The sequence below is a fragment of the Motacilla alba genome, chromosome 9, assembly GCF_015832195.1.
Source record: "Motacilla alba alba isolate MOTALB_02 chromosome 9, Motacilla_alba_V1.0_pri, whole genome shotgun sequence".
Classification (NCBI taxonomy): domain Eukaryota; kingdom Metazoa; phylum Chordata; class Aves; order Passeriformes; family Motacillidae; genus Motacilla; species Motacilla alba.
The window spans coordinates 8251927-8376506 of NC_052024.1; the positions used below are offsets into that span (position 1 = coordinate 8251927).

Here is a 124580-nt window from a genome sequence, read left to right on the forward strand (position 1 = left end):
TTCAAAGACCTTATCCCCTAATCTCAGAGAAACATTTTTACCCAACATATTTAGATCAGTATTTTTTGTTTATTTATTTATATTGTCTTGTCTTTTTGACTGCCTAAGGCTTCAAATAAGATTTTAGAAGTTTATCCCAAGTTTCTGTATTAATTCTGCAGGAAGCTTGAACATTGATTTAAGAGTTGTGGTTTGGATTTGTAGGTGCTAATGCAAGGAAGCTCCCAGGGAATGCAGCTTCTCTCAACTCTTGCACTGCAAGAGACCTCATGACCACTAAGGAAAGGAGTCAAAACCTGATTTTCTCTTCAGCCATTGCCAGGAAAGCTGCCAGCCAGATGGATGATCCGTGGTGGATGGTCAACAATCATAGTTAAAAGTTCTGTGTGCTGCCATTGCTTTTCAAAACTGTATATTCCCCAAAAGAGCACAAATAAATAGAGAGGTAATGGGGTGGACATGGATGTCTTCTCTAAAACAATCACTGGATTTCTCAAGTCTTGTTGGCTTGCTCAGGGTGTGCAAGAGCCACAGTGAATGCTGCCCTGACCTCCCCCTCCCAGACAGAGAGTGCAGCAGCTTCTCTCAGGTGTGGTTGAACACCTCTCTGATGACATCTGACATTCAAAAGCTTGATGCAGAGGAAATATTTTACTAAGATAGTTAAAAACAATATTAAAACAACCCTCCATGCAGTTGACAGAGTTTGCATTAAAGTGAGATAACAAAGTATGGCCATATTTCTCTCCTGCAAAAAAAAAAAAAAAAAAAAAAGTTCAAACTCCCTCCAACAGCAAAATGTTTGGTCTGGAATGAGGTATAGTAGAAAATCTCTCCTACTCTAAGTTATTAGAGGTCAAGGATCATTTATGATCCTATTCTGCAGAGGGAGGACAGAGCTGCCCAGGCAAGGCCCTGCTCTATCTTCCTGCCCCCAGTTCAGTGATGTCTCCGCAAAGGGGTCTCTAAATGGAGCTTAGCCCTGTATTTCTGTCTTCCATGGCCCTTTGCCTTTTCCTTCCACTGGTCCAAAGATGGTGACATTTTTAAGGGTGTACAAAGTGCTTCAGAAAGGAAGGGCAGGGCAGGCTCAGGCTCTGGAAACACACTGGTCACACCTGAAAGAAACACTCAGCTTCATTCATCCACCTGTAAGAGTAGCAGGGCCCCTACTTCAGCAGCAGCTCAGTAGTAGTTTCTAGAATCAGGGCTAATTAACAGAATATTAAAGGTTTTTCTCACTGCCCTGTACAATTATTTTCACAGCTTCCACTATTTGAAGTGGATAACTTGTATTATTTTTAATGAATCAAGGTAAATGCTGTCAGACCTCCTAATGGTTGTTTCTATCTACTATACCTTAAAAAATGCACATATGTACCCTTCTTGGTTTTCTGCCAGTCAATCAATGTCACAGTGATGACATATGGATGTGGGATTTTTTTGCTGTCTTTAAAATAGGATCAATGACATTAAGGCTTGTCATGTAAATAGTAGAAATACACCAGAAAAACCCAAGAGCTATTTATGTTTTTTAGGATGACATCTGTAATGTGGGTGGCATAGAATGAAAAGTAGAAAATTTCAAAGATGTTCATAGTTGAATGGATTGACTGAGCAGATATTTCTTATGGTTTAAAAGGCATTAGTTATGCAAAGTCCATGCATGCAAACAAAATAAATGTATGAACTAAAGATAAACCTATGAACTGGATGCACAAATCTCAAACCATTTATTTGCTCATTTTCCACTCCCACCCTTTTTTTCTCTGGACTGTTCACTCCTGAACAGACTTTTTGCTGAAACTCATAAATTGCCTGAAAAAAGATAATTTAAGAGGTCAGCAGCTCCCAGCAAGAGCCTCTGCTGCCCTTCACAGGATGCTTTTTGATGGCTGAGTCTCTGAAGGGACCAAACAACCCTGATGGCCAGGCTGACCTGCCCTGGCAGTGCCCAGCTCCATACTGCAAATAGATTTTAGACAAAAGAAAAGAGCCCTAGGTCTCTTGCATTCCAAACAAGCGCTTGACAGCAGTGACTCATGCTGCCATAAGGCAGGGATAAACACTTGGAAGACACAAAGCTGCAGCTTTAGGGGCGATGGCAGGAAGTTTCACGCATGTAAGGTGCCACAAAGAGAAGCCATCGGGGCAGGGCAGAGAGGTAACTGGCTCTCAGATCCATCCTCTGCTCTGAACAGGAGGAGGAACTGTGGAGAGCATGCCGGGTACAGAGGGCATTTGGAAGTGCTCTCTGACATGGTAAGGTAAGCCACTGCTCCCCAGCACTGGAGAGCATCAATGGTGCCCCAGAAGAGGTGCAGGATTAATCTCAGCAGCTCCTTTGCCTGGCTTTTGTTCGGTTTGCTGTGTGCTGGCTGTGAGCTGCCCATTATTAGCTGACTGCTCCAAGGCTGCACACTGTGCTCAGGCTTCCTGCTGTGCATGTGGGCTCAGACCAAAACTGGCTTGTCCAGAATAATGGCTTTCCTGAAGGAAAAGGCAATTGTCAAAAGCAGAGTATTACTCTGATAATAATTACTTGAGAACTGTAATCTTGTCTCCATTCTTACACTTGCAGAATGAGGATTCATTGAAGAGCCCATGGCAGGAGATGTCTCAGAATAAAGCAAGCAAAGGGAAAGGATGTTTGCCCAGCTGTGCCCCTCCAGCAGTGCTCTTGTCTCTTCAGCAAAGCTGTACTGCCAGCCTGACCATTTCCAGGAGAGCTGGCTGTAAGGCTCTGGAGCTGGTCACCCTTAGCAAAGACCCTCCCAGGCGCTTTTACAGCAGTGATTTACAGAACCTGCTGAATTCCCTTGTCTTTGTGCCATCCCTTCAGCGCAGGCACTGAGTGCTGTGAGCAGAGATCAACAGGCAGCAGCATGGGAGCTGCTGCAAAAAACCCACTGAAATCCCTTTCCACAGCTTCAACTACATTGAGGCAACACTCAGGCCAGAGAAAGAGAAGTTTTTGCCATTTTAAGCCTAGACTGTTGTTGATAAAATCAGATATTTTTTCCCAGAGAGCTGGTATATAGTATTTTAATAAGATGACCAGGTCAATTCTCATGATAATTAAGCTTTTAAAGATTCTTAGGGGTTTAAGTTCAACATTTCAATACAACATTATTATTTCTTCTTTTGCTGTTGTCTCCTAGAGCACTGCAATAGCAAAGGTAGCCTACAAATAACCAGAAACATTGTGAACACCTCTAGGATTTTCACAGCAGACATACGTGCAGTGGAAGTGTCCAAGTGATATGGTGCAGAATAATTATTTAAATAACATGCTAATCTTCACTGGAAATTAGCAATACCATTTCAAGCAATGCAAATCATAAGCAATTACATGGAATTATCTGGTTACTTACACTGCAAGCAGAAAAGTTAATTATTTCTACCCAAGACAGCAGCCACAGCTTCAGCACATTCCCTTTCTTGCAATTTTTTGAGCTGTTTTCATCTTCCCAAGTTCTAAACTTTGCTTTGCTTTTGTACTTACAGTCTCTAAAACTGAAAATACAATCACACATATATAAAATAATATTTATTTTAATAAAATTATGTGAGAATTGTTAACAAATGGGTATAGAGTTCCATTTTCCCCCATGTCTAAAGTTGTAGGACTTGGTGAACTGTTTGGAGCCCAAAGGACTGATGTATTTAACACACATTGTGGGCTGCAGCTTTACATTTTCTGACCATCTGTGAAAATTGCTGTGTTCAGTGCATTGAAGGCTGCAGAGGGATCACAAGTTCCAACCTTTCTGTATCACTCAGCTAAACTAATGAAGATACAGGCATAGAAAATATTTTTTCTCAGTCAGAAAAGGCCTACAAAATGTGCAGAGACCCATTACAGCTGTGCAGACTCCTGTTGAGATTCTTTCTTTATTGACCTTTCCTGCATTTTTTTTCTCTAAAAACATTTATTCAAACTGGATTATATTTGACCTTTGACAGGCATTCAATCAAAAGCAAAAACTCAAGTGCTGTGGAAACCATAGTCTCTCATGTGTTGGTTTCCAAGGGCAATTTCTACAGATTTTTTTCATCTCTTCACCATATTTCAAAATCTTCAGTTCTTCCAGCTAATCTGAGAAAGCTCCATTTTCTTGCCTGCAAGGTTAGTGGGTGGTTGGGTCTGACATTCAGAACTGAAAGTCTCAGATCCAAAATAATGTGTTCAGTAGCTTGTCAACTAAATATAATGAAAAAGCAAAAGTCTTATAAAAAGAGTACTTGTAACTTGTAGTATTAAAGCATACACATTTTAATGGTTTCTTTCTCAGTCGAAAGAGTAAAAAATGCAAATTGCCTGAAGATGGTGAAGGAAGATGAAATTAAGAGTTGGGCTCTGAGTACGTTGAGAAAATGACTGAGGAAATGAAAACACGTGGGATGAAGCTGAGGAGAAAATTCGTTCAAACCTGTTTAAATACAATGCTGTGGTACTTGATGAGTTGGTGGAATTTCTGTCTTGACTTATGGCCAAAGGATCTCTGTGTCTAGGATTTCTGAGTGCCACCCCTCCCCCTGGCCCAGCCCATATCTCACTGCCAGGTTCAGTGGTCCCAAACATTGCAGATGTTTGTAGCTCTGCCCTGCCAAACCTCCAGCACCCTCCAGGTACCAGAGACACTGCCAAGGCCTCTCCCTGGTACCAGACACATCTCATCAGGCAGTGGCTCTCTACCTACTGCAGCAGTTTCAGCAGGGGCTTCAATTTGTTCATGCTCCTGTCACTTGGTGGTTTTTTGCCTGGAAAACCACTGTTGTGACAGCTGTGTTTGTAACTCATCAGCCACAGCCTCCTCAGAGGGATCTCAGCAGAAATAACTCTGAGTGTGATCTTCCACAGTGAAATGTGGCTGCTGTCTGTAGAGTGACAGTAAAACCTGCGCTTGTATTTTGCTCCTCCAGACCCATTTTCTTAGCTTGAGGGAAAACAAGGCTTATCTGGCTGTCAGGATTGCAAACTCAGGCTGACATCTGAAAACTGAGCTGTGTTCTCCTAGCATCATCATCCACCCCCAGCCCTGGAATTTGTACTTCACTCTTAACTTTGTTGATGCTGAAGGCAAAATTATCCACCATCATGACAATGACACCCGTTGTTGTTAAGGAAATGCCTTCAGCACAAGGCACTTTTCTCAGCTTTCTCCGAAAAAGTTATCTTTTGTATTCTCATCTTTCATGCTTTTCCTCAGCCCAGGGGTGATTTTCTTCCTTTGTGAAAATGTAGCTAAATACTAACCAGCTATTAGTGAGATATTTTGGCTCTGGATGAGGCAGTTTCACTAGATAAAGCTCTAAAAGCTTTTTTTTTTGCTACTGGACAGTTTATAAATGACTTCTTTTAAACACTCTGAGAATCCTACTCATCTAATCTTTTGCAGTAACATTGATTCCACTGGCATATTAAAATTAACAATAAGTAGAAATTTCCCTCTTATTTTTTCTCTCAATTAAGTTTAGAGTGACTTTGATTAATAGAACCTGAATTCTCATCAGCTGGATGCTGACATCCTCACTGAGACACGTTCCCACTAACCTACGTGTGCACCTGAAGAGGAACTAGGGAGAAGCTGGCTGTGAATGCTGAGTTCTATTTTAATACCTGGGAACTATTATAGTGACATAACTATGTAGGCAGATCAGATAAATATTGATTTGTGGTTGACAGAGAGATGTTTTAACATACCCACTGAGTGCTGGCTCCAGCCATGCACTTTCATTCCTGCTTTCCTGCTTTCCACTGTGTCCCTGGATGAGATCCTATCCCACTGGCATCAGTGGCAAGGCTCCCAGCTGCACCAGCAGGCCTGTAATTTTACCCTTCAAATTAACATGTTACAAATTTTTGTGCATTTTCCTCATATCCAGGAACAGGGAAATAAAAAGCAAGTATTTCCCAGGTACTTACGAGTGCACCTGTAAATTTTACAGCCATTAAAAAACAAACCCAGAGGCAAACAATAAATAATCCCCTCAAGCAAAAGAGTACAAACACAGCGTGCAGAGGCTGCCTCCCTCCTCAGTCCCTGTGAGCTGGTTCCAACAGGGGAGCCCTGTCATCGTGGCCAGGGCTGAGTGTGTGCACACACCAGCAGTGAGGAGAGCACCTGACACATGATGGCTGGGCCAGCCTCTACTGACAGAAGACTGCGTTTGGAGAAGCTAAAAGAAAATGAATCACGCCAACAATTAAATGAGATCTGTGGAATCTGCCCTGGATTGTGGATGGGGTGATGAAGAGCTGTCCCTGGGATTCCTCACAGAGGCCATGTGGCCCATGGCCCCAGCCCATGGGTGATGAGATGACTCTGCCATCTCGAGAGCAGTGGTACTCATGGGGCCTGGGTGAGCATCTCCTACAGGCAGCCCAGCCTGTGGCACAGGGACACACTGACTTGCTAAAAAAGCAAAGGAACGTGGCTTTGGTTTCTAAGTGCTCTGGAAAAAAAAAGCCTTGATGCAATATTGCATAATTTGGGGTATTTGAGAATGAAAAAAAGCAACAGACTTTAAAGGAGTGTATGTTGAGCAAATAATGATTGTGCAATCATTGAATAAAATATATTTCTGGGAATAGAAATAGGCTGTTCTAAAAAGAAAAAAAAAAATGCACTGGTGGAACTAAGGTGCTAAATGTTTCAAAAATAGGAATCAGCAGGGAACACCTGTGGCAAGGTTTGCAGCCCCAGAACTTCAGGGGCATCTTCCAAGGGATAGCTCCTCTTTTTCTATGGGAAAATCCATAGCTGTATTTATGAGATGTATCCTCATAGGTGTATGTGTACATGTGATGTATACAATGTAGTGTGCAAATATTTGGGAAAATAAATAAAAGCTGATTCCAAAACCGGACAAAATGAAACTGGGGACAGCTCAGCGTGTATTTTACACCATGAGACACACTGACAGAAGATGAGCTCAAGTAGCATGGCACCCATGCCGAAGTGTTCTTCCCAAAGATCTTGGTGTGATTTAGGGCAGCAATCTTCAGGGTAAGAAAACAGCAGGAAGAACAACATGGCAGGAAAAACACCAAAGAAAAGGAGCACGCTCAATGTCCTGTCCTCGCCGGGGTTGGGAGCCGGGGAGGGGAAGCGCAGGGCCCGGCCGGCAAGGGGCGCTGCCGGGAGGGACACCGCACCTGTGCGGGACAGGCGGGACAGTGCACCTGTGCGGGAGGGGAGAGGCGGGACAGCGCACCTGTGCGGGACAGGCGGGGCGGGACACCGCACCTGTGCGGGAGGGGAGGGGCGGGACAGCGCACCTGTGCGGGAGGGGAGAGGCGGGACAGCGCACCTGTGCGGGAGGGGAGAGGCGGGACAGCGCACCTGTGCGGGACAGGCGGGGCGGGACAGCGCACCTGTGCGGGAGGGGAGGGGAGGGACAGCGCACCTGTGCGGGAGAGGAGGGGCGGGACAACGCACCTGTGCGGGAGAGGAGGGGCGGGACAGCGCACCTGTGCGGGAGGGGAGAGGCGGGACAGCGCACCTGTGCGGAGGGGCGGGGCGGAGCGGGGCGGGGCGGGCGCACCTGCCCGCGGCCCCGCGGCCGGCGGGGCGCGCTGGGGCCGCGCTGCGCGGAGGCTGGCGGCAGCATGGCCCGCCTGCTGGGCACCCTGCGCAGCTCCCAGCCCGTGGCGCGCTTCCAGCGCTCCTGCGGGCTCTTCCCGGCCGGCGAGGAGGGCGGCGGCAGCGGCGACCCCGCGGAGGGGCCCCGGGACGGCGGCGCCTGCAATGGAGCGGGCGCGTTGCGCTGCCCGGCCGGCGCCGGCCGCGCTGCCCCCGGCGGGGTGCGGAGCGGCCGCGGCCCGCAGGTGAGTGCGGCGGGGGGGCCCGGCCGTGACTCAGCAGAGCCGCCCCCGGCTCTGTGCGCGCAGGGCTGCCCCGGGAGGGTCCCCCCGCATCCCGCCGCCTGCGGGATGGGAGCAGGGATGAAGGGTTGGGCTGCGAGCGGGGGGCGCTGCGCGCTGCCGCAGCCCGGCTGCATCCCGGTCCCGCCCGGGAGGCGTCCTTGGGCTCGCCGCGCTCCCCCATCGCTGACGCCCCCGGGGTAGGGCGGTCCGTGCGAGCGGGAGTTGCCCGCAGAAGGGCCTGGGGGGCACCGCGGTGTCGCCCCGGGATGCCGCCGGGAAGGAGCGGCTCTGCTGCCCGCGGGTCGGTCTCCGAGCGGGGCGCACCTGCCGCGGTGTGCGCTGCGCCCGCTCCGAGCGGCTCGGCCCCGCTGCTGCGGCCGAGGTGCCGATGCAGACGGGCAGCGCTTCCCGCCGGCCGGGCAGGTCGCGGCGTTTCCCGGCGCAGTCTGTAATTCCCTGCGTATCAGAAGGGAACGGGGAAAGGTATGATGCAAGCCATGTGTACAGGTCGGACGACCTGCTTTTTTTCTTACTGTAATGACTCGAATTCATTAGCAGATCGCTTTGTGGTGCCTTTTGGAAAGCAGGTGTGATAATGGGCTTTCAAATTCTACCTCCAACATAAACATGGACCAGCCATGAATGTCACAACTCTACCACTCCTTCCCTTCCATACTATTTTACTCTTCCCTGTCCCACGTCCAGTGCTCAGATTCCCATTTCAAGCATCTAAAATTCTTCCGTAGCTGCTGCTTGACTCTTTCTCAATTAGATGTAGTTCAGTCTGTTCACTTCTGAACTACAGTAAGCCCTATTTTGGGTAAACGATGCAGATAATTCACTAAAAGATTTATTGTCGCTGCTTTCTTTTGAACAGTGACATAGTTCATGTAGCAGTGTTGATACTAAAATCCTGTCCAAGTTGATGCTCCATGAATGCAGCTGTTCACCTTGAGCAACTGCTTTGGGTTTCTTGAAGCAAGGCACAATTACCTCTATGTGAAGGGTGAATATGTTCTGCTTGACACTCTATGAAATTTGGTGATAGAAACAGAAGGGTTTGTTTCCATAGAATTATGACATTTGCTTCTGAAACATGAAAGTTGTGTTCAAACACCCCCAAAATGGAGATGGGAGTAATAGACTGAACAGTGTTTCAATGAAGTGCTAGAATTATAAAGACAGGCTCTCTCTGTTCCTTTTTATCAAAACTGGAAATGAAAAGTCCATTTTTACAAGGAGCATCTTCTGCAACCTGACAAGAAACGTGAAAAGGTGAATTTGCACCTCCCTTAGGCTAAGGCTCAGACCCCCTGTTTTGTTGCTAAATGACCTGAGGTTACCCTGATGTCTCTGCAAGTAAACAGGTTTAGGAATCTCATTTACATAGCTAATTCCTTGGCCATGGATTCTCTATGGATAGTGTCATTTTCTTGCTACTAGCTGCAGGTGTTTGCAGAAAGGTGCTAAAGTGCTGCTCCTGCATCTTCCTCCTGGAGCCTTGTGTGGCTCTGTGCTCATCCATCCCTTCCTGAAACTTGGGAGTTTTGAAGTGCTTGTCATCAGGACAGTTGATTTCTGCAGGGTTGTAACTTTCACACTGCTTTGTCCTTACTGTCACAACTGTGTTAAAGATTCTCAGGTTCTCCTGTGTAAGTTCTTGGACAACCACTGGGTCATACCTGTAAAACCAGAGTATTTTGCATGCAGTGAAGACGTGAATGGCTTACTGGATGATGGGACTGCCACAGCTCCAAGTCTCCAGGACATCCCCCCTTTCTTCAGTGCCAGCTCTCAGGCTCCTACCTCTGACCTGGGCTGGATCGTGTGCCTGGGTGGCCCAGCTGGAGAGACTCTGGGGAGAGGCAGCTGAGGGCTGGTGGCACTTTGGGAGGGGATGCACACACCTGCTAGGGAAGATGCCATACTGCATGGAGAGGAGAGAGGATGTCTCAAAGGGGTAAAAAGACAGAGCAGCTCTTCCTCTGGAAGGAGGAGGCTTTTAATTACTGCAAACATTTGTGCCAGGAGTGCCCACCATTCATCACTATCCTCATTTATGTATAACCTGGAGATGAAGTGTGTGTTTAAAAAGAATAAAAGACACCACAAGGCCTGATGACAGTGGCCAGCAGAAGCATGAGTGGCTGTGTTTCTGAATCTTTGTAAATCAGTCCTGCCTGCCCCACAGGAGTTGCCATGAGATTGGACAAGGGATGAAGTGCTTAGATGTGACAGCTGTGGCTGCGTGCAATTCTTAACTATTGAATCAGTCACCTAGCCCATATTCTTGAAGTTCCTTGGTTGCCAGATCATTTAAAATCACTTTTTAGTACCTCATATGCAAACTCTGGTGTCTGGGGATGATACAGAATGGTGCTAGTCCAACACACTAACTGGGTTTACATCCTGTCTTGGACTAGATATTGAATCTATGGGCTTTTAGTGGAGAACCTGTCTGGGTTTATTACTACAGAAGACAAGAGAGCAACTTGTAATTATCCTGTCTATGGCTAATACTAGTTTCTTCTCTGTAGTGCTTTCTATTTTTAGTTTGTTTCACCAGAAATTTATTCCTGGAACAGCTAAAAGGTATCTTTTCCTGATGCTTTGTAGGAAATCCTCGAGCTGTGCTCAAATTTATTCCTGGAACAGCTAAAAGGTATCTTTTCCTGATGCTTTGTAGGAAATCCTCGAGCTGTGCTCTTAAAAACACAAATATACTACCTGAAGTCGGTGTTCTGTGAGTGGCCAAATAAAGGCCACACATATTTCAAAAGTGGAGCTTTGCTTATCTCTAATCTTCTGGTGGACTTTTGCTCCTGAAATTGATAGCCTGAATGAAAGGGTACAAAAGAAAAAAACAGCCTTCTATTCAAAGTTCTTTGTAGAGATTTGTTTGTCTTTCTCCACTCTTCCTCTCTCAGATGCTTTATCATCTCAAGATCTGTCTTCCTGCCTTTGAGAGAGTACAGTTCATGTTTACACTGTAGTTATTCCTTAACTGTCAGAACTGCTCCGAGCTGGTGCAATGCTCACAAACTGCCTGATGCTGTTTAGTGATTTTATGGTTCTTGCTCATGCTGTAGGTGAGGAGGATAATAACCAGGAAAACAGCCAGGTGATGGTAACAGAAAGAGAGAAGGTGGGTACAAACTGCACATCCATCTCACATGTCCACAAAAATGGGGTCGATTACTTGCAAGATATAGTGAAAACACTGTTTTTGCTGTGATGGGATGGTTGGTAATTTGAAGCAGGTTTGCTCTAGAGCCTGAGTCAAGGTCTCTCTTCTGTGGTGATCCCTTGCAATAGATTTTTGCATCAGCCTCAGAGTATTGCCTTTTCTTTTTAAATGTTTTTGCAGGCTTACTTTGTTTCATGTTGTTTCCCTTTCCATGCAGCAGTAAGTTGGTGGCAGCTGAGGTGGGTTCAGCAGGAGAGGCAAACCCTTTTGAAAAAAGCCCACCAGCGCTGCTAGGAGAACAGGCTCAAGAACTAACACTCTGTGCCCGTAGAGAATGCAGCTGAACTTTTGGAAGCTCCTCAGTTTGGAGCTGCAGCTGGGGAAACATGAGCTGCAGTGTCTGGTTTCAATGGGCTGAGCACAAGGCTCACATTGCCCAGCATCGCTCCGTGCTCAGATCTCCCCTTCCTGCTGAGGGAGCTCGGCCATCCTGCAGGTGTCCAGGCCTTGGTTTGAGGTTCTAGCAGCCAGTGAGGGATGGTGTTCTTCTATGTGAGTGAGATGGTTCCATCAGAGGGTTTTGGCCAGCCCTGAGTGAGGGTCCTTTGGAAGATGAGAGCAGAATCAATCCAAGATTCAGGTAGCGTGTGGCAGCCCTGGGGAATCTGTTAGCAGTGGGTTTGCCTCTCCTCAGGGAGCAGCCTTGCATCCCCTCTGGAGAACAGGCTGCAAAGACAGGAGCTCCTTGTTACCGTCTCATCTTCAGGATCCTGCTGCAGAACCACCTGCAGCTAACAGAAGTTTGTGAAGCTGTGCTGATTGCAGTAGATATCCTGTGTGGTGCCTGCTGCTGAGACAGTGGCACTGGCACAGCGGCACACGAGGGGCTGTGCTGGCAGCCCAGGTCCTTACACTGATGAAGATGATGATGATGTGCTTCATGACTCAGTGCTTCCTGGCTCACAGCCTGAGTGATCTTTTTGGAGGCCACTGGACCTCATAATGAGGAGCTGTCAGGATCCTAGGATTAATTCCAGTGCTTGGAGGTGTGCCACTCGCTGCTTTATAATTCTGCTGACTGTCTTGGGCCATTACTTCAGATATCAACCAGAATAATAAAAGTTAATCTGCTGTTGTTTTTCTCGTTCGGGTCTCTGGAGAACACAAACAAGAAGCCAGAGAAAATGTACTCTGGAAAATCCCTTTGGACAGCCAGTTCTTTCAATCTATCTCATTTTTATGCTCTGCAGGCAATGTGTATGGGTCGTCTGGGCAGTGGAAGGTGACTAATGACTGCTATAGCAAGTAAATCTGAGGACTAGAGGGTACAGGTAGTGTTGTCTAAACCATGATTTTTTTTAAATTTAAAATGTCTGTTCACTTTCCTGCTATAAAGGGTTTCACATCAGTCCAGTTTGGTTAGCACCTGTAACTTACTTTCCCAAGGTAAACTGCTATCAGTCTAGATGTTGAGGACTGTGAATGCCTTAATATGGGCCTAAATTGCTGATTTATTTATTTTATTACTAAATTTTGGAATATTTATTACTAGATATAAAAAAATAAAAAATATGTTTAATCCTTCCTTTTGAAGACAGCTGGCAGTTGCAAACCACTGTTAATAGGGCTCCCTGAGCCTGTGGGTTCTGGCACACAGGAAATGGTCACTGTCAGCCCTGGTCAGGTCTTTTTTATCCCCTCTGCAGCTTGCTCCACTGCATGGAATTGTGACTGCTTACTTAAGTCAACAGTTTATAAAGTGTAGTGCCTTTAGTGTTTCCCCTTGCCTTTTTTTTTTTTTTTGCAAAGTGAGAGTGTTTGGGTACTTTATTTTACAGGAGGAGTCAGTGTCAGACACCTCAGTTGTGCCCCAGGAGCAAAGCCTGGATGCTTGCAGTGGAAAGAGCCCAGAGGCACTAGCAGTGAGGAACCTGTTCCCTGACAAATGTACAGCCCACCCACCAGGATCTGTGGCATGAAGCAAAGGGCAGAGCAAGAAAAAGACTGAAAGAAAGGTCTAGGGAGGAAAAGGGAGTCTTTATGGAAGGGCAGCTGACACCCACGTCACCTGCAGGTGGGAGGTGCCAGGGTGAATTTTGAACTGCGACTGACTGAAGTATTAAAGCTTGCAAGCACCTGCCAAAAAGTGCCACCAGCATGGTGCCACGCTCTGCTGGCTGGGGCAGGGCCAAGGGGGCTGCAGCCACAGAGTGTCTCATTCAGTGGGGTAGGAGAGCCAGGCCTAGAAGCAGCACTTGGCAACATCAGGTTGGTCTCCCTGTGTGTTTGTCCATCAGAAAGAGAGCTGACATCAGCATGGCCCGCACTAAATGCAGCTAATAATGAGGCAGCAAGTGAATTAAGAACATCTTATCTGCAGCTCTCCTCCCAGGGGCGGGCTGGCTGCTGAGCTGTCCTCCCATGTGCCTCTCCACAGCCACAGCTGCAATTTGAGCACATCCCTTCCTCCTTACAGGGCTCTGCCTTTTGGGAGCTCGGGGACAAGGCACTTGTACACATGTGATAGTATTTAACCAAAAACTCTACTCAGCACTACCTTAGGAAACTGCTCTTTGACTCAAATCCTGGAACCAGCTGCTGGCAAAAATGTCACTTCACCCTGTGCTGGTGCCTGATTGTAAGAGATTAAAACAAATAGTTTAGTTGTCTGAAAATGGTATGGTGTTACTCTGTTTGTTCCAGAAGCCTTGCTGCTCTGTGCATCTCAGAGCAGACCTCTGCCATGGAACTAATCTTTGTGCAAAATCAGCTGACTGGATTCATGATGCTGCTGCGTAGAAAAAAGTGATTAATCTATGGTGTCAAACTTCCAGGCTAAAGTTAATTTCTAAAACAAAATCTGGATGTGAGAACAAGCTTTTTGCTCTGCAAAGAAATGTAACAGTGAAGTTCTGATTCTCCACGTCATTGGCCATTCCTGCAAGCTTCTCTTGGGTTGGATTAGGTTAGGTTAAGTGAAGCTTCTTTTGAGGATCTTCTCAGACCTGGTGTGCTGGGGCAAAAGTGAGTGACAGGCTTCCCATTCCTCCTCCTCAGTATCTCTGCAGAGCACCTTGGGTATCCAGCAGCCAAGCAGGCCCTAGTAACACTCTGACTCATTGGGTTTTGGCAGAAAGTCAAAACTAAGAGGAGGTGGTGCTTGAGGGAGATGGGTGGGTGTGTGGGCAGAGTAACCATCTAATGCTGTGCTGCTGGAAAACTGCTGTTTTGTGGCATATCCTTCTACCCCAAACCAGTTTTAGTAACACTGTACCTTTGGAAATACGAAGTACAGTAAGTTTCAGAGGAATCTGATATCTGTTTTGAAGCTGGAATGCCCTTCTTTCTGAACTGCCTAAAATTTGCTTCTTCTGTTGCTTAACTTGCCTTTTCCTCCCTCTGTCCACAGACACTGATGCTACCTAATCCTTAAATTACCTTCCTCAGACATTTCCAGGTGCAGGCTCTGTGTTGCACCCCACAAAATTGCAGTCTAATTCTCGTAAATTAAAATGCAATTAAATAAACCTGTTCTTCCACTATAAACCGTGGAAGAAGGAATCCTTTTCCTTCTGCCCTTCCCCTGCCTGCCTCTCTTGCCCTGTTGTTTCCACATGGCACAAATTGGCCAGTTCTTCCTGCAATGTGGGAGGATGCTGCAGTGCACGAGAAGCTCACCCACCACGTCTGGCAGGGCAGCTGAAAGAGCCCAACCTGCCCAACTCTGCCTGGCAAAGCAGGGCTCAGGGCACGAAGGAGGTGAGCGCATCAGGAGGAGAAGGGCAGCCCTATTTCTGCTGGTGATGGGCAGCTTTCTTGGCAGAAAAGTGCTGCAGATACACATCAGTGATTCATAACAAAAGTGTCAGAGCTGGGCTTCTGGGGAGTCACTCCAGCAACTGGAATGACCAAGATAGGAACAGCTTTCCTTAAAGAGTGGGCAAGAAAATAAGGTGTTACACTCCATGCTGGAAAAGTGCCTTCAGGTGTGTGCTCAAAAGTCTGAAGATCGTGGTGAAAGGTAGACCTATTGGAGTTCCTCAAAATTAAACTGCAAGAAAAGGGATGAAACATAACTCTGATCCCATGACACCACTGTGTGGAGGAAGGTCAGACCACCTTGCCTTTTTAACAGCAACAAGCAAAAGCTCCCAAGTACATGAGCTGGTAGGTTTGAGGTTTGACTAGATGATCTTTAAAGGTCCCCTTCCAACCCAAACTATGATTGTCTGATTCATGGATGTCAACATGGATTCTCTGATTCTCTGAATCATGGATATCAACTCTGCAGGCCTCTGCTAAGAAAGGAACATCGGAAGTTAAATGGCCTGAGTTTGAATGCCACAATGGACACCTTTTGATGGAAAGTGATGAGAGTCTCTTCAGAACAGGTTTCAGAGCCATGTGGAAATCACCAGCTGGAAATGTAGGTGTGAGAGGCATGATGCTTGTGAGATGAATTTAGAAGGCGCAGATAGGCTGGAGGATGAGAACGGAAGTCAAATAGTCTTGTCAAGATGAAGGTATGGTTGAAAATTGACTTCTATTCAATAGGTGCAGATACTTATTGGAGAAGCAAGTGTAGACTCAACTGTAGAATGGAGCAATAGATGTGGTAGAGATTTCATGGAGGAAAAGAAGTTGTTTGAAGTCACAGGTTTGACATGGTTCAATGGTGACAAACCTCTGAAAACTGCCCACAAAATGAATGACATTGTGCAGGGCTGTTCCTTCAGCATTGCTGAAGTGTCACATCTGATATTTTGGCTCTGTAATTCAAGATAGGCATGTTTCCAGCTGTGTCTGGAAAAGGCTCTGTACCCCCTGTAAGAATTACCAGGTGTTTAGGGAGTGAAAGAGTTCTGTCATTTTTGAATGCTTATAACAACCTTCTCCTGTGCCAGCCTTCACAGGAAGGAAGCAATTTGTTCCTTGTCTGCAGTAGATAAGAAAATAGCCAAAGGTTTCAATTTTAGCAAGAAAGTTTCAGGCTAGGAGGCAGGAGAGCAAAGCTCTTGGAGATGGCCTGGAGCAAGCAGTGGAGTTTCCAGGTCTGGTTCAGTAAGGACAGGTTAGACACACTTCCACCAGGGTGGTGGGAGAGTAAGCCATCCATCCTTGGTGGACAAGCTGGACCAACCTTGGTTTAGGCTGTCTGTCAGGAAATGTGAGGCTGTCCTTCCCAGTGATGCAGGCATGGTCCTCCACAAGCAATCTCAGCCTCCTTAGCAGCCACTCCCCTTTCTATCTGAAAGACTTACTTTGGTTTCTTTAAGACAGCTTTCTTTAAGGAAGACAACATAATCAATTTTTCCTTCCTTGATTCTTCCCATTAATTGCCTAAACAAATGCTCTGTCAACTCTAGTCTTATGTTATTCCACTCTATATTTAAATGACTTGGCAGATTCTGTTTACTTCTTATGTGTGTTCCTTCAGCACAAGGAAGGAAGCTAATCATGTTGCTTCTAGAGCAAGATACAATAATAAAACCTGTAATTCAGTCATCTCCCAGCTACTAATCAGAGTGGAAGGAAAACAATATGAAGATTAGAAAATGAGATCTTCACACATAAACTGAAGTGTCTTAACCGTGTTCTGGACCCATTCCAGCTTCAGATGTGCAGATGTGTGCATCTGTCTCGTCTGACCATCCTTTACAGGCTGAAGTATACTTTGGATGAACACATACTGATGTAAGGTGTGGTGACTGGATGGGCATTGTGCCCAGGGGGACAGTGCTGGTGGCAGAACTGCATGTACCTTTCCCAGTGTCTATCTGGGTGGTCTCAGCCTTTGGTCTGGCAAACCACAGCCCATTTCAGCCTGACTGCTTCCAGCCATCCCTGGTGCTGTTGGCTGTGCAACACTGCTCTTCTATTGTATCTTGCTGAGGATTTTATCTAATGGCCTTTTGGAATGAGCTAAGAAATTGCTGAAATACTACCAGGATTCTGCCTGGTTTTGAGGCTGTCCACTGGTTCTTTACCTGAGACCACTGAAAGTGCTGTGACTCTCTGGCTTGAAGGTTGAGCATTGTTAAGTCTCATGCAGTGATTGTCTTGCTTCTGCACCAGCTGATGGTTCCAGGCCACATCCCTGCTCATTACTCCAGGAGTGTCTGCTGCTGTCTGCTTGCACAACAGCTGGGAGCTGGATGTGTCCTGTGTGTGCTGGTCAACAAGGACGTGCTGCCAGCTGCAGAGCTGGACAAGATTTTATGACATTTAAGGAGGATTTTCCTGTGATTTCTGTTTGTCTCTATCTCCACATTTCTGAGGTTTTAGTTGGCTCTAGATGTCCCTCCAACAACAACACCCTGTAAACCTGGACAGCTATTGAAAACTGGCTGCCTCATGTTCTGCAGAGACTAAAAAATAACTTGTTTTAAAACATTTAAACAGAGTGGGAAGCTGCACATATGTATGAATTTGGTTAGGTGTATTTTTGATGCCTTGGGGTTCCTTGTGTGTACTTTGTGGGCTCTGTGTGCTGTTGTCCTGCCCCTGCTGTGTCCTGACACCTCTGCAGTTCCTCCCATGACTCTGCACTGCTCCTTTGCTGGCTTCCCCCGACCCTGCCATGGGTGCTGTGCCCCCAGTGAGGGGCTCATGGCCACGCCAGGATGTCCCACTGGGGCACAGCCCCTGTCCCTGGCCACCCCCTTCCTTCCTCATGGAGCAATGGGTTGCAGTGCTGGTGCTCCCAGGGCAGGGCAATGCAGAGGTGCTGCCTCTGGCTGCTTGTTGGACCTTCAGGAAACTCAATGTGTTTGATGTGCAGTAGGATGGAAGAGCTGAAGCTTTTGATAATCATGGGGGGTGCTTTTTCTTATTTTCCAAAATCTAATTACCAATATCTAATTTTTTGTTGTCGTTGTGACTTGATAGGTTCCCTTTTTAACTTGGTACAGTTAATAAACATAAAGTGATGTAAAACTGACTGCTTATGCGGAATATTCCAGCACAGAAGGCTTTTTCCCACTGCTTTTACTCTAAACAGTACAGCCCTGAGGGGCTGATTTGTCTGATTTTCATTGTCTTTGTGTACAGCAACATCTAGACTGGAATTTTTGTTTTTTGGTTTGTTTTTTTTTTTTTCTTTCGTGTCTGATTTTTGGTGGCTTCTCTAAATTTAGATCCCTTTTTAAAACTGCATTAAAAAACCTTAAAGTGAAAAGTATGTAATGTGTTAATTAGGGACTTTGGGAGGGAAACTCCTAATCTTTTGCAAGGCAATTCTGTTGGAAGGGGAGTAAGGGACTTCAAGAACTTCAATTAAACATGTACATCTTCTGAAAGATCCAAAGTAATTGAGAGCTGAGAACAGAGTGTTGGTTAATGGGATCTCTGGGTCAGACTCTGAGCCTTCGAAGTCTGATGCTGCACAGCTTGTCCCTAGAGACAGGGCAGGAAAAGCTGGGGCCTGTTTTGCTTTCTTACAAGAAATCTCCCAGAGGAATTGCAAGGAATAGTATCTTTGCACAGCTACTTTTTTTTCCCCCAAAATTACATTTTTAATCTATTATGTTAGTGGCTCAGCTGCTGTTCTTTTGCTTCAGCTTTGAAGGCTAAACCCTACAGACATACATAATTTCTAAAAGGATGGATTCCTCCTACGCTGTGTCGTTGTGTGTTTCCCCAGAGCCACCAGGGTGTTGGTTTGCCCTGCTCTGCTGGCCCTGTGGGAATGTTTTGGGGATGCTCCCCTGCTCCAGGGAGGTTGGGTGGGTGCTGTGGCAGTGCCTGGTGTGGGTGATCCACCCCTGTGCAGAGACTGCAAATGTGGGATGACCTGCAAGAGCCACTTCTGTGCCAATAGCTGGGTGGTTTATTTCTGGAGGCTCATACATCCATGAGAGTTTCTTGTAGTCTGAGCACTTGAAGTTTTTCAAAATAGACATTCTACAGTGGATGAGAAGGGTCATTTTTGAGAAACAACCTGTTTCTGCATCTGTGGATGTTAAGGCTTATTACATCTTGCTCTGGAAATGCTCTAAAAATTCTGACTTTATCTACAGCCTTAATTGCTGCCCATTAAAACCTCTCTGATCCAGACTGAATAGCAATGGAGATGGATGGGGGAATGATTTGCTGAAAGGGCTTCAGGCATTGTGGAAGGCATCAGGTCACTGCAGTACATTAAGAATAACCAAGTCTAAAGATAGGAGGTACTTAAAATTAGAGATTGAATAAATTTCGGGGACTCTTAGAAGATGTTAACACAAATAATGGATTTTTTTGCACTGGGGTTAGAATGAGAGTAAAAAGGGAAGGCATTTCTCAAAGCAGTGCACTCTGCTTTCTGCAGAAATAGTGGGTGTAGATAGTAAATGTGAGCTGACTGCAGTCTGAAGGTGCATGGAGGAGGCTTGCTGTACTTACAGTGCTTTGGGATCACAGCAAGTGCAAACATCACTTTATTACCATGCACCACCAAGCATCAAGTGGAGCAATCCTGTGGCACTCTGTGTGCCTGACATGTGGCTGCTGGCATGGTGTCACAGACAGGCTCTGTTTGTCCCCTGCCAGGCATTGGCTGTGCACAACTGCTGGTGTAGAGTTAAAAAAAGGTGCTAAAAATCCAACCAAATGTGTGTGTGTGATTTCTGATAGAAAAAGAATGGGAGAAAAAAAAAAACCAAAGGTGTTAAGAATCATGTGGAAGGACTTGGACCAGCCTGGAAATATTTTTTTTTTAACTCCACATTTCTTTTAGAACCTGATAAACCATACTTTCCCCCACAAAAGAGTTACTGGAATTAGAAGATTTTATGCCTCATCCCATGAGGCTGCAAGTATAAAAGCATTACCTTAGGGATGTGTCTGATCCTCTCAGAGCTAAAGCACACAAGCACGTAATTCCCAATACCTTGGAGATTAATGCTTAAGGGAGGAGTTAGTGGTGCCAGAAGAGGGCTTTCTGTGGGGCCATGTTAAGTGTCACCAAAAACAGTTCCAGGATCTCAGACAGAAGCCGTGGAGCTGCTAATTGCACTGGGGGTGTTTTCTAAGTGGCAGATGAGACTTGAGACACTCAGACTGATTGCTCTGTCACACAGCCAGACACAGCATAGAGCTGTTATCCTAAAGGGATGCCAGTAACTCATCTGTGGCCTCTGTGACTGATAGATGGGGGAACACTCCTCTGACCCTGGCATTTCCAAAAATGTTGAGTCATCTTTTCTGTTCATTGGTGTAGAAATCAATTCAAGTTGTGGGGTTTTTAATGAGAGTTCAGGATCTTGAATGGATGCAGGTCCTTTCCATCTTGCTTTTGTCATCTCTGTGCAGTTTGCCTCATCTCTGCATTAAAAGCAGATGAGGAGACTGGAGCTTCTAATGGCTTTTGCAGTGAGTCACAAGTGCATGTCCAGACTCCTTAGACAATTTTTGTTTTCTCACTAGCATGTAGGGTGAGAGTTTGTCTTTAGTAAACTAGTTATAGCCAGCTCAAGCATAACAGTTTTCCTATTCTGAGAGTTTTAGAAGCTTATGTCAAAGCTATATCTTAGCTTAGTGTGTCTGTGCTGAGACCTTCATGGTCCCTTCTCAGTTCTCATCTTTAGGAACTTCTTTCATCTTGTACTTACATAGCCAATGTACATATTTTTAATTTTTTTGTGCAAGATGGAGTGAGACTAGATTGGCTCCTTAGCTCCTCCCCTGAATCAAAAGTCCTGTCTATTTGTCTGTTTGTCTATCTCCTTATTTCCAGAAGTGACAGGTGTACCTACAAAATGTGATCCACTTGCCTGTTGCTCCTGCTAACAGTGTGAGGCTTCTTTGCAGTGTCCTGGTCCCAGATGGCAGCAGCAGCAGCAGCAAACCTTTTCTAGCCACATTCAACAAGTGGCCAAAATCAGGGCCTAAGCAATGTGTGCTGTTGTGTGTCTTCCCAGCTCTGGAGGGCTGGGTATCCCCTTTTGGAAGAGAGAAACAACTTAGGTGGGGTGAATCTAATGAAATAATCCAGCTATCAAATCCAGACACCGAATGAAATTTCATGCTAAATAAAATGAATAAATGAAGTGTTAAAGTGTCGCTGTTTGCAATGTATCTACTGGTAATGCTGCAAAAGACAATCTTGTGGTTGTTACTTAAAATGTTGGAGTGAAAATCTGGTGGTGACAGGTGCAGCTCTTTTCTCTGCCCACTCAGAGCCTTGTGTTCCCCTGGCTGTGCTCGTGCAGCTGTGCTTGCTGAGCCCAGTCCCAGGCAGGAGCTGAATCTTCCAGCTGTGGCACCTCAGTGTGAGGTGATCCCATGAGATCCCCCCAGCACAGGGCTGGAGGCACCTGGAAAAACTCAGTGTTGGGAGCTGTTGTCAGCAGCACCTGGCAGCAAATTTCAGGGACTATAATGAGGCAAATTTTAAATGAAGTAGTTCAGTAATTGCAGTTTAAGTTTTTCACCTCCAAATGCATTTCCAGTGAAAGCAGTGGTGGCTTTGTCTACTGATGTAGAAATTTCAAACTTAGCATGTCAATGCCTTTTATGAAATACACCTGATTACCCTGGAGGAAAGGCTGATCCCATCTCTTGGAAGGCTGTCCACGTGACTGCTACCTTAATCTGAATGGATTTCTGCTCTGCAGGAAATGCAGCTGTGCTAGCACTACAGTCTTCTTCATCCTAGTACAAAAGTTGAACTTCATTTCTTGACACTTCCTATAACAAACTGTTTGGTTTAAGGACTGGGAGCTGTAGCAGTTACAATATTTCAATATATTGTACTATAATAGTTTGTTATACTTTTCTACTTCACTAAAACAATAAAATTCTCTCATTTCCAGGGTTGCACACAGAAGTATATTGTGAAGAACTACTTCTACTACTACTTGTTCAAGTTTTCAGCTGCTTTGGGTGAAGAGATTTTTTATATCACTTTCCTTCCATTTACCTACTGGAATATAGATCACTCTGTGTCTAGAAGAATGATAATTGTTTGGTCTGTAAGTATTTCTATGATTAATTTAAACTTCAATTCTGTATCCATAGCAATGTAATATTTAAGAACAAGAACAACCCTTCAAATGAACAAAATCCCTTCAAACCAAAGAAACACCAACACTATTCATGTGCAACTCTTGTTTAGGAAGAAAAGGCATTGCAATACTGAGAGAGGAGGTGAGAGGCATCAATTGACTCAGGGTTTCTTCATCTCTGCCACATCTTGGGCTGACTTTTTTTTTCAGCACAATCACTGACTGAGCTGCTTTTGATATAGTTTGCACAGAATAGTTGGGAAAACACTTCCTTCCCAATGCCTCATGGTATCTCAGGGATTGTTTTTCATCATTTTAGGAAATCTTTCTCTCATTCTCATTTCTTCTGTGTAATTTCATATGGTTCTGGCTTGGTTGAAATCACTATAAACCTGATAGTAAAGGGATATGCAGGCTGCAGTGGAATAAGCAGGGTGTTTCTGCAGTCATTTGAGGGGGGAAAGATCAGATGGTCTGTTGAAGGCTAAGACTTGAAACATTGATTTTTATTAATAGAGAGCATTCACAAATTAACTGCATTGCTTCAGCATGGGTTTGGGGTATCCAGAATAATGTATTTCCATTGTAGCACTGAAAAAACAGGAGATAACCAGGCACTTTAGGCCAGGACTGGCTGTTTTGTCACTGCCATTGCTCATCTTGGTATTGATCAGATATAGCTGCCCAAATAAAACCATTTTAGAACAGAGAAGGGAGGTAGGGAGCACCTCTGCTAGGTGGCAGAGTCTGAAAGTTTTACTATCAATTTACACTGATTTAAGAAACTGAATCTTGGTTAAAACTTAAATATGATATCCAAGATTATCTCTTTACAGTGAAGCTTCTCCATGATCCAGTAAATTCTGGTTAATAATATTTTGTCTTTTGACCAAATAATATGATAAGAAATAATAAAAACAACTTGAATTGAGTCATACCCTTCAAATACACCTGGTCTTGGACAGGAGACATCAGCTGCTCTGTGCCAATAACCTTAGTCAACACATTTTATAAAGAGAACACGAAATATAACTTGCAGATGAAATTTAGAAGTAGGTGGACACAGTATAACTAGAGCTGGCTTTTGGCCAGCAGTACACCTACAGCTTCTGGAAACGTGCCACAGAAGATGAAAATTGGTAGTCACTGCCTTCTGGGTTTGCATATTGCTCAAAAAAATGAGCCTTTGAAGTTCTTTACATGCACTTCTGTACATTTGCCTTGTCTCTTCCTTGCAAGGAGTTCATCTGAGTATTGTCCAGATCTAGTCTGACTTAATTAGAATATTCAAGCATCTGATATTATGATAATTAATATTATTTTTCACTTACTGAGTTGTGGAGCTGCACTTTATACTGGAAAGGGGAAACTGTTTTAAATGCATGGGCTTGCAACAATCTGTATTTTTAAAACATTAATTATATGTAACTGTGAAAGGGCTAAAAATGGCCTTGCAGGCCATGTGTTAATGTTGTGGCATGCTCAGCTGGGAGGGTCTCTGCTGGTGAGCAGGGAGCAGCACTCACAGCACTGGTGCTGGTCTGTCTAACAGTCATAAAATCATAGAATGGTTTGGGTTGGAAAGCACCTTAAAAATCACCTGCTTCCATCCCCCTTGCTGTGGGCAGGGACAACTTCCACTAGACCAGGTTGCTGCAAGCCCTGTCCAGCCTGGCCTCAGATGCCTTGGTCATGGATGTGACATTTGTCTCAGCTGCAAGGGAAACACCAAGGTGCCAGTGGCACAGAGCTGTGCTTTTAACTGATTTGGAGGGTTTTGGGGATGGACTTTTGAAGAAATGCTTCCGAATGCATGATGATGATGTGTGCCTAAGAACTCTGTTAGACGACAGTAAAAATCCAGGCAGCCTGATAGTCTCAGACAACAGCTGTGAGTGGAGGGCTGGGAAGAGCATGAAGGGATAACTGAAGGACCCAGGCATGCTCTGGAGATGGCTCTTATCCATCTGGGGAAAGGGCCTGCTATCAAAAGGAGAGCCCTAAGGGAAAGGCAGGAGTAGTTCCCCTTTAAAGGGGATGCTCAGGATGAGGAGAGGTTGTTAGTGAAGCTCCTCAGCAGGGAGAGAGAGTGGACCAGCAATGACTTTTTCAAGAGCCTGGGACAAAGCACATGGATATGTTGGGAACATGGTTGGCAGGGATGCTGGTGACACCGAGGGTGACACCACTGTCCAGGAGAAGTGGCTCTTGAGAATGAGTGTGCTGAGGGTGGTACTTCTTGTGCTGTTTCCCACTTAAACCTATGAGTTTCTGCTGCAAGTGGGAAATGACAATGTTGGTGTCCCAGGATGAATCAGAGGAGTTTCTTCCCTTAAAAATTAAAGCAGTATTAATGCTGTTTACAAAGACTTCCTGCCATCTTATCTGTAATAGTTTATGCAGAGCCAGTCACCCCCATTTGAGAAAGATAATTTCAAATTGGAGCAGGGCCAGGGATGATTAAAGAACAGACTATTTTCTGAGCAGAGACCGAAATCTTAGATAAATCCCTGGCAAAATGAAGCTGGAGAGAGAATGGGGCTGGCTGCAAAAACCATGGGAAGGAAGGAGCTTCTTAAAATAAAACTACAGTCACAAGAAGAAACATGCATAAGGCAGTCATAAATAATTTCAGTTGAAGCCAAAGGTTGTGAAATAGCTCTAGAAGGGTGAAGGGCAGAAAGAAAAATTATAAAGAGTTTATTTCAGCAGCAGCAGAGGAGTGGACTTGGAACCCTGGAATGTGTTCTCCAGCCCTGGGTCCCCAGAGCCAGTTGCTTTGTGCTTTTCTGTTCAGGTGGATGGCTGTGGGAAATGCTGACTGGTTTTGCATAAAGATGCTTTGGCAGCCTAAAGCAGCATGTTGTGCTTCCATGGGGCCTTGCCTCTGAGGATTCAGGGTATATATGCAGGCTTTAGCTTTACCTTTGTGAACAGATGGAGGAAATAAATGTATGAAACCTCTGAGCAAGGTGCTGAGTCAGTAATGAAGGTCCCCTGGTGTCTTTGCTTCTCTTCTCCAGCAATTTGAAGTAAGCACTCTTGAAACTGCACAGGCAAGGCTTTGATGCCTGTGACTCTTGCAATTTCAGCCAGGAAGTGCAGAGATGAGAAACAGCTTCACACAGTCCCCAAGTGTACTTTAAATTTACTGTACATCTCAGCTCCAGAGGTGAAAGCTCACTTTGTTTCTGTTTGTTTGTTTTTTACTTTTTGCACAGCTTCAAGTTTGAAATCTTTATTTTGGTGTGGAATTTCAAAGGCAGAGACCTGGAAAAAAAACCTTACTGTTTCAGTTTGCTATTCAGCATGCCTGGAAATCTCTTATTCTGTGTTTTTTCCTCAGGCCACACCTCTTCATAGCCTATAAAACTTAAATTTATGCAAAGTAAATACGAGCTGGCCAGCATGGACTTTGCTGGGGCAGGTGTGGAAGCTTTTGGCATGATAAGCTGCTGACTCAGGGGTAGGTGGCACCTCTGAAGAGAGGCAGAGTTTGGGTGTCTGGTGATGCCAGGCTGTGTGTGCCCCTCGGGGCTCCCTGGGCAGCACTGGGTGGGGACACGTGCAGGTCTGAGAAGGCCCTGGGTCTGAATCCATCGCAGTTTAGCTTTCCATCTTGCTTTTCAGAGGAACAGTTTTCTAAAGGCCATCAGCACTCGGTTACTCAGCAATGATGAGCTCTGAACTCCCTCTCAGGATAACCAGGGGTTTCCTAACCAGCAGGAGTTCACCTGCAACTGTGATGCCACTGATATTGCTGTGCAGCAATTGAAAACATACACTTGGAAGCAAACTTGGGGTTTAACAATTCTTATGTTTGTTAGTTTTAGTGCCTTTGCAACACTTCACTGAAACAAGCCTGGAGCTGCTGACAAACACAGTCACTTGAAAGCCAAGCTCCAAATATTGCACTGCACAAGAGCATGTAAAACTGTATTCAGGCACATAAGTAAGTACATGTCAGCATACAAAAATAAATGGTGTGTGCAAGTTGATAAAGTGTTGATTGAAAGGGAATTTTGCAAGAGCTGGCAGCTGTACTCCACCCTTGAAGAAAAAGTGCCAATAAGGCTTTCATAACTGAGACAAGCTCTGAATCATTTAAGGTGAAGTTTCAACTGGAAACCTTTTGTATTTCAATAGAACTTCTAGGTGTAACAGTTTACCAGTTTTAGATGCTAGATGACAAATCACATTAATGTGACAGTACTTTTCCCTGCTGCCAGGAGCCTGGACTCAAATTTCCTTCTCTAAGCCCATTATAAGATAGTCAACTACCTTATAGATTTTGTCTAAAGGCTTCTTTTAAAGACAGAGTGAATGTGTTAGGGTGTTGGCTGGTTGTGCCTCTGGAGGCTTGAGGTTCTACTAATCTTGTTCTGGTTTTGTGGTTCTGAAACCTGAATTGAGACAAAGTCCTCCTTCCTTTTATATATATAGATATAACTTTTTTTGGAAGCTGCCCATGCTGTGTCTTCCCTGTCCCCCAGCCTCCTGCTGCCCTGTGCTGTGCTGTGAATGCTGTGCTGCTTGGTGGGCTGGAGACCTGCCTGTTGGATTTGCTGTTCCCATGGTCGCTGGACAGCCCAAGGGTTTGAGCATCCCACCAGCTGGGTGTGACCTTGAATGTCCCATGGATCCTGGCCAAACCCTTGGGAAACATGCAAAGTTCCTGTGCAGCCAGCACAAGGTTGATGTATTTTCTGGGAAGCAATAGCCACGCTGGAAATGGCAGGTGCTGGAGCTCTAGGAGAGCCAGCTGCCCTCTCCCACAAGGTGTGTGTGCCTCGAGGAGGATCCCAGCCCTGCTGCTGGGGTTGGCACGTGGGGAGCAGCCTGGTGCTTCAGGAGGGGCTGGGGAGCAGGACACAATCTGAGGGTGGCTTGGGGCCCCAGGCTGGCGCTGTCTGGGGCTCCTCTGCTCTGCAGGGCTTCCTCCACCTGGGCTGCTGCCAGGGCAAGGGGCCAGCACTGCTGCTCAGTGACTTCCATGGTGTGCTTTCCTGGAGCCAAGCCTTAGCTCTTGGCATTGGCTGGGGGGTAGGAGGAGTACCTCCACAAGGACAAGCTTTTCCATGCCTGCTCCTCTTTCACTCTGAACCAAGCGATGCTTGACGGACACAGTCACGGCTAGAATCTGCTGCACTTCACTTGGGGGATGCTGAGAATAGAACAGGGCAGGCTGGGTGCTTGGCTTAATTTCTGCATGGGAAATCAAAGTCACGCCTGCCTCAGCAACCACATGCAGTCTTTACTTCTGCTTGACTAATCTGCAAATGTTTATTAATAGGGCATCCTTCTTTTTTTTCTTCAATATGCTTGGTCACTCCTATTAGTGCACAGTGCTTGTGAAAGAAACCCAAAGTAACATCATTTTCAAATTATAAATTTCCTTTCTGGGAAGATGACATGTACTACTGCAGGCTAGGGTTTCTAGAGCCAGGTTACAGAGTTTCTATTTTGGAGTTAAACCAGCAGATTCAAAGTCAGGCTGTCACACTGTGAATCTTAGGGAAGAAATTGCCAGTGCTATTTGACCATGTGTCTTCTCTAGAATTTTGTCATGTCCTTCTAACAGATCAATAACGAAGATAAGGACAGCTGCAAAATCAGAAGCTGAAAACAAATATGATCTGGTTCCCCTCTGTTAGCTGAAATATTCCAGAATAAAAAAAGATTTGCTCCTCCTGACCTTCATATGCCAGTGGGAGGCTCAGGTGTGTCCATCCTGTGCAGAGGCTGTAGCAGGGCAGGGATGAAGGAGGATGTCCAGACACAGCCCACCTGCAGCACTGAGCTTGTTTCCTCAATCCTGCCAGGCTCAGGGCTGGGCAGCTGCCATAGGAACATTCCACGGGGGAAATGGCACTCTGTGGCAGTGCTGCCACACCTCTGCACAGGGAACTGGCTTAGTTGTGTCTGTCTGCACTGTGAGTCTGCACTGTGGTGGTAAATCTGCTTCCAGAGCTCTTGCTTCCTGTCATGGGAGTGATGCATGTGAGGAGTAAGGAAAAACCATTGCAAATGCCAGACAACACCTACACGTGAGAAAAACCTCCTCTTACATGGTTAACTTACACACCAGAGGCATGGGAATGTCAGGGAAACAGATCACTTCATAGCACTCAGATGCTCAGAAGGAGGGGAGCAGCCCCTCATCCCAGAGGAATCTCCTGCAGATGTTGGAACAAATGAATCTGCCTGTGTGGATGCTAATGCCTCAAATTTGGTTCCGTAGCTGTTCACTAAAGCAAAATCTATTAAAATACAAAGATAGGCTTGTCTTGTTTATCCTGATGCAAAGGCCCAGGTGAAGAACTATTTTTGGAGATAGACCATATATATGACTCAGAGCAAATTAAGAGGAAGCTCTCAGAGAAAGACTACAGAGGTTGTCTTGCTGCTATAGCAACTGCCAATTGCCTTTGTGTAGTAAAATGTAATGCTGTTCACCCAAAGTGGCAATAAAGCCCTGCCTTTCCTTCGCCTGGAGTCCTGGCTTACTGTAAAGAGTTGCTACTGCCCTTAGCACAGGCCAGCCTAGCTGTAGTGGTAGGCAGCAGAGTTTGAGGAAGGTCTTGGGTTTAAGTTGCTTACAGTTTTGGGATTTTTTTCTGTTTGTTTAGTTTTTATTGATGCTTAAATTTGTTGCAAGGATTTAACCCGGTAGAGTTCAGAGCCATTTTCATTGCATTGGGAAAGCACAGATGGGCATGAGAGAAGGGCGGGGGTGGGCACTGCCGAATGGGTCCCATCAGTGCCACTCCTGCCCTGCTCATGGCACGGGGCTGTCCACAGGGAGGGCACCCACTGCCCGGGGCAGGCAGCTCTGCCAGGAGCTCTGTTTGCTTTGCCGTTCTGTGAGCAAAGAAGCTGGGCAGAGACGTGTTCCCCCAGCCCCTGCAGCCTGGGCAGTGCCGTGCTCCTCCAGCCCGCACAGAGCCTGGGCAGAGCCGCGCTTCTCCAGCTCCTGCAACCCGCACAGAGCCTGGGCAGTGCCGTGCTCCTGCAGCCCCTGCAACCCGCACAGAGCCTGGGCAGTGCCGTGCTCCTCCAGCCCGCACAAAGCCTGGGTAGAGCCGCGCTTCTCCAGCTCCTGCAACCCGCACAGAGCCTGGGCAGTGCCGTGCTCCTGCAGCCCCTGCAACCCGCACAGAGCCTGGGCAGTGCTGTGCTCCTCCAGCCCCTGCAGCCCGCACAGAGCCCGGGCAGTGCCGCGCTCCTGCAGCTCCTGCAACCCGCACAGAGCCTGGGCAGTGCCGTGCTCCTGCAGCTCCTGCAGCCCGCACAGAGCCCGGGCAGTGCCGCGCTCCTGCAGCTCCTGCAGCCCGCAGAGATCCTGGGCAGTGCCGTGCTCCTCCAGCCCGCAGAGATCCTGGGCAGTGCCGTGCTCCTCCAGCCCCTGCAGCCCGCACAGAGCCTGGGCAGTGCTGTGCTCCTCCAGCCCCTGCAGCCCGCACAGAGCCTGGGCAGTGCCCTCCTCCAGCCCCTGCAGCCCGCACAGAGCCTGGGCAGTGCCGTGTTCCCCCAGCCCCTGCAGCCCGCACAGAGCCTGGGCAGTGCTGCACTCCTCCAGCCCCTGCAGCCCGCACAGAGCCTGGGCAGTGCTGCACTCCTCCAGCCCCTGCAGCCCGCACAGAGCCTGGGCAGTGCTGCACTCCTCCAGCCCCTGCAGCCCGCACAGAGCCTGGGCAGTGCCCTCCTCCATCTCCTGTAGCCTGCACAGAGCCTGGGCAGTGCCGCGCTCCTCCAGCCCCTGCAGCCCGTGGGGTGCAGGTGACACAGCCCCACCTGTGCGGGGTGGCCTTTAGCAATGTGCACCTGCTGTCATTCTCTTGGGCAGCCTGCCAGTTCAGCTGCTGGGGGGTGTTTACCCCACCCACAAGTGCTGCTTCTGCCACATAATTCAGGACAATGTCTGTAAAGTCCCGTGCACGGTACCCAAATGAGCTAAAGGCAAAGGTCTGGTGCTTCAGAGATCAGTGCTTAGTCTGGGCATATTCTGGAGTCCCCTACATGTTTTATGAAAGTCATCTCACCTTTCCTTACCGTCTACACAATTTGTTTGTAAAAAGTAGAAGGGTCAGAATTTAATCTGGGATGCCAGGAAGGGGAGGGTGTAGTGAGGATGCCTGATATTTTCACTTACCCATCCCACCTCCAGCATTCAGTCTGTTTTTCACCATCACAGGAGTCCTAGCATAGCCTTCATTTTTGAGATGACTCATTTCCTTTTCTGCAATGCTCTTATGTTCTAGTGCTAATAATACTTCCACAAGTGGAAGTCATTATTATAGAGGACTGCTGATAAACTGGCTCATCCTACCTTGCCTCTCAGATGGTATCACAAATGGCAGCCTCAATGTTTTATGTTCTGCCCGAGAGAGCAATTTTTCTTTCAACCTTGGAATTTAATTAACTTCCAAACATGTGCCTGCATCCATTTGGAAACTGAAGGCATTAACTAAATAAGCCCACACAGTAGGTTTTTAAAAGACATTTGTTCCTTGAGCCTTTGTTTACTGTGAACAGTGTGGGGCAGGGTATTCACTGTGCCATGTTTGTCCATAGGAGCAGCCAGGTGTGTCCCACCTGCTGCTGATAATAAGGCAGGAATGTGATTCATATCATGAGGGATAAAGGATGCATAGGCACCAGCAGTCACTTTTCCAGGCCCTGCTGCTGGCTGTAAGTCTAGCACACTCTGGTATGTGCTGTGCTGTAGAGAGAAGGATGAAGGAATGACTGGCTTTTTCCTGGTCCTGACTTGTGAATCCTGAATTCTGCCATGTTTCTTTTAGTGTGAAACCATTTTTTAAATGGCTGATGGGAGAGAGAGGAATGCAGTGTGCCTGGTGACAAATGTGGCAGTGGGTGACTGTGTTGCAGTTCCAGCATATGGCCAACACCAGTAGCAAGGGAAGGATGTTATTTTAAGCCCCCTCCTTTGCTGGTGGAAGCATGAGAAGCAGAAGAGCGAGCTGTCTCACACAGCAACTGAGCTTTCATGGCAGACATCAGTTAACTTGATTTTTGTACTAAAATAAAGAAGAAAAAAATGTTTGCTTGGCTTTGTTTTAAAAAGCCTCCTCTGCCTATGTGTGGCTACATTATGTAAAGGGAGGAGGGCTACAACAGAAAGTAAATACATCCTACAGGGACAGCCTGGTTAATTGTTCTCAGATGTCCTCACTGTGGGTGCTGAGAGCCTACTGCCTTTGGGAAGAGGGTGCTAAGGAGCCAAGGATGCCCATGGCTGGATGGGCAGCACCTCTCAGGGATACTGGACAGCATTGCCCCTTGCCTCTGCTTCTCTTGCTGACCTGAGAATGCAACATTTCCCCTAAAAGTAGTATTGCTGTGCTCGAGAGTGAATTATTGCAGCCCTTGCTTAAACCTCTGGTGTCCCAAATAGGGAATAGAAGCCTTTTACTGGGGAGTTAGGCAGGAGAACTGGTAGGTCATGTTGCTTGTCCAGTTTTGCCTCTGCTGCCTCTGCGAGGATGCCGAGGCTGTCATTTAATAACCACACGGGTGGTGTGTCCCAGCAGGGCTCCTGCAGCTCTGGGTGGAGTGGGAGCTGCTGGGAATGGGGGAGCTGGGGCTGGACACAGCTGTGATTTGAAGATGGGGTGGAAAAGTTTCTCTTATGGCTGCTTTCTATGCAGGAGAGGGGTTGTAAGGGATAGGGAGAAAACTTAAACTTCCCTGCCATGGGGTGGGAGCCAGCTGTCTGTCTCACACTGCCCTGGGCTGCTGAATCTCATCAGCCAACCCTCCTTTTGGTCCCACTGCTGCTCAGGTTACCACAGAGTGCAGCAAAACCACCACTTCCTTCGCTGGCTGAGCTAATGGAAACCCCTTTAATAATTCAGGAGATAAATTCTCCACTTGAAGGGGTGGATTCTGCAGGAAAAAGCACAGAAATACAGGTGGTTCTTGGGTGGGCTGCATGGGGAGTGCCTGTGCTGACTGACAGCCCTGTGGCCTTTCCTGTCCCCAGATAGTGATGTACATAGGCCAGGTCTCCAAGGACATCCTGAAGTGGCCTCGGCCCCTGTCACCACCTGTCGTGAAGCTGGAGATGAGGACGAATGCAGAGTATGGGATGCCATCCACCCACGCCATGGCAGCTACAGCCATCTCCTTCTCCTTTTTCATTGCAACCATGAACCAGTACAAGGTAGGGGTAGAAAAGAAAACAGAAGGAGAAAAAGAAAATACATTAATAAAAGAAAAGCCTGTGTCTGCTTGCAACAAGCCACATAAAGCTTGCAAATCCAAAGATGCTGCTTCCAGAGGAGTTCTTTATTTATTTTCACAGATGTGTATTCTTCCCTGTGCTTACCTGTAACTGGTTAATAATAGACACAAAAAGAAATATAGTGTTAATGTCCTTTTTTATGCATGGTCTCCTCTCAGAGCTGCTGGCAGGCTGCACTGCCCTGCTGTGGTTTGGTGTGGTCGCTGTGTTTTTTGCACGTGGGGAGACCATGCAGGGAAGGTGCCAGGTTGGCAGCATTTTGTGTTCACCCCGTGCCCACCAAGTCAGTGCTGCACACTGGGACATGCTGGCTCCCAGGGAAAGCAAAGGAGCTCTGTGTCACATGGTTTGTGTATGAAAGGAAAAGCATTTATGGAAATCCCCTGGCTCCAACCTGTGTTAGACTAACAGCACACAACATGATTGGGAAGCCCACTTGTCAGAGGAGTAACAGCAACTCCACTGCACTGTAGGAGCTGAAGGCTGCTTGGGGAAGTCTCATCATTTTTCCTCATCATCTTCCTAAAAGGTTTATTTCCTGGAAACTCATTTCTCCATGATGATTATTTTCATTCCATTTAATGAATCCAAGCCTGTGCTTCCTGTACTCTAGCAATAATAACTTCCTGGCTACATTGTATTTAAGAATGTTTCTCAGCCCTCTCAAGGGATTAAGGTGTTTTATGGGGGCTCCTGCTCCCTGTGTTGTAGCTGGTCAGAGCAGCTTGACAGTGGCATGGGGACAAAGAGCCATAAGAGGGAATATTTGTCATATATATTGTCATATATTTGGAAGCCAGATCCATCCCATGTGTCAGGGCTGCCAAGATGACCTGGTCAGCATCACCTTCTCCTCAATCCATAAATGACCAGAGGGACATGCAGCTCTTCACAGGCTGTCTTGTGCTTCTCAGAAACTGCCATGAAACGATAAAGCTGCTGTCAAATAATTAAATGGTTTAATTGCCTCTATTAAGATGGAAAAATCTCCCAGTACATTATGCTGCTATCTTCTCAAGATGCCCTAATCATCAATTACTGATCTGGACTAGCTCGAAGGCTGCCTGCTGAGGGAGGAGTCAAGTGGGTGCAAATGCTCCAAAGGCTTAGGGAAATGAGGAAAAATAGTGTTTTATGAACAGGGAGTGACATCTGCAGCTGGGTCTGAGCTCTTTATTCAGCAGCCTGGAATATGCCAGGGGAAGGGGTCAGAAGAGAGCTGTTATGTTTAGAATTTCCACAGAGGCATTTTTGCGCTGACCTGTGGCCACCCTGGTCAGTCATGAGCCTCAGGCAGAAGACTTTGTGTCAAATTGGATGAATTTATAGCATGTATTTATATTTTGAGTTGGTTTACTCTTTACAGAAAAATCTCCCTTATGGACTGAAAGGAGCCCAGCAGCCCACTCAGTTTCAGAGTTTGAATGAGTGGATTAAGGGCTAATATGTTAAGCTTATTCTTTATCAAATGTGGGTTTTTTTTAATTTTTAAATGTTGATTTATTTAAATGGTTCTTTCCATGTTTTTAGGCTACTCAGAGAGGGTATTAGGCAAAACCAGCCTCCTAAGAAGATGATTAAACCTTTAAGTGTCATGGGGAAGAGTGGTCCTGACTGCTTTAATAGCTGGATTGTGGTTTCAGCCCAGACATTGATTCTCCCCACTCAGCCCACTGCTCGAGGACTATTGATCACACTTCTGGTCACACTCTGCAGCTGTCACAGTCCCCTTGGCCAAGCTGAGACTGCAGTGCTGCCTCAGCCATGCCTTGTACAACATGCCATGCCTTTTTCCTTAAGCTCCTTAACACTAACATGTGTTTTGCAGATAGATAATGTAAAGAACAATTCTGCAAATACCATCTATTAACCAGATGTCTCCACAGTGAGAGCAGATCTTGCAGAAGCATGCAGCACAGGTGATGAAATGACCTTCCTGCAGGGTTGTGTGCTGGTTAGGGGGGCCTTGTCTCAGGTCACATTCATCTCCTGGGGAAAGCACAGCTCAGGAGCCTCTTCCCAGCACAAGATCCTTATGTCAGTCCAGCTGCTTGGTTTAATGGGTGTATTTAACTATTTTTTTTTCCCCTTTTCACAGTATCCATTCGAGCTTGGCCTCGCAGCAGCGTTCGTGTTCTCGATGTTGGTGTGTCTGAGCAGGCTGTACACAGGGATGCACACAGTCCTGGTAAGGATGTGCCTGCAGCTCCGCTTTCCTACAGCTCCTCAAGGTGCTGCCCATGCCACCACAGGAGCAGGCGAATTTCAGGTTGTGCTCTGAGAGGAGTGAGGGAAGCCCTTGGGGTCTGTGCTGGGGCCAGTTCTGTTTAATATTTTTATTGATGACATGGATGAGGGTTTAGAATCTTTCATTAGTAAATTTGCAGACGACACTAAGCTGGGAGTGTGTGTTGATCTGTTAGAGGGACGGAAGGCTTTGCAGAGGGACTTGGAACAGTTGGATGGATGGGCAGAATCTAATGGGATGAAGTTCAATAAGTCCAAGTGCCGAGTCCTGCACTTTGGCCACAATAACCCCCTGCAATGTTAAAGGCTGGGGACGGTGTGGCTGGACAGTGCTCAGGTGGAAAGGGACCTGGGGGTGCTGGTTGACAGTCGGTTGAACATGAGCCAGCAGTGTGCCCAGGTGGCCAATAAGGCCAAGGGCATCCTGGCCAGTATCAGGAATGGTGTGGCCAGCAGGAGCAGGGAGGTCATTCTTCCCCTGTACTTGGCACTGGTGAGGCCACACCTTGAGTGCTGTGTCCAGTTCTGGCCCCTCAGTTTAGGAGGGACATTGAGATGCTTGAGCGTGTCCAAAGGAGAGCAACGAGGCTGGAGAGGGGCTTGGAACACGAGCCGTGTGAAGAACGACTGAGGGAGCTGGGGGTGTTTAGCCTGGAGAAAAGGAGACTCAGAGGTGACCTTATCACTCTCTTCAGCTTCCTGAAGGGTGGCTGTGCTGAGCTGGGGTCGGTCTCCTTCTCTGGGCAACAACAGACGGAACAAGAGGACACAGTCTCAAGCTGCGCCAAGGGAAATACAGGCTGGAATTAAGGAGGAAGTTTTTCACAGAAAGAGTGGTCAAATACTGGAATCATCTGCCCAGGGAGGTGGTGGAGTCACCATCCCTGGATGTGTTTAAAAACAGACTGGATGTGGCAACCATGATCTAGTTGAGGTGTTAGAACATGGGTTGGACTCGATGATCTTAAAGGTCTCTTCCAACCTAGAAATTCTGTGGTTCTGTGATTCTGTGATTGCAATTGGAGGCCGCAGGGGGTGATGGCGGCGGGGAGGCCGCGGCAGCCTGGGCCTGGCCTGGGCCGGGGGAGCTCAGCCTGCCATCTCAACTGGAGTTCTCCATTTCAAAAGTGTAATTGCGAGGAATGAGCTTGGGCAACCGACGCTGCTCCTTAGCTAAGGCCTTTGTGCAATAGTATCGCTGTTTGCAGCGGGAAATAGCCGGGGCTGGTTTAGCCTGGGAGTGCCGGCAGCAATCGCAGCCTGGTGAGTCACGGGGGCGAAGCGCGGCCAGCGAGCGGCCCTGCAGGGCCTGCCCACAGCAGGGCTCTTGTCAGCGCACAGGCACTCAAAAATGACAGGTTTCTTGTTTTCAGCTGGAAGGAAATGCTCCTCAAGGGATTGAGATGCACAAATTGTTTGTCTGAAAATAATTATAAAATAGCTGTGACTTTTTATGACAGACTTGCTGGGCGCAGTTGCTTAGAGACATCAGTGCTGCTTTAGGAACTAATTTCAGTGAGCTTGCGATAGTTGGTTCATTCCTGACGAGATGAAACTTTATTGATGTGTTATATACAGTGGACGGGGGGTAGTCCAACTTCCCAAATATGGATAAAAACTTCAGGCTATTTCCTCCCAGGAGTTTGATCTGTGTTGTTGGTTGCATATGCATAAATAATTGAATCTGTTTTACTAAGTAATAATTATGTTTGTAATGAGACTTGATAGCTGTAAGAAAGGGATCCCTCATGAGATTAAGGTTAGCTATAAAATATAGCTTGACCTTCCCTTTCAGACCCAGTGGATCAAAACAATATCTTACATCGAGGCTGCAGACACCCTTTCTGGGCTACTGACCTTAAGTCAATCAGTAAAAATTCTTTGCATACTTCTCTTGCTGGCCCATCATAATGAAAGACCCCTCTAAATTTAGATGGATTTTAGGGTAAAGAAGAAAAAGTCCTTTGTGCTTTTGACATGATAGAAAAGTGCTTTAAAATAAAATTTTAAAAAAACCTTCTTAGCTGAGGAGTGAGCAATGCTGCCTTCCAAAAGGGCAAGCGTGCTTGGCTGGGATCTTTATCCTGTGTGTGCCGTGGTGGGGATGGAGCTGGGAATGGATCACAGCTTCCACACACAGCCCCTCTCTCTGCAGCAGCTTGTCACCACAGGGACTGGCTCTGCTGTGCCACCTGAGTGATGGTTCTTTGGGGAAGAAGTGCAGTTCAGAGCTGTTTCTGTCCCTTGGTGGGACAGATCCTGCCCTGAGCTGTCACGTCACCAGGCTGAGGCACAGCAGTGCCCAGCCATCGGCTGAAAGAACCTCTGGGTTTTTAACAGAGGCCTTAACAGAAAGGATGTAATAATTTATTGAGTGGTCATAGCATTTTAGTAAAGCAAAGGAATGGGTAACAAAAGTAACAAATATCCATGGACTTGGTGTAACTGAATTTTTCCTGTTTGGGGAACCAGAGGAGGAGTGACAAGGGCAGTTGCATTGTGCTTTCCTGCAGCTCCAGTGCAGAATCTCATTCTGTAGTCTCAGCTCTACAAATCTGTTTGTACTTTAGTACTGCTGGACTTGCTTTTGAATGAGGAGTGGTATCAGAAAGCGCAGTGATGTCATTAGAAGAGATGTTACCATTGAAGACCTCCTGGAGAGGCAGCTAGCTGGAATGGGAGCTATCTGCATCCTTCCAGCTGTGCCAGAATGAATGCTATGCCCAGGGAAATGGGAACAAACACCCATGGCCTGGGCTGCTACCAGAAGAGCATCGCCCAGCCAGAGAATGGGGTGGCAGCAATGCACTCTCACTGCTGACAGGCAGTTTAGTTACAACCACCCATCTCCACCACCTCAACATCAGTGTCCCATGTGTGTGGAAAAGCAGGGGAAATGCAGGGTTCTTTTTTTTGAAAAAAAAAAGTAAAAATTTGGACACACTTTGAAGCAGTAAATCTGTAGGTTTTTAGGAGTTATTTTTAAGAAACAAAAAGCAGTTGGAGATGATATGACTGGTAATTGTTGTTTGCCTTTTTTCTCCAGAGAGTTGTATTTTAGAAAATATTACTTTGCTTTCCATCTTTAAACACTGCCCCAGTCTTTCATCCCTGCCTCAATGCAGTGACCAAGTTTTCCTGTCTCCCATCTGCTGAAGCTATTCCCTCCAGAGCCCCAGCTGATGTGGGGAGAACCTCGCTGGCACCGCAACTGAGCTACAAGCAAGAATGTCCTGTGCTGACCAGCATGCTGACTTTTTATAACCAAAAAGCCCTGAAGGGTATTTTTTCCCCTGAGATATACCCATTTAGTGTTGATGCATTTATTTCTGATGACGCTTCCCTCGGGGGGGGGGGGGTGGGGGTCTGTGTTCTGAAGCTCCCCCCCTGCCCCTTTGCTGGGCTGTAGTTCAGGTTTTTTCATACTACCGTTAATCCTGAATTTATCTTAGTTATTTTAAAGCTGATAAACACCCAACATACTCACAGTACTTCACACACTGTGTAGCACAGTGCTTAGGAGTGGAGTTTAGGAGCATGAGTGGTGCCTCACAGTAAGCCAATGTAAGGGCACTCAGTGACTGTGTACCAGACAGAATAGGAAAATTGTTCTTTCTGCTCGGATTGGCAATATCAGGGAAGCAGGGCAGATGTTTGGCGCTGTGTGGGAGCAGGGCTGAGCTGCAGGGCAGTGGCGGGGCTTCAGGGAAGGTAGATGGAGCCTGCGGATGACGCGACTGTGCCAAGGCAGCTGGAGCATCCCAGCAGGGCAGCCGGAGGTTTTCAATTCTGCAGGTAGTACTGCACCTTGAGCAAAATCCGTGCCTGCCCCTATTTAAAAATTCCTTTATAATTGCGGGCTTGGCGAGAGGCTAATCTGTTTACACAGGCAGACGGGCAGGAATGTGCTTCCTGGGAGTGCTAACAGCAGCTCCACCCCCGGGAAAAACTCAGGTGCTGCTCCGGGGGGCACAGCAGGGAGGGTCCACAAAGGAGTTCTAGCAGAAATGGAGCCATCCCTCCTCTTCCCATCCTGTCCTTAGCTGAACAGGCAAGGGGAGACATCATTAATTCTGCATTGCTAAATGTAGCTGTTGGATCTTGCCCACCTCCTCTGGGTGTTCAAAATCATCAACTGTCCATGCACACTGGGACTGAAGGGACCACCTTCAAACCTGTCCATGCACACTGGGACTGAAGGGACCACCACAGACAGCCAGGCATGTCCCGAGATCTCCAGCAGCTTCCAGTGAGGAGTTTCCAAAATGAGAAGCCCAGATATTGGTGGATTGGATGGGGGAAAAACAGAATAAACCACTGGACTCCTATATATATATATTTAAAATTTATATATATATTTATACACACACAAATTGTATACATATACTACTGTACTGATACATGCATTATAAAACACACAAAATTAACAAATATGACAATGAAATAAGAATTACTTCTTAAAAATGCACATTTTATTTTACTTATGAGCAATGCAAAAAGTATGTTCTCCCCCCAGCCCCATGGGTTGCTTTGTGCACCCAGTTTGGAGACCATGGGTGCAATGCCACTGGTCAGAGCTGATTTTCTGGGTCCTGCTTGAAACTGCCAAGAGCCACGTTACTGTACTGGGGCTCAATGGGAGGATAACAAAACTCAGAAAACTTTAATTAGGTTTGTAAACGGGAACTGTTTGCAACTGGGTTGGGAACTGCTGGAGTCAGCCGGGTAAATCTGAGCAAAGCTTTTGTGAGGAAATGTTAATGTCCAGTTACATTTCTTTAATTGGAACAGACAAGAATGTGAACAGCTTTTGAGTTTTGCTCCCTGATCACCCTTAGAGTGGTATTGAGGACTTTTTCTTCTAACACGAGCTGGACAAACATCTGTGTGGGAAATTGATGTACAGAGTGGGGATGGGATTTCTGAGCATCAGTGCTGGGAGCAGCCCCTAGCTCTTTTGTGTTGAGGCAGTTGCTTAGTGTTGGGCCAAAGTATGCTTTGTATGTAAAGGTATCATCTAAGAATTGACATCCAAACATGAATTACTGTGAAGTAAAGGAATATAATATAATGGTATTTTACATACTAGATATCTGTGATCAAGTTTGTTTATTTCCATGGCTAGCCTCATGTTTTGGATGAGGGAATAAATGGAAACTTGTATTAGGGATATGCAAAATGGCTGTAGGAGTAGTTTAAAAAGCAAATGTGCTGTGAATCTAATGGAAGTTGTAAACAGCTGAAGTTCAGCCCTACAGGAGTAATGCATTTACCAGAATGTCATTAAATATTTCTGTTGTGAAAAAGTCCCCTCATTCCTGCCTAACTCGAAGTGAAGCTCACATAAATAATTTTTAGACTGTGACCAAGCATGGCAGTAGTCAGCTGTCATGACTCATGAAGGAGATACAATCTTAGAAGAGGACATTTCTGTCTGTGGCTAACTTCAGCTTTTGCAGAGGTTTTTGTGGCTGTACTAACACTGCTGCCTCTACGTGACACTGGAAGGGTGGCACAGGAAAACTTGTTTTATTGCTTTTTACCTGGCTGCTCCCATACAGAGGGCTTTTGTTAGGGGCTACCTCTTGTCTCAGCTTTGTGGCTGACAACAATCAAGTTCTCAAAACACCTTATTTGCCTCTGTTAATAAATTAGGGTTTAACTATATGCTTGCTTCAGGCAGCGTACTGAAAGCCAGATTTCAGAGACTTGGGCAACAAATTTCTCCTTGCTGTATCCCTGCCTGGAGGTGCCTCCCTCCCACTGCTGGCAGAAACCACGGCACACGCACCACGTCCCACAGCTCTGCACTTTCCATCCCTGGAGCTTCTGCTTCCGGGATGGGAACCTGTCTCTGACAAAGGACAGCATCTCCCCCTTTATGCAAAGCAAGCAAGGGATAATTGCACTGATGTGATGAAATTGCTTGTGGGGTTACAGGAGGGAAAGGGTTTGTGTGAAGGCAGCTCACTGCAATGTTGTCCTTGAGGTGGAGTTGTGCACGTGCCTTTTCCCAGGTCATAGGTGGAGAATGCCCTCAAAACATAAGAGCAGCTGAGGAGGAGGATGTGTGTCCACAGACACATGCATATGCATAAGCTGAGGTTGGGTTTGTGGATTGTCGTGTTTTGTTTAGCCCGTGCTTCAGGTTTTCCCTGCACGTGGATGATGCCATCACTGCATCACTGGATTCAGGGTGCCTCCTCTGCTGGGCCCCACCAATGCAGATACCGGTCTTTTATCATCACCCAAACACCTGGTTTACCTTCCAGGTCTCACAAAGGCTTTTAAATATGATTTCTTTACAGGATGTGATCGGAGGAGCACTGATTTCGGCCGTGCTGCTCGTGCTCTTGTATCCTGCGTGGGACACAATAGATCACTTGCTGTTAACCAGCCCCTTCTGCCCATTGTTTTCCATAGTTGTGCCTCTGGTCTTATGCTACAACTACCCCAAACTAGACTATTACAGCCCTACCAGGGGAGACACCACTACCATCTTAGGAGCAGCAGCTGGAGCAACCGTGGGATTTTGGTTAAACAACCAGTACGCTGCTTCAGCCTACACTGGCACAAGCGTTCAGCCTGGGCTTCCTCTGCTCACCAGCACACTGGTGTTTGTGCTGGCCAGGTTCCTCGTAGGGATCCTGGTTGTGCTGCTGACCCGCTGGCTCATGAAGAGCGCGGTCCTTGGCGTGCTGGGCTATCGCTACAAGTTCCCCATCGGCGACCTGCAAGCCCGGAGACGCCTGGAAGTTGAGGTGCCCTACAAGTTTGTGACGTACTCCTCCGTTGGCTTCACGGCCACCGTGCTGGTGCCGCTGCTGCACCGGCTGCTGGGACTGATGTGAGCACAGCTGCTCCTCACCGAGCCGCCCGCGGCACCGCCGCTTCGGGGACGTGACCGCCCAGCCTGCTGACTTGACCAAAAAGTGTTTTGTGCCTTTCTGCACTGGTGTGGTGGGTTTGGCTCTGGCTGCATGCCAGGGGCTCACCAAAGCTGCTCAATCACTCCCCTCTCTCCAGGGAGAGAATATAATGAGAGGATCACGGCTCAAGACAAGGGCAGGGAGAGATCACTCAGCAGTTTTACTGTCACAGGCAAAACAGACTCAACTTGGGGAAATAAGTTTAATTTATTACCAAACTAATCAGAGTAGGATAATAAGAAATAAAACCAAACATTTACAACCACCTTCCACCTACCCCTCCCTTCTTTCTAGGCTCAGTTTTCTGCCTGAAGTCTCTAGTTCCTCCTACCCACCATCACAGGGGGATGGGATTGGAGGTTACAGTCAGTTCATCACGTGTTGCTGCTGCTGCTCCTTCCTCCTCAGGGGTAGAACCCCTCACACTCCTCCCCTGCTCCAGCACGGGGTCCCTCCTACAAAAGACACCTCTTCACAAATGTCTCCAATGTGAATTTTTCCATGGGCTGCACTTCATCCAGCATAGATCCCTTGAGGGATCAAAAGTCCTGCCAGGAGCCTGTTTCAGTGGTAGTCTTCAAACCCTTCCTAGGGCATCACCCTGCTTCAGTGGGGGATCCTCCACTGGTTGCAGGTGGATCTCTGCTCCCCATGGACCTCCATGGGCTGCAGGGGCACAGCTGCACCACCATGGGCTGCACCACGGGCTGCAGGGCAGTCTCTGCTCTGGCCCCCAGAGCACCTCTTACTCTTCCTTCTGAGATCTTGGTGTCTACAGAGTTGTTTCTCTCCCAAATCTTCACTCCTCTGTCTGCCTGCAGTTGGGCAGGTTCCTCCTCCCTTCTTAACTCTGTTATCCCAGAGGTGCTGCTGCTGTCACTGATGGGCTCAGCCTTGGCCAGCAGTGGATCTGTCTGGAAGCCGGCTGGCATTGGTTCTGTTGGACACAGGGGAAGCTTCTGGCACCTTCTGGGAGAAGTCTCCTTTATAGCCCCTCCCACCACAACCATGCCCTTGCCACCCAAACACAAAGCAACTGGCCTAAAAAATCTGACTTGGAGGAGTCGTGGGAATTGCTGTGCACAGATAACTTTGGGTTAGAAATCACTGACCCCACTGTGTCCCATAATTAGACAAGCTTCGCCCAGGCAACTAAATGTGACAAGCACACAAATCCCTGCCAGAGCAGCAGCAAAGGCTCCTTTGCTGTGGGGTTGGGGTTGCTGGGGAGTAGGGCCGTGCCTCTGCCTGCCTGGCTGTGGAGCTGCTCCTGAAGCTGTAGGGCAAGCCAAGGCAGGGCTCAGGTTTGGGGCATCAGGGAAAAGTGGCCTGGCAAGGTGGGGGGAGATGTCACCAGCCAAATACAAAATGCCATCTTGGGGCAGAGCTCATGGTGTCTTCTGATGGCACTGCCAGACCAGGCTGGTTCTGTGTGGATGGTTTTACCCATTATTACAATCTTAAAAAAAACCAAAAAAAACCCCACCAAAATGTAAGAGAAGGAAAAGCTAACACAAAATGTTTAATGCGATTTGCAATAAATTTCCTTGGATATTAATAAGAAAGCCTCCACTAAAAGATCCTTTGCCTACAAATAACTGTGCAGAGTTATTATCACAGCACTGAGGCTTGAGTTCAAGCTGTTTAACTCTGATTTAGTTCCCCTGGCTAGGAGAAAGGAAAAAGTCCTTCCTGTCATGCAGGGGTGACAAATAGAGTCCATAGACTGCATTGTGGAAGGAGCTGAGTAGTGACTCTGGTGACTACAGCATGTGACAATTGTAAGATGCCATCATTTTCTGCTGCTGCACAACACCACAGCTGGTCTTCCATGCATCCTGCAACGCTTTGTGTACACTTGTAGAATAGCAGGGAGGTGTGTCCATAGGAAGGGCATCCCTGTATCTCAGGCTGCTTATTTAAAACAATATATTCAGCTGTTGGACCAATGAGCTGTTGAGAAATACAGCAGTGAGCGTGGTCTGCTTGGCTAGGAAAATGTACAGTGCTATTGCTGCAGAGCTTCAAGCATGGCCCCCGTGCCCTGCCTGGCAGAACGTACAGTGAGAGCCAGCTTTCTAACCATGCCCACTTGTCTTCCTGGCTGCGAGAAAAATGAACCTGAAGAATATAAAAGAGGTGCTGTGCCATCCATTGACTGCCTGGATAAACATAATCAATTCCAAAACTGTAGCCGGGAGTTCTGTCTGAGCAGTGCGAGGCATGCACATGAAAGAGCTGCACCACTCTAAACCCAGGCTGCCAATCTCCAGAAGAAATGCAGGCAGAAATCGTAACCATTTTTAGATATTCTCAGGCTGTGGATAAACTGTTCTATAGCAGTTGTGTGGACTTTACACGTGCATGCAAACAGCTCCAGTGAGCCTTTCAGCAGGGCACATGGCCACTCACACCTGCCCCTGAGTGAGTGCTGGACGTGGGCCACCACGGCCGTGGGGTTCCATCCTCAGCCTCTCTCTCTCCCATACACCACAGAAGCTCTGCCATCAGGTTTAAAATACCTTTAAACACCTTGTGTTAAGAGAGCTGCATGACACACAGGTGCAGTGCACAACTGGAGCCCTGCAGAGGGGCCACATCACAAAACTGGGAAAAAACTTGGCAGCAAGATGAGCATTTAAGCTGGGGATTGGAATTACTCCCAAGAAAGGCACAGTTGGACAGGGACATTCATGCAGCTTTATGTGTAAAAATTCTGTTCTGATTCACACCTCTTTTATGCTATGGAGATTTTATAAATTATATATAAATGCTGCACAGGTATTTTTATAGTATTCACCTGCATGTGATTCATGCAATAAATGCAAATTCTATTTGGTTCAAATTTTAAAATAAACCTATTTTGCAGAGTTTGTTGTCCGTCTGTTTATTCTGCATCCTCTGTTGAAACTTGTAAATGACTGATGAGTCCTAGCTAAAAGAGCTTCCCAAGTGCAAGCACCCACTTCTCTTCCCAAGCTGTCCTGCTTGTCTCCTGCTCATTCCAGCTGCATGCTTTGGCTCCTCCAGAAGGATCCTGCTTTTTAAAAAACATTTTAAAAATAGATTGCTGGTCTACTAATGATTATTTGTTACAACACTTGCAGATGTAAATGTAATTAGTGCTGGGAGAATTTTGGGCGCTGGAATCACCTTCAATATCTGCTTCCAGTAGGCTAAACAGTTCACTGGAAGCCAATTTAATCTGTGCAATGATAGCATGACAACCCATGAACTGCAGAACATTTTGCATTAGTTGAGGAGCCTCACAAGGTTTTGTGGTCAAAAAGTGTACTTGAAACCAGACAGGGCCTCATCCTCCTCTCAGCATCACATCCTGCCTGGAAGTGGTGTCACTCCAAGTGCCCACAGCTGACCAGGATAAGCCCAGTTGCTGCAGCATCCCTGGGCCAGCTGGGTTGGGCAGGGCTTTCAGCTGGGCTCTGTGAGGCTGTGCTCCTGGGGGGCTCACAGGACCACAGCCACTGCAGGGCCGGGCTTGGAGAGGCAAGGTGAGACACATGACTCTTTCTGTATTTCAGTAACCTGAAGCACCAGCTCCTCACTGCAAATCCGTGTCTTTGCTGGCTTTGGAAATGCTCTTCATCCCTGCGGTGCAGATGCCTCTGCAGTTCCAAGGGGTGGTGGAGAATGAGGTTTTGTGGTGGGTTTGCTGGCCATGTTCTTTACTTTGTAAGACAAAGGCACCAGCGGAATCCTCTTGTAGGCACACTTGTATTTTAGAGTAAAACACTGCTTTTGATGTGAATGGAGTGGGAGGCAACTTCCAGAGTATCAGCCTGGGCTGTTGTGTTCTCAGTTCTGTCTGTGCTGTCTGTTCTGCTCCGGTGCTGCAGCTCTCCCTGCTGTGCCTGCCTACAGCTGAAGGGGTGATGCAAGACAATCTAAGCTGCCTTTGTTATGCTCTCAAGAGGGATGTAGCAGGCACCTCACCCATAGCTTAGCCCTCTCTGTCCTGCCTGGAGGCTGCCTTCTCCTGACCAGCTTACTTTGCAAATCGCTTTCTGGGCACGTGGTGCTGACCCAGGCTTCCTCCTCTCTGGGGCATCTCTGTGTGCTGGTGCCCCAGTGCAGAACCAGCTACTCTGTCAGAAGTCAAATGGATATTGCACATTTTGGCAGGGGTTAAGAGCCAAAGCAGCAAGCACTGAACTTCCTGCTTTAATTTTCCAGCAGTAACTTTGTCATGACCCCAGTCTCCTAATCCATCCAAGTTCCTATGCAAAATCACAAGCAACCTCATGACTTGCTTTTCTGGATGTAGTTGATGTAATTTAGGGAACAGAAGAAAAGTCCCAGTTTCACTTTTGACCCTTCTCAAATTGTGCTACAAGGAGAAGTTAGAAAACACAGGTGCCTCTCTGAACAGGGTGGAAGTGTGGCTGGGCAGTGGCTGGGGTCTTGCACATTTGCTGAGCCATGAGTAAAGCAGGGCCCTTGCTTGCCTCCTGCTCCTGTCAGAGCTTCCCTGCTGTCTCACTGTCTTCCCACCTGCCCCCTGTCACCCTGCTGCCACCCCGCCCTGGCAGCAGGCTCGGTTTCAAGGTCACTGGGCGGTCAGAGGTGTCACCTGTGCCAGGCCATGATCCCCTGGCAGGCTCCTGGCAGTGCTTTTGCCCAGCCTATTCCATCCTCACCTGCCAAACCAAGGCTGATTTAAATTTCAAGCGAGCACAGTGCCAGCCTGGAGATGGAAACAGTCCCAGGCATCACCTTTACATAAACACCCTTGTGCAATAGCAAGGGTAACCTGCAGGCAGCAGGGCCTGGGAGCTGCAGCCAGGCTCTCTCAGGGTTCTGCTCTTTGCAATATCACCACCAAAGCACAGCAAGGACAAACCCAGAGCTCAGAGCTCATGGCCAGCAGAATGGAACCCAGCAATCACTTAGACAGCACACTGAATCAGCTCTGATCTCCCTGTCACCAGCTCCCCAGCCTTTTCTGCTTGTGTTCAGATCCCCAGCAATGACCCTGTACCCACAGGGAGCAGGAGCAGGCCAAAAGTAATCCATAACTGAGGAGCAGTAGTTAAAAATCCCACTTCCAATGCTTGTTTAAAAAGAAAACCCAAGTTCAAAAGATGTTTAAAAACTGCTCAGAAGTCCCCACCAGCAGCAAAGGTTTCCTTTGCCAGAGCCCATAGCTACAGCAAAGGGTAAAAGCAAATTTCAGTGCTCAGTGGCTGGCTCCAGCACGAAGCTGTGTAATAACTACCTCGAGTACTGCACACAGCTATGAGCAGGCTGTAAATACCAGATAATTGCTTTGGAGCTATGAAATACAAAGCCTTGCAATAAATACACCAGACTTATATGAAGTGTCCCACTCATCAGGAATCACAGTTAATCCTGAGCTCAGCACTACAGCAGAGCTTGAATTTCATTGCAAGGCTGCTGGCACCATAGTTAACTGGAGGGGTCAGGGATTCTGAAGAGGCTTTTTAACCTTTCTCTCGATTCTCATCCTCTCCTTTTAGCAAGTAATGGTACTTACCTGGGACAAAGCTCGTGGTTTTAGAGCATTTAGCTGCCAATGCATGAGCAAATGGTATGAAAAAGAAGCGATCCTTAAAAGCCTCACAACACATGCCATTGCAGCTCAAGCCCTTAGTCCCAGCTTAATCTAGTCTTTACACTCAAAGGACAGCTAAATTCACAGGAGAATTGGGACACCCAAAGAGTCAGAAAATCTTGTGTAGAGAAATATATTTAGTGCACGCAAATATGCCTGCACTCTGCTGCAATGCAAATCTGCCTTATTGTCGTCCTAATCCCCGTGCATGACACACCAATAAACAAGGGGGGGTTAATACTTTCCATCTGCCTTGCAGATTGCTTCCCACACTGCGAGCCTGCCTGCTTACAGTTGTGTAGGCATCATGGAGAGAGAGATCCTGCAAATGCCAAGCTGCCTAATCCCCTGGGAGGTTTAAAATGTGAGCTGCAGTTTTCTCACTCTCCGTGGGCACTGGAGTCAGCCGTGCAACGTTTGGCAATAGCTATATTCTCATTTCACGTCTGTCATGCAGAGATAATTAAAATCTACACTTCCATCTGAGGGGAACCGTGGGGTTTCCAGATGGGTAACTGTAGAGCATATTTCATACTGGATTATCACTTGCACCAAAAAGCCTTGCCTGTTGCCTTCCCACCTGTTGAGATTATTGATGGGGCTGCCATTGAAAAGCCCTCGTGGGCCCAGGGATAGGGGTCTGTGCAGCTCCTACAAGCTTACCTCACACTGCACATCTCTGCTCGGTGGGGCAGTCACTGTGACACCCTTCCCAGATGTCCACTCTTGGACAGGCCACTGCTGGCTCTCACAGCAGAAAGGAGCCACAGTGCATCAGCCTAACACAAAATACTGGCTGTGGCTGGCCTGCGGCATTAGCAATGGGTATAGTATTGCAAAGGAGGGACAGCCAGCTCCACAAGGCTGCCAGTCAAGAGCTGCTTCAGTGTACTGAGCTGACCACCCACTTGGTGACATTCCTGCAGAAAGGAAGGATTGGGCACCACTATGCTGGATGGAGCTTCTCAGTTTCAGAGAGAGCAGAGGCACAATGCACGAAGCTGTGACACGACCGCTGCCAGAAAGCCACCTAGAAGGAAAAGCCTGACCCATGAGAGGTTCTCATGTCCTGGCAGGGGTAGAACTGCCAGAAAAGTAACCCCGCCCAAAAGCTGTATGGTCCCGCTGCACAGCTGGGGTCCAGAAAGCCCTGGTGGGGCTGGGAGTGCAGCGGGCCCACGCTCACTTCTGCAGACAAACATGCCAGCCTCAGGCAGACAAAGGCTTTGATAGTTTTCTGCTACTCATGCAAAGCACCACTGGCATATGCTCTTAAATGCACTTCCCCATTTGGTTTGGAGCTTCAAAAACTGCTAGGCTGACATCAACAATGAAAAAAATTTAATTCCACCCCCTTCCCTTTCTGAATTTAGAATGATAAAGGACCAACAGTTATGTCTGGAGCAGGGAAGCAGATATTACACACATCTTGCTTACAAAATAGCTCTGGTTTTCATGAAACAAGTTTATTTTCCTCCCCCAGCCATTGATGAGCACATGACAACCGTATAGAATAAAAGCTCAACTCCTTAGTTCTGCTCACATTCACTCAACATTTGCTCTAATCAATTATCTTATTTCATGCAGTAAGAAAAGAATGAGATTCCTGTTATGCAGCCATAATCAGTTACAGTATGAAGCTGTGTCTGTGGAACATTTCTGATTTTGAAAACTAATCATGTGCTCTGCCATTACATTTCTCTTGTAAAACCCTGGGCTTTGACCCAACTTGTTTCTTCCCGCCTGCCCTTTGAAAACATTGAGGGCACAGCCTGGTCCGAGATCCCACATTCCTTCCCTGCAGAAGCCAGCCAGATTGCACTGCACAGAACACATTTACTCAGGGAGACAGGATCTGTTTTTCTGGTTTATTGGAACATAAAAGCCCAAGCGGATGTCCCCTGGGAGGCAGACAAAAGAGGAGAGGGTGCTGCATGTGACAGTGGACGGCTGTCCGAGATAAAAGTCACGTCTTCACACGAAGGGCTCAATATTGATCTCTAGGACAGAGCAAGGCATGGTGAGCTCAAACTTGGTGATAACATCAGGGTGTACCACTCCAAGTTTCCCAATGCTTTGACCTTTGGCAAAGACCTCAGCACAGCGACCAGGAAAGAAAGCAGTGCCTGGAAAGAAAGTGAGAGAAAAATCAATATTTCTTTGGGCCGGAGGAGTCAATAGGCATTTAACGTGCAGAACAAAGCTCTCAGTATTAAATGGTTCTCTGTGCTGAGATGCTCAGAAGGGGCTCTCACATTCTTGCATTAAGAGTTGTCATGATTGATAGAGAATGAGAAAACACTGAGTTAAAAATAAAATGTAAAGCCCAAAGCATGGGCATTTTTCACACTCAATTGTTTTGACTAAGTTCCTCCTGCAACAGAAATTAGCACAGTTGAGTCAGAGGGCTACTGAAATAAAGAACTTTTGCAGCCTTCAGGCTATTTAACATCTGAATGTCTCCCACCTTAGTCTGTTTAAAGAAATAAAGCTTGCTGTCATCTGAGGGGTAAGTTGGCATGTCACCCTTGTTTGCCTGTCACATAATTAAAAACAACCTGCTTTCCTCATCTGAGGAAGAACGTTTTAAGCAGTCTGCTATACACCACAAAACTGAAACAATGAACCTCAAAGAAAGCCAAAGATCATCTTCCTCTAACCTCCACCCAGGTCCCAATTTTGAAATGTTACATGGAAGCTTTTTCCTAAAAAAGCAGTTAGATTTGCCATGAAGCACTTGGAGCAGCTGTGCTTTTCATGGAAAGACTTTCCTACCTGGGAACTTCCACGGGTGTGTGGTGGCTCTACCAGCACTATGTTCAAGCTGGTCTATTGCAACTAAACTTGCAATTTTTTGGCCTCTGTCCTGAGGTGAGTGGCATTTTTATCTGACGGACCTTGTAAAGACAAACTCAAACCAGACCAGCCAGTTGCTCCTTCTGAAAGCACATTTTTCCAAACCAGTGTGGAAGCAAGGCACAGTGTGTGGGACACCCCGTGAGCAGTGCTGCAGGCAATGCTGGGACATCAAGGGGAAGGGGAGAGGATGAAACAAAGCCACTGAATCCTACAGATTCTGAATCCTCAGAAAGCTCCTCCACCCTTCAGAGTCCTCTGCAAAAGGATCACAAGAATTTCTGGCAGCAACTTACTCTCTGGTTGCACCAAATGCTACGTAACGTTCAGGATCAGCCCAGGACATTTTACTGTGTGTACAAGGAGCTACTTAAAAAGGCAATAATGTCCAAATGAACCTCAAACCTCAGGAACATTTTCATGATACTCTGACCACTAGTGGTCAAGTCCAGAGATATTCTCTGTTACCTCTCCAGTGGAAATAACTCATTTAAGAAGTGTCTCCTATGAGGTTTGTAGTTGTAACTTGCAGCTACAAGAAAGCAATTAGGTCTTTTTCTTGCCCGAGTTGCTGCAAGTGCAAATTAACTTCAATGTCCACTTCAATTTTGGCCACCTTGAGAAATCTGACCACAGTAGTAAATGACCACAGTAACATTGCTTAAAGGCTGTTTTAAAAATATCCAGAAGCAGAATCCTTTAAATTATCCAGTTCCAGTCTTAGCTACGAGCACAAACCAACTACTTACACTGGATGTGCAAAGTGAAATTACCTCACCCTGGATGCTACTGGCACATGACTCCAGCCAAAGAGACACTTGCCACTGCCAGGCTGCACTATTCAAAACAAGATGAAGCAAATTTAGAAAAGAGTCAAATGTCACACATACAGATCACTCTGCAGATTGTCCGTGAAAACATAACCTAAAAATAAAGTTGCCTTTTACTTAGTGGTAAAGGCTCTTCCTATTTGTAAATAAAGATGGTATTGTACCAAAGATGGGAGCAGCACACAGAGACTTTCTTTTAGACACTTGACTGTAAGCTTGAACTGGCACAAAAGCAAGAGCCAAGCAGAAGTTCATAAGTTGGTGTGGTACCCCTCTATAAATCTACAGGAAAAAAAGAGCTTTGACAGTAGGTCAGTTAAAAAGCTGTGAGTCTGACTTGTCTGTTCTTCTGAGCTTCCTTCTGTGTAGTCTTGGGAAAGTTATTTTATCTTCTTGCACATCTAGACCCAGCTATGTCATGAGACTTAATTGTTTTTAAACTTCTTGTAGATATCTGATGGGGTCTAAAATAATACTGTCCTCAGTCAATCTAACAAGGGCAGTTTCCCAGATCTGTGCCACTTCCCATTGTGTGAAACAACGCTGTTTTCATACACAACAAATGCTCTGCTATCCATCAGCAGTTGTTGGTCTCCTAGTCCCAGTGAGTTCCAAATATGCTGCTCCAGGCTATGGGTTAGACACTGAGCAGAATTTTCCATCTCATGCAGCAACTGATGCTGGACCACGATGTTACTTTTCTTTGCACTGCCTTGCTGCTAAGAGGGAGATATATAATTAATACCAAGGGGGAACATTTAGGTCCCCAAAGTGCAGGAAATGGGACCTTCAAACAACGTCTCAATTTCTAGTTAAGCTGACCCTGAAATGTTGGCTGCTTCACACAGCAGTCACCAGTGTGCCCCATGCTCTGCAGATATGGCAATTGCAGGGCACAATTCTGTGGCTGGAAAAGATCAGACAATAAGAAAATATAAATGAAAGAACCTGTTAAAAACTTTAGAGTCCCCATCTGTCCAGCCAACACATGGCTCTTGCACCAAAGAAACATGAGCTGAGAAACAGGTTTACAGAGAGTTTATGAACTCTGGTTCATAATGGAACCATTATTATGGTAATTGGCTGCACTACAGAATGCTTCAAAGTATATTCCTGCCTGCCAAAAGGGCCTCCAGACTGCATCCCTCAGGGGGGATCTAAAGCTTTCCTCATCTGAGTGACTCTTCCTTTGACCACACAGGTGGTAAGGGAGGGAGGCTGGCTGATGTGTTGGACCAGGTGGTGTTGCTCCATGTGCCTCTGCCATGGAACCAGAATTTGGAGCAAATGTAAGCCCTAGGTTAAAAAATTCACATATTGAACGGGAAGCAAAGAAGGAAAAAAAACCTCAGAAGAAACATGAAAAACCTGAGCAGAAATGGGGGAAAGAGAAACAACCATTTGCAGCTGGGGGAGAGCTTTGACTGAGGGACCAACCACAAGCATAAAAGGAGACCTGAGCTAGAGGAACCTGCTGTGCTGGGGTAAGACACGGGCTGCAGGAGGACCTGAGAGACCCCATGGAGCAGGGCAGCAAACCAGGAGGGTCATCAGAATAGCTAGGAAACAAAGGTAAGGGCTCTTGTCATCCTCATTTGTGTGTTTATGGTATTATCAAGTAAATAGGAATGGTGGTTAGGATTTCTAACAAAGCTTCTGTTATGGACTGGGCAGTGTTATGTGACTTCAACTCTTGAAGTAAAGTAGAAGCTCCAGAGCAAGAGTCAAGGCTGTATGAAAGGCATGTGCTGAAGCTACTTGCATGCATGGGAAATCAGCAAAAAGTGCACACACTGTTACTTTGTGTAAGTCGCATCAGAAGCTGAAGCCCAGCGCTCTAAAGCTTCAGTAAAGCCTTCATGTCAAAAGCAGTCTTTCCAGAATCACTGGCAGCTGTGACCTGCAGCTTGTGAGCAGGAGTTCACCATAGTTTGTCCTGCCTGTCTATGCAGTATCATCTGAGAGTAGCATGGTTGTGAAGAGCATGGTCTTCCCCCAGAAGCTGTCCCTGGTCAGGGAGGCACAGAAGCACACCTGGAGGCCCCACTCTGAGCAGGTGTGTCAGGAAGGCATTGTGTTTGCTGCTGGTGCAATTATCCTGACAGGCTGCTCTTGTAGGTCCAACTGGTTGGTTGTACCATTAACTACACTGAGAGTTAAAATTCATTTTAAAATTGTAGTTTACTGTAACTTCTGCTTTAAGGGTAGCAGATTTATCCCTCTTGACGTAGCAAATCCTTTCTGCTCTGCACACAAATAAACTTCATAAGCTTCACCTTGAAATCTAGTCAGAGATTGTGTTGTCCTTGCTGATAGAGACCCAGACAATGCCAGAGGAAGCCTGAAGGTCTAGCAGTGGAAATCCACCTCTTAATGTCAGGTGTGTAAGTGGTAGTTAGGAGAAGGGTGGGGTGAAATCCAATATACCTTCCTAAGGAAGGGATGCCAAAGCCAGCCCTGTCTTATGCTGACACACTACACGCAAGGGAAAGACAAAAGCTGCTTCTCGTGGCTGCAAGTAAGAATTTAATTTCTAATGTTCAGTGATGTAGAAGTAATACCTTTAATTAAAGCTTCTGTAGCATGTCCTCAAAATCCATAATTGCCTTTCTGTATTCAGGCAACAGGGCTACTTTGATTGCTTTGGGGTAATTCTTTGGCCAATAATCCAACAGAGCATGTAGTCTTTAGCACATTTTCTGGCTAATTGACCCTCAAAGAGCTCTGAGTTCCCTGCACTCTTTGTTGTCAAACACCTTGCACAGTTTCTTTTCTCTACCTTTCTCTCCCTTCCTTTCAAAAAGAAATAGATTAAAGTTGTGTTATAGGCCTGCAGTTGCACTAAGCCTTCAAACCCACTTGTTTGTTCCTGTCATTTGAAGGAACACTGGAAGCTGAAGCTTAAGGAGGTAACAGAGCAGAGCTTATCTGGCCTCAGCAGCCTTTCATCTTCATTCTCCTCCCTTTAGTCCAGCTGCCCTTTCACTACCTCACCCCAGCTCACCTGGGGAAGTATTTTGCCTGTGCTGCACTGGATGGAATTTAGTTTTGTGAGGTTAGATGTTGGCTTTAGGATCAAGTTCTTCACACTTTTGACCGATTTCCTTCTTTTGGCAGAAAATGCAAGTCAAAGGCAGAGTCAGGGGACACTATCATCCCAGGCAGTGTGGTAAAAGGCAGCCCCCTCTTTCTCCCCACTACACAGCACAGAAAGGCTCCCAGAACCTTATGCAAACCAACAACCTCAAAATCAGACCTTGTCATGGAATGATTTATCTTCAGCTAATTCTTAAAATCACAGACACCTCAAATCTTCCATGATTTTTGGAACAAGCTGGGAGACCAATTGTTCTCATAAAATGCATATTGTCACCAGTTTTTCTCCCTTATATTCTTAAGTCTAGAAAAACCATACTTTGGGATCAGTGGGATATTTGTCAACTTCAGTCTCTTGATTTGTAAATGCTGACTAAAGCTGTGCCAGAACAACTGCATTTCCCCAGATCACACCTAACTGTGGTGACACACCAGGAAATTCAAATTAGTACAATTAAATTTAAGGCATGTTCTTTAATTACCCCCTCAAGAAAATAATTACCACTTGACAAAAATCACAGAATCAATATCTGTGTGCTGTGAATGAATATGTCCTTGTCTAAAGGGCATCTTTCATTCTGATCTCTTCCTCTGTTTTTCCAAAAGCCTCCTCATGCAGGGCAGAGCAGAAGAGGGTAAAGTGACAATCAATTATTTACCTGGACTGCTACACCGGATATCCAAAAATAGAGTGTTTGAGTCCTTGTGCAGACAGTGAGGCTGGGAACATGGAGAATCATCCACAGATTTGCAGTGGTCAGGCAGTAAATCATCTTCTCCTATTACAACTAAGTCAATGGCTGAGATCCTATTAATTTCTATTTCAGGGAGGGTGTGAGGAAAACTAACCCTTCTATCTCATAAGAACCCTCATATACAATCCCACAAGCTGGATTTGTTTTTCATTCTTGCTGTGGAATGTCCCAGGAGCTTTAACAGAGGTTGTTTGGTGTTGCTGGATGTCAGAAAGTGGTTCAAGAATGCAGTAGGTTTGAGGCACCTCTTTATTCACCTGTGCTAGCCTCAGACACTTAAAATTATCTGTGTAAAATCACTGTGTTCCTGCCTTTCCTAATGGAAGGTAATACTTGGGTGGATGCTGAGGCTAAGGAATGCAGGTATTTGGGGTTCTCTTATTAAATACTGCATGCAGGAAAAAAACAAAGAAGTAGGAAACCTAAAAAGAAATCTATCAAATTCAATGTATTTCTCTAGAAATCAGTATTTGTGTATAAAGCTCAAAAATTTGCCTTTGTGGGGCAGCTGTGAGAAACAGCAACTCTCCACTGGAGTTCAGTTGCTTTGCAGAGTTACCATTACACAGTTAATCTTTGCTATTAGGCTGGTTTATCTGATTTATCCAGCTTTATCTGAAATGTTATACTTTGTCTAAAAGTCACAAACCTAAGCTGATATTATGTCACAGCTATTCTGTCTATAAAACTAAGGAATTCCAAATCCCAAGTAAAGCTCACTTTTTTTACAAAAGAAGTCTTGCTATTTCACTTGAGCTAGAGAACACAAAGCTTTGAATATTAAAAAAACTCAATTTATTTGAGTCCTGTGAGTGTTTTTATCACTCCTTGGATATCTAAAGGAATGATTCATCCTTGCAAACAACAGAATCTGTCAGAAACTAGGAAACAATAAACCATATGCTTTCTGGCAGGGGGTGTAACATACTCTGTGTGTGCACAGCAAGGCAGCAGGTTTTAGCTTGTTAGGCTCTGCTTTCATACAGGCACTAGAGAATAACAAGAACCAGCTCTAAGCCAGGCTGCAAGTCTACTTTAGTGTGTCACATTTGGTTTGCATGTTGTTTAATCACTCCTGTCCCAGAGCAAGCTGCCCTCCTCTCCCAGTGACTTGACTGAGATAACCAAGAGGCACCTCATGCTCTGCTTTCACAGCTCCCCCATTTCATGCCTTTCAGAAAACAACACGACAAACTGGCAGGGTTTGACTGATTAATACATCATTAAACAATGAATCTCAGCAGCCACTGCAACTGTTCATCACTTAGTTTTAGCAAGTAAGGCTTATGTTGCCAAGCAATGCCTCGTGGCTGAAGCACAGTGGCTGCAGCAGGAACAGAAGTGCCTGAGCTGAGGGTGAGCTCAGCATTTCTCTGTGAATCTGTTCCTTCCTAGCACGTGCACCACAAGCTAAGTGTCGGAATCCAGAACATCCCTCTGGGTGCCCTGGATGCCAGAGCCGCTGGCAGGGGGCTCTGAGACCCTGGCATGCAGCCAAAGACACACGTGGGGTTTTGATCTTAGCCCATGGAGCAAATTACCAACTCTGTATGAAGAATTACAAGCCACACACACAAGTTTAGGTATTGTAGTAGAAGTAGTCACGGAGTGAAAGGAAGGATTTTTGAGTGCTGTACAGGGGGGTTTTAAGCCTTGTACGCAGGGGTCCAAGTTTTGTACATGGGGGTCAGGGGTTCTAAGATGGAGGGATTTGGGTGTGCCCTGTCCTCTTTCTTTCTCCTTCCTAACCTCCATGTCTTTGGTGATGTTGGCACTCACAGATTGGTTTAGAGTAGAAAGTCACCATTCAATATAGATGATAGGCATTGGGGAAAAGGTATAAACATGTAGTACGTAATATATGATATAAAAGATGGCACCAGCCCCCTGGGAGGGCAGTGTGCCTTTGTCTGAGCTGCTGAACGGGCCACAGCAGTTCAGAGAGAAGAATCTTTTGGATAACCAACAATAAACTACCTTGAGAATGGACAACAGAAGACTACTGAGCCTTTCTTTGAAGGCACGGGTTGGAGGAGAGACTTTTCCATCTTTCGGGGTCACCCCAATCCGGGGCTGGAAACCCCACAGCTAAGATAAAGTCAGTTTCTCCACCATGGGCAACAGGTATCTTTGAAGTCTGCATTCACACTGATCTAAACATTCGAGGCAATATCTTGCAAATTCATGTTTAAAATGTTACTGCAGAAATAAAAAGAAAAAAAAGGAAGATTAAATTTGAAGCGCTGCCCCGCTGCCTTCATATCAAAGCTGAAAAATCACACCAGACTGGAGAACTGCTGAACTATAAAATCTAAAATTGACATGCTTACATTTGGTGGCATTAATATCAGTATGGTAGTGAAAATGAAAGGAGATACAGCCACAGCAGGCTGAGCAGATGAGAATGGAATTGAAAGATGGAGCTGTAGGGATGGGCAAATGCAGCATTTCTTCAGAGAAGCCAGAACTTCACCCTGAGCTGTGCTATTGTTGTTCTTTCTGCTACTGCCTTGGATGAATAATTTCTTATATTTATAAGAAATAATTATGAATAATTTCTTTCTCTTTATAAAGAAGGCTTTGCAATATTGAAAACATAGTCTATGATTAAGAAATAATTTTCTATTTAAAAATGTAAAAAAGTTGGAAAAAGGAAATTAAAAAAGGAAATTACCTAAATCTATAATTATACAATGCAAACCTGTGCCAGACATTTAAAATTCTTGATGCAAGGAAGACTTTTATCTGTAAAGACTTGTTATGATGTGTGATTTAAAAAGATAGCTGCTTTTGGGGGGGCAAAACCAAAGGAATTAAACTCTGAAGAGGCCCCTCCAGTAAAGGAACAGCAGAAGAGCAAAGAGTTGTCAGGGAGAAGACAATGACATCTTGAGCTCAAGGAACAGAAATGCCAGTGATTTAGACAGTTCTGGTTGGTACAAAAACTGATAGAAAATGAAAACCCTTAACTGTCAGGAAAAATGCTACTACTCCTTGGAGCATGCCTAACCTGTCAGAATAAGATGAAATGGGAAGAAAAATATTGTAATCTTTAATAGTTAATACTTGCAAAAAGAGGCACTAGAAGACAGTATGACAGTAGAAGATCACTCCTGTCTCTTTCCAAATTGACTTGACACCTTTCCTCACAGTGTTTTTGCAGTTGCCATAGATTTTTTTTCCCCCTCCCACTACAGGACATATAGTTCTAAATGAGTCAATTAAAAGGAGTTTCTCTTCTAAAATAATCTTCTGGATTTGAGAAACTAATACTTTCTTTGTTCTCTAACTGAATTTCTTTTATTTCATATGTGGGGAAAAAAGTGTGTCAAACATAATTTGGTGATGAAAGTTTAAAAGACAAAGAAGTCTAAGCCTGTCAAACCTTTTATTATCCCATGCTGTGCTAAAATAATGTACTTTAACTCACACACCTTTTTGGGGATAAGGGTTGATACTTGAAGAGTATCAGGAAGGGACATTCAAGGAGTTTTAGAGAGGAGCTGAAATGACCGCAGGAAAGGAAAAAGCCCTTTCAACAGTGTAACACAAAGCTAAAGAGATGAGACCTATTTCTAAAATCAAACTCTGGGTTTTCCCATAAATTCTGTGCTGCTTGGCCTACCAGCATCATTTCCAACAGCAAGACACCTCTGAGGTATCCAGTGCCAGAGTGTGCTGCCAGATTTTGATAAACCAAAGCATTTGGAGATGACTCTAAATACTGTAGACTCCCACTTTGGCTACATCAATAATATAGGCAACCCTCCTGTTTCACATCTTTCCTGGGTACCTCCTTGGGTATTAATGCAGTTAAAATCAAATTTGAGGCATTAGCACCCGAGTGGGAAGATACTTGATAGAACAGAAATAAGCTTGGCACAAATTTATAAGGATTTAGTTCCTATAAATCTGAATACCTGCATTACAGAAAGAAGAGACTGGAGATAAAAGGCAATTAAAGGGACATAAAGCAAGCAGCCACACCCACTTTATTAAATAATTCAATGCAATTTTGAGTTGTTAGAACTAAGTTCCCTTGATGCTACAGAAAAATCTGTTCAAGAGAAAGGGATGAGAAATTAATTAGATCTCAAAGTAGTGGCCAACACTGGAAAAGCAACAAGAGCTAGTGACAAACATCCAAGTTTGTGAGAATTTATAATTAAGCCGTTTTAATGATCACTGCTGGCACTTCTGAAACCTCTTGCAGAATTAGAGTGATACATTTTAAAGTACTAAAAACAGTCAGGTTTAAGGAAAAAAGCACCTGTTCTTACCTCTCACTATTAATTCATTAAGCTGTCTGCAAGGTAGGGAGGGGATGAAACAGTGGAAGACCTTCAAGAAGAATTTATTTGATAAATGAGAACTAGCAGTTTTCTAATAAAAAATAATTATGTTTTTGTCCAAAACCCTATCCATATTTAGTGCTGAAATGAATGTGGTCAAAAATCAGAAAGTTCCTTAGAGACAAAAATGAGAGAAATAATTTGCACTTCAGAAAATGTGATTAATAACAGTGGCTGAAATTCATCAAGGAACTGAAAAAATTAGGAAAGATTAATTACTGGCTGCAGTAAAGACAGCATTTAAAAAAGACTTAAGGATATTGAAAACAAATTGTAGGTAGAGTACTTTCATTTACTAACAAGACTGCCTAAAGACACAGAAGTGTAATAAGTTTTTAATAAGTATTTATTTTCATCTGAGGTGGGGGGAGGTGTTATTGAGTAAAGTGTTGTCCAGTCCACTGAAAAAAAGAAGAGTATGTCTGTTACATCTACCAGGATGTTTCTAAAACACCAGGAGTCTCAGGCATCAGAATTGTGGTGCAATTCTCAGAGCAAATATCCTGCCTGCTCCTGTTAACTTGGAGTTCCAATACTGGAAATTCAGCAGTACTGGAAAAATGTTAATGTGGTGCCAGTATTCCAAGGTGGATGATCTAAGGTGATCCTCACTGTTAAAAAAAATTGTGGGGTAGTGGCAAAAGTGAAACTAGCAGGAGAGGAGTACAGTGAGTGACCAGCTGATGTGTTTTATTAAGAATGGATGTTTTCAAACAAATGTGATTATAGATAAACTTGTCATTTGAAAGACTATCCAATGGCACCTATAAGAATGCCAGTTAAGTGGACTAAGAATTGTCTGATACCTCCCAGTATGTCAGAAATGATATTTGGAGGCCTGGTAAAAAAAAAAAAAAAATTGGCATATTTCCTTTAGTTATCTATGAGTAAATAGACAATTATTGACATTTGTGACCAATGCAAAGGCTGCCAAGAGGCAGCTGAAAGGCCAGGATGGCCATTAAGAGCAATCAAGCTACAATTTCTTAAAATAAGGCAGGTATTCATAATGCCAGGCTCAATATAGGCACTAAATATCTGCATATAGCTCAGTCTCCCAGTTTAAGCTTATCACCAGAGATAGATGCTGCAGCTCAATTCCATACCTCTAACTTGGAATTAGTCCCAGACTTCCCTCCTCTTGTCTTGTGAATTGAGGTTCATGGTGTAAATCTTCTGTTAAAGTTGTTTATTGTGTAATTATTACTATAAAAGCCAATGTTTATTGATGTTTTTAGTTATGGAGCTAACTATTACACCTCTAATTTCACAGCTGAACCTTACTAAATGGGAAGCTATTACTATGATTTACTGTGGAATTAAAATTTTCTACACTTCACCACACCTTTCATTTAATTAAATAAGGGCAGTAAAAGGAAGAGAGTGCAACTTCTGGTGGTTTTTTGGGGGGATTTTTTTTTTTGTTTTTAATTTATTTTTTTTTGTTTTTTTTTAAAGACAACTGTCAGTTACTGAATGAAGCAGCATTTATTATGTACACATTTCACATTGAACACAAACAGGCTGACTTCCTAGCTTTGCTAAGCTGATCATTACCTTAAAAGAATGAATGGCATGAACATTTAGTTTAAAAAAAATTAATAAATTCAAGAGGTAGCTGAAATCCCTGAGAATCAGTACTGTAGAAAAAGGAAGCTCATGTCTCAAGCTGATTCTCTCTAGGGGTAGCTTGTTTTCATGAGTTTGCTATTTCAGTTTTGTCATGGAGGACAGTGGGGCAGACAGGGGAGCAGCAGCCATGCACAGATTCTCTGTAACATTTTCTGTGAACCTGTCGAGTTGTTTCATTTGGATAAAACAGGGATATTATCTTCCCTTTTCAAACAGCTTGTGCTCAGTTAAATCCCATGTGCAAAGTATGGAGACTCCTGAAAGGTACTGCCAAACCAGGGGTTTCTTCCTTAAAAAGGGACTCTTAAATGTTACATTAGGAGTGAAGATAATTACACCTTCCACTTCACTCCACTCCTTTGAAGACTGTGATATATAATCCACTGTCAGGATTTCCTAAGCCCTTCTTTATTCTTTTCAGCCTAAGTAAGGCTTTACTATGGACCCAAACCCCGTGATTAACATCACCTCCTGTGGTTGTTGTCCTGATCTCTGGAAGAAAATTGTCACCTCAGATGGTCATGCAAAAGCACAAAATCACTAAAATATTGCAGAAAACACTGAAGGAAACTTGAAATTAAGAATATCTTCCCATATAATAATGCCTCTAGTTTTCAGTTCAAGGGAATTGAAACCAATGAAAGTAAACTAAAAATTAAATAATTTTATGAAATTACCTGAAAACATGTAACTAAATTTATTGTTTCTTTCTACCTGTATTTTTATATTTTAAAAATTATTTACCTTCTAATCATACACATCCATACTGATATTTACATTTTATTAATGGTATGGAGTGGTTAAGTCTCAAAAATTGTATGCTTTTTTTTTTATTATGGAGCACATACAAGTTTGAGGCTTGATCATTTGACTGATCATTGATCTTTTCCATCTATATTTGATTATGGATGCCTCTGGCATAAAACAAAGATAAAAACCAGAATGCTTTTCTAGGCCAGTAGGATTCACTGTCAAGAAGGTAATTCTGTGCATTTTAAAGCAATGGGGAGCATTTCAGGCTTCTGTCTTTAAATCTTTAATTCTGTATGTTTAGTGGCAATAAGAAGGTTCCATTAGTAACTTCTGAGAAAGTGGAAGGCATTGAGTGTAAAATGTATGTTGTAATCCTCAAATTCAGTCAGTCAAAAGCCTCTCTTCCTTAAGGCTGCTGTAAGCAGCTCTTCTCCATTTATTACCTAGCTCAGATTACACCAAAGCACAGTGCAAAGGCCAGGGGAACATCACAATTTCACCCATATTTTCTAGCATCTGTACTTTTTTTCCCAGGTGTTGCTAGAGAGGCAAAACCACTCTGACCTTAAGGTCAAATCTCAGGGCACTGAGGTGTTGGCAGAACAGAAGGAGCTCAAATGACCATCACTGCACATATGGACCAAGCAGGACTCCAGCACAGGCATTTCATCTTCCAGAGGGAATTTGGAAAAGTGTCAAATATGTGCCCAACACATCTCTATCTGTTCTTTGCTGCTCCTTTAAAGCTAGACTTTATTGCCTGTATTGTTTTTCAATAATCAGTGGAACTATTTTCATCAGTTACACAAGGAGTAAAAATAACTGGCCTAAACCCTACCTTTACACTGTGTTGCTTACTGGTCTCAAACTTTGTTTAAGATTATGGACAGAGACAATACCTCTAAATCTCTCTAAATCAAAGCCCTAGGATAAATCTATTTCTCAGTGTACAAATCTGTAATTTGGCACAGGCAATAAAACAGCTTGGTGCAGATGCCTCTAAAAATCTGTGCCATGTGTAATGTCCTGATTTCAAACCTCTGAAGTAACTGGCACTGTTCTTACTAATCATTTCAGTATCCTGAGGTCTCTAACATTTTACAGGGTATCTTTGTTTCACTGAGCAGTTACCTTACTCCATCATCCGCTGGCATCTCCCTCACACATGCTTAACTGACAAACTGTGAAGCAACTTTCAAAAAACAAAAAAAATAACAAACAAATAAGCAAACCTACCACTAAAAAACCAAAACAAAATTCTCCAAGTTACTCTGACTTCCAACCATCTCTGCAGTGAAGGTCTCAAGCTAAGTTGGTGCAGTGACACTGCATTTGCTATGGCACCAGAGTATCAGCCATCTGCATTGATAGCAAGGTTAAATTCCAATGTCAAGACAACTGCAAGGAATCCATGTGCCATCCCAGGAGAGTTTCGGAATCACTGACTCACTGGTGAAACAGAAAGTAGTAGATGCTTGCTCTTTTTTTTTTATCACCAAAAGCCACAAACTGCTTGTAATATATTGCACATGACAAGGCATAATCCACCCTCTGCACTAAATGTGTCGTGGGGGAATGCCGGGATTTTGAGTGAGCATCGTAAATCTCACCGCATCAGGAATACTGAGCAGCACTAATATCTAGAAATAACTTCTTCCCTGTGTTAGGATTATTTCTGAGGCCTTGCTCCAGTTTCTTGAAATCAGTTGTCATGTTACAACACAGCATATAAAACACTTGCAAATATTTTTCAGCATAGAGTAAACTCTTGGTATGTCTGTTCAAAAACCAGCTACAGAAGAGTTTGGAACAGGACTAGAACATTTCAGTTTGACTTCACTGGCAGCTGAGTACCCAACTCCCAGAGGCTCTTTCTAACTCCCCCCTACCACACCCCCCTTCCAACAAGAGGCTTTGCTGTTACATGTTCTGTGCTTGATAGAATTAGAACCAGAAGTATAATTGTATTAAAGATTCTTCTGTCAACCTGGGCATCCTATTAACAATGTTCTAACAAGCCCATTGAGAGTCTGCCTAAAAATACTGAGCAAAATAGTACTTTCTCAAAAAAGCAAGGAAAAAAAGCATCAATATGTCTGACACAAGTGTGCACTCATGTGCCAGAAGACCACTTAGCTCAAATGCTCTGTTTGGCAGCTTGGCAGCACACTGCAGAACAGGGAGACACCCAACAAGCTTTCATTAAAGTTCTATAAGCAGCAGAGTTAGGTCAGGCTGCCAAGGACCCTGTGTCAGTGCCACTATTCCAGGAAGTGCAGAATGGAGGCACTTCTTCAAGCTGAGTCAGTTTGAGTCAGTGTCTCCTCTCTCTGAACAGCACTGCATGACATGTAAACAGAATCACAGCTGCCATCCCCGCAGCTGGCTTTTTCTATTCTGTATTTTCTACACTATTATTTTATAATAGATGAGTTGCTGGTGCTGCTCTCTTCCATCAACCTGTATTCTTGCAATGAAGGAATCAGGTCAGCCTGCTTGCTTTCTTTCTTACATGTACAGGCACATACACAGAGGAGATTCTGCATGTAAGGATGTTATTTTTAATTCATGGGCAGCTCACCCTGTATGGAGAAGGAAGAGGGCTGTTATACAACTATCTAAGCAGCAGGGTCAGTCTCAAAGACAGCAGCTCTTTGAATCAAAGATATATAAGGCATATGTCTTCACATGAATGTATAAATAAAAGGTACCTATAAAAAAAGAGCTATAGATAAAGCTAGAAACCAGAAGATGAGGTGTAAGAAGTTGCCTTTTCCAGGCTCTGTTAGCCAAGGAGAATACAGTGGGTGTCTGGCATATGCATCAGTTCAGTGAATTCCTATTTACCCTATTGCCATCAGCAGATGAAATCATTACAAACAGCCCATAAACTTCATGCTCAGGGCATATGCTATAAGTTCCCTTAAAAAGCTGTGAACTCACAAACTACATTAAGCTACTCAGGGCAGCTCACACAAAGATAGCAATCCCATTTTACATTCAGTGAATGCAGACAATGCCTTTTCACTATCATTCCACCATGCTGCAGTATGACAGCACATATAATGATATTAATCCTTAGTCTCTACTGCTGAGAAGAACCAAAAATTCTCCTCAGATTGTAGAGGAACATTTAAGTCCCACAACAGCCTCTGCTGTACACCGTAGTTCTTTCTTCCTTACCTTCAGCTGCCTTGATGGTGTAGCCATTCTCTTCATTTGGTGGTACTTCCAGGACCTGCATGACTCTGTCCAGCAAACCATGGATGATCTCAAAGCCTGGGCTTTTGTTGTAATAAATAGCACATAAATGTCTGTAGTTTCTTGCCCCTACATCTGCAGAAAAAGGAAGCAATTATACTACCTGGGAAATGTTATCCCATTTCTAACTGACCTTGCATTTTGTATCACTTTTCTTCTGCTGTCCTGTGAGGCACTTGTGGCTGAAAGGAGAAATAAGTCTGTAAAATGGCTTCTATGACAGACTGCCTGAGGAAATAATGGAATTTCTTTAACCCACTGGACTCTCCCAGTCAGAAATATAAAGAAAGATTTAAAGTACCCTATGCCTTGAGCAGGAAAGAGGGTGGCTATATACAAGGATCTTGTGTGCAGTGACAGGTACCAGGTGTAAAGCTAAGTGTTAAAGAAATTTATACTAGACAAGCCAAAGTGCAAATATCCAGTAGGCATGGAGAAGCTTGTGGTGCTGGTGGGAAAGCTAAATATTTATAGGACTCAGCTGTAGAACAACTACCAGCACAAAACAACCAGCCCACAACCTGAAATGAGTGTAATAATGTTAGCGTGGTGATCTGTGAAAATATTTTAATTCATAGAGGTTTCCCAAATCACAACTGATGCTTTCTGGGATCATCTTAGACATCAGGTTTGTGCTGCACTGCACAAACCCAAGACAGTGACATAAGTATCTCCCACTTGGGACAATTCCTTAAGTCAAACCCCTGCCTTATGCCTTCTGACATTATTGATTTCAGCAAAATAGGTTTCCCTTTTTTCAAATGTTCAGAATGAGTATGCAGCAGCATGTTGTTACACTTGTTCCTTGAGGCTACCCCACTGCAATGCACACTGTCTAGGATTAGGGGGGCTTTTGAGGCTTTACTAATCATGGGTTTCAGCATTTGGATCAAGTCAACAGGAACCAAGCTCAAAGAAACAAGAAAAGGAATGGGTTTTTCAGGCAGTATGCAGTTAAGCAGTGAAACTCCTTCACCACAGGATTTTGTGGATGCCAGGAGTTTGCACAGCTCTGAGGAGGCAGATGGAGTCCATAGCTGATAAATCCACTGCTTCCTACTACAAAGAATCACATTTATGCTGGGAAGTCCCTGAGCTACTCCTGGCCATAGAGCAGGGGAGCCCTCTGGCAGCATTACCCACTTCTACCTCAGGAGCTCTCCTGCTTCTGCCCTGACAAGCACTTTTAGCTGGAGTTACAGTCAGGCATTAATCTACCACACGAGAAATTGGAGAGTAAATGAAATTTACATCTTGCTTATTTGCTCCAACTAAACATTTAGTGACAAAAAAATCTGTCAGGAACTAAGCAGGAAAACATTTATTGAGTGACCAGAAATACACAGGTTAAAACAGACTGTAAAACACAGGAGCAGAGCCTAACCACAAGATGAAAGCTCAGCCTTTTTGAGGCAGAAATAATTCCAAACTTCTAGGACAGCTACTCAGTACCACAGCTGCAAGTTCTCTTATCAGTCACTGAAAGCTGAACTTACTGTGGCAGTAAGTCTGCAATTTGTCACTCAATGTTTTTTTCCTGTCATTATAATAATGTGCAGTGTTAAATAATGCTGGAGAATCCAATCCTGAAGTTAAAATGGCAACACAGGAAAGTAAAGGCTACAGGGGAAAAATATCAATAAATGCAGTGTTTGTTTTTGGGTCTGAACACTCTGGCTGCTCTGTCTGTGTGTCACATATGTCTCTGTTTCCCAGTTCTACTAAGACACCAACAAATAGTGCAGTCATTGATGGTCAACAATTTATTTTCATCTTATACTGAGCAAGAGAATAGGAAAAAAAAGATTTTTCCTTCCCTAAGACAGCATGTTCTTTGGACTAGAGGTTCAGTAGAATGGTTTCCTTTTTTGTGAGTAATTATGGTAGCCGACTTTGTGTCAACTATCTGAATTTTAATTTCATTATGATTAAGACAGTCAATGTTGCCTTCTTCAGACCAGAGTTCTTAACTAAAGCATCAGAAATAAACATGCACAACATTTTTTATACCTCATGTTTTCAATTTTGGTAAAGGAAAGGTTGTTTTTTTCAAGTGTTATAAAACTTACTCCTTTACAGAGTTCTATCACAACAGAGGAAGTTCACTCACCACAAGTGATAGGAAGGAAAAAAATACTGGGAATTTTAGGCAAAAGCTGGCAGATGTTAGAAATGCTTCAGTTCTTTATAAGTCACTTAAGAGCTCTCATGTCATGCCATGAAACATTTCTATTTTTCAAGTGAGCTTGCCAAGTATGTCAACCCAAATTATACATAAATATATATATGTGTGTATATATTTCTGAGACTTCAAAGCACTTCCTGGGGATGCTGCTGAAAAACAATCCAAAGGATGGGCAGCTGCTCAGGAATATGTGAGCCAGAAGAGTGCAGAGGAAAATAAAGCAACGTTGTACACTGTTTCCTTGCAAATTAGAGCTGCTTCAGAAAAATGACCTAGTGATCTGAAAAGGGACACCTGCTCATGCAAACTTCTCTTTTAGCCTCCCAAACTATTTTCTGCAGATAACCAACACTTACAGACAGTTGGAAATATGCTTCAAAAGGTGGCAGCAGATGTATTCACAGATTATGTAAATTGTGCTACCATAAGCTTGCCAGATTCTCCAAGATCACTGGTCAGAGGTGATTTTCTAATGGATTCATTTCTTTTGTTGGGGTGAGAAAAAGGGTATTCTCTCTTAGGCTTGGTGGTAAAGGTGCTGATTTATACCCTAAACTGGTGTAACCATCCCACAGAAGTGATTACCTAGAGCTACAACTTACCCACACAAATGCTGTGCAACATATTCAAAATCAGCACATTTCCTTCTGCCCTGAGAAGAACCATTTTTGCTCAGATTTGGTTCCATTTAGTTATATTAAATCTGTCACACATTTTGCTAATTCAATACATCAAAACTTTGTCAGGTAAGTCTGAAGAGAAGTATGTTCAATTCACCTTGGTAAGCACAAGTTCTGTGTACTTTATTAAAACCCAGAGTGTTTAAAAGAGCTAGGTTCATTCACACACGGATCACTGCAAGATGCCATTTCCAATACAGTTAATGTCAGTACTCTTTTGACCCATACTTTTGAAATTATTAATTGGGAATTCTGCATGCCGAAATCATGAAATAATAAAATTAAATTAAGTCAGTCTGATGACATAAGCCTTGCGCAAGAAATCTCATTCCATATGTGAGAGGACAACCCCACATTTTTCAATGTTTGCCTTTCTTCACCACCACCCCCACCTCCAAACTTTTTATTAGGCAAGTTTAATTTTGGAAGTCAATTTGGGGAAGACAGTAGTGACTCTAAACACAAGATTAAAACTCATTTCAGACACTGTTCACAGTCTGTAAGGGCTCAGTCCATGAGAGGGCTGCCCAAGAGCAGACAGCACAAAGCTGCTGTCTCAGAAGTCTTTGTCTGTTGTAATGATTCCCATCAAAATTAAGTACACCACAAAATCATTCTTTATAAAACTGTTAAGCAGCCATCTACATAAATGAAAGCTTTCAGGAGCTGCACTTGACAAACCTGAAATAAAAGTAACAATTTAACTCATAAACTTTATAATGCCAGAATAAATGTGCTCCTTAGTCCAAGATAAACAGCCCCACTCTTGGTTCTAAAGAATGCTGATGCTATTCTGCCATCTGTCCCACGTTTTTTGCATTCTAGCTAACTGCCTGCCCAACAAGGAATGAGCTGCACCACCAAACTGTCTGCATTCAATAAAAAAGAGCCTACACGGTTTGCTAAAACTGCTTGTTTTGCTTGGCAAGGCTCTTTTTTCCTTCAAAAAGGAAAAAAGGTAATCTACCAATTAAATTCATCACCAAAGCAATTTACTTGCCATTTTGTTTAGGTCTTACAGAAAACTTTGGTTTGCAGATTCCAGATACTTTAAACACCACCGCTAAAATCTGAAACCAGATAATGAAACAACAGAACCATTGCTACCACTGAATTTAAAGTCATGTCAGCCTTTTCACTGAGGCAAAACTCCATTCAACTCCTCCCAAAAGCTGTAGCTTGGGCACTCCTTTTCTCTCAATATACTATAGATAAAGACTTGAATCAGTAAAATTTAGGCTAATTTTTAACATTTAAAAATCTGGGGTTTACAGTTCATTTTATTGTGATCTATTTTTCCAGATAAAGGTAATTTGACATTTTGATCACAAACAGTGAAATCAATGCAAAGAAGCCCCAAAACACAGGAAGGATTTCACTGAAGCTTTTGGAAATTGAGTGAGCTGCTTTGCCTGTTTCACATACAACTGTTAGGGTAGCCATGCTTTCTTAGCATAGCTGGATGAAGTGGAAAGATAAGGATACTATTTTTATTAATGAGAGAGGAAATTTTATACTGTGGCGCTTTTTATTCATGGATACAGTTTTTTTACACAGACTTTTCCATTCTCTACCCTGTATCTCTGCTACCAATCTCATTCTTCATATCAGTTATCAGCTTCTCAGAAAATAATTTGTGAGAACAAACACAAGCAGTCCTGTTTAAAGATGATGGGAAAGGGATTCCTGTTGAGACACACTGACCCCAAAATCTTCCTCTGAATAACTGCTCTCTGGGATAGAATCTGCCTATAAATAAAATCTGCTCTTCCCAGGCTTGAGACATTCTGCTTTCCAGCTGGCACAGCCCTGCACATGACTGCAGTGGCCTGAGCAGGCTCTAGAACTGTAACAGCAGCATGCCTTTGGTATTTCTGCTTTCCAGGGATCGTGCCACTTGCAAGCACTACCAGCAGGTTCTCTCATGAGATACATCCCCGATAAGAATATCAATTACATTCCTGATAAGAATACAAAGTAGCACTAGATTAAGAGCAAGGAAAATAGGCACATCAACACAAGCAATTTAGAGCAGATTATTTTTTGGTGCAAAATTATCTTGTGTTTGTGTTTGCAGTTTTTCAGTATCTGTGACAGATTTTAAGGACTATTTAGATGCCTAAAAACAGTTGCAGTGTATCTCCTTGCACTTTTGAAAGGGCATCTAAAATGAACAATGTTTCCAGCCACTCTAAAATCCAGCCTGTAAACCAAGCTCTTAAATCTTATGCTGTGCACATTAACACAAAACCCCATTGTAGTATGGAATTACTATTATTATGGAAATGCCTATTTTAAAGGAAATACAGATTTACTTACTATCACCATTTGGTATGTAGATGTTTTTCCATTATCAAAGATTCTGAGGAACCTTCTCTTCTTACCTGTATTAGGATCTTTTACTACAATGTCAGAAATCTCAAAGAGTTTGAGAGGCAAGGGCATCTTTCTGTTGGCAGCAATAGTTTTCAGCAGCCCAGGAAGGAGGGTTGTACGTGCCACCTGCAGGACAAACAGAGATGCTGCAAGTCAAATACCTTCCAAATATATTTTCTTTTTTTTTTTGTTTTATCCATTCAGAACAAGAATTTAAAAGTAGTCAAATGCAAATACTGCACTTATCTCATGTTTAAGCAACTTTGATTTAGAATTTTTAAACCTGGAAATGTACATTCTCTCCATATTCTATATACTGCACTTTCTCAAAGAGTTTATAAGTGAGCGAAAGAACTGGTACCATTTCACAGGTAGCTGAGTTGCAGCAAAGAAAAAAATACACAAAGTGAAAAAAATTCCCATAAATTTACTCTCACTTATACAAAAGGCAAATTCTAAGTGCAGTTTTGGAAATATCAAGGGATATTTAAAATGTTATCTTTATTCTATAGGAAAATGCTATGTAATATTCAGTCATGGACACGTGAAATCTACAGAAAATGTGTTGAAAGAACCAAGCAAGAGACAATCATACCTCTGAACGTATCTGTAAGAACAGTAACATTTCTGTGTTCTCCATTCAAATATTTCCTTTGAATGGCACCTTTTTTATTTGTCAAACTAGAAGAGTCTGATTCAGTAATCTAATATAAGAGGGGTGGCAGTGACTGTCTGCTGCTTGACTGCAGGTTAGAAGTCACCATGTGCTCAGCCACAGTTACTTCCTATGCTTGGTCATGCAGCATTTCTGCCTATTTATCCTACTTTTCTTAGCCAGTGAGGAGTTCCAGCTGCACACTCAGTGTAAGGTGGACCCTGTCATCATCCTGCCCTTGCTGGGAGAGGACAGGGGATGGGGAGAGTCATCCTGAGAACCTCATCCCAGCTACCACCTAAAGATGAAAGTTTATAGTGCATCACAAAGGGCAATCGCTCCCAATTTTCAGGGAGGCCTACAGATTTTAAAAGATTGAAACTATTTTTGCCGCAAGGAATTATCCATCCAGTAATAACCCTGCTCAGCAGCACTGCTACTGCAGAGGTGTGCAGTCTTGCAAGAACAGGAATTCTATCTGGCTGGAGGGGCTGCCATGTTTTCTCTTTTTGTTCACACTTTATTGTTTGTTGGGGGTACATTCTGCATTTCTCACTGTAATCACCATGATAAATGATAGAATGGTAATGGTCTGAACAGGTTCCAACAGTGTCTTGCATGACTGCTGATTTGTGGTACCAAATAGAAGGTGTGCAAAAATTCTGTTCTTGAATCTCAGAGCAGCAGAAGACTGTCATAAATATTAGAGATATTATCTAGGAAGGTATTTCACAAACTCAGAGAAATCAGTTGTACTAAAGGTCTTAAGGGAAAAAAAGCACAATTCACAAAATATTAATACCTCACAGACTCCTCAAACTTTTCAAAATCTTTCTAAAGTGAGTTTACCTTTGTATTTTGTAGGCTAGAAAGAAAAAATAGGGGCCTCTAAATTTACATTGCTTGTAAACTAAAGAAAGCATCTTAAAAAAACCCAACAACCCTCTTGAAAAGAAATATAATACCTATGGGTACACTCTTTGGTATTTTCAGAATTGTTGAGAATACCACACTTCAACTTTCACTTTCTGCTCTAGCTAAGATCAAATGATCCAGAAAGAAGTATTGAAGTACTTCAAGAGCATCACAGAATTAAAAAAAAAAACAAAACAAGAGTAATGATGATAAATATTTTTAAAAAACTAACCCAAATGTTTCCCACCCAAAGCCCAGGAAGTTTAGAGATTGCTAAATCTAATAGTTCCTTTTATGCTGAATAGGTTTTCTAGATAAGAGAGTTGATCAACCATCTGGGATTTTCTGAATAAGATTGCTCAGTTTTGCCCCATTCTGCCACATAGAACATGGTACTTTGTTTTCTTGAAAAGCTGATAGTATTTCATACAGGAAGGGAGATTTCTCAGGGCAGTAACAGAAGATGATACGTTCAGCACATAAATATACACAAGCTCTTTAATGCAGGAAATGTAGCTTATAGTTTATAAATTTTCTTTTCTGCAAGTTCCTTTCTCTTTTTTTTTAAATATAGAACCCATGACAATATTGCTTTCAGGGTGGAAATGATCTCACCTGAAATTCTGCTGTTTTGGGGTTTGCTATGCGCACGGCGTTTGTTGCAGAGATGTCCGTGCGAAGTTTATCTGCAATATCTTCTTGAGAACACTGAAAATGAGACAAAAAACATATCAAGGTCAAGTGGTTAAAATAGACAGTAAGCCAATGATGAAATCTGATCTCAAGAATGAACAATAGAATTATAGCACTGCCCCATAATATAGCCTCTCACATGTAACACTCATAATACAAATTAAGCCCCAGTCTTTAAGACTAAGTAGGCAAACTGGTTTATTTATAAATGTTAATTACTAAATAAAATTAAGCTGGGTTAAAAAAAAAAAAGCAAGTGTTTATTTAGGCTTCTGTCACGGATTTTTGTAATTTATTTCTTTTTAAAACAGGCTCAGATTCTGCAGCCTGACTTGCAGTGGGTGAAGTATTTTATTCTGAAAATACCAATTGTAGAGGGACTGGTATGTCTTCTTTCACACAAAGTAAAACAATCCCTTGAGGGACACTTACAAAAAGTACAGTACTGTCTATGAAAAACAGCTCGTATGGCACAGCCTTCAGTTTTCAGAGCTGCGTTAAGATTCTTGTAGTTTGTTCAGTTTTCAGAGCTGCATTAAATTCTTGTAGTTTGTTCAGTTTTGGGGGTTGAAGTGTTTTTAAAGCCTGTATTCTAAAGGTGTGTTTTTAAGCTGGTCAGTAAAACAATATGCATTCACTTTATCAGGCTCAGCCAATGTCTGTGCACATACTGCAATAGATTGCTACTTCTGAGATCCACACTTCAGATTTCCAGAATTTATAGCTTTATTAGAGTAATAAAGAAACCAGTAGCAGACTAGGCATGTAATTGAGGATTTGCTTGTGCACTGCAGTCTCCCAGAAGTGCTCCCTTGGCACTGGCAGCACTCACAAAGTGTGCTGATAGACCAACTGAGAGAAAAATGAGCAGATGATACCATCTGAAAAAGTGGATTCTTGAATAATCATTTAAAAAATCCCAAATAACACAAGGAATGCTGAACTCAGGAGGAGAGAACTGTGTTAAACAGTTTTCAGATGTCTATCTAAACTTCAGCATGTTACTGTGATTTAACTACATGGATTCTGGCTAAACTGGAGCTCCTCTCAGAAGGCAACATTATTGTGTACTAGTGTAATTTGGGGCTCTACCCAAGAAACAAACTGAGTGCTCAAATACATAAGCAGTGTTTGTCACATAACACTGGGGTACAGAATATTCTAGCATAAATTATATCACAGTCATAAGCTTCACCTAATAAAGTGTTGGGGACACAGCAGACTGTGAGTTTCATCCTGCCACAGCAGAAATACAAATAGGAAATGGGATACCATGACAACCTTCATGACCTTCAAAAATTCTGCTGTTGCAGTTCATAAAGTTTCTTAGTTGTAGCAATGTAATGAATTAAATATTCCTATTTACAGGAATAGACATATTACCTATTTGGTGCTGAAAAAAATGAACTATGTGTTCAAAGAGCCAAGCAAGAATGCAGCACTCAAAAATGAATAATTAATTAGGAAATATTAATTTGGGAGAATAATATTATTGAATAAAGAAAAACTTTAAAAGCTTGACTATATGTACTGTTGCCTCAACATGATAGTACCCAGAGGCCTGAATACCTCTGTCTGATATTAGCACTGCGGCACAATACCACTTATTGTCCTGTTTACTTAAAGGAGTTAATAACCAAATATTAAAACTGGAATATATTTTTCAGAATGAGACCAAATTTTGCTTTTGAAGCTCTGTGAGATCTGAAGGTGTTAAAATTTTATTCAGTCCATTGAAATTACCAAATCTGGTTGCAATACCTGAACTTTTCAACTATCAGAAGTGTTTTAGCAGCCTGACATGCTGCATCTTAAAATATATGAGTAAGTTAGTAAAAAACAATCTGTGAGCAGATCACTCTCTCTTATCTTAGGAGGTTGTATACTTTCAAGGATTTATACCTCTGGCCACCTAGTAAGTTTTAGGTTCAGGAAGAAGTTGAGAAGTTCCCCAGAGATCTGAACAGAGTATGTGATGGTAGCTCCCCATATGCTAAAATGTGCACAAACTGGACATTTAGGCAAAGGCTTTGATCTTGCAACAGAAAGGATTTTTTAAAATGTATAGTATATTTTCAATAGCTGCCTATGCCAGTCTCCATATAGGGACAGCTACCACATACATTTGGAGGGCATAGGTGCATATTTAACTTCTTTGTTTTTAATAGCAGATCAGGTTCTCTGACCCAGTTCACAGCTAAGGGGTATGAGCAAGTGCCATGACAAAGATGTTGTTTCCTACTGTACATTCTGCTTTAGCACAAAGATCCTGCTGTTTGATTTCCATAGCACAAATTATGGCATCAGTTACCAGAGTGGCACTTGCTGCTGCAGAGTCCTAATTCTTGGTCAAAGACTACTGGCATGGCTGTAACAAAGAATACCTAAAACCAGTGATAACAATGGTATATTTTTTATCTGTAGTTGTTATCTATATACCATATGTCTATTTGTTATCTTTATTCAAAACCCTTCCTGTGGTGAAATTTACAAAGGATGTCCCCCTAGTGTCTGAGTATTGTAACTTTTTTATGGGTATTCTTAAAATAAGCTCTTTGCAGACTGAATGCAAAGGAATCGTGGGCAAGTGACAATACTAAAGAAAAATACAGAAACAGGTAAATCTCAATACACTGTAGGAATACACACCAGAAAGTACTATATTTCCATGCTGTTTTTCCAGATTATTGAATTATGATGAATTTCACATCTGGTGACCAAAGTCTTGAGAGAGATTTGCTGTCTTACAATTTCATCCTATCAAGTTAAAATGAAACCAGTCCTTCAGCAGCTACTTCCCTCTCTATACTTAGAACTGCATACCACATTAACAGTGACTCATTTAATTTCTCTGACCTACAAACTCACCAAATATTACACTGTGATTCCAAAGCCCTAGTAAACAATCAGCTGCCAAAACAGTACTGGATAATACTGATACATTTGTACAATAACATATCCTCAGACCACCCTCTGCAGTTTTGATTGCATCACTGTTCAAACATGCAATTAGGAAAAATATGAAATCGATGTAATATACCAGGGCAAAAGTGAGTGCTTCAGTGAATCCAGCAGCTGCCAAGTCCAGCCTCAGAAGTTCTGCAAGCTTATTGAGGGGGAGCTAAAACGAAACAAAACAGTTTTCAGCTTCCATCTAAAAGCATTTTGCTATTCTTTCCCGAGGTGATTCTGCCTGTTACATGATGGTGAATTCACAAGGGAGGGACTATGCTTGTGCGCTTAAAATTTTTGAAAGCATTAGCCAGCTGCCTTTAGGCTTGCCTGAGGAAATGAATCTCCCAATTAGAGATTTAATACGGGTTCCCTACTTAAACCCTGTATTTTTTCAAGTACCAGCAACCACTGGTCTTAGACTTATTCAAATCAGCGGGGCATCTGTTTTGTATCCCATCCATGGTAAATACTTCTCAAGGCAAAGCATGTCAAAATATTTAATTCCTAGGTTCTGTTTTCCCCAAAGCCCTTCTGGCATGCAGCAGTCATTTACTGACAACAGAGCATTCATCTGAAGGGGCAATCTTACTTGATTAGCTATGGTGTACGTTTTCGGAATCACCATCTGAATGTTGTTATAACCATAAGCTATTGCTGCATCTTCTACGATATCACAGGCATGGATAATGTCTGCTCTGGTAGGAGGGATTTCAACCTCTATATGGTTCCCATTCCCTGTGACGTGTGACTTCAAACACATCCTAGTCAGCAGCTTTGCCAGGCTTGATGGAGTTTCACTGAAACAAAACAAGAGAGTGGTAATTTGTGGATTTTGCAATGTATTGACTGGTTTTGTAAAGTAATCAATGTTTTTTCTGCATTGCCTCATATCCTGAACAATCTGTAAGTGCTTTATGGACTGTACACAGACTTAGCATTCAAACAGAACCAGCTCAGATTCTCACTCATGAGATGGTCATTTTCCTTTACTTCATAACAGTTGTGGGAAGCCATAAAGAATCATTCACCTTCTCTGAAAGCAGGGAACTCTGTTACAGAGTCGATCTAAGCACCCAAGATAACACCTGAATTTTTGATAAATTAAAAAAAAATCACGAAGTCTAAACATTTTTAAAACAATGCAATAATCAGTGCCTTCTACTACCTTTGTCATGGTTAATAACAACAGTTTTAATTTGCAGGAACACACCTGATTCCTACTTTCTTGTTAATGTATTCAGGTTTCACCTTCTCTGTTCGATAAGCCAGCTCCTAAAAAGAAAGAAAGAGAAGATTTTAAGCACATACACTGCCTGCCATTTCTACCTGAGAGGATTCAATCTCAGTAATCTAGCTTCCTTCTAACTGCCATACTACAATGACACCCACAGAAGACAAATGTGGAATATTAGGCTATATTTAGCATTCTAAAGTGAACAGCATTGTTGAAAATATACGCTAGTATGTGATGCAAAAGCTGTTCTTGGTTAAGCTGGAAGGGTGAATGCAGCATGAAATCCCCCTTATTGAAACTTCCGATAATTTCTGATATATGCAAGTAACAGAGTCACTGAAAGTTTCTGGTGAGTTCATCCTAAGTCAAAGCCCTAAAGCACAGAGTGGTCATGCATGAGATCTCATGGTCTTGTACAGATCAAATGACTTTTAAGAGGAAAAGGAAGGAAAACTTTCTATTTCTTTATTGGCACAAAAAAACCTACCAGTACTTTACTTAGCAAGTGTGCAACATATTTAAGAAAGTTATTTTGTATGTGTTTATGTATTTCTAAACTTCTTGATATAAAATCCTTAAAAAACATAGCATCTGAAACTTGGGGATTTTTTCTCTATTTTATCTAGGGAAGCTGCTTTGGTTACTGCAGAGATTTCTATTTTGTTGGATATCTTTTCAGGATTCTACATCTTTCCTCTGGTGATTAAAACTGACACTGTGAAAAGAAAAAGCTAAAATAACACTAGCTAACCTCTCAGCAAAAATAAGTTTCTTTCCCTCTAAACGGTATGTATTCCCTTGGTGTATCTGATTTTATGAACTCAACCAGAGTTCATAACTCAGAGTTCAGAGTTCATAACCAGAGTTCAACTCTGTCTTCAGTTTCTTTCAGGAAACAGGAGGAATTGCTTTCTTTATACTTATTAAGAGAATAAAAATGTAAGACTCCGTTACTGTGAACAGATCTGTCTGGGGCTCTGAAGTAAATTTGAAGTCAACATTCTGCCTTTTAGACCTTTACATAGTCGGTGTCTGTAAAGTGAGAGACTGAAAAATGCAGTGTTACAAGGTTATTTTAACTGAAGGGCATTAAAGCTTCCAGATCTGATAAGTACATTATGCTGAGGCTGATTTCAGTTGTCCATAGGCTTAAGGCTGAAGGACTTCTTCCTGCATTCATTTTTCCTGATCTGGAACATGTAGGTTTTAAAAGCTTTAGACACAGATGAGGACCTTTGACTGCAATCTTTACTTGTTCCTGAAAAAGTTCCTATCACAGGCACTCTAAACCATAATAGTGTATTTTTAATCTCATCATAATTCAGTGGAGCTTCAGAATGACTTTCCTTGACAAGGAGAAGCTGGAGCTGGAGTTATTTTTTGTGGGGTTACAGTAGGTTCTGACTCATTAATATAGAGAAAGTGTTAAGCTGGGTTTTGACACTACACCTCCGAACCAGCAGATGCTGCCACTGCTGGAAAAGAAAACAATGTCACTCTTAGCAGACTTTGTGTAAATGAAGCCTCTCCCTAAGGACACAGAGATATCCCAATGCTGTGCTTACCGGATAGATGTGGGTCTTCCCATTGGGATAAACCACTTCTACTGCTTCAACACTGAGAGAGACAGAAAAATGTAAGTAAAACTGGCTTTAACACATGGCCCAAATGTGGAGATTTATATATATGTGGCCCTGGAGATTTATACTCACGTGAATGGCTTCTCACAATATTCACTGAACATCGTGACTATAATATCAAGAACAATTTTTGCCTACAAAACAAACACCATAATCACATTGAAATCTGTCATCTACTTGTGTTGAAGTAGACAAAATATCTTAACAAGAAACAGGGAAAATATCTCATTTCACACCCTCTTCATTCTATTCTAATTTCCTAGCAGTCTAGAATAATACTGAATTTTAAAAAATATTTTCCTTCTGATGGAGACATTTGTGCAAAAGCTTGAAAATCTTTGGTTTTTCAAGGTTCTATAGTCTTTGTGTATCTTTTTTAAACTCTATTCCTTAGAAACACAGGGTTTTTATTACCATTTGGAACTGGGTCTTCCTAACCTATCTAATTAGTAATTTTACTGAAGTTCAAGTGAAAATGGACAGGCTGAAGGACTGCATTGTTTAGCAATACATTATCAAATAACCTTGTTTGCAAATCTTTTTGTTTTACAGTTAATATTTTAAGAGATTAGTATAATGAAATGTAATAATTAGATTCAGATGAACTTCTCAATCAACAAAGAGGTTTTTTGATGCCTGACAGTGTAATTTCCTTCATGTAAAAGAACAACATTATATTTATTTTTACTATCAAGACAAGCAGTAGCAAGAAACAGTTATTTATTAGTTTGTTTAGAAGCTACTCCCCAACATGCAAATTTATTTGTGTTGTTAACATACCATTTTGTAGTAGAGTAAGTTAAAAGCAGTTTTGCTCTTAAGCATCAAGTTACACACTTTAGGGAACTATCAAGAATGCACAACCTATATTCAAGAACAGGCAATTATAGCTCCTTGGCTTTCATGCTTCAGCTTTGAGTTACAGAATTTGCATATGGAAAGACTTGAAGTTAGCAATTATTGGCATGGCATCCCTGCTTGACAAAGATAACTAAGTAGAAAAACCCTTGTCTTTCTCCCCTCAGCTCAAATTTTCAGTAGGAAACAAAATGAATCTTTACAAATAGTATTCTGCCAAAACAGGAAGTCTTAGTAAATTTTACCCTTTCCTAAGTCTTTCAGATTTAGAAAAAGTGCTCAAAAAGAACAAACAGTCTCTAATTTACTTGAATTATTTTCTCATACAAGCTGAACACTTAGTGTCAACATAAAGATACAGTAAAATCAAAATTCAGTGAAAACACAATGCTACCTATAGAGCAAGCCTGAAACTATTTCCAGGGAATTCCACAGTCCTACAATTTTTGCATTGGAAGGTTGGCTCCATACAGTAAATGCCTTGTTGTTGTAGGTCTTTGTATTGGAGCTCTATTATCCAACAGGAAAACAATTATATTAAAGCATATCAAAAGCAGGAAAGATTAATTTACCTTGGTAATATCTGTGCCTGTACATTCAATAAACACATTTCTGGTATTTAGCGTTATTTTTGTATGATCTCCTAAAACATGTGAAAACAAAAACATGTTAAGAAGTATTAGTTTTATTGCAATAGCACTGATACTGATTTTGTGTCAGAAAGATCACTGTCATTTTCCACAGCTTAAAAAAGCCACTATCTACTGCAGCAACACTCACAGCTGTTGGCAGAATAGCAGCTCTTTTTATATTTGAATTTATGAATCAAAGAAAAGGAAAAAGGCAGCTCAGACACACTGACTGGGTTATGCTTTACACCGCAAGACTCAGGGATCTCCAGGTGTCCTGGCAGCCAGCTGGAAAAGCCAGCTAACAGAACAGTGGCCATCTGCTGTTAGCAAAGGGCTCTGCACTGCCACAGCATCCCATCTTCCCTGGGTTGTCCCACATTCACATCGCATGTGTGATGTATGTCATTTCCTTGGGCAGGAACAAATGAAATTGGTTTTAAAAAGTGATTTAGACTAATGACTATCAATAGTCATTCTGTGGCCTCCTGACACTGTCTGCTGATACCCTACAGGTTGTTCTACAGTAGTGATTTAGGTCCTAGTAAGGGTCCCTTCTGGGCATGGATTTGCTTTGTCCATACTGGGAGTTACGATATGTGCACCGAAGCACATCCCTATGCACTCAAAAATTTTCTCATCTGGAAGACGCACCTGAAGTGCTTCTTTTGCAAACTGGATGTGAAGGCCCCCAGAGGATGGTTCCCTACAAAAGTGGGGTCTGTTAGTAAGGCACAAGCAATCTGGAGCAGCTGTACAGAGATCTCATTCTGCCTGTTAGGTACAGATGGGCAGTGCACACCTGGAGTGAACTCCACAGCTGGGAACCATGCAGGAATGGGCACACACAGTCCTAGAACCATGTGGGATCATGTCAAATCCAGCCTCTTTGTCCTTCTTGCCTTTCCTTGCACCATTCATTCGTGCAGCTGCACCCCACCAGAGCCAAAGAGAGCATTAGGATATACATGGGAATTCCTGCTTCCTTTGTTTGACCCTGACTTAGCTTCTCTGGTTTAGCTTCCTATCTGAGAAATGAGGTCACAGCCAGACTGGAAGTGAGGTGCACCAGAGATCTTAGGAATGAGGGATCTTGTACTCCCTTACAGCTGTGCTCTATCTCTTTGCAGATGGAATGTAGTCAGCATCTCTGGACTCACCTCAAAGCAAATACAAGCCTTCACTTCAGTGCTCGTAGATAATCCAAACAACCAATACAGATGTTTACATTGCATTATCTGCTTAAAAAGCACCTCTGCCCTGGAAGCCTCTCTTAGATACTGCTCTCTAAAGCAGAGGCAGGTGTTAAATTTAGCTCAACCTTTTTAATTGGTGAAATATAAACAATATGCAGTGCTCATACAAGGAACACCCCCAAGCTGGAATGAACCTAACGAAGAAGGATCTGGCACAGTGGTTGACAGCATCTTCAATTCAGAACAGTTACTGTTACCAGTTCCTGCCAGAGAGTTTGAGCTGCCTTTGAAGAAGATTTGGGTTAGCTGGATAAGGTCTATTAGGAAGCACACACCCAAAGAGATTATTACAGCAGATTTATTGGTCAGTGCAGGGAAATTTACTGATTCCTCACCTATATTTCAGTATATAGATATACTGAATTATCTTTCTTTAGGGAGTAATTCTTGACATGCCATTAAATGGCTTCAGTAAACCTGGTTCTCAAAAATCACCCATGGTTTCTTTTGCATTCAGAGGAAATCCATATTTAGAAACAATGCAAAAAAAGTCTAGACCAATTTATTCTTTTTAAGCAAATAAAGTCTCCTGAAATCACTTCATTTGATAGCAATAGGATCCATAAAAAAACTAGTTCCCATTGCTGGAAAGTTTCTTGCTGTGACCTCATAAAATGGAGTACAAAGTTGCAGTTACCAGTTTACAAAATAACTTCTTGCTGGCTTATTTTACCTAAACAAAGTGGTTTCATAACAAAAGTTCCGAACTTTATTGAGTTGGGGAAGAGTATGAGAGGCTCAATGCAGAGGTTTGCATTAGGATTTTTACACCCTTCTGATGAAAATGAGAAAAATGAACACTAGAAGCTTAGGGAGGGAGCAAAAAAACCTGACTACCTTTAAACTGAAAGAAGGAAAGAAGACTGATGTAATTGTAAGTGAAACAATTTTAAGGAAACATAATAATCCTTATGACACATCAGCATTTCTGTCAGACACTAATTCACACACAAAACATCAGTAACAGTACAGAGCAGTCACAAATTAACCTTACCATTGATGATTGGTGGCATGGACAGAACAACCCCATTGCTGTCATAAATGACAGGGTAACGTGGCTTGTTTTCAATCAGGTGCAAATAGTGCCGCAGGTGGCTGTCAGTCTGGAGAAACAGAGCACAAACTGAATTTCACTTCAGCTCACAAGTGAACTTCCACAGAGCCACAATCCTTTGGTGAGTGATTGAGGGGACTTTTGAAGGTGGGAAGGATTGGGTTAGAGTTAGGTACTTTACTAGCACAGTGTCTGCTCCCAGCAGCAGGAAAAGTCTGAAATTAGGGAATTGGATTTTTAGTTTTCTTCAGAAGTGCTGCAGATTATTTAAGGATTCTTTCAAACATGTTCAGGCCATTCTGTCCAAATGATAGTCTTGTTCACCACAGCACACAAACACTGACAAATATCCTTAGTCTATAGGAACTCTACTTAAAAGTTATAAAAATTAGCACTGTAATACTTTTAGTTATAAATTGCTGACACATACCTAAATTTGATTCAAAATTTACATTTGTTCTAATGACATAAGTATGTGCTGTACCAAAAATCTAATTTCCTTTTAGTCTCTTTTGTTTCTGAGCTCTCTTACTCTTCAGTCAGAGACACTTGAGGATTTGTCTCCAGGGCCAGTGTGTGTTTTCCAACATGATAAGCAAAATACCAAAATATAGAATGTTCAATGGGCTGTTAAGCTACAGAAGACAACAGTGTTTTATTTGTAAGAACAATTTCTAATAACAAGGATATGAAAGATATTTAGCCTTGGAAATCTATCTTCCTCATTTAGTGCAATGAGTCTGAAAAATTCCACTTACCCTATACAGATCCATAATTTGTGAGGCTGTGTACTCCTGGGATTGATTCAAGGGCTTAAATTTAATTTCAGAAGGTGCTTTGGCTGTAAAAGTAAATGGACCAGTGATGGTGTCCAAGTCATGGGTACCTATTGCTACTAATGCTCTTCTCCTAGAAATAAAGAAGGCAAAATAATGTTTTTACTAGTAATACTTGGGAGTTTCTTAAGCGTATGATGCTCTATACTTCTATGCATTTGCAGAGCTTACTGAAAAAGCAGAAGGATAATTTTGAGAAGCCTAGAAATTATTTGATAAATAGCATTTTAATAAATATGATGAATAGCAACACAACTGTCAAGGCAAATCCAATGGGGATGTTGCTAAACACTTCTGTCTCAACTGTTGAATGAACTGTAACAGCTATTTATGCTGAACAGTATTGGCAGCAGACAAGAACAGGCAAGGAAATGAGAAGGATCAAAAGAGCTCCTAAAGAAGATTTTCCTTGGCATAACCATAACACCTGTATGCAACAGGGATGTGCAGTTTTAACATGCGATAAAATCATACACACAGACACTAAACACCTCTTCAAACTTAAGCACTAACCTGCAAATATTCTGGTGTAGTTTCTCTTGGAGGTCGATGAAACTGTCATACCGGTCCTTGGTAAAAGTTATGTTTCTGAGGACGGCAGCTACAGCGTGAGGCCGGATCTGGGCTGTCTGCAATTGACAACAGCAGCTCGTCAAGGGATTTGATTTGAGCTGCATCTGAAACTTTGATTTGATCTGCTACTAGGTTCACCCAAAACAATTTGTCTATTGTTCCTCCCACTCCTCATTCCTAAGAATAGATCACAACTAGTAGAGATATTTAAATGTCTTTAGCTCTTGTTCTGCAAATAAGATTTCCAGTCTCACTGCTCTTACAAAACCATACTGATATGGATCTTGCTGCTTCAGCAATTCTCAATGCATTTACAAAGGTGCAATAAACACTTTTACCTGATCTGTGATAATCAGCCTCTGACCTTCACCCTCAGCTGGAATTATCTTTTCAAACCTAGGGAGATTTATCCTAAAACAAAAACAAAAGTAAGTCTGTAGCTGAAATGCAGCAAACTCTAGAAATGTAGCAAGAATTATATGTAGAAAACTTTCTTGGTAACATTTCTTGGCATGTAATTAGCTAATTGTGCAGAATTTATTTTTTATAGAATGGTCAACAGATTACTGAACTAGGAAGGAAGAACTCAGCAAGACAAAGTCATTGCAGAAAAGGGAAATAAATTATTTGTTTTGGTATTTGTTAGAAAGAATCACAGGCAGGAGTTCTTTACAGAGGATAAGTCTCAAATGGCACAACAATTGAAAACTTTTTAGAACAGATACAAACCCAGAAACATTCTAGTCTAGTCTTTTTAAGTTATGCAATAGATCTTCTCCAGAGGAGAGGATGAATCTCATCTACACACGTAATTATACTCCAAATCCAAGCAAGTAGGAAGTTGTGTTTACTGACCAGAAATGGACCCATATTTCAACAAACCACACAGAGATCTCACAACTCTGCCTCACCTTTCCTTAAAGACCTGCAGTCCTCGGACCAACCCTTCCAGGCAAAGCAGATCATAGCGGTTGGCAGGAACATCAATTTTATAGAGAACGACATCAGACGCGCCCTTGGCCTTTTCTTCACCCTTTTCTTTACTTATAATGTCCTTCTCAGATGTCTGAAATCAAGCAAAAATGTGGTTTTAACCTGATGTATCTTAACATAGACAGCAGTAGGATAGTGATATGATAGGAGAGACTGTATTAATTAGAAGTTTAACACTGTAATTTGCATTTATACAGGAAATGGACACACCAAATACAAGAGATGACATAAAACCTCAAATTCAGAAACTGTAAAGCAGTGTACCAAAAGAAAAATTCAGTATTAAAATTTTAATTTCAAGAAAAAATATTATAGAACCAAGAACCTCCAGGCTGTCAGATCCCAGTAGAGATCTGAGACCTTATTTTTGGCAATAGATTGGCAAATGACTTGTCATAATCAAATTTATTCTGAAATAAAGCACAATGCATGACATTTAGATGTCTTTTGATAAATGTCATTAAAAACCCAATAAATTGAAATTAAATGGCAAAACCAAAACAGGTCTACTTGAACAAGATTTACATGGATAGAGTTATCAGGGCTAGCAGATCTCCCCAAGTACAGAATATAAATCAAAATGTTAAATATAAATTAGTTACAACTCAGGTAACAATGTCCAGGACAAATACATATTTTGTGGATATTGCACAGACGACTGCATATCAAACAAAGCCAAACAGATCTTGGAAAATACGATCAATACATGCTCTGTGACCATATTTATGCTGCTAAATAAAATGGTGCCTGAGATCAAGCAGCACGGAGTGCTGACCTCCAGGAAGTACTGCAATATGTCATCTTGGAGGCTCTTGCTTCCAAAGCAGTAACTTTTGTAAGTCTGGGGTTTTATTTCCAGATTCAAAATGTCTGTGTTAATACGGTCCATTAGAACATTGTAACAGGGGATATGCTGGAAACAATGTCATGCAAACTCTTACCAAAAATCAATGCTGTCAATATGCTACATCTACTCAAAAAGCAACAAATAAAAACATTACTTACAATTTCATCAAGCTCCAAACCAAACTCAAAGCAAAGCTCATCAAATTCTTCATCCGCTGTGAAGGAAGAGGGTGAATTTTGGTTAATAAGCAGACCTCAGACCTAATTTTTGTGTATGTGTTTACAATGTTTTCAAACAAGATAACAAATGCTATTTTGGGAAAAAAAAAAGGTAGAAGTAACTTCAAGATTTTTCCTTATATTTGCATCTGAGTAGCAGCTTCTTCAGTACATATTTGATTTATTGATGTGGTATTCTGACAGTCACAAGGGAGGCCTTCTGATCTCTGGAGCTCAGCACCACAGCCGGAACTGTCAGAGCAACTCTGGCTTGAACAGATAATGAAATCAGAAGGGAATAACTGGGCAGCTTCTGCCAAGTGCTCCTATTCTGATCAGACAGGTTGTTCTACAGAGGTTGCATCAACTGCGTTGCAACACGTGAGTAACACAGCCCTGTTCTGCCAATGCAGATCTGCCAATGCCGTGTTCTGCCAATGCACCGGCTGTCTGCAGAGCCACGGCTTCCGTCTGGTCTAAACCACTGCATGTCCTGAATGTTCCTTCAGCCGAGCTGTTCTTAAATCTGCTTCGTGAGTCAGGATGGAAGAACTGAATAAACCCTCGCTATTCACCGCTCGCTTTGCCTGCTCCCCCCCCTTCTCCCTCCTTCGTTTAACCAGATCCTAAAACAGACAGCGAAACTCCAACCAGAAACGCCATGCGGAGACCCGTGGTTGCACTTTCCCGGGAGATTTGGGCTCTAGCAGCGCGTGTGGGGGCAATGTGCTGAAGGGGCCCGGGATGACACACGGCTGTGCCTGGCGTGCCGTGGGCTGGCGAGGAGCAGGCGGCAGGGGAGCCACCGGTGCTCCGAGGCCTGAGCTTCCCCGAGAGCCGCAGCGCAGCCCCGGCGCACGGAACACGCGGGGCGCGGAGGGCGCGGCCGGCGGCACCGTGCGCGCACAGGGCTCGCCCCGGCCGGGCGGGCAGCGGCGGAGGGGCCGCGGTGCTGGGCGGGCGCGGCACGGCGGGGACGGCGGGCACTCACTGTAGCTCCTGCCCAGCGCCTGGAACAGCAGCTCCCGCTTCACGCTGACGGTCGGCATGGCGGCCCGGGCCCGCGCTGCGCCTGCGCCGCGCTCCCGCCAGGCCCCGCCGCGCTCCCGCCGCGCTGCCCGCGGGCCGCCTCAGACCCCCGCCCGCGCCCGCCGCCCTCCGCGCTCCCCGGCGCCGTGACACCGCGCCCGGGCGGCCGCGGGGCTGCTCCGAGCCCGCCCTGCGCCTGGGGAGGGGGCTGGCGGCGCGCCGAGCCCCGGCAGCGCGGCGGGCAGCTACGGCGGTGACATCAGCCCGCGCCGGGGCCCCGCTGTCGCCGGCGCTGGGCGGGAGGGGCGGCCCGTGCGGGACCGCGAGTCCCGGTGGTGCCGTCGCTCCCGTCCCCGCGTGGGGACCGCAGGTCCCAGCGCAGTCCCTGTCCCCGCGGGGGATGGTGAATCCCAGCGCTGCCGCCGTCCCCATGGAGAACGGGGTCAGCTGGGGCAGCGCTGTGCAAGTTTCGGGGGGTGGTTTCTTTTTGACGCCGAAGTTTTGTTTTGACGATCCCTGTCACGGACACCCCTGGCGAAGCGCCGCGGGCGGGAGGAGGCTGTGCGTGTGCCGGTGTAATTAAAAACGAAACGCTTGACGCCAAACACTGCAGGAACTCTTAAGTTCTGGGTCAGCTCATAAGCTCTTTAATGGTAAGAGCCTTAAGCACGCCCCGGTGCCGGGTCTCCGGGCGCTCCGAGGGGAAAAGCCCGCCGGGCCCGGCAGGGCAGCAGGTGCTGGGCGTGCGGGCGCCCCTGGGGCCGCGGGCGCGGGGCTCGCTCCGGCAGAGCCGCGCTGCCTCCGCCCGGTGCCGCTCGTGCGGAGCGGCGGCAGGCGCGGCGCTCCGGGCGGCGGGACCCGCGCCGGCCGCCTGTGGGCGGAGGGGGTGTAGCAGCCGCCAACCCCCGCAGCCGTGCCCGGGCTCTGCCCGCTCCCGCTCCAGGATCAGATTTCCCGCGGCCGGGGCGGGCGGCACCGCCTCCCCGTCCCCGCCTGCCGGACCCGCGGCCGTGGGCAGCGCCGGCGGCGGGAGGGGCGCGTCCTGCACGGCCGGGGCCGCGGCAGAGCGGCGCGCAGCGGGCAGGTGCGGCGGCTGGAGCTGGGGCTGGGGCTGCGGCTGGAGCTGGGGCTGGGGCTGCGGCTGGAGCCGGAGCCGGCGGGTCCGTGCCTCCCGCGCTGCTCTCCGTCAGCATGAAGGTCGAGTTTGCCCCCATCAATATCCCCCTAAAGAGGAGGATCCAGACAGTCGCCGTTCTGCAGTGGATCTTCTCCTTCCTCCTGCTGGGTAACAGCCTTCCTCCTTCCTGTCCCTGTCCCAGAGAGAAAAGGGCGAGAAGCGGCTGTTTCTGTGACCGGCGTTACGTGTGGGCATCGCTCGGTGCCAGCCGTGGCTCCACGTGGGTGCAGAAGCGGCCGGGGCCGAGCAGCTCCCCCGGCTATCCCCGGGCGGGCAGGAGCATCGCACTTCTTTCTTCCCTGAAAGCTTTGGATAGCTTTTCCTCTTTTATGGGGGTCTGTTTCATTCTGTGGGTTCAGCTTCAAATACGAGCCTAAAGAGCTTGTGTCTGTGGCTCCTCATTGAGACGCCAAGTAGGTTTCTGACAGCAACTTTCTTATCGAAGATGAGCATAAAGTCTGGTACATGACTAATGCTGTTTTCATTCATAATTTCGTAAAATAACTTTATATGCTGTAATTCAATAAAATTCTCATTTAACAAGGTAATGAAAAATAATGGGCATTGTTAGTGAATTGATTCAAATGCAGACAGTTCTGTAAATGTATGAAAAACATCCTCACTGGCTTTAAGAAAGAGTTGCTAATTCTACTTGGTAATCCTTTTCTACTGATTGTTCCTCTGTAATTAATTTTCCTAATATCTTAATAGACACCTATCATTAAGCACCTATTCACAGCAGCAAGTTGTATTCACATGGGTAGGCATCTTGAACTTGATTGCATGAATCACTTGATAAGGTAAGATAAACCTTAACTCTATGAGATTAAATCCATAGCTTTATAAATTGAGAAGTGGTTATTGAATAGTCTGTTCTGAGGTACAGAGCCACCTGTGTATTACTGGAAGTGCTGGAACAATTCAAGATCGTCTATGCTCTAGGATTTACAAGGAGAAAAGTAGTGTGCACTTATCTTCCTTGTATGTCTTACAAATATATTATCCTACAGGTGGTCTGATATCTTTCAGGGTTTATTTTAGGTTGTTAACCCACACATGAAAGATTTGGGGGAAGTATGGAGGGTATGAAGCATCTTCACAGATTAATCAGCAGATGTTCAGTTACCTCGAAATTATATGTAGTTAAATGATAAACAGTTTCTGTTTGTGGCTACATTGTAAGTAGTCTGTACTTTTAATTTTCTGTTATTGAATTAGGTCTTAGCATGAGCCATTATTTAAGTCTCATAAAGCAGTGGGAGTTCAGGGGCAGTAGAAGAAAACCTTTTTTTTTCCCTAATGGAGCAATACTGCTGCAGAAAACCACACCTTCCCGTGCTTGCTAGAAGTGATCGGGATGCAGAAAATCCCCTCTTTGTAGCTGAACGTGCAAAGGAGCTGTCATCTGCAGCTGGCACTGCCTGGGAATGTCAAGAAAAATCAACTCAGAAATAAATGGTCTTATGGCTGGTTATATTGAGTATAGTGAGCTCCTGTGATCATGAAAAAATGGATTTGCAAGAATGCTTTTTAAACAATTTGATTCTAATAATAAATATCTGCTTGTGCACCATGGGGATGTTTATCTTTAGAGCTGACCAATGTGACCTTGTCATTTCGTAGGCGGATGCTTTCAAGTGAAAGGGCAGCCAGTGATCTGGCCAAAAGGTTTCACTTAGCTGCAGGAAAATTCAGGTGGATGAATCCAAAATGACTTAAAGCAGTGAGAAATGGCTGGTATGTGATGTTCTGGACTGCCCCTATGTCTGGATTTTTTAGCCTTTTTTTTTTTTTTCTGAACATTTGTTGTTTATTTGTCAGCTTTGGATTCAATAGTGACACTTTCAAATCAGGGAGAGGATTCTGCAGGACAAGTGAAATACTGTGTGAGTTCATCACAGAGTAGGTTGGAGGTTTAGGTGTTCTTTGGGGGTTTGTGTGGGGCTGGAACTAGTTTATGCCAAGCACGGTCTTGATTGTCTGCCTTGTGTTACATATCTGCATGTGAAAACTTGAACAGATAATGCCCTATGACAGCTAATGATTCATGATATAGATAGAGGGATTCTGTTTAGAGCAGTGAATAAATGGGGTACAAGCTTAGCTGCTGAAGTTGTCCATCTAGGTGTGTTGTAATGTGCCATAGCTTAGTAAAATGAACTGTAGGACTAACAGATGAAGTAAGATAACTGTAAATTAGTGCCCTGAATGACAAAAGCTGAATTGGTCAATGATACGCTTCAAATCTGGGGAGTGACACGTGAAAAAGTGATGTTGCACACTGAGTAAGCTGTAAGGGGAATGTGAGCTTATTACAACTTAGAATTCACAATGTGACTTGGATGAAAGGTCCTTGGTTTTATCTTTCTGGCTGAAAACTGTAAAAAGCCCTTGCTCTCTAGGCTTGCTTTGTTGTAATGCTGCATGGTTTTCTGAGACCATGCAACTGATGACTGAAAATGCCCTCTTACTTTTGCAACTCACAAGATGGCCTGAAATACAGACATGCAGTTGTTGAAGCCTAAATCTCATCCCCACTGAATCAGTCTGCAAATACTGAAAAAAATAGCAGCAGCAGCCTGGTGCGAGCAAAGTTCTGCTTCTTCATGCAGTGTACCAGCTTGGGCTGGATCTGCACTAGAGATCCATTGCTTCTGCTGTGCAGCGTAGGCAGAGTAAACATGCCTCTGTCTCAAAAAAGCTGTACAGATGTGCACAGAATTTCATTATATACAAAAGGAACCTCTTTAAAATTCTGGCCGTAAGTTCCTGTGCTTCCTTGTTCTGTGCTGCAAGCTGCCAAAGTTCACCCTCAAAGGGAAAAGACAAGTTTTCATTGTAACAGTGATTTGACTGTTCGTTATCCAGGGGCATGAAACCAGAAGCAAAAATAAGTTCTGAAATACTGGGAGGTGAATCTGAGTTTCTGGATTAATGAGAGAAATGCCCATTAACAGATTCCCGCTGTGTGTTGGCTGAAAATGCCATGTGGTTTTTTATCTTATGTTCTCCAAGTCAGCTGACCAGAAAAGTTTGGATATAAGTTCCATGAAAGAGAGAAGTGTTTTAATTGGGCTTCTCTCTTTTGAAATACGAGTGTTACCGGTCTTGAGTCCAGAAAACTAAAGCTGTTAAAACTGAAAACTGGCAAATGCTATTTCTCACTGTATTAAGCACAAATCCAAAACAGCTTCAGGCTGAAGCATAGTGTCAAGCCATTAGTGTTTTACTGCTGAAACAGCACATACATGAAGTTTTGCAATCTCATGGTATCTACTTTGGATAAAAGGCCAAACCAGACAGTTTTTGCAGATGTAATTACAGTTATTTGAGATTCGTTCGCTTGGCCGGGGGCTGACAGTCCTGGGGCAGGTCTGGCCCTGTTCCGAGCTCGTGCAACACCCACACCATGTCTGCCTGTGAGCCTGGGTGCTGGCTGCTCTTGATCACTCCGTGCCACTGTCCAACCCAACCCCAGGCAGAAAGTCACCTGGAGAAATAAAATCTCTGAGCCTGTAAGTGCTGCAGGACTGAAAAAGCAAAGAGGTTACATAATCCCCATTTTTGTATCATAGGTTCATTGTGCCCATGCACTAAAGGAATTGTCTCTGGATGCAATGGATGTGCCCGGTGTTAGCAGGGAATTTTTGTTTTTAAGCTTGGCAATGTTTTTCTAAAGAACTTTGAATTAATTTTGCTGCATTTACCAGTATGCCTGATATCCTGATATTATTGGGAACCGGTGTAGGTTTTCTGTTTTTCACACAGCAGATGGGCATTTATCCTTGGTGTGTGCTGTGAGCCTCACACTGCACACCTGTCAGTGAGGTTCACGTTGTATCAGGAGGTAAAGCAAAGGGTTCATTTAAAGGCAAAACCATTAAAACAAAGAAAAATCAGTCCGATTTGGTTGAAATGCTGCTTTCCCAGTGCTTTAGGCTTTTGTTTTCCTTTCTCTCTAATGTACACAAATCAAATGACAGTGTTTTAGAAGAAAGTAAAGCTAGAAGGTAAGTTGGTGAGCTATGTGCTCCTGCTAACTTCTGTACCCCTGATGTGAAAATGGACAGTGGAGTTTGAACATGTACAAAATCAAATGTAAAACTGAGCAACTTGGGTGGAGTGGTGGTGTCTTGGGTCAGACAATAAGAGAGGGAAATGAGAGTTTAACCCTCCAGCAGGGATACCAGGGTTTTCCTCTGAGAAAAGCTAATGGTAGGGGAGAATAGTGCATCTTCTAAGGCCCACTTTTGGGGCAGTGTCTCTGGTCTCCTCACTGGGGATTTAGGAAGTGACTGTTGTGCAGGCACCCCTGTATTTATTTGCAAACCCCTTAATAATGCAAAATCAGTATATAATATAAGGTATACTTTAATATGCACAAAGCCACAAAATAATATGCTGAAGACATTGGTGTATATTAAACTACATCCTGTTCTCTAGTGATTAAACTTCTGTGCATGTAGGATGAAGCAGTCTGTTACCTGAACTTGTTGGAGACAGTTTTGAGTTGTGGATCTGGCTTCCCCGAAAGAATAGAAATGATGAAACGTTTGCCACAGAGTGAGCGATTGCTGCTGGAATAATAAGTGGTTTCTGTGTTGAGAAAGAAGGTGTCAGTGCTAAAGCAAATATTAATCTTTCCTGCACACATGCCACGATGATTTGTTATCTGTGCTGATTTGATTAATCAGCTATAGCTGGATAACTAATACAGTTTTGATCTTCCTCAAAGTATTTTTTTTAAAAGCCTCTTCTGATGCTTAAGAAAACTCAGCTAAGCTCCATGAACCTTTCCTAGCAAGCTGGCTGGTATTGCCACTTGTTTTTGTCACTCTGTACTCATCTATCCATGAAGTTTATTGGTGGCCTATGGGTAGGGACTGGAGTGGGATCACAGAGAATAATAGGGTGCTTATTGACTAGTATTTCTAGGAATGCTGCCTCTGTTCCCTCCATCTTAGGGAGGGAAATGAACCGGGTGTCTGTGTGTATTTGTTTGTATCTCTCAAAAACACTAAGAAAAAACAGCTCTGCTGTGTCAGGCCAGAGACCGTAGCCTGACAACCCCTATGTGAACATAAGTGATAGTGAATGCCTAAGGAGAAAGAAAAGAAATGGGAAACATGTAGACTAAATTTGGCATGCTGTCTTGGGATTTGGCAATTAGTAACTTGGGTATTTATGGTATCCAGGCCACTCTACCTCCGAGTCAGTTGTGTGTAATGCTCTGTATCTCTAGTTTATCAGTATTTGCCAGTGGAAGGTCTTGGGAACTTGGAACCAAATTTCAGCATCAACAGGCCTCTAAAGCTTGGCGTCTGAGTGTTTGTTTGCTGTCACAGCACTGCCGAGATACAGCTTCCTTGGTAGGAGTGCTCAGATACCTTTGTGGCTTCCAGTTGTAACCAATAACCTGACAAAGGCCCTCACAGGAGACTGATCCATATCCAACAAATGCTGGCTGCCCAACTAGTTTTGGAGTGAGCTCCTTTGCATGGTTTTTGGAGCACTGCAGAGAGCCTGTAGTGCTGCTTGGGGTGACACCAGCACCCCTGGCACCAGGGACAAACCTGCACTGCCCGTGCTGTCCGTGACTGCTCTGAGCATAATGGGAGCTTTCTCTTCTAGGGACAGTCTTGCATTTGGTGGCTTTCACAACAGATATTAATCAAACATTTTTGATGCCTTAGTAACTCCAAATGCATTTGAAGCTTCCAATTTCCAGATTTAACCTGTGCTGTTCTCCTGCTTCCTATGTCTGCTATTTAACTATTTTTTAAATTTGGTGCCCCCAGTTGCAAACTCAGAGCCTGATTCATGACTGAAGGATCAGGTGTGCAATCATTGGGCAGGATGGCTGCCAGTGCTGGTTGCTCACACTACACAGAGTGGTTTTCACCATTTGTTGCAAAATATGAGTATCCATGTGTTGCAAATGGGAAATGGAGGAGAAGTGACACACCAATACTGGTTCACAAACCCAGTGTTCAGAGTTCCATGTCAGTGATTCGTCTTTTAATCTGTATTTCCTTCTCCCCCCTCACCTACTCCCAAAATCCAATATATCACAGAGGTATTTTTCAAAGTTCTAATTCAAGTTCAACCAAAAAATTACACTTAGAATGTACACTGGAACTACATCCAAGGACACAATGATGCAGTAGAGTGGTGACAAATCCCAAGTTATTCACCTTTTGCCTGGAATTTGTTTATGAATTTAGTTAAAATGGTTGTTATTTATTTACTCACTGTCTTGTCTGAAGGAGAAAACATCAGGTTTGTGTTTACAGGCTCGTTGGTTTTGAGTCATCAGTGTTTAGCTCATCTTGCAGGCTGCTAATTTGTTGAAATAATGAGGAGGTATGGTAAAAGGAATTTGCCTCACATGTTTAATTGGGAATGCAGTAATCAACTTTGTCCTACAAGATGCTGAGCTCCCCTGAGGAAGTGCTACCAGCATACTTACCTCCCCATACCTTGGCTGCACTCAGGAAGGTGTCCTAGCTAAAGCAAAGCAGCCAGCTTGTTTGTCTGGTGGATGTTTGTCTGCACAGGATTAAGAACTGCTATCTGGGTCTTCTCACTGCTGATGTAATTAGCTCTCACAGCGAGGATGCTTGGCTACAAAGCACTTTTCAGCTGTTTGCCAGCAAACTGATAGTGAAAAGCCATGTGATTCTGTGTTAAAAAAGCCACGTGATTGATTCTGTGTTAAGTCAAAAGTGCTTCTGAAAGGAAGGGTAGGAAATTGAAATACTTACTAAATCTTGCATAACAAATGAATTGATTTATAGCTGCTAGAAAAAAACTTCTCGTACTTGTTCAAACTTAAACCAAGAACCTTGGCATCCTGTCCAGATTAGCATTCCTAGAAATTCTTATAGTTTCAGGATCTCTTCTTCAAGGAACAGGTAATGACTTTTCCTCAACAGACTTCTGTGCCCTATTTTGGAGTTACGCTGTTGTGGGATTCCCTGTGGAATTCCCTGTGGAATTGAAGTGTCATATTTCACCCGTGTTACTTGTCCTGCATTAATGATGTTCCTTAGAACTGGTTTCAGTTCTTGTGAGTTTTCCACATTGACTTTGGGGGTCTGTAGGCCTCAGTTGGCTGTGGTGTTTTTCAAGAGCTCTTGCTCCAGTGCTTTTCTGTGCAAGACCAGGGTTGCTTGCTTGAGGAGGAAGCAGTGAGCTTCTGTACTGAAGAATGGACTACCCTTGAAAATGCTTTTGTTTATGGTCATTTCCTTCTCCCTTCCTCAGAGCAAATGCAATTCCTTATTTTTCTGCTCATATTCCTGCTGGAAATGTGAATGTTCATCCCCTTCTAGACAAGATAGCCAATTCTATTCTGAAGGCACAGTCAAACTAGGCACAGGAACAAGCTGGTTGAAGTTCAGAAAAAGTAAATATTCAGGTTGGAGGAAATGCAAGTCTGCCTGTAGATCAAGCTGAGATCTCAGCGCAAAACCTGCACAGTCTAGGGAATCTGCTGACTTTTCAACACCAAGTAATGTCTCTCCTGAATGAAGGTGATCCCAACTAGGATGAGTGGATTTTACTCTTAGTTATCTACTTATTCTAAAGTTTTCAGTTCTGGTCATATTTACATTGCGTGAGCCAAATTATTGCCTGAAGTATTTCTGTTGTTTCTTCTTAAATCTGCTCTATTTAGTGGTGTATTTAGCTCAGTATGTTTCACTGGCGTAACTTCTTCTAGGATTTCACAGGATATTTCCCTCATGAAAGCCAGTCAATTGTGAGACATTCATTACTACTTCTGCATTGTAAAATATGTCTGAAAAATGCTGGGTTCCTGCAACTCTGCCCATTGAGTCTTCAGTGAGAACTAGGTCCTGTTTTGCTTGCCATTGTATAAATTAATGATGTTAAACCACTGGCTCCCTTGCAACCTGGACTTCAGCATCTGATCTATGAACCTGATGGCATTTGTTTAGGAGGTGGCAGAGCAAGCAGGCTGTTGCAGCGGTACCACAGGGCAGAGAGCAGCAGCTCCTACTCCTCAGACATCTCAGACCAGGGCTGCTCAACACATTCCAAGCCTAAAATTCTTCAAGTTCTACAAAGATAAAGTTTTCACAGGATTTCTCTGAGTAATTTTTTCAAGGCTGAGCCCCAAATTACACAATATATTTAACGAAACAATTTTTTCCTGCTCTTTGAATTGTGAATAATACAATTCTTATGTATCACTGTTGTAACAGAATGTTACAATTCTTACTTAATTGGGTTGAAAAGTATCAGGACTTACCTGCTGTTGTACTCCATAGCAGCACTGAACTTCCCCTTTGACTGACATGTTTAGTGGCTGAAGTGGAACCTCTCCATGTTTTGGTCTTGTGTAGTCCATCTCCTTGGCCAGTGACAGCACTTTTGGGTGGGAGTAGAACTACCACCCCACCCCGTATTATAGGTAGAGGAGCTGAGAAGGAGAATAGAAAATGATTGCCCAACATCCCTGTAATTAGAAAAGAGAGGTTGCTGTGGCTCCCTTTCCCTTCTTTTCTTCCCCAGCTTTCCTTTCTTCTCACTCCCTGAAGCGTTACATCCTTGTTAGCTCTTGCTGTCTCCTTTTATTTTGCCTTAGGTAAACCAGATGCATTCTACCAAACATCCAGTTGTGCCATAGCGGGAGAAATAATGGACTGAGGTGACAAACCCTTGTAATGTTTCACTCTCACTGTAACAACACCACGTGGAATAAGCTGAGTTCAATTTGTGTGCATTTGGAGTAAATCTCTAAAAACATATCAGGGTTGGGCATTCTTAAAAGGACACAGATGTGATTAATGCTTGCTATGCTTTCCCTTTTTGTCTCTTGTAGCAGAGTTTTGCTGTGGATTCTTCGTGATCCTGATCCTGGGCAACTTCTGGTTCCTTGCTGTTCTGTACCTGCTGTGGCTGTACCTCGACTGGGGAACACCATGTGCTGGGGGCAGACGGTCCCACTGGGTCAGAAGCTGGACTGTCTGGAAGTACTTTAGGGAATACTTTCCCATTCATGTGAGTAAAAGGTTTCTCACAAACAGCTTGAATAGCCATAACCATGGACAAACATCTAAGAGTCATCTTTGCTAAAATTCTAATACTCACTCTAGGTGAGCTTAACTTCTTTTTAAAACATGCAAAATGTGAGATTTAGTGACCAAAGGGGACAGGGCCTGGTTTTCTAGTTGGACTGTTGGTGACAAGGTAGTGCTTCAGCACAGTAAATCTAGACATGGTATCCTGACACATCCATTTAAGTTTGGTTTATCTGTAAAGCAGGACTAAGTTGCTTCTCTGTCCTGTCAATGTGAAATCTCCATAGCTGTTGTTTTTGAGGTAGATACTATAATTCCCATCACTGACTCTATTTTTCAGCTTATAAAAACTTCAGAACTGAACCCAAATCACAACTACTTACTTGGCTTTCACCCTCATGGGGTCCTGGTTGCTGGAGCCTTTGGAAACTTTTGCACCGATCCTCCTTTCAAAAATTTATTTCCTGGCCTCACTCCATATCTCCATATCATGCCCATCTGGTTTGGCTGTCCCTTCTTCAGAGAATACATAATGTGTGCTGGTAGGTAAAAGCAGAATGTCTCAGCTGTTGCTCCATATTTTAGCTTCTGTTACAAATGTAGAGTCTATTCCTCTACTTATATATGGTAAGTAATTTCAGAAGGATCACTGTGGATGCTAAATTTAACCTCTATTTTATGATGAACTGTTGTGGCAAAAAAATTTGGAAGGTTTTATTAATAGTTTTGTAAACTATGTCACTGAGTTGTTTTTTCTTTCTGAAAAGAAATTGCTGCTTTTCCTTTGAACTATTAGACAGCAGTCCTGAGTACCCATTATATACAAGAAGAGAAGGGCATAATAATTTGTAATTTTATTTAGTCACTAGCAGGCACTTGTAAAACAAATTCAGGCTAATCTCTTACCTGAAGGGCTTAGGGTTATACATTACAAATATCTTTATACTCAGAGATTAATTACTTGCTTCTGATTGAAGTCCTATGTTGCAAATTTGTGTAATTTTAATTGAGATGTAAACTCTAAAGAGAGGGACCTTTTTTCTCTGTTCTGAGAAGCATTTGTCATAAAGGGGTGATATTAATGACTGATTCTACAGTAATAAAAGATAAAAATAACAAGCAATCAAGTAAGAACTGAAAAAAGAGAAGAATGAAATAAGAACTAGTGCTCCCCCCCAGTGGTTTAATGAATGAGTTATTTTACATAAATTCACTCAACCACAGCATTTAAGCATGTTCTGATGCACAAGACTAAGTTAGAGAGACAGAGATCTAACTTTATTCATGACTGCAACATAGACACTGTGATCTCAGAGAAGCTGTTCCACTGCTCCATGCACAGAAACATGCCTAGGATGTTTCCCAGATTAATATCAGAATTACTTATCTATGTATACTTCAGCATATCAGAGAATGCTTTTCCATGCAAATGTATTTTCTGAGGGCGTTCTCTGAGGCTTGCAAAGGGAGGGATTGGCAGTGGTAGAACATTGCAATTTTAAACACTGTCATTTAATCATCGTCTGGAAGTCAGATTTACATGTTTTTGGCATCTTGACCCAAATATGCCAAATGGGAACAAATATTTACCTGCAGAATGAGAAAGCTGCAGTAAAAAGCACACTAAAGAAGAGCCAGCCTTGGAGCTCGGTTTTCACAGGTATGCAGCTGATAAATGAGAGGGAGACCTTTGGTGTAATACAGGCCACCAGTCCAATCATAAAACACTTGCAGAATCTTCCATGTCCTGAAAGCCATGCTCCTGGCACAATGTTTCATTTCCCAGTCTTTTTCTGCCTGGCTCTAACACGTGCAGTTGTTGCCTCTGGCAGCGCAGCTGCGGCACCCCCGGGCTGCGGTGTGAGCACGGAGCAGTGCCCTGCATGCAGGGCAGCTCTGCTTCAGCAGGAGACACACTTGTCCTGGGGAAAGGCAGTGGTTTCTGCTTTCCTTTCCAGGGAAAATGCATGCTGACTTGAATGAGCACCACTTGAATTATTTGTGAGTCCCAGGTCAGCTGCATTTTCAGAGTAACAGTGACTGTGAAGGCGGATGTGGCCAATGGATGTAGGTTTTTACTGAAGTCTGGACTTGCTTCAGTTGCAAACTATTCCTCTTGGTGGCCAGGTCTCAAAAGTAGATCACAGTCATCTTCCCTCTCTTCCCAAATTTTTATAATCCACATTGTAATGTCCCTATTGGAAAAAAAGACCAAGCAAGGAGCAGAACATCCAGAAGTGCATTTTGATACCAGCTCTGTAAAACCAACAATGTAAACTAGACTTGATCTCTAAATTGTCACTTAGATTATATGAATTCAACACAGTGTAATTAAACATAGCTTCTGGGTAAATGGGACCACTATAAGCCTTTGAAATAAAATGTAGGGCAAGAAGGAAAAGGAACCTTTGAAAGATTAGGTGCCAATCTGTTGGAAAATGGATTTTTTAAGGCACCAAGTCTAGAGAATGACCTAAGGAGATGATAAAGTCTTGTACAGAAGTGTGCCTCCAATTAGAAGCATCTGTATCAGCAGGAGTACCAGAAAAGCTTCATATAATCTGCTATTTTAACCTAAATATTGATGAGTGCCTGGGCCTGGTTACTAGAGAATGAGCTGATGCAGTTATTAGAAATGGTAAAAGTGAGTCTTTTCTGCTTCTTCTAATGCTGTCATGCCATTGCCTTAGATGGAGCTGCTGCTTTATAGCTGTGTAAAGAGTGAAGGGGTCTTTTTGGCACTGTAGCTCCATGTTTGAGTTAACAACTCTCTATACATTCTGTTAACCCCTCTGTGCCTGTGTTTCTATGCACCTGCTGTTCAGCTTTAGCTGCTGCCTTTCAGCAGTATCTGCTGCCATTCCCCTCCTCTGATCTTGGGCACAGAGTCTCTCTGAGGGGGAGTTAAATTGCCAGAAAAGCACACCTTGAAGAGCTCAAAACTCTTGCAATAGGCAAAAACATTTAACTCATCAGTGTGAAATCAAAGCACGTGCCCAAAACCAAATCTGTTGCAGAGTAAGGAGCTTGAACCCAAACCTTTGAAATCTGTTCTGTGCTGTTACAATTTTTGAAACATCAATCATATATTTAAAAATATTCTTAAATTCCACTGTACTTGTACATGAAGATCCAGTGGTCACTCTTAAAATGTTTCCTCCTGCAGGAATGGTTTCTGCATCCAAGGAAAGTGTCTCCCATGTGCTGAGCAATAAAGGAGGTGGCCATGCATCTGTCATTGTGATTGGAGGAGCAGAGGAATCTTTGAATGCACATCCTGGAAGTCTGACCTTGAACATCCTCAAGAGGAAGGGCTTTATTAAAATGGCTCTGAAACATGGGTAGGTCTTCCATGAAGCATGCTTTGAATGCAGATTGATTCTTAAATATAGTTCATATTATATAGAATTTGAGAATTTGAAAGAGTCTAAGTGTCTAAAGAACATGCAGATATCTGGCACAGGAGTCAATCTGTCCACCTAGATCCAATCTGGGAGTGTTGAAAATTCCCTTTGACTTTCATAATTTATAACAGTAGGTGTTATTAGCATATCCTGTTTTATTTCAGTTGTTTCTTGCACTAGCAAGGAGTAAGAATTATGAAACAATATTAGTAAATCTTGGCTGGTTTTTCTGAGTAGGGCCAACATTTTGCTTTCTGTTCTGTAAATTGAAGATACATTAAGGTAGAATTTTCTTATCATTTTAAACAAACAAACAAATAGCCAGGCCCTGTTTCATTAAATCACTGAGAATTATGGTCTGGGAAGATTTGTTTTCACTATTATTCTAAGGACTTTCTTTTGAAGATTGGCATTTGCAAAAGAAGTTCCTGGGAATTTTTGGTGAAAATCTCAAGAAAAACTAAGTAACTTTTTACTATGAAGCAGTCAGTGTGTTATTAAACAGAGATGGTATTTATGTCTTTTGAGTGATTTACACAGTATAAGATATTGTGTTTGTTCTGGACTGGTCTGGATGGTTTGTATATTAGAAATATTGAAACCAATGATCTGTTCCAGCTACACATTCTGAACAGCTCCCAGGATTAAGCATTGACATGTGAAGCAATGAGGAAAAAATACTAGTCTTGAGAAATCTGTAAGAGCTTTTTAAGCTATTAACTGGAGAAAAGGTGGTCTCTGAGAAGAGGGGCTCTCTGCTTTTACACAGAGTGCAAAAAACTAGAAACTGTTCTAGAAACTGTTCTGTGCCAAAATTCCAAGGGTGTTTCTTATACATATCACTAGGATTCTCATAAAGAATTTTTTGTGCCAACAGAATGTAACATTCTAGTCTAATTTGTAGCCAGAAAAAATACTTGTCTATTTGAATTAGGAGTTTACTGCCTAAATGAGTCTTTACTCAATTTTTGCTCAACTGTTGATAAATTCAGTGGGATCCTCAACACTCACTAGCTTTTATTTATTTTAACCATAAAGATTAGAAGAATATTTAGATACTTTTTTTTATTAGTAGGTTGATAGGTGTCTGGTCTGTCATATCACAAAGGTTGGTGGTGGTTATCTCTCATCTAAATTGATTTGGATTGAGAAATCAGATACACCTATGGCTCTCAAGACATTGATTTCAAAAGTATCTCCAACACATAACAGCAAGAGTGGGACACTTGCAAAATACAGGAATGGCCCCTTTGCTCCTTCACTTACTTAGATTCCAGTGATGGTCCTCATCTTTCTGAAAGGTCATGTCTGTCCAGAGCCCTCCTCTGGGGGGCAGTGCCTTTCTCTGCCCGAGTGGCTAAGGGCTACAACTCACATGGTCATGTAACCAGCAGGCTCCAAGTCATTCCTACAAACACCAGCGCAAACACCTGCTTCTGTGGGAAGCACAGGAATTCTGACTTCTCATCTGTCCAGCAGGGCTGTGGGACAGTGCAAGTCTAACAGAGCTCTTGCCCAAAGACTCAGCATCCAGTAATTGCTTCTGCTTTTGGAGTCTTGTTTTTAACAATTAACAAGATGGGAAGAAAATTTCCAACTCAAGTGGAAGCAAAAGGGCCAGGGAGGCTTACAGGACGTAGATGAGAAGACCCATTTGCCACCAGTGCCTGCACACATGCTGATGCTCATGATCTGCAGCAGCAAATACCAACTCGGGAAGGAAGGGGCAATGCAGAGGGTTGTGCTCTCTGGCCCTGACTCCTGTGCTGCCAGCACAGAAGAGCTGTGTTCCTCAGCTAGGAGCTTGTCAAATGTGGCCTGGATATGTCAGCAAAAGTCCTCTGCACTTTTGCAAAAGACATTTTGGTCCAAGGTAGTACAAATATCTGATACAAAGTGAAGAAATTCTAAAGACACAAAACAAATGATGAATCAGATAACTTATCTTTAATTTCACAATCATAAGTTACTTATTTCTCTGTCTCAGCCTCCTACATAGCATCTTGCAAAAGTCTTCACTAGATTAAAACAAATCCCACAGTGTCAGGGCACCACAGCTATTGCACCACAAGATGTTCCTGTTTGTCTTGGGGTTGTAGTAAAAAGTCGAGTGTTTACACAGCCACAGTAAGTACCAGGCTTTATGGTATTTCTTTTACAGGTGGCAGGGTGATAAATCCACTGGAGAAAGAAACTTTGAGCAGACAGTAGACTAGTCAGACTAGTAGACTAGTCAGAACAGTATGTGGGTATGATAGTCTGTGAGTCCTCAGGCTAAAGAAGCTGTTGAAGCAGTTGTTTTTTGCTGTACAGGTGGATGTTGACAGTCCACAGTGCTTTCCAGCCAGCTCTGTCCTCAGTGCATCCTCCTCAATCACTCACAGCTCTGCAGATACTCATTCTGACAATGTTCTAGCAATACTGCTATTTTACAGTAAGGTTTTTCTCAAAAGTAGTGGGGACAGAATAGAGCTAAGGTACAGAAACGAAGATTTAAGTAAAGAAAATATCCCTGAATCCTTCAGAGACTGCTTAGGATTACTCTGCTTTTTTTTCTTTAAACTCTGCAGAACAGTTAATGAAACTAAGCATTAACCAAAAACCATACTGCAGCCAAGGTTTTAAATACAATGCTGGGTTTACCTGCACTGATTCTATCCACTCAGGTTGTTTGTCCAGGAGCTAGTCAGTGCCTTTCCTCCCAGGCCAATTCATGAGCTGAATGAGAATTCATTAGGCTGTGCAAGAGCCAAAGTGGGTTCACGTAATTTCTGTGGGTAAGATGTGACCTCTGGTAATAATGGATTATAGCTTCTGTTTTCGAAGAAGTCCAGAGGAAGCAGGGTTTGGCTGGGAATTGGACAGCCGAGAAGGAATTTGGCATTGCACTGGTGTCTGTGAGGGTGTCTGGTTTTTATCAAGGTTTTTGTGCTGAAATCAAGGGCACGCATTACTCTGGTCAAAAGACAAGGGAAAGCCAAGATCTGCTTTTGATGCCACCCAGCTGGGAGCATTATAAAGTTAGCAATGAGGATTCTTTGCTTGCCAAGAGAAAAAAATGTAGTGGAACAAGGGTGGACTTGCTGAAATAGTAGTGGATAAAGACATACTTATTATATATGCAATAACTCATTTTCATAATTCCAAACAGTCACAAATTGCAATAGGTACCAACCAACTAAATACTGCCAAAAGCAAGTTGCTTGTTGTGTGCCAATCACTTTTTTTTTAAACACCAACCAGCCAAGGCATCCAAAAAGCTGCTGCACATGAGAAGAGTTGAATGCCTGCTGCTGATGAAATCCAAAGCTGCTGAAACTCTCTGTGCTGGTTATTGTGAAACTGTTTCCATGCTGCTGATGAGAACTGCAGTGCAAGTGCAGGCTGATGTAGAATTCTCAGTGTCCTCTTTGTTTTACAGGGCTCATCTGGTCCCAGTGTTTTCCTTTGGTGAAAATGAGCTATTCAAGCAAGTGGCAAATCCCAAAGGTTCATGGCTTAGGAATGTACAGGAGAAGCTGCAAAAGATAATGGGCTTTGCTTTACCACTATTTCATGCTAGAGGAGTATTCCAATACAGTTTTGGCTTAATACCTTACAGGCAACCTATTCATACTGTTGGTAAGTTCCTTGCACCTTTTCTAATGTGTTTGCAAATGTTTAAAAATTCATCAATGTGCTGCTAATATCTGTAAATTTATAAATCTGGTTCAACAGAATTAATTAGTGTACATCTAAAACAAGTATGTGAGGTTTACTGTCCTTCCCAGTTAAAGGGGGCAGTTCTTTTCTCCCTTTCCCCTTTCTGTCCCAGGCCAAATCTTACTCTTCATTCTCAGTTATCCATAGGCTTCTGTCCTTAGCAATCCATAAAGAAATTCAAGAGTTGTCCAGTTTTTCCAAGAGGGCTGCCACAGCTCTGCAGCTGTTGCTGTGGGTTCTGGATGCTTCTGATATTTTGTGTGAAGCCCAGAACCCTAATTTCTCAGCTCTGCAGAGAAGTAACAGTTGGATGTTGCAGCTGATGCACAGCCAGCCCAGCAGAGCTCTGGAGCAGGGCTGCTGGAAGGAGCTTGTGTGTTCCTGAGCTGGTGCTCATCAGGCCAGAGGGAGAAATGCAGGAGGAAAGGGAGAGGACACGTTGTGGTGCCACAGCCCTTGGGCAGGCTGCCACTTAGATGGCTTTGCAGGTCGTTAGGGTGTTTCCTTCCCTCTTGGCTTTTTCCCTTGGAAAGGTTCTGTCATGTTTAATTGTGAGCATGCCACATCAACAGGCAGTTTGGGAGAGTGCTTTTCCCCAAAAGCTTTCATTACTGCTCATCTACTCTCACTGGAGTGTGGAACTGAACATATTTTTCATGGTTTTACCAGTGCTATTGACAACCACACCTTTACAAAAGAGGTGATGCTGGGTCTCATGCAAAGGCAGTAGCTGTCTGTCTGTAAATTTTTTGATAAATCCTTTTTAGCCAGATTCTGACCTGAGTGAACTAAAGAAAATTGAGCTTTTCTAGTGTTCCACAAGGGACTTTGAAGGTGGTCCTCCCTTTTTATGTGGTTGATTTGATTATAAATAAAATATAAATAATTTATAATAAAGTATATAATGAATAAATTTTAAATATATAATTTAAAATTTAAACTAATTTATAATAAAATTTTAATTATATAAAATAAATTTATAATAATAAAAGTATTTAAGACAAAAACATAGCTCTTTTTATGTTAAATTTCAAGCAGATCTGTGTTTTATCACTTCATGCAGTTGAATATTTTGAAAATATTTAATTTTTAATGCCTGCATTGTACACAGGCAGGCTAAAAATGACACTTATTTTAAATCCAAAAAGTTGTCAAAGCTTTGAAATGAGATGTATTGGATGAGATCTATTATCTGCCTTTCTTTTTTTTTTTTGGGCTGATGACACCAGGGCTGTCTGACACTTAAAATGTCTTATTTTATGAGGCATTTCTTCATCATGAGAAAAGCACAGGAGTGCTACAAGACCAGAGTCTTGCAACAGAACTTGTAGGATCTCACAAGGTCCTTTGCCTTTTGTGTCTCTTTCCCCATGTTTGAGAAGTATCACAATGTCCCTGTGTCCTTGGAAGTGTGTGGGTTGTTCTTGCTATGCCTCAACATGGCTTTGAAAGCATTGGCTCAGCTCCTGAGAGCTGCAGTGAGCTCACCTGAGGTGATGAGCTGTGCTGCCAACGTGGCCAGGTAGGGGTGATTCCAGTCCTGGCTCAGAAGCCATGGATCCAAGAGCCATTCAGCTAAGCCAAGATCTGTGAAGTTTGAGTATTTTGGGCTTGATGAGTACTTTTGTTTTTTCTTTACTTTTTTTTTTATTATTATTACTGCTTTACAGAAATAGAAACAACTCTAAAATATCAAATTAAGCAAGTTCCTTAAAGCTGCACATAATATTAGAGAGATGAGTGTAGTTTTCCATCTCACAAGAAATCTTCACTCTTGGGAGAAGAGACTGTTGCAGTAGGCCTTGGGGGCTGTTTGCTGTTTCCAGTCCTGCCTCTGGAATTCCTGTATTGTATGTATATTGATTTCACACCCCTCTAAAGTATTGCTCAATCCAGGCATGGGTTCCCACCCCAGCTGTGTAAAGTCTGAGTTTCAGCACCACACAGGCCTGAGAGCTGGTGGCAGCTGGAGCTGCAGCAGGAAAATGCAGGCTCAGCTCTTTGTGGTTCTGGCTAGGCTTCCCTTTAGTCATCACCATCCAATCTGAAGTGGCAACATCTCTTAACAGGAATTTTCGGGTGCCTTTGGAAAAGTCCTGAGGGTGCTTTTAGCTCTCTGTTTTTCCAGGTTTCCTCTGTAATCCCAGTTGGGTCTGTTAAGGTGTTGGTGCTTCCAATGCAAGAATAGCTGTCAAAATCTGGTGACTGAACAACACAGCAGAGACTGAGATCATGGGAAGCTTCTCTTAGCAATCCACTTTTTAGCCATAGCCTTTTGTGGAAGAGAAGGCTGCCCTCTGGATTTCCATGGAGTTGCCTCCCATGGAGCAGGTAGCAGACTTTGCACAGTGCCTGGAGAACATTTTGGTTCCAGTGACATTTGTGGGCAATGGATGGTTCAGAGACACCTCATAGGGTTTCAGGGATTTACATGCTACCCCTCCCTAGGCTGAGGTCACACTCCTTGTGCAGTGAAATCCATTTTGAATAAATTGGAAGATAAATATTTCCTTCAGTCGTGTCCATGTGACAGTGTGGTTGAGGGCACCCCTGTTCTCTTAAGCACACCTCACACTGAGTGGTTTTACTATTCACATCAGAAGACAGTGAGAAAGTACGTTTTTTTAAATACTGTGTTGAACTTGTGGACAGTAGATAACCCATAGGATTGTATCTTGAAGTGTAAACTTCTCCTTCAAGTTAGAGCTTATCACTCTTCTCATTTGTTCTTCTGCTGCCAAACTGAAATGTTGGGGGGGGCAGGGGTGTTAATTAATTTTACCTGAACTTCAGCAAAAGGCAGTGAAAAAACAGACCCAGGGCTCAGGCTTGTGAAAGGCAGGACCAGGCTCCAGGGTAAGAAAACTGTGCTGTGATTCTGCAATCTGGATGGGAGCTGTGGTGGAGCTCTTACAGCAATTCTGCTTAAAAAGAGATGTCAATGAAGCTAATGCTGTTGTGTTTGATTTACAGTGGGAAGCCCCATCCCTGTAAAACAGAACTTGAACCCCACCACTGAAGAGATTGATCAGCTACATGCACTGTATCTACAGAAACTAAAGAAATTATTTGAAGAACACAAAAGCAATTATGGCATCCCTGCGCATAAATCTCTCATCTTCGAGTAGCAAATTGCAATTTGTAATTCCAAATCTCATGCAAAGAAACAGTGTCTGTCAAAGATGTCTTTCTTGCAATCCATATTTTGCAATCTGTAATTATCCTTATGTAAGGAATACTTTTAAGAAGGGATTATTAGAGGATTTATTGATTTTTATCTTATTCTTGGGTGGTGGGGGGAGGGATCATTGGGATGGAAGCCTTGAAGCCAGTGCTGTTTTGAGTTGCCCTTTTAGGTTCATGTGTGCCAGAAATGTGAGTGTGAGACTCCACACAGATGTTCTTAGCACAGCTTGAGCACAGGAAATTGCCCCAGCATGAGATCAGTAGCAGAAGTATAAACCCAAGAAGTCTTTGATTAGAGGTTGAGAGATTTACCAGCATTTATCAAACATGACATCAGGTTCTTCTCTGAATGTCAGAAACCCCTGCTGCTCTTCCACAGGAATGAAGCTGTATGTTTTCAGCAGATGGCTACTGTAAACCACTTACATGACAATTCAAGAATAAATAGGAGCCTTCAGCCCTGAATTGGATATTGGCAAAAGTGGTTTGTCATGGAGTCATGGAGCAGAGCAGACCTTCTGTTTGGAGAACAGTGTGTTGAGATTTTTGTGTGCATGTGTGTGCTGGGTGGTGGGAAGCACTGAATGATGTGACTTTTCTGGACAATCTGTGCTTTAGATCATAAGTTTGGAAGATGAAGCAGCTTTGGTAGTTTCAACCTCAGAAGAGATGGCAGGCACAGGACAGGAGAAAGAGGGAATTATGTGAACTCTTCATCCTGTGCAAATTAAAAATAATCCTATGTCAAGCACTTGCACAGTAGGAAGTGGAGCCCAGTTTGTTCAGTCAGTTTTGAAATTTCACCAAGGAAATTGTACTTGATAATGCCTTTTTTTCCCTACTGACAGATGTGGGGATGTGTTAAGCTGGTGCTGCAGGGTGACACAGCTGCAGTGTCAAAGCAGTGTGAGCATAGCTCTAGGGTGCAGCAGGTTAAGAGGATGCATTGTATATAAACTAGGTGCCTGAATTTGAGAAAAGGTTTATCCTAAATATGGATATCCACTTCAGAAAAGAAAATAAAAAAATCTTAGCCAAACTCTTTTTCAGTGAAAATGCCTATGTCTTGGAGATTATTGTGTATGGAATGAATTGTAATATATTACAGAATTTTTATGAGATAAGTTCTTGTATTTGTACATACTTTCTGCCTGCCTGCAGACTTTGCAGATGATGTTAGTGAAGAGTTTGCTCTGCTTTTAGCAGTTTTGGTGCCTGAATATTACATCAGTGAGGTGCTCTGACAGGTCACGCATGGGCCTGTCAGGCAGCCTGGGTATCTTCAGGCTCAGCTGAGCGTGGAGGTGCTCCAGGAATAGCAGTTGTGTATTCCATGGGCTGGAGGCTCTCAGGAGAAACACAGCTGGGGCTTTGAGAATAAGGTAGAACTCTGGAAAGAAGGTTCCAGAGAAATTCTGGAAATCCTTAAAAAGAGGAAGGTGTTAATAGAAAAGATTGGAAATTACTTCTATGGAGTGAACTCCGGCTGGACCAACACCCCAAAGCCAAACAAGTATTTGCCAGACAGAGCAGATGTATGTGCTTCAAAAAACCCTCCAGCAACAAGCTAGTTCCCTTAAGAGGGCTCTTCCTTCTTGTCATCCTATTGTCATCTGGATGTAAACAACATTGAGTCGTGCTCTCATGTGCCCTACAATGACACAAACATTCTGGAAACCAGGGCAGGAATTTGCAGTGCCTGAAGAAGCCCCTCTTCCCTGACAGACTGCTGTCAATGTGCCCACAACTCATCTCTACCTGAGATTTCTTGGTGCCATGTGTGCTTGCCCTCCCTTCCCACGCCTTTGCTGATCACTGATGATCACTGTGGTGCAGGCATCTTGCTTCCTCACTTTCTGCCTTCCTTTCCCTGGCTTGAGATCTCTGGTCTCTGGGCATGGAAAATACTGAGTGGTGGCTTATCATTCAGCAAAAATGGGGTTTAGGAGCAGGGTTTGAGAAGAGGAAGCACTGTGCCTGTGCCTGTTTGACACCAGCTTAAGATCAGGGCTGTTTCAGCTCTGGAAGGGCATGTTTCTTGGGAGGTCAGATGTGGCAGGTTTGTTACCTGGGAAGAGGTCTCAGGGTCCTGAGGATTGTACAAAGTGATGATCCCTGAGCAGTTGCTGTTTCTTAGCCAGCTATGTGATTAGGATTCCTTTGGATTTGACTCTTTATTTCCTGCCCTGATTAGTAGTAAGGATTGTTCATGAAAGAAGAATTTGGAGTCTGTCAGGCTGTGTTCTCCTAGTTCATCTGCTCTAATGAGGTATTTCTGCTCATTCTCAGTCTCTTCTTTTTTCATTACCTTAATGATACAGAAGATCAGGCTGTAAATTTAACAATACTAGCATTGGGTTGAGGATGGAAAGTAATAATGTGTTTTTTTTGATTAAACTAATCAAAACTTCTAGGGAATATGTGGATACTGATTTTGGGACAATATCTGGTCAAAAGGGTATCCTATAAACAGGCATTCCTCTGAATTCCATGAGGAAATTATCTGTGGGCTCTCTGTACCATCCATAACTGGCTCAGGTAGAACAAGTAGGGATTGTGTTGCTATGACTACTGATACTGTCATTGTTTCGTAACAATGGAGATGGTGAGAAACCCAAAAACAAAAACCCAACAAAAAAAAAACCAAACCAACAAAATCTCCAAACAACTCAAATATTTATTGTTGCTCAGTTACCACTGCATATTGCTTATGATGGTCCTTCCAAACTACCTTTTATTAACCAATTGTCTTGTGTACCCAGGGCTATTTGAAAATAGAATTCTGTCTCTAAATGTGATAGACAGGGTGTCAGCTGAAATATTTACCTCTGTGTTAGTGTGGCTCTGTAAAGCAACCCTGCAATCCTGAGCCTAAAGGCCAGAGCGCTGGCAGCCACAGACCCATTTTGGCTGCCACAGGCACCACCAATGCCCTGCTGCAGGCAGAGGAAGCTGCCCATATTTGTTGGAGCAAGTCTCCAGTTTGCAGTTCATGCTGGACAAAGCCAGAGCCAGGAGCTGGTAGGAATGGTGACACACCGTGCCCCAGCTGTGACTGGGAGAGCTGGCAGCACTCAGATTCCTGGTGGCATGGCTCACTCCTGGGGCCTGCTTCCTGCCGTGTTTCTCTTTGTGCCTTTCAATGCCACAGGTGATCCCAGGGAAGCCAGCCACCTATCAATAGGAGCAGCTCTGCCTCTAAACCTGCAAACACTGCCTGCCTGACACGCCCAGGATGAAGCTCCTGCCTGTTCCCCCGTGTGTGAGCACCTCTGTGCCAAATTCCATTGACAGAAAGTCAATCCTCGAGTATTTTTACTTTGTGAACTACACAGCGTAATTTACACTTTGTAACTTTTTATGGTACTTGTAAAATATGAATGCCAGTTGTTTCAATGATAGCTGTGGCAAGGAGGTGTGAGAAATAAAGGTTTGTACCAAAGTGGGCTTGTGCTATTTCTCATTTCAGTGGTGCTTCTGGTAAGTGACACAGCACCGGCTTTTAAAGTTTCAAAAAACCTTGGGGTGCAGGGGCGGAGCTGCGCGGGGTGGGGAGAGCTGCGCGGGGCTGGGGGAGCTGCGTGGTTAGGATAGAGCTGCGCGGTTAGGACAGAGCTGCGCGGTTAGGACAGAGCTGCGCGGTTAGGACAGAGCTGCGCGGTTAGGACAGAGCTGCGTGGTTAGGATAGAGCTGCGTGGTTAGGACAGAGCTCCGCGGGGTGCGCGGGTGAAGCTATGCGGTCAGGACAGAGCTGCGCGGTCAGGACAGAGCTGAGCGGTCACGATAGAGCTGCGCGGTCACGATAGAGCTGCGCGGCCCAGGCGCAGGGAGCTCGGGGGCCGGCAGGTGGCGCCGTCGCGCCGCGGCCCCGTGAGGGCAGGGCTGTGCGCGGCCGCAGCCGCGGGAAGCGGGCCCGGGACTCGGCCGGGATGCCGGGAACGGCCGGGGCTCGGCCCCAGCGCACGGGAGACGGCGCGGTGCTCTTGAACTCGCGTCCTTGGGTATCAGGATTTAGGCACGCGCTCGGGGTTTAGGCTGACGCGGAGGGACGAAGTCGTGCCCGACAGTGCGCGGCTTCAGAGTGCTTCCCTGCTTCCCTCCCTCCCCGAGCAGGAAGGGGAGGCAGGAGGATGAGAGGGGACAGCGGAGGAAATTAGCTCGTCCTCCTCCTTCCCCTTCCCCTCCTCCTCCTCCTCCTCCTCCTGCTCCTGCTCCTGCTCCTGCCGGGAGGCGCTGGCGCTGCTCGGGCTCCGCGGAGCCCAGGGCCGGCTCTGCCGCCCGGCTGCTCGTGTGCCGTGCCGGGGAAGGCGCTGCTGCTCGAATGCCTTCATTCGCTGCCTGTTTCCCTTCCGATTCGATGTCTCACCTGAAAAATACTCCGTCTGCATATGACTTTGTAGCCTGACATTTTAATTCCTGAGGCTGGGAGGAAGAAGGAAGGCACAGAAACAGTAACACAACCATTGCTGCCCTGGAAGCTATTGAAATATGTAATTGCTTTTTGATCTTCAAGAAAAAGAAAATAAAAATCTGTGAAAGAAATGTTTAATCTTTTAATCTCTCATATTTTTTGCTTGCAAAATCTAATTTTTCAAAATATAAGTGACTTAGATTTCTAATGTAAACAAGGATTGATGTGACTTAGACTTGATTATACTCCTTTAAAAATAAGGATTAAATTTTACTGCATCTGTAAGTCATGTGGAATAAAAAGGGCTTTTGAATGAAGTTTAGTGTCCCATGCCCTGACTCTCAGCCAGTGGCAGACCACCTTATCCCATATTCTGTCATTATTACTTCCATCAGTCAAAGCTCTATCAGCCATGAACCAGAAAGAGAAAAATCTCTAATTTGACCATAAAACCTGCTGAGGTGGAAAATATTTGCTTAACTGTCATATATTGTGTGGGTTGAGAAAATGGATGTTACTAGTGTAGCTGGGTTACCTATGGTGTCATGTGAAATGCTGTACTCCTGGCTGCCTCTTACAAATCAAGACAACCCATATTATTTCACTCTTTAGAACAGTAAAAGCTGAAATCCTGAAATGCAGCATGCCATTAATTGTTGGGATGAGCCATCAGAACACAGTGTCTTTGCACTCTTTCGGGGAATAAGCAGGCCCTATGTAAACACACCTTGCTGCCAAAGGGCATGTCACCTGAGTAATGGCTGTAAATTAATCCTGTTAGATTGGACTCAAGTGGAGAAAAGTGCAAGTTCCCAGGAAGGTCTCCCTCCCCCTTTCCATCTTCTCCTGCCTGGAGGGACAATAGGCCTTTCAAACTGGACGGTTTTCCGTGACCTCTTAGTGTTCATTTTGAAGGAAACAGGTATTGGGATTTTTTGTTTGATATGTAACTAGGGTCTAGTGGCTTGAGTTCACTGTGGCTCATGTCTGGATGTAAGGACATCTTTTGTGCATCTGTCTGCTGGAACTTAACATTTTTAATCACAAGGTGCAGAAGTGGGGCATGGGGTCAAAGCTGACAATTTCCTCGTGAAATGAAGGGGGTGATACCATCTCTAAACTTGCCTGGTTTTCATATCCAGCTTTTGTGCCCAACTCCTCCATTCTGACAGCAGCTGGAGAGCAGCACAAGAGGTTTCTGTTCCCAGCACTGGTCAGCATCTCCTCAGCATCAGCATCTCCTCTGGTTTCCCGGTGGAAGGGCCAGCCCTGTTACATCAACTGCTCTCCCAACAGTAGCTGACAGCACTAATCTGCATTATGTGGGATTAAACAGGCACAGTAATTAACTTGCATAAGCGCTTTAGCAACTTTCGGCCTTTGAATTGCAGCCTGTCCTGTGTATGTGGTGTAGGGCTCTATGGGCTGGGCACAGCACGGGGGGAAGTTGGGCAGAAGCAAAGAAAGATGGAATTTCAGCTGGAAACAGTGAGCAGGAGAGAGGAAGCACACTGGGTCACAATGAAATAGCTGTTGTCATTTTTTCAGGAGTCGAGGTGTGCTGAAAATCATACAGGTGTTGAAAAGGCAGGATGGGCACTGGTATCCACAGCTCTCACTGAACCCACACAACTCTGGAAGAAATGTCTCTGTTTCTAGTTCTATGTTGTGTTATTCCTATGTGAGAAGTGAAGCTGTACCTAGGAATTTATTCCTTCAGTTTTATAGTTTTTACTCATCAGGAATCATACCTTTCACTAATTCTTACTGCTATGCTTGGGAGATTCAATTCAAATGTGCAACCCTAAGCTGAACCAAAATGTAGATATGTCCATAATCTCCACTGTCCTTGAGTGCTGGATTCTGGTCAGTGGCCAAATGTCTGTTGACTTTAAGGCATCCATCCCAAGAAGCACTGTAGAAATAAGTCCAAAGCAATGTGCCTTTTCTCTTCACTCTTAAATATATCTGATGCAGCCAATTCAGATCTGCTTTGAATCAGAGAAACAGCAGGGAAGGATGAAATACACTGGCCTGTAGCAACTTCTCTTTCTTTGAAAACATATGGTGCCAGGGGAAAGGTCTCAAAGTCAGCAGGAAAACTTGAGAAGATTTCACTTTCCCACTATACAGTGTGTTACCCTGGGTCTTGTGTGGAGCTTGTTTTATTTTACATGAGACAAAAGTGAGGAGTCACCAGCAGGTCAGCTGAAATTTCTATACCTTGAGGAAAAAATGTCGATCCAGTCTGACTCGAAGACCATGTCGGTTTCTTGTTGGACTTGCAGACTCAGGGTCCTCCTGCAAACCTCACAGGAACGTGTTCTCAAGACCTTTTTGCCTTTCTGGGTGTGTTGTCTTCAGACATTTCAGAACAAAGCACTGCAAATTTTCTCATCACCCAAATAGTCCCATAGCAGAACAGATGCCTTAGGAACTATTGAGAAATGTGCACTGCTGAAGTAAACAGAACCCTCAGGTATGATGGACCTCAGAGCGGTGTCACAAACCCTGTGGGCATGAAGCACATCAGAGAGGCATTCAGTCTGGAAAACCTGTAGTGACCTTGGGAGAAGTTACTGCCGAGGAATAATCAGCTCGGGAGGATTCCACTAACAGGTGCTGATGGTGCAACAATTTACCTGAAGCATGTGAAAGCAAATACAAAAGGGAAAATTGTCCTCAGTCCTTTTACCCAGCTAACAGTAGGTCTGGTCTTGTAGTCTAGACATGGTCTAGAAGTGAGGACAGTGGGTTGACAAAGGACTAACCATTTTGTAATAAACAAATCAGAATTCATGAACTGATTGCCTTGGGATATGGAACAGACCCTCAACCTCTGTGCCTGGGTTAAATTCTATGGCACAGCATGATTCCTGCTTCCCAGGTATCTACTGCTGCAAAGGGCTGGAAGTTTATAGCCAGATCCCAAATCCTGCTGGCACTCACTGGCAGGAAGGGCTGTGCCACAGCTGCTTCCCCCGTGGCACCTGGAACCAGTCTGTACAAACACTGGTGTAAAAACTAGAAGAAAATAAAGTATTTTAGTGGCTGAATTTGCTTGTCTCTCAAAATCTAGTGCTGAAACCCTGACCCTTGCTGCAGGGTGAGCAGTCCAACTCGGAGTATCTTGAGACCTCATTCCCCTCTGAAGAAAACCACTCATGGGTGTGAAGTGCTCTGATTCTTATCTCAGTCTGAGCATGCTGTCAGTGGAGGTAAAACTAGTACCTGATACTTGGATCTTTTTTTTCTGAGTGCTGAAATTTACTTTCACAGAAGGAAGAGCTCCTAGATTCCTCTTTTAGACAATAATTTTTGTTTTAAAATCTGGTATAAACGCTATATATGCTCTATTCTACAAGAGATGGAAAAATTAAGTGGATACATTATTTACATTAGTAAAATAAAATAGTACAAGAAAATTATCCCTACTTAAAAGAACAAAACCAAAAGTATGAAAGTAATAACATGAAATGACTTTGAAGTTCCACTAATTGTTTTATAACTGGAATACTAGACCCCATGTCTTGTTTCAACAAGAATCTCTTCACCTGATTTTGTTTGGTGATAGCCTGGCACTCTGAACCTTTGGGAAAAAAACCTAACTGGTTTGGATACCTGCATGGAAATTACCAGTTCTAAAACTGCTTATTCCACTATCTGTCTGAAGTCCTTCATGGTGGCAGTTGAATAATAATGATGACCTGCTTGATATTTGTATGGCATTATTACAGATTTTGCTAACATGTGTGATGTATCCTTTTCAGTATTGGAAGGATATTTTAATATTGCTCGACTGTATTGCTGTTTGCTGTCTAGGATTTCACAGTGCAGGATTGTAAGAGCTAGAACATATAGCGAAGAGCATGAAATTGATCCTTTCCCTGTGAAATTGCTAATCACACGCCATTACAGTTTTTACACAGTCTCATCAAAAACATCTGATATTGCTTCCAATGAAGATTCATATTGCAGGACCCCTGTGACCCTTTCTCATATAAACACAACTTCTTTGCTTAAGGCAGAGTGCTATTTGTGGAAGGGTGTCCTTTTAGCTGTGTGCTGAGATTTAAGGTGCTCCTCAAAGGCCGTCTTGGGTACGATGTTTACTGCTTCATTCCCAATTCCTGTTCAGCCTGCTGCCACTCCTGACCCATCTATGCAATGGGAGGGCTGCTCTGCCCTGTGGTGGTTCAGAGTCAGGCACAGCCTCCCAGCTGGGCCTGTCTTACAAAGGCCTCTGGATTGCCCTTGCCATGGAGCTGTCCCACTGGAGTCACCTGCTGCTCCCAGTCAGAGGGTGGAGGGGGAGTGGGGCTGAGCCAGGCACTGAAGTGGTCTCAGTGGGCTCTGGAGACTGATTGGCTTTACTTAATCTGGGAGAAGGCAGAACCAGCTGTCATTGGAGAGTGCAGAGGGACAGCTGTGCTTTTAATCACTCACATTAAAAAAATATATGAAAATTAATTGGAGCATAGTGTACAACTGGCCCCAGTTGTGGTTCCTGGGCTCCGCTGTGGCCACCTGCTGGCTTGTCCCCTCTCCAGCCCTGGCTGCAAAGGAGGATTTGATTCCTACTCTGTTTTAAGCTGTACCCTTGATTGCACATGAAAACTGCACTCTTGGCCACTGTCCAGAGTTGTAACCTTGTTGCCAGAATTTATTAAAAAAGCCCCAGCCGGCCCTTTGTATCACTTAATCTTTTCTCTGATCATGAGCTGTACAGAGGTGCCTTTGTAATGCACCAGCACTGTTTGATGTAATGCCAGTGCTGCTATGGGCTTTCATTATTACTTGGGATAACTTTCAATTAAATTTTCAACATAAAAAATAGCTTTCTATCATGTGTTCACTGGCAATATATTTGAATTTATCAGGTATTGAAATAAACAGTATTGTTTAAAAAACAGTCTGAGCTTAGGTAGAACATGATTTCTCTACAGCAGTCAGCTACATTTCCTATTTCAATAATTTATGAACATTTGAAATACAAAGAATTAGAACATAATTCCCAGGTCCAGTTAATGTTTGAAAAGGGAAGTATAGCCACCCTAATTTTGGATTAGGGGATTGCAGCAAATGAGCAACAATGGATGGGAGATACAAAAAGTTAATTAATGAGTAAGTAAGTAGTTCTACATGCATGTGTGTGCACGTATGTAATAAAATGGCAGAACCTTCTGTAGCTGATTACCACTCCTAATAGCTCTCAGAAATTTTAAATTACACTTTTCATATCTTGGGTTCTCTTAACTCTCTCATGAAGCACTTAAGTTTAATTTACTGGAGTATAAAGCAATCTGAGGGCTGTGATTGCTCTACAATAGCTCTGATCAAATTAATACTGAAGGCAAGGTTTTTCTTTTAAAGTGTGCATTAGTTCCATTAGTACTCTCATCATCAGTCCCAGGCTTGTTCCATTTTTTCACATGAAGTGCATATCTGGATTCTCAAAACTATTGCACTTAGTACAGCAATATTGATGATATTAAATGGAGCACATAAAAATGTATATATACACAAAATTCACCTGGATTTCTGTTCAGATACCTGAAACATTTCCTGGTTTATCAGTAATTTCAAACAAATCTCTGCAACAGAAGAAATAGGCACGAAGAACTGGAAAAGGGGTCTGACAGAGGTTTTCTGATTTTAAGTTTGAAGAATACATACATGGAGTCTGACTTCACAGCTGAAAGCCATGTGTAGTCAGGTGACCTGATGCCATGAGTTCAGCTGCTTTCAAATGATTCCCCTCCACTAAAAGCAAGTGAATGAGGACTGAACAAATGAATTCGGTGTGACTGATTTGTGGCTTTAATTACATGTGGTGTAAGGTAATGACAGTCTTGGGCTGTGACAGCAGGGTGCTGGTATTCTAACTGCTCACCTGCTGCTCAGGGAGGAAACTCCATTTTGTTTATTCCCTGAGCTGAATCATTCCAGAAATCTGGCTGGGAGGACAGCCATAGCCAGAGGAGCTGAGAGGGCTGAGCAGAGCTGAGGGCACAGCAGCTGAGCGGGGTCTCTTGGGAGCCCCGCACGCTGGAGGAGAAGCTTGGTGGAGCTGCAGCCTCAGATGTGGGCCAGGAATGCTGCAAGGAAGCTGAGGAGCAACGTCATGGATTTCAGCAGGACACGAAAGCCACCCCTGGATCTTCACCCACCCCAGCTCCAGAGGTATTTGAATACAGAGTGAAGTATTCATGCAACAGGTGTTAGCAGAGATGCTCTGACTTGGGGGGGCAGGGGGGTTACTCATGCTGGTTTTAATGCAGCAGTGGGAAAAGGAGCGCCTAGCTTCTCTCTGGAGCTGGCCATCACTGCCCAGGTGTATCTCTAATGTCTGTCAGCACCTGGCTGGTGCTTAGCCCTACAGCCCAGAAAGAGGTTTCCTGAGCTAGGTCTGGAAACCTATAAAGGTGTTGGGATTTGGTTGTTAGTAAATACAGTATGTCTTTCTGTTTTGGTATGTAAATCTTTTTATTTATTGGGCAATAATATTGCATAGGGACCTAGGAATCAATTAAAAAACCCAACCTCATAAAACAGTTTCACAGGAAAAAACCCCATCAATGTGTTCACAGCATTTTTGGTTTGTTTTCCTTATTGCAAGCCCCTCCATGTTTCTAAGACCTTGTCTGCAGATGTGTTGCCACACAGTGGCTGCAAATGCAGAGTATGGAGGGAAGAAGGGAAAGGAGCCTGCATGGGGCAGGCTGGGAAGTGTAGAGTCCAGTGGTAGTTTCTGGTGGTGTGTTGGTTTAATTTTGCTCAGGAGATGAGGAAGAGAGAAGGCAAACAACCACCACTATGGCATGGTGGTGCCAGGCAGGTGGTACAAGAAATGGTGCAGAGTCACCTGCCCTCCCACAGGCAGGGATGTCAGGCACTGGCATGCAGGGAAGTGTCTGAAATGAGGCTGCTGTGCCTCTGCTGAAGCAAACAGGCATACAGGGCATGTCAGCCTCCCAGGTATTTACCCACATACCTCTGGCCAGGCTGTGAATTCTTCAGTTCAGCAGCAGCCCACACCCACGGCAAGAGTAGTCTGGCTCAAGTGAGAGGGATGTGATTTTTGCCTTTCAGTTACCAAGTATTGCATGTAATTGAACCTGCAGGGGAGAAAGGCTGATCTTAAGCTGATAATTCCTTGTTTAGATGTGACTTAAAATAACTGGCTTTGGGGAGCAGCAGTGCCTCCACTGATCCCAGTGAGAACTGTCATCCTGCCAACATTGGCTGCAGGTCCCAGAATTACCACTGCCACGACATCAAAGGCCCACTGTCCTGTGTTCCTCATCACCCACTGAAAGATTGACTAAAAATCAAGAGCAAGAGCTGCTCAGGGCCACCAAGCCCTGAAGAAGCTGGCTCAGTTTTAACTCCCCTCTCTGTCTCCTTTAGCAGAAGCTGTCAGCTACCTCCTGGCCAGGCTAATGTGCCTGGAATGCAGCTGATGAGAGGTGATCACCAAACCTGTCATGTAGAGAGGCTGCTACCACAAGCAGTGCTGACAAAACAGGATACACATGCATGAACTTCCCATTTTTTATATACATCTGGCTTTCTGTGAAAAACTTGTCAGTTCAGGACATCCATAACTAGCTTGTACTGCCACATTTTGAAATTTTAGCTCATGATAGCTAAATAAAAGCGCGTAGGGGGAGATGTCATTAAAAGCAAGTGATGAATCCTGGCACTGTCAGCATTTTGGATGATGTGAACAATTTCCGTGCACTCAAGAGCCAGTGATCTGTATCCTTGTTACTCATCATCACGTATCTGACCATAACTATGTTTTCTGTTACATGGCAGCAGAAGTATGCACATTGTTTTCCAAGTATGAAAAGGCATTTTCCTCGTGACTGGAGTCCCACATGCTAATTTGCCAGCTGCTAGACTTTGATCCTAGTCTAGTACAACTCCTGTGAGATCAAGGGCTGTGTTCCATTTAGCACAACAAGCACTGGGGACGATGGAGTGCGGGGTTACAGCGGCTGAGTTGTGTGATGTTGTGAGTTACAGCCTGCTCCAGAAAAAGTTGTACTTGATGTCTACAGCTCTTGCAGAAAGGGAAAAATCAGAACTTTCAGGGGACCCAAACATTTAATTCAACAGGAGGATTACCTGTGTTTTGGCCTGCCCTTCCCCAGTGCCAGTTTTGTTGAGCTCTTGCTAAATACAGTATCTTCTTGAAATACCAGTGGCAGTTCTCCTGCCTGCATTTCCAGCTGGCCACAGCTGGGCTGCCCTGCAGCTGGCACCTCAAACATGACTTTTTTGGGGCTTAGGTTAGCCAATCCCCTATATATAGCCATAGCATATATATATGTCCTAAACCAAGAACTGGGTTCTGTAGGCAGTAAGTGTCTCTTGAAAGCCCCACTGCAAGCCTTAATCTAAAAAAAAAAAAAAAAAAAAAAAATCTTTACTTGCCCTACAGAAAAAAATTAAAAAATGTTAATAGCAAATCTAAGATCCATCCTTCTGGATTCAAAGACTGTCATAATTTCAGGCTTTGTTTATAGGAACACCTATTTGCTGGGAGTTTTTCAGGTGAAGATTAGTTTTTCTTTTGTACTTGTGTCTGGCAAATGAAACATAGGAAAATTGTGTGCTTGCCCAAGACAGGCTGTGAGGCCTAGAAGAGCTTTGGGAGTGGTGTCTTCAGGAGGTTGGGAGATCATTTGATTGCTTAAAATTGAAAGTAGCTGTTTAGTATTCCTCTAGGCAAAAGACATTACTAAATATAATATCAACCTATTAAATAAGGGTGGTGGGGTGTAGATCTGTTGTTCCACACTGCATGATGGTGTGTGCAGCATAATACCAATGAATTTCTAAGATCAAACTGCAAGCTGGATTTTTTTCACTTAAAAAATAACTGCCCCTTTCATGGTGTAATGACTGTGATGTTGATTGTTACCTTCAGTGCTGGGTACTGAGGAGGGGATGGATGGAGGAGTATAAATAAAGAAGTACAAAAGGCTTCCTGAATTAGCATTGCAAGCTAAGTTAAGTATAGAAATAAAGATGGAACAGTTCAACATCTTATTTCCAGAAGTTTCTCCTTTCAGATAGTCAGAGGAAACTTAACATTGCTATAAAATCTGATATCCTCTGCAAAAGTCAAATAAGGAAGTAGTAAGGAGCGTTGAAAGCATTTTAAAGTATGTTTCTTAATAAATAAGAGTTCTTAATGGTTTGTACCTTTGTACCATGTTTTGCTTGCCTCAGATAGAGCAAAGCAAATAACACCTACAGGCAGTTCTTCTGGCTGATCCTATCCTGAAGGTATCCAGATTTCACACACTGATTTGTAATTCCACAATAGACTTTCAGCAGCAACACTCATTATTCACCACTACCTTTATATCACAGTAATTACAGTGTCAGCTGAGTAGTCTACTTGTCTATTGCAGACTTAATATCTTGAAAAAATTGTGCTCTAATATATTCTAAGAATACTGGACAATAAACTAGCCCTATAGTTTGCAGGCATTTCTAACACATCCACATGACACAACACTATTGCTTTATTCTTTAAACATAAGAGATGAAATAGAACTTTAGGTGTATAATGACTCAATATTTACCTGACCTGAGATTTTACATCCATACATCTTTGCAAATAATTTACAAGACTTTTATTTAGGTCTCCAGAAAACATCATTCATTTCTGCTTGTTTATATAAGAAGCAATTATTGCCAAACCCTCCCCTGGTGAACAGCAATACCTTACTTCAAGCAAAAGCAATGCTGCTGCTGCTGTGTTACCATCCCATTCTGGAAGAAAAGGGAGCTGACTCAGTGCATGCAGTTGAGCCCTCAGAGCTGTCTTCCAGGAGCCAAACAGGTTATGTGAGATTTTGACCTTGGTGAGGTGTGCTAATGACTGTGATTTAGAATTCCAGGCTTCTGTCTCAAGTAGAGAATTAAATGAGACAAAATGCCTTTAAAGCAACCCAAACTGCACTAAGCAAAGTGCAGATACAATTTTAAAAATTTACAGCAAGTAACTGGGTGATCTCCAGCTAAAGTATGCTCAGTTTTCCCCAAGCTGGTGTGTGTGGGAACTTACTGTACTGACCCCACAGAGTGTGTGTTTGCAGGAGGTCCCTTGAGCAGCTGTGCTGTGGGGAGGGCTGGCTGACAGCACAGGAGCACAATGCTCCTGGCCCACGCCCACTACTGAGCATACTGGCCCAGGAACTGCACTGGCTGGCAAACACCAGCCCCAAGTGTATTTTGTGAGGGATTTGTAGTGTGTGAGGATAAATTCATGTTCATTGTTTTCCTGCCAAAGGTAACAGCTATTTAGATCGGTGTTGGAACTTCTTGGAGTGGGCTGTCTCCAGAAAGGTACAGCATCAGCACTCAGGAGCAAATGCTGCTTGTGCTCAAGCTGGACCACCATTCAGAATAAAAGACTTCTTTGAATTGTGGTGTTCTCCTGTGAATGTAGCAGGGTTTTGGTCTCCTATGTGAAACATTTAGGAGATAGCCCTTAAAAAACATTCACAGTACATACAAAGCATTTGTTGTTTCCAATTTTTACACATTTGCATATAGTTTAAGTTCATTTCTTGGAAAAGTTCATGTCTTTGAAATATCAGAGGAGTGAAGAGGTACAGAATGCAGTGTCTTGAGGGACATACACATGTTCCATTAGCTCAGAAGTGAACATTTTGCAGCAATGCAGATCATGGTCTGTGTGTTGTTTAGCAAGCGTGGTTGTAGTCTTCCTCACACATAAACTGTCTGCCTTAATCTTAATCCTTCTAATCCTTGGACCTTTCCTGCATCAGGTAAGGATGAATGCTCCATGTGCTCCCAGCTACCACTGGCCTAGTTTCCCTAAACCCAGACCACCCTATATCTGAACTCAGTGTTGGATCACTTTAATCAGCAAAGAGATCACGCTGCCTTCACTTACTTATGCCTTCATAGATTTACTTCAGAATAATGCCAAGGTGGAGGAGGATTATAAAATCATACTATCATTGTTGCACCTTCAGCTCTGAAATCCTGAATGAGACCTTACCCTTAAATCCTCCTGCCTTTATCCTTTGTAAATTCTTTTTTTATTTTCTGTGTACTTTCTGATTGTACTTGCTGCTGTGAGTTCTCAGTTCTATCTGTTTCTAATGCTTCCTAATATGTTTCAATATGATTCATGGTATAGAATGGAATGTTAGTGTATGAAAGTATATTAGTATTTAACTTTAGATCTTTTTTAAGATCAGTGATCTCTTTCTCTAGTATTTTAGTGGGATAGCCTTAAAATGTATTGAATTTTGCAAGTACTATTACTGAATTACTGAATTTGGCAATTACTTTATTTCACATACAATTTTTTTCTTATGCATATAAAACCTCTCTGTTTCATAGTCTGATGTTTCTGGTATCACTAAGGAATTGCAATGAAGCAAAGGAGTATGTCCATCAGCCAAAACTTAAATAAGCCTCATTTTATCATTACTGAGGAGTGATTTGGAGAGTGAAGGGTTCCCTTAAGCAGTAGGTTGTGTGGACTGTCTGGTACAATCAGTAAGGAACACTGAAAATGTAAAATTGAGCAGACCTGGCATTCAGCTCAGCATTTCCCAGAAGAACCCATGGACAAGTAAGCCCCTAAATAATCCCTGTTTTAACACATGTACAAATGTCCTAAGTGAGGCTTTTTGGAAATAGTTCACTTTTTTCTCCACCCTGCTTGGCACATGTCTGCTACTCCACTCCTGCATAGCTGCAATGTCTCCAGAGTGCTCTGCAGAAGGGTGATGGGCAAATAGCACTAAACAGAACAAGCCCCAAAGCACTGCCTTGCAGGGGCCAAGCAGGAGACAGCCTGGCCCTGATCAGCTCAGCCTGCCAAACCAGACACCCCTGCTGCAGCCCCGATTGTTTGAATTCCCTAGTTAAGCTTACTGAAACTGGGATGGCTTTGGCTTCCTTTCCCTATCTCTGCCAGAAGAAAGATCTTTCCTCCTTTATAAAACACCCTGAAAGCCATTCTTTTGACAATTTAATGGAAGCATTGCTGTACTGCCCTACAAAGGAAATCCAAGTGTGTTCAATAAACTTAAGTTTTGCTGACTACATTTCAGGTGACTGATTTGTTATCCCAAAGTGAAATCAGATGCAACTATTAGGATGCAAGCAACCCCAAATTCAAAATCAGCTTTATGTATGAATCATAATGCAGTTTGAATAGTCATTCCCTGAGTGTACTGACTAACAGCACCTTAGAGTCGGTGAGTCACAAAACATTAACAGTTGGTTTCTGTACAACAGATCTGGAACTTATTGCAATATCTTTCCTTTTAAAGTGTATACTCTACTTTTGGCTTTTATACACCCAGCTGTGAGGGGCAGTTCCACCATTAATGTGGTTTGCACAGAAGACAGGATAATTGAAGGATATTCACCCAGAACATATCTTGGGTACATTTGGGCACCCACCTAAGCCATGGCATTTCTCAAGCTGCCAAAGATGTGGTAGTTTACCTCAATTTTCTCAAATAACCCCAAATATCCTTCCTGCGCAAGAACCCAAATTTCAGCTTCTGTTTTGGAAACCCTTGGCCACATTTGTTTTCTGGTTGAAGCCTTAGACAGCAAAGTCGTTTCATTTTCTGAAAACATTGTACAGTACTTGACTAAACAAAGCCCATTGAATAAAAGCAAACTATTGGAAGCCTTTGCAGCCTTCTCCTGGTAGACCAGGAAAGCACTCTTGGATTGTTTCGGCCGCTCACTGTCATGTTACAGAGTTTATAATGTGCCATCTCTATCTGTAACAGTACTTGTTTACCATGTTTATTTATTCAGAATTTCAGAAGAAAGCAGATCTGTCCTGAGAAGGGGCTTTTCTCCACCTGTCTCAAATACCGGTGCACACAGGGTAATCCAGACAAACCTGCTGAGTCTTACTAGGGTGGTCTAAAAAGCAAAAGGGCTCTGTGCCAGTGCTGCTTGAATGAAGAAACACTCTTAAACCTGTGCTGCACCAAGGTGGGAGGGGTGGTGGTGGGCTGGTCTGCAGCACGTCCAGGGCATCCATGCCCACGGAGCAACACCTGGGCACACAGCAAGTGCGGGGAAACCCGGTCTGGGCAGCTGCTGGGGTACAGTGTGGAAGGCTCAGACAAGGACTTAGGCCTGGGCTTGGATGGTTTTTTTGGTCTATTTGATGATTAAATTGTATTGTGAGATTCTCAGGATGCCACTGTCTTTGGAGCCCATAGGGATGAATGTTCTTCTGCAGGTTTGAGACACCATTTGATGATTTGATTCCTCTTGGCTGCCTTTGACACTCAGCTCCACTGTAAGGTTTCACTGGCCTAGAAAATGACAGGCTGCTTTTAAGAAAGTTCAGGAGCAGAAATAAATTCCATTTTT

General features: G+C 43.7%; 3 protein-coding genes across 3 annotated transcripts; 2 read left to right on the forward strand and 1 right to left on the reverse strand.

Moving 5' to 3' along the window:
- The first annotated feature begins 7520 nt into the window (after positions 1–7520).
- SGPP2 (sphingosine-1-phosphate phosphatase 2) lies at positions 7521–44358 on the forward strand. The gene is made up of 5 exons (XM_038145779.1): positions 7521–7834; positions 21854–22012; positions 32052–32231; positions 34411–34500; positions 40868–44358. Exons 1-5 carry the CDS (start codon positions 7616–7618, stop codon positions 41408–41410), a joined length of 1191 nt encoding a protein of 396 aa, XP_038001707.1. The 5' UTR covers positions 7521–7615; the 3' UTR covers positions 41411–44358.
- Positions 44359–48526: 4168 nt separating this feature from the next.
- On the reverse strand, positions 48527–86308 carry FARSB (phenylalanyl-tRNA synthetase subunit beta). The gene is made up of 17 exons (XM_038145778.1): positions 86205–86308; positions 85154–85209; positions 84067–84221; positions 83494–83566; positions 83096–83211; positions 82505–82655; positions 81687–81795; positions 79380–79450; positions 78022–78083; positions 77875–77926; positions 76286–76347; positions 75665–75872; positions 75161–75241; positions 72043–72135; positions 69866–69983; positions 64539–64691; positions 48527–49207 (listed from the first exon to the last, which is right to left on the reverse strand). The coding sequence occupies exons 1-17, from the start codon at positions 86260–86262 to the stop codon at positions 49056–49058; spliced, it is 1770 nt and encodes a 589-aa protein (XP_038001706.1). The 5' UTR covers positions 86263–86308; the 3' UTR covers positions 48527–49055.
- Positions 86309–86927: 619 nt separating this feature from the next.
- MOGAT1 (monoacylglycerol O-acyltransferase 1) lies at positions 86928–110200 on the forward strand. Its single transcript, XM_038146176.1, has 6 exons — positions 86928–87527; positions 96268–96446; positions 96807–97008; positions 99633–99807; positions 103292–103491; positions 106546–110200. Exons 1-6 carry the CDS (start codon positions 87434–87436, stop codon positions 106698–106700), a joined length of 1005 nt encoding a protein of 334 aa, XP_038002104.1. The 5' UTR covers positions 86928–87433; the 3' UTR covers positions 106701–110200.
- Positions 110201–124580: the final 14380 nt, after the last annotated feature.

Bases quoted from the DNA above. Each gene is read 5' to 3' on its own strand.
- SGPP2 (XM_038145779.1), top strand. From the start codon at position 7,616: ATGGCCCGCCTGCTGGGCACCCTGCGCAGCTCCCAGCCCGTGGCGCGC. The intron at 22,013-32,051 runs GTAAGTATTTCT...TCCTGTCCCCAG, and splicing joins GAATGATAATTGTTTGGTCT to ATAGTGATGTACATAGGCCA. The intron at 34,501-40,867 runs GTAAGGATGTGC...ATTTCTTTACAG, and splicing joins CAGGGATGCACACAGTCCTG to GATGTGATCGGAGGAGCACT.
- FARSB (XM_038145778.1), bottom strand. From the start codon at position 86,262: ATGCCGACCGTCAGCGTGAAGCGGGAGCTGCTGTTCCAGGCGCTGGGC. The intron at 81,796-82,504 runs GTAAGTGGAATT...CTGTTTCTCCAG, and splicing joins AAATTATGGATCTGTATAGG to ACTGACAGCCACCTGCGGCA. The intron at 78,084-79,379 runs GTAAATTAATCT...TTTGTTTTGTAG, and splicing joins CAGGCACAGATATTACCAAG to GCAAAAATTGTTCTTGATAT.
- MOGAT1 (XM_038146176.1), top strand. From the start codon at position 87,434: ATGAAGGTCGAGTTTGCCCCCATCAATATCCCCCTAAAGAGGAGGATC. The intron at 87,528-96,267 runs GTAACAGCCTTC...TGTCTCTTGTAG, and splicing joins CTTCTCCTTCCTCCTGCTGG to CAGAGTTTTGCTGTGGATTC. The intron at 97,009-99,632 runs GTAGGTAAAAGC...TTCCTCCTGCAG, and splicing joins AGAATACATAATGTGTGCTG to GAATGGTTTCTGCATCCAAG.